Genomic DNA, 144,179 nt, shown 5'->3' with positions numbered 1-144,179 from the left:
GATACTGATAGACTGTGACGATGCTGATAGACTGGGACAATGCTAATTCAGTGGGACGATACTGAGAGAGTGAGATGATACTGATAGAGAGGGACGATGCTGATAGAGTGGGACGATGCTGATAAAGTGGGATGATGCTGATAGAGTGGGACATGCTGGTAGAGTGGGACGATGCTGATCGAGTGGGACATTGCTGATAGAGTGGGACGATGCTGATAGAGTGGGACGATGCTGATAGAGTGGGACGATGTAGATAGTGTGGGACGATGCAGATAGAATGGGACGATGCTGATAGAGTGGGACATTGCTGATTCAGTGGGACGATGCAGATAGAGTGGGATAATGCTATTAGAGTTGGCAGATACTGATAGTTTGGGCTGATGCTGATCGAGCTGGACGATACTGATACTGTGGGACGATGCTGATAGAGTGGAATGATACTGATAGTTTGGTACGATGCTGATAGTGTGAGATGATGTTGATAGAGTGGGACGATGCTGATCAAGTGGGACGATGCTGATAGAGTGGGACGATGCTGATACAGACGGATGGTGCTGATAGAGAGGGATGATGCTGATAGATTGGGTCGATACTGATAGAGTGGCGCAATGCTGATTGATTGGGACAATGCTGTTAGATAGGGACGATGCTGATCGAGTGAGCCGAAGCTGATAGAGTGGGACAGTGCTGATAGAATGGGACAATGATGATCGAGTGGGACGATGCTGATTGAGTGAGATGATACTGATAGTTTGGGACGATGCTGAAAGAGTGGGACGATGCTGATAGAGTGGGACGATGCTGATAGAGTGGAATGATCCTGATAGAGTGGGACGATACTGACAGAGTGGGACGATGCTAATAGATTAGGACGACGCTGATAGAGTGGTAAAATGATGATTCACCTGGACAATGCTGATCGAGTGGGACGATACTGAAAGAGTGGGACGATGCTGATCGAGTGGGACAATGCTGATCGAGTGAGTCGATGCTGATAGTGTGGGATGATTCTGATCGAGTGGGACGATGCTGATCGAATGGGACAATGCTGATTCAGTGGGATGATGCTGTTAGATTGGGACGAAGCTGATCGAGTGGGACATGGCTGATAGAGTGGGCTAGTGCTGATAGCGTGGCACATTGCAGATACAGGGGGACGATGTTGATCGAGTGGTACGAAGCTGATAGAGTGGGACATGGCTGATATGGTGGGCCATTGCTGATAGAGCGGGACATTGCTGATAGAGTGGAACGATGCTGATTGAGTGGGACGAAGCTGATAGACTGGGCCATTGCTGATAGAGTGGCACATTGCAGATAGAATGGGACGATGCTGATTGACTGGGACGATGCTGATCGAGTGGGACGGTACTAATAGAGTGGAACTTAGAACATAGAACATAGAACAATACAGGACAGAACAGGCCCTTCGGCCCACGATGTTGTGCCGAACATTTGTCCTAGCTTTAGCACCTATCCATGGAGCTATCCAATTGCTGCTTAAAGGTCGCCAATGATTCTGACTCTGCCACTCCCACAGACAGCGCATTCCATGCCCCCACCACTCTCTGGGTAAAGAAGCTACCCCTGACATTCCCCCTATACCTTCCACCCTTCACCTTAAATTTATGTCCTCTTGTAATACTCTGTTGTACCCGGGGAAAAAGTCTCTGACTGTCTACACTATTCCCCTGATCATCTTATAAATCTGTATCAACTCACCCGTCATCCTTCGCCGTTCCAATGAGAAAAGGCCTAGCACTCTCAACCTATCCTCGTACGACCTATTCTCCATTCCAGGCAACATCCTGGTAAATCTCTTCTGCACCATCTCCACAGCTTCCACATCTTTCCTAAAATAAGGCGATCAGAACTGCACACAGTACTCTAAATGTGGCCTTACCAAGGTCCTGTACAGCTGCAACATCATTTCACGACTCTTGAATTCAATCCCTCTGCTAATGAACGCTAATACACCATAGACCTTCTCACAAGCTCTATCCACCTGAGTGGCAACTTTCAAAGATCTATGAACACAGAACCAAAGGTCCCTCTGCTCCTCCACCTTATTAAGAACCCGACCGTTAACCCTGTATTCCACATTCTTATTTGTCCTTCCAAAATGGGCAACCTGACACTTGACAGTGTTGTACTCCATCGGCCACTCCTCAGCCTAGCTCTGCATCATATCTAAGTCCCTTTGCAGCCGACAACAGCCCTCCTCACTGTGCACAACTCCACCAATCTTCATATCGTCTGAAAATTTACTGACCCACCCATCGATTCCCTCTTCCAAGTGATTAATAAAAATTACAATCAGCAGAGGACCCAGAACTGATCCCTCTAGAACTCCACTTGAAACTGGGCTCCAGGCTGAATATTTACCATCTACCAGCACTCTCTGACTTGGACCGGTTAGCCAGTTCTCTATCCAACAGGCCAAATTTCCAAATAGCCCATGCCTCCTGAATTTCCGCATAAGCCTACCATGGGGATGCTACTGATAGAGTGGGACATTGCTGATCGAGAGGGACGATGCTGATAGAGTGAGGCATTGCTGACAGAGTGGGACAATGCTGATAGAGTGGGACAGTTCTGATAGTTTAGCACGATGCTGACAGAGAGGGACGATGCGGATAGAGTGGGACGATGCTGATAAAGAGGGACATTGCTGATATAGTGGGACACTGCTGATATAGAGGGACCTTGCTGATTCAGCTGGACGATGCTGTTAGAGTGGGACGATGCTGATCGAGTGGGAAGATGCTGTTAGAGTGGGACGATGCTGATCGAGTGGGACGAGTCTGTTAGAGTGCGACGATGCTGATCGAGTGGGACGAATGCTGATAGAATGGGACAGTGCTGATAGAATGGAACATTGCTGATAGGGTGGGACATTGCTGATAGGGTGGGACGATGCTGATCGAGTGGGACGATGCTGATAGAGTGAGACAGTGCTGATAGAGTGGGATATTGCTGACAGAGTGGGACAGTGCTGATAGACTGGGACAATGCTGATAGACTGGGACAATGCTGATAGAGTGGGACAATGCTGATTCAGTGGGACGATGCTGTTAGAGTGGAACGATGCTGATCGAGTGGGACGATGCTGATAGAATGGGACGATACTGATAGAGTGGGACGATGCTGAAAGTGTGGGAAGATGCTGCAAGATTGTGAAAATGCTGATAGTGTGGGGCAATATTGATAGAGTGGGATGATGCTGACAGAGTGGTACGATGTTGATAGAGTGGGACGATGCTGACAGAGTGGGAAGATGCTGATCTAGTGGGAAGATGCTGTTAGATTGGGACAATGCTGATAGAGTGGGACGATGCTGATTCAGTGGGACGATGCTGCTAGATTGGGACAATGCTGATAGATTGGGATGAAGCTGATTCAGTGGGACGGTGCTGACAGAGTGGGACGATGCTGATAGTGTGGGACGATGTTGATAGAATGAGACGATGCTGATAGAGTGGGATGATGCTGATGCAGTGGGACGAGGCTGATAGGGCGGGACGATGCTGACAGAGTGGGATAATGCTGATAGGGTGGGGTTATGCTGCTCGAGGGGAACATTGCTAATAGAATGGGATAACGTTGATAGAGTGGGACGATGCTGGTAGAGTGAGATGATGCTGATAGGGTGAGACGATACTGATAGACAGCGACGACGCAGATAGAGTGGGATATTGCGAATAGAGTGGGACGCTGCTGATAGAGTGGGATGATGCTGGTAGAGTGGGAAATTGCTCATAGAGTGAGATAATGTTGATAGAGTGGGATGATGCTGATAGATTTGGACGATACTGATAGAGTGGAACAATGCTGATAGGGTGGGTCGAGGTTGATACAGTGGGACGATGCTGACAGAGCGGGACAATACTAATAGAGTGGGACGATGCTGATAGAATGGGACGATACTGATAGAGTGGGACGATGCTGAAAGTGTGGGAAGATGCTGCAAGATTGTGAAAATGCTGATAGTGTGGGGCAATATTGATAGAGTGGGATGATGCTGACAGAGTGGTACGATGTTGATAGAGTGGGACGATGCTGACAGAGTGGGAAGATGCTGATCTAGTGGGAAGATGCTGTTAGATTGGGACAATGCTGATAGAGTGGGACGATGCTGATTCAGTGGGACGATGCTGCTAGATTGGGACAATGCTGATAGATTGGGATGAAGCTAATTCAGTGGGACGGTGCTGACAGAGTGGGACGATGCTGATAGTGTGGGACGATGTTGATAGAATGAGACGATGCTGATAGAGTGGGATGATGCTGATGCAGTGGGACGAGGCTGATAGGGCGGGACGATGCTGACAGAGTGGGATAATGCTGATAGGGTGGGGTTATGCTGCTCGAGGGGAACATTGCTAATAGAATGGGATAACGTTGATAGAGTGGGACGATGCTGGTAGAGTGAGATGATGCTGATAGGGTGAGACGATACTGATAGACAGCGACGACGCAGATAGAGTGGGATATTGCGAATAGAGTGGGACGCTGCTGATAGAGTGGGATGATGCTGGTAGAGTGGGAAATTGCTAATAGAGTGAGATAATGTTGATAGAGTGGGATGATGCTGATAGATTTGGACGATACTGATAGAGTGGAACAATGCTGATAGGGTGGGTCGAGGTTGATACAGTGGGACGATGCTGACAGAGCGGGACAATACTAATAGAGTGGGACGATGCTGATAAAGTGGCATGATGCTGATAAACTTGGCCGATGCTGATAGATAATACTGATGCTGGGATAATACTGATAGAGAGGGATAATGCTGATAGATTGGGATAATACTGATAGAGTGGGACTATGCTGATAGAGTGGGATAATGTAGATAGAGTGGGATGATGCTGATAGAGTTGGACGATACTGTTAGAGTGGGACAATGCTGATAGGGTGGGTCGAAGCTGAAACAGTGGGACGATGCTGACAGAATGGGACAATACTGATAGAGTGGGACTATGCTGATAGAGTGGGACAATGTTGATAGGGTGGGACGATTTGATAGAGTGGGACGATGATGATAGACTGCGACGACGCTGATAGCGTGGGACATTGCGGATAGAGTGGGACGATGCTGATAGAGTGGGATGATGCTGATAGAGTGGAGTGATGCTGCTAGAATTGGACATTGCCAATAGAGTGGGATAATGTTGAAAGAGTGGGACGATGCTGATAGAGTGGGATGATTCTGATAGAATGGGACATTGCTAATAGAGTGGGATAATGTTGATAGAGTGGGACGATGCTGATAGAGTTGGACGATACTGATAGAGTGGGACGATGCTGAGAGAGTGGGATAATGATGATAGAGTGGGACGATGCTAACAGAGTGGGACAATGCTGATAGTGTGGGAGGATTATGATAGAGTGGGACGATGATGATAGACTGCGACGACGCTGATAGAGTGGGACATTGCGGATAGAGTGGGACGATGCTGATAGAGTGGGATGATGCTGATAGAGTGGAGCGATGCTGCTAGAATTGGAAATTGCCAATAGAGTGGGATAATGTTGATAGAGTAGGACGATGCTGATAGAATGGGATGATTCTGATAGAATGGAACATTGCTAATAGAGTGGGATAATGTTGATAGAGTTGGACGGTACTGATAGAGTGGAACAATGCAGATAGAGTGGGACGAGGTTGATACAGTGGGACGATGCTGACAGAGTGGGACAATACTGATAGAGTGGGACGATGCTGATACAGTGGGACGATGCTGATAAAGTGGGGCGATGCTGATAGAGTGGGACGATGCTGATAGAGTGGGATAATACTGACAGAGAGGGATAGTGTTGATAGAGTGGGATGATGCAGATAGAGTGGCATGATGCTGATAGAGTGAGACATTGCAAAAAGAGTAGGATAATGTTAATAGAGTGGGAAGATGCTGATAGAGTGGGACGACGCTGATCGAGTGGGACAATGTTGATAGAGTGGGATAATGCTGATAGACGGGGACGACGCTGAGAGAGTGGGACAATGCTGATAGAATGGGATAATGCTGATAGAGTGGGCCGATGCTGATTGAGTGGGATGATGCTGATAAAGTGGGACATTGCTAATAGAGTGGGACGATGCTGATAGTTGGGGACGATGCTGATAGTGTGGGTGATGCTGATAGAGTGGGATGATGCTGATAGTGGGGGACAATGCTGATAGAGTGGGATGATGCTGATAGTGCGGGACAATGATGATAGAGTGGGACGATGCTGACAGAGTAGGACGATGCTGATAATGTGGGAAGATGTAGATAGAGTGAGACGATGCTGATAGAGTGGGATGATGCGGATAGAGTGGGACGATGCTGATAGGGTGGGTCGAGGCTGATACAGTGGGACGATGCTGACAGAATGGGACAACATTGATAGAGTGGGACTATGCTGATAGAGTGGGAACAATGCTGATAGAGTGGAAGATGCTGATAGAGTGGCACAATGATGATAGAGTGGGACGATGCGAACAGAGTTGGACAATGCTGATAGTGTGGGACGATGCTGATAGTCTGGGACGCTGCTGATCGAGAGGGACGATGCTGATCGGGTGGGACAATGTTGATAGAGTGGGACGATGCTGATAGTGTGGAATGATGCTGAGAGAGTGGGATGATGCTGATAGATTGGGAGATTGCTAATAGAGTGGGATGATGCTGATAGAGTGGGATGATGCTGATAGAGTGGGAAGATGCTGATAGAGTGGGACAATGTTGATAGAGTGGGACATTGCGGATAGAGCGGGACGATGCTGATAGAGCGGGATGATGCTGATAGAGTGTGATGCTGCTGCTGGACTGGAACATTGCTAATAGAGTGGGATAATGCTGATAGAGTGGGATGGTGCTGATAGAGTGGGATGATGCTGATAGAGAGGGATGATGCTGATAGAGAGGGATGATGCTGATAGAGTGGGAAGATGCCGATAGAGGGGACGATGCTGATAGTGTGGGACAACACTGATAGAGTGGGACAATGTTGATAGTGTGGGACAATACTGATAGAGTGGGACAATGTTTATAGAGAGGGGCGATGCTGATAAGAGTGGGACGATACTGTTTGAGTGGGACAATGCTGATAGGGTGGGACGAGGCTGATAGAGTGGGTCGATGCTGACAGACTGCGACGACGCTGATACAGTGGGACATTGCGGAGAGAGTGGGACGATGCTGATAGAGTGGGACAATGTTGTTCGAGTGGGACGAGGCTGATAGAGTGGGCCGATGCTGATAGAGTGAAACATTGCGGATAGAGTGGAACGATGTTGCTAGAGTTGGACATTGCTAATAGAGTGGGATAATATTGATAGAGTGGGACGATGCTGATAGACTGTGACGATACCGATCGACAGGAACAATGCCCATAGAGTGGGACGAGGCTGATACAGTGGGATGATGCTGATAGAGTGGGACAATACTGATATAGTGGGACGATGCTCAGCGAGTGGAACAATGCTGATAGAGTGGGACGATGCTGATAGAGTGTGATGTTGCTGATAGTGTGGGACGATGCTGATAGAGTGGGATGATGCTGAGTGAGTGGGACAATGATGATAGAGTGGAACGATGCTAACAGAGTGGGACAATGCTGATAGTGTGGGACGATGCTGACAGAGTGGGACGATGCTGATAGTGTGGGACGATGCTGATAGAGTGGGACGACGCTTATAGATTGGGATGAAACTGAGAGAGTGGGGCGATGCTGATAGACGGGTACGACGCTGATCGAGTGGGACAATGCTAACAGAGTGTGATAATGCTGATAGACGGGGACGGCGCTGAGAGAGAGGGACAATGCTGATAGAGTGGGATAATGCAGATAGAGTGTGACGATGCTGATAGAGTGGGATGATACTGATAAAGTGGGACATTGCTAATAGAGTGGGACGATGCTATTAGTGTGGGACGATGCTGCTCGTGTTGGTCGATGCTGATAGTGTGGGCCGATACTGACAGAGTGGGATGATGCTGTTAGAGTGGGAAGATGCTGATAGAGTGGGACAATGATGATAGAGTGGGACGTTGCTAACAGAGTGGGACAATGCAGATAGTGTGGGACGATGCTGATAGAGTCGGACGATGCTGATATTCTGGGACGCTGCTGATCGAGTGGGACGATGCTGCTAGTCGACGACGATGCTGATAGAGTGGGACGAAGCTGATAGAGTGGGACAATGTTGATAGAGTGGGACGATGCTGACAGTGTGAAACGATGATGGGAGAGTGGGATGATGCTGAGAGATTGGGAGATTGCGAATAGAGTGGGATGATGCTGATAGAGTGGGACGATGCTGATAGAGTGGGATCATGCTGATAGAGTGGGAAGATGCCGATAGAGGAGACGGTGCTGATAGGGTGGAACAATGCTAATTCATTGCGACGATGCTGATAGCGTGGGACGATACTGATAGTGTGGGACAATGCTGATAGGGTGGGACGAGGCTGATACAGTGGGACGATGCTGACAGAATGGAACAATACTGATAGAGTGGGACAATGTTGATAGTGTGGGACAATACTGATAGATTGGGACAATGTTTATAGAGTGCGGCGATGGTGATAAGAGTGGGACGATACTGTTGGAGTGGGACAATGCTGATAGGATGGGACGAGGCTGATATAGTGGGACGATGCTGATAGAGTGGGACAATACTGATATAGTGGGACGATGCTCATCGAGTGTAACAATGCTGATACAGTGGAACAATGCTGATAGAGTGGGATGTTCCGGATAGAGTGGGACATTGCAAAGAGTGTGCGACAATGCTAATTCAGTGGGACGATGCTAATAGAGTGGGACAATACTGATAGTGTGGGACGATGCTTATAGAGTGGGATGAAACTGAGAGAGTGGGACGCTGCTGATAGACGGGGACGACGCTGATAGAGTGGTACAATGCTGACAGAGTAGGATAATGCTGATAGACGGGGCCGACGCTGAGAGAGTGGGGCAATGCTGATAGAGTGAGATCAGGTTGATAGAGTGGGACAATGTTGATAGAGTGGGACGATACTGATAGAGTGTGACGATGCTGATAGAGTGGGATGAAGCTGATAGAGTGCGATGATGCTGATAATGTGGGACATTGCGAATAGAGTGGGACGATGCTGATAGTGTGGGATGATACCGATAGAGTGAGACAATGTTGATATAGTGGAACGATGCTGATAGTGTGGAACGATGCTAATAGAGATGGATGATGCTGAGAGAGTGGGACAATGATAATAGAGTGGTACGATGCTAACAGAGTGGAACAATGCTGACAGTGTGGGAGGATGCTGATAGAGTGGGACGATGCTGATAGAGTGGGACAATGTTGATAGATTGGGACGATGCTGATAGTGTGGAACGATGCTGATAGAATGGGATGATGCTGATAGAGAGGGAGATTGCTAATAGAGTGGGATGATGCTGATAGAGTGGGACAATGTTGATAGAGTGGAACAATGTTGATAGAGTGGGATGATGCTGATAGAGTGGGACAATGTTGACAGAGTGGGAAATTCCGGATCGTGTGGGACGATGCTGATAGAGCGGGATAATGCTGATAGAGTGAGATGTTGCTGTTAGATTGGAACATTGCTAATAGAGTGGGAAATGTTGATAGAGTGGGATGATGCTGATAGAGTGGGATAATACTGATTGAGTGGGATAATGTTGATAGACTGGGATGATACTGATAGAGTGGGTTGATGTTGACAGCGCGGGATGATGCTGATAGAGCGGGATGATGCTGACAGTTTGGGACGTTTTTGATAGCGTGGGACGATGCTGATATACTGGGACAATGCTGATATAGTGGGACAATGGTGACTCAGTGGGTCGATGCTGTTAGAGTGGGACAATACTGATAGAGTGGGTCAGTGCTGATAGAGTGGGACGACACTAATAGAGTGGGACGATACTGATAGAGTGGGACAGTGCTGATAGAGTGGGACGACACTAATAGAGTGGGACGATACTGATAGAGTGGGAGAGTGCTGATAGAGTGGGACGATGCTGATAGAAAGGGAGGATGTTGATAGAGTGGGACATTTTTGATAGAGTGGGATGATGTTGATAGAGTGGGACGATGCTGATAGAGTGGGACAATGCTGATAGAGTGGGACAATGCTGATAGAGTGGGACTGTGCTGATAGAGTGGGACGATACTGATAGATTGGGACAATGCTGATAAAGTGGGACGATGCTCATCGAGTGGCACGATGCTCATAGAGTGGGACGATGCTGCTAGAGTGGGACAATACTGATAGTGTGGGCCGATGTTGATAGAGTGGGATGAAACTGATAAGGTGGGACATTTGTGATAGAGTGGGACGATGCTGATAGTGTGGGATGGTGCTGATAGAGTGGGATGATGCTGATAGAGTGGGACGATCTTGATAGAGTGAGACAATGACTGATCGAGTGGGATGATGCTGATTTAGTGGGACGATGCTGATTTAATGGGACGATGCTGATAGAGTGGGACGATGATGATAGTGTGGGTCGATGCTTATAGAGTGGGACGATGCTGATCGAGTGGAATGATGCTGATTGTGCGGGACGATGCTGATAGAGTGGGATGATGCTGATAGAGTGGGATAATGCTGTTAGAGTGGGACAACTTTGATAGAGTTTTACGATGCAGATAGAATGGGACGATGATGATAGTGTGGGTCGATGTTAATAGAGTGGGACGATGCTGATAGAGTTGGATGATGCTGATAGTGCGGGAAGATGCTGATAGTGTGGGATGATGCTGATAGAGTGGGACATTGCTAATAGAGTGGGACGAAGCTGATACAGTGAAACAATGTTGATAGAGTGGGACGATGCTGATAGAGTGGGACGATGCTGATAGAGTGGGACAATGTTGATAGATTGGGAGATTGCGGATAGATTGGGACGATGCTGATAGAGTGGGATGATGTTGATAGGGTGGGAGGATGCTGATAGAGTGGGACGATGCTGATAGTGTGGGACGATGCTGATAGAGTGGGACGATGCTGATAGTGTGGGACGAAGCTGATAGAGTGGGCTGATGCTGATAGGGTGGGAGATTGCTAATAGAGTGGGACGATGCTAACAGAGTGGGACAATGCTGATAGTGTGGGAGGATGCTGATAGAGTGGGACGATGCTGATAGTGTGGGACGATGCTGATAGAGTGGGACGATGCTGATATAGTGGTACAATGTTGATAGATTGGGACGATACTGATAGTGTGGAACGATGCTGATAGAGTGGGATTATGCTGATAGGGTGGGAGATTGCTAATAGAGTGGGATGATGCTGATAGAGTGGGATGATGTTGATAGAGTGGGACGATTCTGATAGAGTGGGACGATGCTGATAGAGTGGGACAACGTTGACAGAGTGGGACATTGCAGATCGTGTGGGACGATGCTGATCGAGCGGGATGATGCTGATAGAATGGGATGTTGCTGCTAGATTGGAACATTGCTAATAGAGTGGGAAATGTTGATAGAGTGGGATGTTGCTGATAGAGTGGGATGATGCTAATAGAGTGGGACATTGCTAATAGAGTGCGATAATGTTGATAGAGTGGGATGATGCTGATAGCGCGGGATGATGCTGACAGAGTGGGAAGTTTTTGATAGCGTGGGACGATGCTGATAGACTGGGACAATGTTGATAGAGTGGGACGATGCTGAAAGTGTGGGACGATGCTAATATAGTGCGACGATGCTAACAGAGTGAGACAATACTGATAGAGTAGGACGATGCTGAAAGAGTGGGATGATGCTGATAGAGTGGGATGATGCTGACAGAGTGGGAAATTGCTAATAGAGTGGGACGATGCTGATAGAGTGGGATAATGTTGATAGAGTGGGACGATGCTAACAGTGTGGGACAATACTGATAGAGTGGGACGATGCTGAAAGAGTGGGATGATGCTGATAGAGTTGGATGATGCTGACAGAGTGGGAAATTGCTAATAGAGTGGGACGATGCCGATAGAGTGGGACAATGCTGATAGTGTGGGACGATGCAGATAGACTGGGATGATGCTGATAAAGTGGGACATTGCTCATAGAGTGGGGCGATGCTGATAGTGTGGGACAATGCTGATAAAGTGAGACGGTGCTCATAGAGTGGCACGATACTCATAGAGTGGGACGATGCTGCTGGAGTGGCACGATGCTTATAGAGTGGAACGATGCTGCTCGAGTGGGACAATGCTGATAGAGTGGGACGATGATGATAGGGTGGGATGCTGCTGCTAGATTGACACACTGCTGATAGTGTGGGCCGATGTTGACAGAGTGGGATGAAACAGATAAGCTGGGACATTTTTGATAGAGTGGGATGATGCTGATAGAGTGGGACGTTCTTGCTAGAGTGACGCGATGCCTGATCGAGTGGGATGATGCTTATTTAGTGGGACGATGCTGATTTAGTGGGATGATGCTGATAGAGTGGGACAATGATGATAGTGTGGGTCGATGCTGATAGTACGGGACGATGCTGATAGAGTGGGAGAATGCTGATAAATTGGGACGATGCTCATAGAGTGGCACGAAGCTCAAAGAGAGGGACGATGCTGCTAGAGTGGGATAATGCTGATAGTGTGGGCCGATGTTGATAGAGAGGGGTTAAACTGATAAGGTGGGACATTTTTGATAGATTGGGACGATGCTGATAGAGTGGGATGATGCTGATAAAGTGGGACGATCTTGATAGAGTGAGACGATGACTGATCGAGTGGGACGATGCTGATTTAGTGGGACGATGATGATTTAGTGGGACGACGCTGATAGAGTGGGACGATGCAGATAGAGTGGGACGATGCTGATAGTGTGGGTCGATGCTTATAGAGTGCGACGATGCTGATAGAGTGGGATGATGCTGATAGTGCGGGACGATGCTGATAGTGTGGGATGATGCTGATAGAGTGGAATGATGCTGAGAGATTGGGAGATTGCTAATAGAGTGGGATGATGCTGATAGAGTGGGACAATGTTGATAGAGTGGGACGATGCTGATACAGTGGGACAATGCTCATAGAGTGGGATGCTGCTGCTGGACTGGAACATTGCTAATAGAGTGGGATAATGTTGATAGAGTGGATGATGCTGATAGAAAGGGACATTGCTAATAGAGTGGGATAATGTTGATAGAGTAGGACGATGCTGATAGGCTGCGACGATACAGATCGAGTGGAACAATGCCCATTGAGTGGGACGAGGCTGATACAGTGGGACGATACTGATAGAGTTGGACAATACTGATATAGTGGGACGATGCTCATCGAGTGGAACAATGCTGACAGAGTGGAACAATGCTGATAGAGTGGGATGTTGCTGATAGAGTAGGATGAAGCTGATATAGTGGGACATTGCAAAGAGAGAGCGGCAATGCTAAATCAGTGGGACGATGCTAATAGAGTGGGACAATACTGACAGAGTGGGATAATGCTGATAGACGGGGCCGACGCTCAGAGAGTGGGACAATGCTGATAGAGTGAGATCAGGCTGATAGGGTGGGACAATGTTCATTGAGTGGGACGATACTGATAGAGTGTGACGATGCTGATAGAGTGGGACGATGCTGATAGTGTGGGTCGATGCTTATAGAGTGCGACGATGCTGATAGTGTGGGATGATGCTGATAGAGTGGAATGATGCTGAGAGATTGGGAGATTGCTAATAGAGTGGGATGATGCTGATAGAGTGGGACAATGTTGATAGAGTGGGACGATGCTGATACAGTGGGACAATGCTCATAGAGTGGGATGCTGCTGCTGGACTGGAACATTGCTAATAGAGTGGGATAATGTTGATAGAGTGGATGATGCTGATAGAAAGGGACATTGCTAATAGAGTGGGATAATGTTGATAGAGTAGGACGATGCTGATAGGCTGCGACGATACAGATCGAGTGGAACAATGCTCATTGAGTGGGACGAGGCTGATACAGTGGGACGATACTGATAGAGTTGGACAATACTGATATAGTGGGACGATGCTCATCGAGTGGAACAATGCTGACAGAGTGGAACAATGCTGATAGAGTGGGATGTTGCTGATAGAGTAGGATGAAGCTGATATAGTGGGACATTGCAAAGAGAGAGCGGCAATGCTAAATCAGTGGGACGATGCTAATAGAGTGGGACAATACTGACAGAGTGGGATAATGCTGATAGACGGGGCCGACGCTCAGAGAGTGGGACAATGCTGATAGAGTGAGATCAGGCTGATAGGGTGGGACAATGTTCATTGAGTGGGACGATACTGATAGAGTGTGACGATGCTGATAGAGTGGGATGATGCTGATAGTGTGGGACGATGCTGATAGAGTGCGATGATGCTGATAATGTGGGACATTGTGAATAGTGTGGGACGATGCTGATAGTGTGGGACGATACTGATAGAGTGGGACAATGTTGATGGAGTGGGACGATCCTGATAGTGTGGAACGATGCTAATAGAGTGGGACGATGCGAACAGAGTGGGACAATGCTGATAGTGTGCGAGGATGCTGATGGAGTGGGACGATGCTGATAGTGTGGGACGATGATGATAGAGTGGGGCGATGCTGTTAGAGTGGGGCAATGTTGATAGATTGGGACAATGCTGATAGTGTGGAACGATGCTGATAGAGTGGGATGATGCTGATAGAGAGGGAGATTGCTAATAGAGTGGGATGATGCTGATAGAATTGGACAATGTTGATAGAGTGGAACGATGCTGATAGAGTGGGACATTGCGGATCGTGTGTGACGATGCTGATAGAGCGGGATGATGCTGATAGAGTGGGAAGTTGCTGCGAGATTGGAACATTGTTAATAGAGTGGGAAATGTTGATAGAGTGGGATGATGCTGATAGAGTGGGATAATACTGATTGAGAGGGATAATGTTGATAGAGTGGGATGATGCTGAGAGAGTGGGATGATGCTGATAGAGTGGGACATTGCTAATAGAGTGCGATAATGTTGATAGAGTGGGATGATGCTGATAGAGCGGGATGATGCTGACAGAGTGGGAAGTTTTTGATAGCGTGGGACGATGCTGATAGACTGGGACAATGCTGATATAGTGGGACAATGGTGACTCAGTGAGTCGATGCTGTTTGAGTGGGACGATGCTGATAGAGCGGGATGATGCTGACAGAGTGGGACATTTTTGATAGCGTGGGAATATGCTGATAGACTGGGACAATTCTGACATTGTGGGACAATGGTGACTCAGAGAGTCGATGCTGTTAGAGTGGGACAATGCTGATAGAGTGGGACGATACTGATAGATTTTGACAGTGCTGATAGAGTGGGACGACACTAATAGAGTGGGACAATGCTGATAGAGTGGAGCGATACTGATAGAGTGGGACAATGCTGATAAAGTGGGACGATGCTCATAGAGTGGCACGATCCTCATAGAGTTGGACGATGCTGCTCGAGTGGGACAATGCTGATAGAGTTGGACGATGATGATAGGGTGGGATGATGCTGCTCGATTGAGACAATGCTGATAGTGTGGGCCGATGTTGATAGAGTGGGATGAAACTGATAAGGTGGGACATTTTTGATAGAGTGGGATGATGCTAATAGAGTGGGACGATCTTGCTAGAGTGAGACGATGACTGATCGAGTGGGATGATGCTTATTTAGTGGGACGATGCTGATTTAGTGGAATGATGCTGATAGAGTGGGACGATGATGATAGTGTAGGTCGATGCTGATCGTGCGGGACGATGCTGATAGAGTGGGACAGTGCTGATAAAGTGGGACGATGCTCATAGAGTGGCACGAAGCTCAAAGTGTGGGACGATGCTGCGAGAGTGGGACAATGCTGATAGTGTGGGCCGATGTTGATAGAGTGGGATGAAACTGATAAGGTGGGACATTTTTGATCGAGTGGGACGTGTTGATAGAGTGGGATGATGTTGATAAATTGGGACGATCTTGATAGAGTGAGACGATGACAGATAGAGTGGGACGATGCTGATTTAGTGGGACGATGCTGATTTAGTGGGACGATGCTTATAGAGTGGGACGATGCTGATAGAGTGGGACGATGATGATAGTGCGGGACGATGCTGATAGAGTGGAATGATGCTGATAGAGTGGGATGATGCTAATAGACTGGGACGATCTTGATAGAGTGAGACGATGACTGATCGAGTGGGATGATGCTGATTTAGTGGGACGATGCTGAATTCGTGGAACGATGCTGATACAGTGGGACGATGCTGATAGAGTGGAATGATGCTGATAGTGCGGGACGATGCTGATAGATGGGTTGATGCTGATAGAGTGGGATAATGCTGTTAGACTGGGACAACTATGATAGAGTTTTACGATGCAGATAGAGTAGGACGATGATGATAGTGTGAGTCGATGCTTATAGAGTGGGACGATGCTGATAGAGTGGGACAGTGCTGATAAAGTGGGACGATGCTCATAGAGTGGCACGAAGCTCAAAGTGTGGGACGATGCTGCTAGAGTGGGACAATGCTGATAGTGCGGGACGATGCTGATAGTGTGGTATGATGCTGATAGAGTGGGACATTGCTAATAGAGTGGGACGACGCTGATACAGTGAAACAATGTTGATAGAGTGGGACGATGCTGATAGAGTGGGACGATGCTGATAGAGTGGGACAATGTGGATAGATTGGGACATTGCGGATAGATTGGGACGATGCTGATAGTGCGGGATGATGCTGACAGAGTGGGATGCTGCTGCAAGACTGGAACATTGCTAATAGAGTGTGATAACGACGATAGAGTGGGACGATGCTGATAGAGTGGGATGATGTTGATAGGGTGGGACATTACGAATAGAGCGGGACGATGCTGATAGTGTGGGACGATACTGATAGAGTGGGACAATGTTGATAGAGTGGGACGATGCTGATAGTGTGGAACGATGCTAATAGAGTGGGATGATGCTGATAGAGTGGGACAATGATGATAGAGTGGGACGATGCTGATAGTGTGGGACGATGCTAACAGAGTGGGACAATGCTGATAGTGTGGGACGATGCTAACAGAGTGGGACAATGCTGATAGTGTGGGACGATGCTGATAGAGTGGGACGATGCTGATAGAGTGGGACAATGTTGATAGATTGGGACGATGCTGATAGTGTGGAACGATGCTGATAGAGTGGGATGATGCTGATAGAGTGGGACGATTCTGATAGAGTGGGACGATGCTGATAGAGTGGGACAATGTTGATAGAGTGGGACATTGCGGATCGTGTGGGACGATGCTGATAGAGCGGGATGATGCTGATAGAGTGGGATGTTGCTGCTAGATTGGAACATTGCTAATAGAGTGGGAAATGTTGATAGAGTGGGATGTTGCTGATAGAGTGGGATGATGCTAATAGAGTGGGACATTGCTAATAGAGTGCGATAATGTTGATAGAGTGGGATGATGCTGATAGCGCGGGATGATGCTGACAGAGTGGGAAGTTTTTGATAGCGTGGGACGATGCTGATAGACTGGGACAATGCTGATATAGTGGGACAATGGTGACTCAGTGAGTCGATGCTGTTAGAGTGGGACAATGCTGACAGAGTGGGACGATACTGATAGATTGGGACAGTGCTGATAGAGTGGGACGACACTAATAGAGTGGGACAATGCTGATAGAGTGGAGCGATACTGATAGAGTGGGACAATGCTGATAAAGTGGGACGATGCTCATAGAGTGGCACGATACTCATAGAGTTGGACGATGCTGCTCGAGTGGGACAATGCTGATAGAGTTGGACGATGATGATAGGGTGGGATGATGCTGCTCGATTGAGACAATGCTGATAGTATGGGCCGATGTTGATAGAGTGGGATGAAACGGATAAGGTGAGACATTTTTGATAGAGTGGGAAGATGCTAATCGAGTGGGACGATCTTGCTAGAATAAGACGATGACTGATCGAGTGGGATGATGCTTATTTAGTGGGACGATGCTGATTTAGTGGAATGATGCTGATAGAGTGGGACGATGATGATAGTGTGGGTCGAAGCTTATAGAGTGGGATGATGCTGATAGAGTGGGACGATGATGATAGTGCGGGACGGTGCTGATATTTTGGGATGATGCTGATAGAGTGGGACGATCTTGATAGAGTGAGACGATGACTGATCGAGTGGGATGATGCTGATTTAGTGAGACGATGCTGAATTAGTGGAACGATGCTGATAGAGTGGGACGGTGATGATAGTGTGGGTCGATGCTAAAAGAGTGGGACGATGCTGATAGAGTGGAATGATGCTGATAGGCGGGACGATGCTGATAGAGTGGGATGATGCTGATAGAGTGGGATAATGCTGTTAGAGTGGACAACTTTGATACAGTTTTACGATGCAGATAGAGTGGGACGATGATGATAGTGTGGGTCGATGCTTATAGAGTGGGACGATGCTGATAGAGTTGGATGATGCTGATAGTGCGGGACGATGCTGATAGTGTGGGATGATGCTGATAGAGTGGGACATTGCTAATAGAGTTGGACGACGCTGATACAGTGAAACAATGTTGATAGAGTGGGACGATGCTGATAGAGTGGGACGATGCTGATGGAATTGGACAATGTTGATAGATTGGGACATTGCGGATAGATTGGGACGATGCTGATAGTGCGGGATGATGCTGACAGAGTGGGATGCTGCTGCAAGACTGGAACATTGCTAATAGAGTGTGATAACGACGATAGAGTGGGACGATGCTGATAGAGTGGGATGATGTTGATAGGGTGGGACATTGCAAATAGAGTGGGATGATGCTGATAGTGTGGGATGATACTGATAGAGTGGGACAATGTTGATAGAGTGGGACGATGCTGATAGTGTGGGATGATGCTGAGAGAGTGGGACAATGATGATAGAGTGGGACGATGCTAATAGAGTGGGATGATGCTGAGAGAGTGGGACAATGATGATAGAGTGGGACGATGCTAACACAGTGGGACAATGCTGATAGTGTGGGAGGATTATGATAGAGTGGGACGATGCTGATAGTGTGGGACGATGCTGATAGAGTGGGACGATGCTGATAGAGTGGGACATTGTTGATAGATTGGGACGATGCTGATAGTGTGGAACGATGCTGATAGAGTGGGATGATGCTGATAGAGTGGGAGATTGCTAATAGAGTGGGACGATGCTGATAGAGTGGGACAATGTTGACAGAGTGGGACATTGCGGATCGTGTGGGACGATGCTGATAGAGCGGGATGATGCTGATAGAGTGGGATGTTGCTGCTAGATTGGAACATTGCTAATAGAGTGGGAAATGTTGATAGAGTGGGATGTTGCTGATAGAGTGGGATGATGCTAATAGAGTGGGACATTGCTAATAGAGTGCGATAATGTTGATAGAGTGGGATGATGCTGATAGCGCGGGATGATGCTGACAGAGTGGGAAGTTTTTGATAGCGTGGGACGATGCTGATAGACTGGGACAATGCTAATATAATGGGACAATGGTGACTCAGTGAGTCGATGCTGTTAGAGTGGGACAATGCTGATAGAGTGGGACGATACTGATAGATTTTGACAGTGCTGATAGAGTGCGACGACACTAATAGAGTGGGACAATGCTGATAGAGTGGAGCGATACTGATGGATTGGGACAATGCTGATAAAGTGGGACGATGCACATAGAGTGGCACGATACTCATAGAGTTGGACGATGCTGCTCGAGTGGGACAATGCTGATAGAGTTGGACGATGATGATAGGGTGGGATGATGCTGCTCGATTGAGACAATGCTGATAGTGTGGGCCGATGTTGATAGAGTGGGATGAAACTGATAAGGTGGGACATTTTTGATAGAGTGGGATGATGCTAATAGAGTGGGACGATCTTGCTCGAGTGAGACGATGACTGATCGAGTGGGATGATGCTTATTTAGTCGGATGATGCTGATTTAGTGGAATGATGCTGATAGAGTGGGACGATTATGATAGTGTGGGTCGATGCTGATAGTGCGGGACGATGCTGATAGAGTGGGACAATGCTGATAAAGTGGGACGATGCGCATAGAGTGGCACGAAGCTCAAAGAGTGGGACGATGCTGCTAGAGTGGGACAATGCTGATAGTGTGAGCCGATGTTGATAGAGTGGGATGAAACATGATAAGGTGGGACATTTTTGATAGAGTGGGACGTGGTGATAGAGTGGGACGATGCTGATAAAGTGGGACGATCTTGATAGAGTGTGATGATGACTAATCGAGTGGGACGATGCTGATTTAGTGGGACGATGCTGATTTAGTGGGACAATGCTTATAGAGTGGGATGATGCAGATAGAGTGGGACGATGCTGATAGTGTGGGTCGATGCTTATGGAGTGGGACGATGCTGATAGAGTGGAATGATGCTGAGAGATTGGGAGATTGCTAATAGAGTGGGATGATGCTGATAGACTGGGACAATGTTGATAGAGTGGGACGATGCTGATAGAGTGGAATGATGCTGAGAGATTGGGAGATTGCTAATAGTGTGGGATGATGCTGATAGAGTGGAATGATGCTGAGAGATTGGGAGATTGCTAATCGAGTGGGATGATGCTGATAGAGTGGGACAATGTTGATACAGTGGGACAATGCTCATAGAGTGGGACAATGTTGATTGAGTGGGACATTGCGGATAGAGCGGGACGATGCTGATAGAGCGGGATGATGCTGATAGAGTGGGATGCTGCTGCTGGACTGGAACATTGCTAATAGAGTGGGATAATGTTGATAGAGTGAGATGATGCTGATAGCGTGGGATAATACTGATTGAGAGGGATAATGTTGATAGAGTGGAATGATGCTGATAGAGTGGGAAGATGCCGATAGAGGGGACGATGCTGATAGGGTGGGACAATGCTAATTCATTGCGACGATGCTGATAGCGTGGGACGATACTGATAGTGTGGGACAATTCTGATATGGTGGGACGAGGCTGATACAGTGGGACGATGCTGACAGAATGGGACAATACTGATAGAGTTGGACAATGTTGATAGTGTGGGACAATACTGATCGAGTGGGACAATGTTTATAGAGTGGGGCGATGCTGATAAGAGTGGGACGATACTGTTATAGTGGGACAATGCTGATAGTGTGGGACGATGTTGATAGACTGCGACGACGCTGATAGAGTGAGACATTGCGGATAGAGTGGAACGATGCTGCTAGAGTTGAACATTGCTAATCGAGTGGGATAATGTTGAAAGAGTGGATGATGCTGATAGAAAGGGACATTGCTAATAGAGTGGGATAATGTTGATAGAGTAGGACGATGCTGATAGGCTGCGACGATACAGATCGAGTGGAACAATGCCCATTGAGTGGGACGAGGCTGATACAGTGGGACGATACTGATAGAGTTGGACAATACTGATATAGTGGGACAATGCACATCGAGTTGAACAATGCTGATAGAGTGGAACAATGCTGATAGAGTTGGACGATGCTGATAGAGTGGGACGATGCTGGGATAGTGGGATGTTGCTGATACAGTGGGATGAAGCTGATAGAGTGGGACATTGCAAAGAGAGAGCGACAATGCTAATTCAGTGGGACGATGCTCATAGTGTGGGACAATACTGACAGAGTGGGATAATGCTGATAGACGTGGCCGACGCTGATAGCGTAAGATCAGGCTGATAGGGTGGGACAATGTTGATTGGGTGGGACGATACTGATAGAGTGTGACGATGCTGATAGAGTGGGATGATGCTGATAGTGTGGGACGATGCTGATAGAGTGCGATGATGCTGATAATGTGGGACATTGTGAATAGTGTGGGACGATGCTGATAGTGTGGGACGATACTGATAGAGTGGGACAATGTTGATGGAGTGGGACCATCCTGATAGTGTGGAACGATGCTAATAGAGTGGGACGATGCGAACAGAGTGGAATTTTGTTAATCGAGTGGGAAATGTTGATAGAGTGGGATGATGCTGATAGAGTGGGATAATACTGATTGAGAGGGATAATGTTGATAGAGTGGGATGATGCTGAGAGAGTGGGATGATGCTGATAGAGTGGGACATTGCTAATAGAGTGCGATAATGTTGATAGAGTGGGATGATGCTGATAGAGCGGGATGATGCTGACAGAGTGGGACGTTTTTGATAGTTGGGACGATGCTGATATACTGGGACAATACTGATAGAGTGGGAGAATGGTGACTCATTGGGTCGATGCTGTTAGTGTGGGACAATACTGATAGAGTGGGTTAGTGATTTAGAGTGGGACGACACTAATAAAGTAGGACAATGCTGATAGAGTGGGACAATACTGATAGAGTGGGACAGTGCTGATGGAGTGGGACGATGCTGATAGAAAGGGAGGATGTTGATAGAGTGGGACATTTTTGATAGGTGGGATGATGTTGATAGTGTGGGACGATGCTGATAGAGTGGGACAATGCTGATAGAGTGGGACTGTGCTGATCGAGTGGGACGATGCGGATAGAGTGGGACAATGCTGATAAAGTTGGACGATGCTGATAGAGTTGCACGATGCTCATAGAGTGGGACGATGCTGCTTGAGTGGGCAATGCTGATAGTGAGGGCCGATGTTGATAGAGTGGGATGAAACTGATAAGGTGGGACATTTTTGATAGAGTGGGACGATGCTGATAGTGTGGGATGATGCTGATAGAGTGGGACGATCTTGATAGAGTGAGACGATGACTGATCGAGTGGGATGATGCTGATTTAGTGGGACGATGCTGATTTCGTGGGACGATGCTGATAGAGTGGGACGATGATGATAGTGTGGATCGATGCTTATAGAGTGGGACGATGCTGATAGAGTGGAACGATGCTGATAGTGCGGGACGATGCTGATAGAGTGGGACAACGTTGATAGAGTGGGACGATGCTAATAGAGTGGGACGATCCTGACAGAGTGGGACGATGCTGATAGAGTGTGATGATGTTGATAGTGTGGGACGATGCTGATAGAGTGGGATGATGCTAATAGAGTGGGACGATACTGACAGAGTGGGACAACGTTGATAGAGTGTGATGATGCTGATAGTGTGGGACGATGCTGATAGTGTGCGACGATGCTGATAGAGTGGGACAATGTTGATAAAATGGGACATGCTGATAGTATGGAACGATGCTGATAGAGAGGGAAAATGCTGATATAGTGGGACTTTGCTAATAGAGTGGGACGATGCTGATACAGTGAGACAATGTTGATAGAGTGGGACGATGCTGATGGAGTGGGACGATGCTGATAGAGTGGGACAATGTTGATAGAGTTGGACATGGCGGATAGATTGGGACAATGCTGATAGAGCGGGATGATGCTGACAGTGTGGGATGGTGCTGCTAGACTGGAACATTGCTAATAGAGTGTGATAACGTTGATAGAGTGGGACGATGCTGATAGAGTGGGACGATGTTGGTAGTGTGCAACAATGCTGATCGTGGGATGATGCAGTTAGAGTGGGACAATGCTGATTCAGTGGGACGATGAAGATAGAGTGGGACGATGCTGATAGAGCGGGATGATGCTGACAGAGTGGGACATTTTTGATAGCGTGGGACGATGCTGATAGACTGGGACAATGCTGATAGAGTGGGACAATTGTGACTCAGTGAGTCGATGCTGTTAGAGTGGGACAATGCTGATAGAGTGGGACGATACTGATAGAGTGGGACAGTGCTGATAGAGTGGGACGACACTAATAGAGTGCGACAATGCTGATAGATTGGTACGATACTGATAGAGTGGGACAGTGCTGATGGTGTGGGACGATGCTGTTAGTATGGGACGATGTTGATAGAGTGGGTCATTTTTGATAGAGTGGGATGATGTTGATAGAATGGGACGATGCTGAAAGAGTGGGACAATGCTGATAGGGTGGGACAGTGCTGATTGAGTGGGACGATACTGATAGAGTGGGACAGTGCTGATAGAGTGGGACGATGCTGATAGAAAGGGAGGATGTTGATAGAGTGGGACATTTTTCATAGAGTGGGATGATGTTGATAGACTGGGACGATGCTGATAGTGTGTGACGACGTTGATAGATTGGGAAATTTTTGATAGAGTGGGATGATGTTGATAGAATGCGACGATGCTGATAGAGTGGGACAATGCTGATAGTGTGGGCCGATGTTGATAGAGTGGGATTAAACTGATAAGGTGGGACATTTTTGATAGAGTGGGACGATGCTGATAGTGTGGGATGATGCTGATAGAGTGGAACGATTTTGATAGAGTGAGACGATGACTGATCCAGTGACATGATGCAGATTTAGTGGGACGATGCTGATTTAGTGGGACGATGCTGATAGATTGGGATAATGCAAATAGAGTGGGAAATTGCTTATAGAGTGGGACGATGCTGACAGAGTGGGACAACGTTGATAGAGTGGGACGATGCAGATAGAGTGGGACGATGATGATAGTGTGGATCGATTCTTATTGAGTGGGACGATGCTGATAGAGTGGGATGATGCTGATAGTGCGGGACGATGCTGCTAGAGTGGGATGATGCTGATAGTGCGGGACGATGCTGCTAGAGTGGGATAATACTGATAGAGTGGGAAATTGCTAATAGAGTGGGACGATGCTGACAGAGTGGGACAACATTGATTGAGTGGGACGATGCTAATCGAGTGGGACGATGCTGATACAATGAGACAATGTTGATAGGGTGGTACGATGCTGATGGAGTGGGACGATGCTGATAGAGTGGGACAATGTTGATAGAGTTGGACATTGCGGAGAGGTTGGGACAATGCTGATAGAGCGGGATGATGCTGACAGTGTGGGATGGTGCGGCTAGACTGGAACATTGCTAATAGAGTGTGATAACGTTGATAGAGTGGGACGATGCTGATAGAGTGGGATGATGTTGATAGGGTGGGACATTGCTAACAGATTAGGATAATGTTGATAGAGTGGGATGCTGCTGATAGAGTGGGACGATGTTGGTAGTGAGCAGCAATGCTGATAGTGTGGCGCGAGGCTGATACAGTGGGACGATGCAGTTAGAGTGGGACAATGCTGATTCAGTGGGACGATGAAGATAGAGTGGGACGATGCTGATAGAGCGGGATGATGCTGACAGAGTGGGACATTTTTGATAGCGTGGGACGATGCTGATAGACTGCGACAATGCTGATATAGTGGGACAATGGTGACTCAGTGAGTCGATGCTGTTAGAGTGGGACAATGCTGGTAGAGTGGGACAGTGCTGGTAGAGTGGGACGACACTAATAGAGTGGCACAATGCTGATAGATTGGGACGATACTGATAGAGTGGGACAGTGCTGATGGAATGGGACGATGCTGATAGTGTGGGACGATGTTGATAGAGTGGGACAATTTTGATAGAGTGGGATGATGTTGATGGAATGGGATGATCCTGATAGAGTGGGACAATGCTGATAGAGTGGGACACTGCTGATAAAGTGGGACGATGCTAATAGAGTGGCACGATACTCACAGAGTGGGACGCTGCTGCTAGAGTGGCACGATGCTCATAGAGTGGGACGATGCTGCTCGAGTAGGACAATGCTGATAGAGTTGGACGATGATGATAGGGTGGGATGATGCTGCTAGATTGAGACAATGTTGATAGTGTGGGCCGATGTTGAGAGAGTGGGATGATACTGATAAGGTGGGACATTATTGATAGAGTGGAATGATGCTGATAGAGTGGGACGATCTTCCTAGAGTAAGGCGATGACTGATCGAGTGGGATGATGCTGATTTAGTGGGACGATGCTGATTTAGTGGGATGATGCTGATAGAGTGGGACGAGAATGATAGTGTGGGCCGATGCTTATAGAGTGGGACGATGCTGATAGAGTGGGATGTTGCTGCTAGGTTGGAACATTGCTAATAGATTGGGAAATGTTGATAGAGTGGGATGATGCTGATAAAGTGGGATATTACTGATAGAGTGGGACATTGCTAATAGAGTGCGATAATGTTGATAGAGTGGGATGATGCTGATAGAGCGGGATGATGCTGATAGTGTGGGATGGTGCTGATAGTGTGGGACGATGCTGATAGAGTGGGATGATGTGGTTAAAATGGGACATGCCGATAGTGTGGAACGATGCTGATAGAGTGGTATGATGCTGATAGACTGGGACATTGCTAATAGAGTGGGATAATATTAATAGAGTGGGACGATGCTGATAGAGTTGGACGATACTGACAGAATGGAACAATGCTGATGGAGTGGGAAATGTTGATAGAGTGGGATGATGCTGATAGAGTGGGATAATACTGATTGAGAGGGATAATGTTGATAGAGTGCGATGATGCTGATAGAGCGGGATGATGCTGATTGAGTGGGACATTGCTAATAGAGTGCGATAATGTTGATAGAGTGGGGTGATGCTGATAGAGCGGGATGATGCTGACAGAGTGGGACGTTTTTGATAGCGTGGGACGATGCTGATAGAGCGGGATGATGCTGACAGAGTGGGACATTTTTGATAGCATGGAACGATGGTGATAGACTGGGGCAATGCTGATATTGTGGGACAATGGTGACTCAGTGAGTCGATGCTGTTAGAGTGGGACAATGCTGATAGAGTGGGACGATACTGATAGAGTGGGACAGTGCTGATAGAGTGGGACGATGCTGATAGAAAGGGAGGATGTTGATAGAGTGGGACATTTTTGATAGAGTGGGGTGATGTTTATAGACTGGGACGATGCTGATAGTTGGGACGATGTTGATAGAGTGGGACATTTTTGATAGAGTGGGATGATGCTGATAGAGTGGGACGGTCTTGCGAGAGTCAGACGGTGACTGATCGAGTGGGATGAATCTGATTTAGTGGGACGATGCTGATTTAGTGGGACGATGTGGTTAAAATGGGACATGCCGATAGTGTGGAATGATGCTGATAGAGTGGGACGATAATGATAGTGTGGGCTGATGCTTATAGAGTGGGACGATGCTGATAGAGTGGGATGATGCTCATAGTGCGGGACGATACTGATAGGGTGGGACAATGCTGATAGAGTGGGACAATGTGGTTAAAATGGGACATGCTGATAGTGTCGAACGTTGTTGATAGAGTGGGATGATGCTGATAGAGTGGGACATTGCTAATAGAGTGGGATAATATTAATAGAGTGGGACGATGCTGATAGAGGTGGACGATACTGATAGAGTAGAACAAGGCTGTTGGAGTGGGACGATGCTAATATAGTGGGACGATGCTAACAGAGTGGGACAATACTGATAGAGTGGCACGATGCTGATAGAGTGGGACAATGCTGATAGAGTGGGACGATGCTGATTTAGTGGGATGATGCTGATAGAGTGGGACAATAACGATAGTGTTGGCCGATGCTTATAGAGTGGAACGATGCTGATAGAGTGGGATGATACTGATAGTTTGGGACGATGCTGATAGCGTGGGATGATGCTGATAGCGTGGGATGATGCTGATAGAGTGGGAAATTGCTAACCGAGTGGGATGATGCTGCTAGATTGAGACAATGCTGATAGAGTGGGACGTGGTTGATAGAGTGGGACATTTTTGATAGAGTGGGATGATGTTGATAGAATGCGACGATGCTGGTAGAGTGTGACAATGCTGATAGAGTGGGACAGTGCTGATAGAGTGCGACGATACTGATAGAGTGGGACAATGCTGATAGTGTGGGCCGATGTTGACAGAGTGGGATGAAACTGGTAAGGTGGGACATTTTTGATTGAGTGGGACGATGCTGATAGAGTGGGGTGATGCTGATAGAGTAGGACGATTTTGATAGAGTGGGACGATGCGGATAGTGTGGGTCGATGCTTATAGAGTGGGATGATGCTGATAGAGTGGAATGATGCTGATAGTGCGGGACGATGCTGATAGAGTGGGATGATGCTGATAGAGTGGGATAATGCTGATAGAGTGGGAAATTACTAATAGAGTGGGACGATGCTGACAGAGTGGGACAACGTTGATCGAGTGGGACGATGCAGATAGAGTGGGACGATGATCATAGTGTGGGCCGATTCTTATAGAGTGGGACGATGCTGATAGAGTGGGATGATGCTGATAGTGCGGGACGATGCTGATAGAGTGGGATGATGCTGATAGTGTGGGATGATGCTGATAGTGTGCGACGATGCTGAATGAGTGGGACAATGTTGATAAAATGGGACATGCTGATAGTGTGGAACGATGCTGATAGATTGGGAAAATGCTGATATAGTGGGACTTTGCTAATAGAGTGGGACGATGCTGATACAGTGAGACAATGTTGATAGAGTGGGACAATGCTGATGGAGTGGGACGATGATGATAGAGTGGGACAATGTTGATAGAGTTGGATATTGCGGGTAGATTGGGACAATGCTGATAGACCGGGATGATGCTGACAGTGTGGGATGGTGCTGCTAGACTGGAACATTGCTAATAGAGTGTGATAACGTTGATAGAGTGGGACGATGCTGATAGAGTGGTATGATGTTGATAGGGTGGGACATTGCTAATAGAGTAGGATAATGTTGATAGAGTGGGATGCTGCTGATAGAGTGGGACGATGTTGGTAGTGTGCGACAATGCTGATAATGTGGGGCGAGGCTGATACAGTGGGACGATGCAGTTAGAGTGGGACAATGCTGATTCAGTGGGACGATGAAGATAGAGTGGGACGATGATGATAGAGCGGGATGATGCTGACAGAGTGGGACATTTTTGATAGCGTGGGATGATGCTGATAGACTGCGACAATGCTGATATAGTGGGACAATGGTGACTCAGTGAGTCGATGCTGTTAGAGTGGGACAATGCAGATAGAGTGGGACGATACTGATAGAGTGGGACAGTGCTGGTAGAGTGGGACGACACTAATAGAGTGGGGCAATGCTGATAGATTGGGACGATACTGATAGTGTGGGACGATGTTGATAGAGTGGGACATTTTTGATAGAGTGGATGATGTTGATAGAATGGGACGATGCTGATAGAGTGGGACAATGCTGATAGAGTGGGACACTGCTGATAAAGTGGGACGATGCTAATAGAGTGGCACGATACTCACAGAGTGGGACGCTGCTGCTAGAGTGGCACGATGCTCATAGAGTGGGACGATGCTGCTAGAGTAGGACAATGCTGATAGATGTGGACGATGATGATAGCGTGGGATGATGCTGCGAGATTGAGACAATGTTGATAGTGTGGGCCGATGTTGAGAGAGTGGGATGAAACTGATAAGGTGGGACATTATTGATAGAGTGGAATGGTGCTGATAGAGTGGGACGATCTTCCTAGAGTAAGACGATGACTGATCGAGTGGGATGATGCTGATTTAGTGGGACGATGCTGATTTAGTGGGATGATGCTGATAGAGTGGGACGAGAATGATAGTGTGGGCCGATGCTTATAGAGTGGGACGATGCTGATAGAGTGGGATGTTGCTGCTAGGTTGGGACATTGCTAATAGAGTGGGAATTGTTGATAGAGTGGGATGATGCTGTTAGAATGGGACATTGCTAATAGAGTGCGATAATGTTGATAGAGTGGGATGATGCTGATAGAGCGGGATGATGCTGACAGAGTGGGACGTTTTTGATAGCGTGGGACGATGCTGATAGAGCGGGATGATGCTGACAGAGTGGGACATTTTTGATAGCTGGAACGGTGGTGACAGACTGGGGCAATGCTGATATCGTGGGACAATGGTGACTCAGTGAGTCGATGCTGTTAGAGTGGGACAATGCTGATAGAGTGAGACGATACTGATAGAGTGGGACAGTGCTGATAGAGTGGGACGATGCTGATAGAAAGGGAGGATGTTGATAGAGTGGGACATTTTTGATAGAGTGGGATGATGTTGATAGACTGGGACGATGCTGATAGTATGGGACTATGTTGATAGAGTGGGACATTTTTGATAGAGTGGGATGATGCTGATAGAGGGGGACGGTCTTGCTAGAGTCAGACGGTGACTGATCGAGTGGGATCATGCTGATTTAGTGGGACGATGCTGATTTAGTGGGATGATGCTGATAGTGCGGGACGATGCTGATAGAGTGGGATGATGTTGATAGTGTGGAATGTTGCTGATAGTATGGGACGATGCTGATAGAGTGGGACGATGTGGTTAAAATGGGACATGCCGATAGTGTGGAACGATGCTGACAGTGTGGGATAATGCTGATAGACTGGGACATTGCTAATAGAGTGGGACAATATTAATAGAGTGGGACGATGCTGATAGAGTTGGACGATACTGATAGAGTGGAACAATGCTGATGGAGTGGAACGATGCTAACAGAGTGGGACAATACTGATAGAGTGGAACGATGCTGATAGAGTGGGATGATGCTGATAGAGTGGGATGATGCTGACAGAGTGGGAAATTGCTAATAGAGTGGCACGATGCTGATAGAGTGGGACAATGTTGATAGAGTGGGACGATGCTAACAGAGTGGGACAATGCTGATAGTGTGGGACGATGCAGATAGACTGGGATAATGCTGATAAAGTGGGACATTTCTAATAGAGTGGGACGATGCTGATAGTGTGGGTCGATGCTGATATTGTGGGTCGATGCTGATAGAGTGGGATGATGCTGATAGTGCGCGACGATGCTGAGAGAGTGGGATGATGCTGACAGAGTTGGATGATGCTGATAGAGTGGGAAATTGCTAATAGAGTGGGACGATGCTGAGAGAGTGGGACAATGATGATAGAGTGGGACGTTGCTAATAGAGTGGGACGATGCTGATACAGTGAGACAATGTTGATAGAGTGGGACAATGCTGATGGAGTGGGACGATGATGATAGAGTGGGACAATGTTGATAGAGTTGGATATTGCGGGTAGATTGGGACAATGCTGATAGACCGGCATGATGCTGACAGTGTGGGATGGTGCTGCTAGAGTGGAACATTGCTAATAGAGTGTGATAACGTTGATAGAGTGGGACGATGCTGATAGAGTGGTATGATGTTGATAGGGTGGGACATTGCTAATAGAGTAGGATAATGTTGATAGAGTGGGATGCTGCTGATAGAGTGGGACGATGTTGGTAGTGTGCGACAATGCTGATAATGTGGGGCGAGGCTGATACAGTGGGACGATGCAGTTAGAGTGGGACAATGCTGATTCAGTGGGACGATGAAGATAGAGTGGGACGATGATGATAGAGCGGGATGATGCTGACAGAGTGGGACATTTTTGATAGCGTGGGATGATGCTGATAGACTGCGACAATGCTGATATAGTGGGACAATGGTGACTCAGTGAGTCGATGCTGTTAGAGTGGGACAATGCAGATAGAGTGGGACGATACTGATAGAGTGGGACAGTGCTGGTAGAGTGGGACGACACTAATAGAGTGGGGCAATGCTGATAGATTGGGACGATACTGATAGTGTGGGACGATGTTGATAGAGTGGGACATTTTTGATAGAGTGGATGATGTTGATAGAATGGGACGATGCTGATAGAGTGGGACAATGCTGATAGAGTGGGACACTGCTGATAAAGTGGGACGATGCTAATAGAGTGGCACGATACTCACAGAGTGGGACGCTGCTGCTAGAGTGGCACGATGCTCATAGAGTGGGACGATGCTGCTAGAGTAGGACAATGCTGATAGATGTGGACGATGATGATAGCGTGGGATGATGCTGCGAGATTGAGACAATGTTGATAGTGTGGGCCGATGTTGAGAGAGTGGGATGAAACTGATAAGGTGGGACATTATTGATAGAGTGGAATGGTGCTGATAGAGTGGGACGATCTTCCTAGAGTAAGACGATGACTGATCGAGTGGGATGATGCTGATTTAGTGGGACGATGCTGATTTAGTGGGATGATGCTGATAGAGTGGGACGAGAATGATAGTGTGGGCCGATGCTTATAGAGTGGGACGATGCTGATAGAGTGGGATGTTGCTGCTAGGTTGGGACATTGCTAATAGAGCGGGAATTGTTGATAGAGTGGGATGATGCTGTTAGAATGGGACATTGCTAATAGAGTGCGATAATGTTGATAGAGTGGGATGATGCTGATAGAGCGGGATGATGCTGACAGAGTGGGACGTTTTTGATAGCGTGGGACGATGCTGATAGAGCGGGATGATGCTGACAGAGTGGGACATTTTTGATAGCTGGAACGGTGGTGACAGACTGGGGCAATGCTGATATCGTGGGACAATGGTGACTCAGTGAGTCGATGCTGTTAGAGTGGGACAATGCTGATAGAGTGAGACGATACTGATAGAGTGGGACAGTGCTGATAGAGTGGGACGATGCTGATAGAAAGGGAGGATGTTGATAGAGTGGGACATTTTTGATAGAGTGGGATGATGTTGATAGACTGGGACGATGCTGATAGTATGGGACTATGTTGATAGAGTGGGACATTTTTGATAGAGTGGGATGATGCTGATAGAGGGGGACGGTCTTGCTAGAGTCAGACGGTGACTGATCGAGTGGGATCATGCTGATTTAGTGGGACGATGCTGATTTAGTGGGATGATGCTGATAGTGCGGGACGATGCTGATAGAGTGGGATGATGTTGATAGTGTGGAATGTTGCTGATAGTATGGGACGATGCTGATAGAGTGGGACGATGTGGTTAAAATGGGACATGCCGATAGTGTGGAACGATGCTGACAGTGTGGGATAATGCTGATAGACTGGGACATTGCTAATAGAGTGGGACAATATTAATAGAGTGGGACGATGCTGATAGAGTTGGACGATACTGATAGAGTGGAACAATGCTGATGGAGTGGAACGATGCTAACAGAGTGGGACAATACTGATAGAGTGGAACGATGCTGATAGAGTGGGATGATGCTGATAGAGTGGGATGATGCTGACAGAGTGGGAAATTGCTAATAGAGTGGCACGATGCTGATAGAGTGGGACAATGTTGATAGAGTGGGACGATGCTAACAGAGTGGGACAATGCTGATAGTGTGGGACGATGCAGATAGACTGGGATAATGCTGATAAAGTGGGACATTTCTAATAGAGTGGGACGATGCTGATATTGTGGGTCGATGCTGATAGAGTGGGATGATGCTGATAGTGCGCGACGATGCTGAGAGAGTGGGATGATGCTGACAGAGTTGGATGATGCTGATAGAGTGGGAAATTGCTAATAGAGTGGGACGATGCTGAGAGAGTGGGACAATGATGATAGAGTGGGACGTTGCTAACAGAGTGGGACAATGCTGATAGTGTGGGACGATGCTGATAGAGCGCAACGATGCTGATAGTGTGGGACGATGCTGATAGAGAGGGACGATGCTGATAACGTGGGAAAATGTTGACAGAGTGGGATGATGCTGATAGAGTGGGATGATGCTGACAGAGTGGGAAATTGCTAATAGAGTGGCACGATGCTGATAGAGTGGGACAATGTTGATAGAGTGGGACGATGCTAACAGAGTGGAACAATGCTGATAGTGTGGGACGGTGCTGATAGACTGGGATAACGCTGATAAAGTGGGACATTGCTAATAGAGTGGGACGATGCTGATAGTGTGGGTCGATGCTGATAGTGTTGGTCGATGCTGAAAGAGTGTGACGATACTGATAGAGTGGGATGATGCTGATCGAATGGGATGATGCTGATCGTGCGCGACAATGCTGAGAGAGTGGGATGATGCTGACAGAGTGGGATGATGCTGTTAGAGTGGGAAATTGCTAATAGAGTGGGACGATGCTGAGAGAGTGGGACAACGATGATAGAGTGGGGCGATGCTAACAGAGTGGGACAATGCTGATAGTGTGGGACGATGCTGACAGAGTGGAACGATGCTGATAGTGTGGGACGATGCTGATAGAGTGGGACGATGCTGATAACGTGGGACAATGTTGATAGATTGGGACGATAGTGATAGAGTGGGACAATGCTGCTAGAGTGGCACGATGCTCATAGAGTGGGATGATGCTGCTAGATTGAGACAATGCTGATAGTGTGGGCCGATGTTGACAGAGTGGGATGAAACAGATAAGGTGGGACATTTTTGATAGAGTGGGATGATGCTGATAGAGTGGGACGATCTTGTTAGAGTGAGACGATGACTGATCGAGTGGGATGATGCTTATTTAGTGGGACGATGCTGATTAAGTGGGATGATGCTGATAGAGTGGGACGATGATGATAGTGTGGGTCGATGCTTACAGAGTGGGACGATGCTGATAGAGTGGGATGAAACAGATAAGGTGGGAAATTTTTGATAGAGTGTGATGATGCTGATAGTGCGCGACGATGCTGAGAGAGTGGGATGATGCTGATAGAGTCTGAAATTGCTAATCGAGTGAGACGATGCTGATAGAGTGGGAAAATGTTGATAGAGTGGGACAATGCTGATAGAGTGGGACGATGCTTATAGAGTGAGACGATGCTGATAGAGTGGGATGAAACAGATAAGCTGGGACATTTTTGATCGAGTGGGATGATGCTTATTTAGTGGGACGATGCTGATTAATTGGGATGATGCTGATAGTGCGGGACGAAGCTGATAGAGTGGGATGATGCTGATAGTGCGGTACGATGCTGATAGAGTGGGACAATGCTGATAAAGTGGGACGATGCTCATAGAGTGGCACGATGCTCATAGAGTAGGACGATGTTGCTAGAGTGGGACAATGCTGATAGTGTGGGCCGATGTTGATAGAGCGGGATCAAAGTGTTAAGGTGGGACATTTTTGATAGAGTGGGACGATGCTGATAGTGTGGGACGATGCTGATAGTGTGGGATGATGCTGATAGAGTGGAATGATGCTGATAGTGTGAGAAATTGCTAATAGAGTGGGATGATGCTGACAGAGTGGGAGAACGTTGATAGAGTGGGACAATGCTGATAGTGTGGGACGATGCTGATCGTGTGGAACGATGCTGAGAGAGTGGGATGATGCTGATAGAGTAGGACAATGTTGATAGAGTGGGACATTGCGGATAGAGCGGGACGATGCTGATAGAGCGGGATGATGCTGATAGAGTGGGATGCTGCTGCTGGACTGGAACATTGCAAAAAGAGTGGGATAATGTTGATAGGGTGGAATGATGCTGATAGAGTGGGATAATACTGATAGAGAGGGATAATGTTGATAGAGTGGGATGGTGCTGATAGAGTGAGATGATGCTGATAGAGTGCGATAATGTTGATAGAGTGGGATGATGCTGATAGAGTGGGATGATGCTGATAGTGTGGGACAATGCTGATAGGGTGAGACGAGGCTGATACAGTGGGACCATGCTGACAGAATGGGACAATACTGATAGAGTGAGACAATGTTTATAGAGTGGGGCGATGCTGATAAGAGTGGGACAATACTGAAAGAGTGGGACAATGTTGATAGTGTGGGACAATACTGATAGAGTGAGACAATGTTTATAGAGTGGGGCGATGCTGATAAGAGTGGGACAATACTGAAAGAGTGGGACAATGTTGATAGTGTGGGACAATACTGATCGAGTGGGACAATGTTTATAGAGTGGGGCGATGCTGATAAGAGTGGGACGATACTGTTATAGTGGGACAATGCTGATAGGGTGGGACGAGACTGATAGAGTGGGACGATGCTGACAGACTGCGACGACGCTGACAGAGTGGGACATTGAAGATAGAGTGGGACGGTGCTGATAGAGTGGTACAATGCAGTTCGAGTGGGACGAGGCAGATAGAATGGGACGATACTGATAGAGTCGGATGTTGCTGATAGTGTGGGATGATGCTGATAGAGTGGGACGATGCTGATAGAGTGGGACAATGCTGATAGGGTGGGACGAGGCTGATAGAGTGGGACGATGTTGATAGACTGCGATGACGCTGATCGAGTGAGACATTGCGGATAGAGTGGAACGATGCTGCTAGTGTTGGACATTGCTAATAAGTGTGATAATGTTGATAGAGTGGGATGATGCTGATAGAAAGGAACATTGCTAATTGAGTGGGATAATGTTGTCGAGTAGGACGATGCTGATAGACCGCGACGATACTGATCGAGTGGAACAATGCCCATAGAGTGGGACGAGGCTGATACAGTGGGACGATGCCGATAGAGTGTGACAATACTGATATAGTGGGACGATGCACATCGAGTGGAACAATGCTGATAGAGTGGAACAATGCTGATAGAGTAGGACGATGCTGATAGAGTGGGACGATGCTGATAGGGTAGGACGATACTGATAGGGTGGGATGTTGCTGATAGTGTGGGACGATGCTGATAGAGTGGGACGATGCTGATAGAGTGGGACAATGTGGTTAAAATGGGACATGCTGATAGTGTCGAACGATGCTGATAGAGTGGGATTGTGCTGATAGAGTGCGACATTGCTAATAGAGTGGGATAATATTAATAGAGTGGGACGATGCTGATAGAGTTGGACGATACTGATAGAGTAGAACAAGGCTGTTGGAGTGGAACGATGCTAATATAGTGGGACGATGCTAACAGAGTGGGACAATACTGATAGAGTGGCACGATACTGATAGAGTGGGATGATGCTGATAGAGTGGGACGATACTGATAGAGTGGGATGATGCTGATAGAGTGGGATGATGCTGACTGAGTGGGATGATGCTGATAGAGTGGGACGAAGCTGAGAGAATGGGACAATGATGATAGAGTGGGTCGATGCTAAAAGAGTGGGACAATGCTGATAGTGTGGGACGATGCTGATAGAGTGGAACGATGCTCATAGAGTGGCACGATACTCACAGAGTGGGACGCTGCTGCTAGAGTGGCACGATGCTCAAAGAGTGGAACGATGCTGCTAGAGCAGGACAATGCTGATAGAGTTGGACGATGATGATAGGGTGGGATGATGCTGCTCGATTGAGACAATGCTGATAGTGTGGGCCGATGTTGATAGAGTGGGATGAAACTGATACGTTTGGACATTTTTGATAGAGTGTGATCATGCTGATAGAGTGGGACGATCTTGCTAGAGTAAGACGAATTCTGATCGAATGGGATGATGCTGATTTAGTGGCACGATGCTGATTTAGTGGGATGATGCTGAAAGAGAGGGACGATGATGATAGTGTGGGTCGATGCTTATAGAGTGGGACGATGCTGATAGAGTGGGATGATGCTGATAGTTCGGGACGATACTGATAGAGTGGGATGATGCTGATAGAGTGGGATGATGCTGATAGAGTGGGAAATTGATAATAGTGTGGGACGATGCTGACAGAGTGGGACAATGTTGATACAGTGGGACGATGCTGATAGTGTGGGACGATGCTGATAGTGTGGGATGTTGCTGATAGTGTGGGACGATGCTGATAGAGTGGGACGATGCTGATAGAGTGGGACAATGTGGTTAAAATGGGACGATGCTGATAGTGTGGGACGATACTGATAGGGTGGGATGTTGCTGATAGTGTGGGACGATGCTGATAGAGTGGGACGATGCTGATAGAGTGGGACAATGTGGTTAAAATGGGACATGCTGATAGTGTCGAACGATGCAGGTAGAGTGGGATGACGCTGATAGAGTGGGACGATGCTGATAAAGTCGGATGATGTTGTTAGAGTGGTACATTTTTGATAGAGTGGGATGATGCTGATAGAGTGGAACGATGCTGATAGAGTGAGACAATGCTGATAAAGTGGGACGATAATGATAGAGTGGGATGATGCTGCTAGATTGAGACGATGCTGATAGTGTGGGTCGATGTTGATAGAGTGGGATGACCCTGATAAGGTGGGACATTTTTGATAGAGTGGGACGGTGCTGATAGAGTGGGATGATTCTGATAAATTGGGACGTTGCTCATAGAGTGGGACGAGGCGGATAGAGTGGGACAATGTTGATAGAGTGGGACGATGCTGATAGAGTGGGACGATGCTGATAGTGTGGGTCGATGCTTATATAGTGGGAAGATGCTGATAGAGTGAGATGATGCTGATAGAGTAGGAAATTTCTAATAGAGTGGGCCGATGCTGACGGATTGTGACAACGTTGATAGAGTGGGCCGATGCTGATAGTGTGGGACGATGCTGATAGTGTGGGATGATGCTGGTAGAGTGGGAGGATGCTGATAGAGTGGGACAATGTTGATAAAGTGGGACATGCTGATAGTGTGGGAGGATGCTGATAGAGTGGGGCATTGCTAATAGAGGGGGTCGATGCTGATAGAGTTTCACAATGTTGATATAGTGGGACGATGCTGATAGAGTGGGACGATGCAGATAGAGTGGGACAATGTTGATAGAGTGGGACGATGCTGATAGTGTGAGACGATGCTGATAGAGTGGAAATTTCTAATAGAGATTGACGATGCTGACAGTGTGGGACAACGTTGAAAGAGTGGGACGATGCTGATAGTGTGGGACGATGCTGATAGTGTGGGACGATGCTGATAGAGTGTGATGATGCTGATAGTGCGCGACGATGCTGAGAGAGTGGGATGAAGCTGATAGAGTCGGAAATTGCTAATCGAGTGGGACGATGCTGATAGAGTGGGAAAATGTTGATAGAGTGGGACAATGCTGATAGAGTGGGACGATGCTTATAGAGTGGGACGATGCCGATAGAGTGGGATGATGCTGATAGTGTGGGACTATGCTGATAGAGTGGGATGATTCTGATAGAGTGGGATGATGCTGATAGAGTGGGAAATTGCTAATAGAGTGGGACGATGCTGACAGAGAGGGACCATGTTGATAGAGTGGGACGATGCTGATAGTGTGGGACGATGCTGACAGAGTGGGATGATGCTGCTAGAGTGAGACATTGCTAATAGAGTGGGACGATGCTGATAGAGTGGTACAATGCTGATTCAGTGGGACGATGCAAGTAGAGTGGAATGACGCTGATAGAGTGGGACGATGCTGATAAAGTCGGACGATGCTGATAAAGTGGGCCGATGTTGATAGTGTGGGATGACACTGATAAGGTGGGACATTTTTGATAGAGTGGGACGATGCTGATAGAGTGGGATGATGCTGATAAAGTGGGACGTTGTTAACAGAGTGGGACGAGTCTGATAGAGTGGGACAATGTTGATAGAGTGGGACGATGCTGATAGATTGGGACGATGCTGATAGTGTTGGTCGATGCTTATAGAGTGGGACGATGCTGATAGAGTGAGATGATGCTGATCAAATGGTATGATGCTGATAGAGTGGGATGATGCTGATAGAGTGGGAAATTTCTAATAGAGTGGGACGATGCTGACAGATTGTGACAACGTTGATAGAGTGGGACGATGCTGATAGTGTGGGACGATGCTGATAGTGTGGGACGATGCTGATAGAGTGAGACAATGCTGATAAAGTGGGACGATAATGATAGAGTGGGATGATGCTGCTAGATTGAGACGATGCTGATCGTGTGGGCCGATGTTGATAGCGTGGGATGACCCTGATAAGGTGGGACATTTTTGATAGAGTGGGACGGTGCTGATAGAGTGGGATGATTCTGATAAATTGGGACGTTGCTAATAGAGTTGGACGAGGCGGATAGAGTGGGACAATGTTGATAGAGTGGGACGATGCTGATAGAGTGGGACGATGCTGATAGTGTGGGTCGATGGTTATATAGTGGGAAGATACTGATAGAGTGAGATGATGCTGATAGAGTGGGAAATTTCTAATAGAGTGGGCCGATGCTGACAGATGGTGACAACGTTGACAGAGTGGGCCGATGCTGATAGTGTGGGACGATGCTGATAGTGTGGGACGATGCTGATAGAGTGGGGGTATGCTGATAGAGTGGGACAATGTTGATAAAGTGGGACATGCTGATAGTGTGGGAGGATGCTGATAGAGTGGGGCATTGCTAATAGAGGGGGTCGATGCTGATAGAGTTTCACAATGTTGATATAGTTGGACGATGCTGATAGAGTGGGACGATGCAGATAGAGTGGGACAATGTTGATAGAGTGGGACGATGCTGATAGTGTGAGACGATGCTGATAGAGTGGGAAATTTCTAATAGAGTTTGACGATGCTGACAGTGTGGGACAACGTTGATAGAGTGGGACGATGCTGATAGTGTGGGACGATGCTGATAGTGTGGGACGATGCTGATAGTGTGGGACGATACTGATAGAGTGTGATGATGCTGATAGAGTGTGATGATGCTGATAGTGCGCGACGATACTGAGAGGATGGGATGATGCTGATAGAGTCGGAAATTGCTAATCTAGTGGGACGATGCTGATAGAGTGGGAAAATGTTGATAGAGTGGGACAATGCTGATAGAGTGGGACGATGCTTATAGAGTGGGACGATGCCGATAGAGTGGGATGATGCTGATAGTGTGGGACGATGCTGATAGAGTGGGATGATGCTGATAGAGTGGGAAATTGCTAATAGAGTGGGACGATGCTGACAGAGAGGGACTATTTTGATAGAGTGGGACGATGCTGATAGTGTGGGACGATGCTGATAGAGTGGGATGATGCTGCTAGAGTGAGACATTGCTAATAGAGTGGGACGATGCTGATAGAGTGGTACAATGCTGATTCAGTGGGACGATGCAAGTAGAGTGGAATGACGCTGATAGAGTGGGACGATGCTGATAAAGTCGGACGATGCTGATAAAGTGGGCCGATGTTGATAGTGTGGGATGACACTGATAAGGTGGGACATTTTTGATAGAGTGGGACGATGCTGATAGAGTGGGATGAGGCTGATAAAGTGGGACGTTGCTAACAGAGTGGGACGAGTCTGATAGAGTGGGACAATGTTGATAGAGTTGGACGATGCTGATAGAGTGGGACGATGCTGATAGTGTGGGTCGATGCTTATAGAGTGGGACGATGCTGATAGAGTGAGATGATGCTGATAGAGTGTGATGATGTTGATAGTGCGCGACGATGCTGAGAGGATGGGATGATGCTGATAGAGTCGGAAATTGCTAATCGAGTGGGACGATGCTGATAGAGTGGGAAAATGTTGGTCGAGTGGGACAATGCTGATAGAGTGGGACGATGCCGATAGAGTGGGATGATGCTGATAGTGTGGGACGATGCTGATAGAGTGGGATGATGCTGATAGAGTGGGAAATTGCTAATAGAGTGGGACGATGCTGACAGAGAGGGACCATGTTAATAGAGTGGGACGATGCTGATAGTGTGGGATGATGCTGCTAGAGTGAGACATTGCTAATAGAGTGGGACGATGCTGATAGAGTGGTACAATGCTGATTCAGTGGGACGATGCAAGTACAGTGGAATGACGTTGATAGAGTGGGACGATGCTGATAAAGTCGGACGATGCTGATAAAGTGGGCCGATGTTGATAGTGTGGGATGACACTGATAAGGTGGGACATTTTTGATAGAGTGGGACGATGCTGATAGAGTGGGATGATGCTGATAAAGTGGGACGATGCTGATAGTGTGGGTCGATGCTTATAGAGTGGGACGACGCTGATAGAGTGAGATGATGCTGATCAAGTGGTATGATGCTGATAGAGTGGGATGATGCTGATAGAGTGGGACGATGCTGATAGTGTGGGTCGATGCTTATAGAGTGGGACGAGTCTGATAGAGTGAGACAATGTTGATAGAGTGGGACGATGCTGATAGAGTGGGACGATGCTGATAGTGTGGGTCGATGCTTATAGAGTGGGACGACGCTGATAGAGTGAGATGATGCTGATCAAGTGGTATGATGCTGATAGAGTGGGATGATGCTGATAGAGTGGGAAATTTCTAATAGAGTGGGACGATGCTGACAGATTGTGACAACGTTGATAGAGTGGGACGATGCTGATAGTGTGGGACGATGCTGATAGTGTGGGACGATGCTGATAGAGTGAGACAATGCTGATAAAGTGGGACGATAATGATAGAGTGGGATGATGCTGCTAGATTGAGACGATGCTGATCGTGTGGGCCGATGTTGATAGTTTGGGATGACACTGATAAGGTGGGACATTTTTGATAGAGTGGGACGATGCTGATAGAGTGGGATGATGCTGATAAAGTGGGACGTTGCTAACAGAGTGGGACGATGCTGATAGAGAGGAACAATGTTGATAGGGTGGGACATGCTGATAGTGTGGAACGATGCTGATAGTGTGGAACGATGCTGATAGAGTGGGACGATGCTGATAGAGAGGGATGATGCTGATATAGTGGGACATTGCTAATAGAGTGGGACGATGCTGATAGAGCGGGACGATGCTGCTAGAGTGGGACAATGTTGATAGAGTGGGCCATTGCGGATACATTGGGACGATGCTGATAGAGCGGGATGATGCTGACAGAGTGGGATGCTGCTGCTAGACTGGAACATTGCTAATAGAGTGTGATAACGTTGATAGAGTGGTACGATGCTGATAGAGTGGTACAATGCTGATCGTGTGGGGGAGGCTGATACAGCGGGGCGATACTGATAGAGTGGGAAAATGCTGATAGAGTGGGACAGTGCTGATAGAGTGGGACGACACTAATAGAGTGGGACAATGCTGATAGAGTGGGATCATGCTGATAGAGTGGGACAGTGCTGATGGAGTGAAACGATGCTGCTGGAGTGGGACGATGTTGATAGAGTGGGACATGTTTTACAGAGTGGGAGGAAGCTGATAGAGTGGGACAATGCTGATAGAGTGGGACTGTACTGAGAGAGTGGGATGATACTGATAGAGTGGGACAATGCTGATAAAGTGGGACGATGCTCATAGAGTGGCATGATGCTCATGTAGAGGGACGATGCTGCTAGAGTGGGACGATGCTGATAGAGTTGGACGATGATGATAGGATGGGATGATGCTGCTAGTTTGAGACAATGCTGATAGTGTGGGCAGATATTGATAGAGTGGGATGAAACTGATAAGGTGGGACATTTTTGATTGAGTGGGACGATGCTGATCGAGTGGGATGATGCTGATAAAGGGGGACATTGCTAATAGAGTGGAACGAGGCTGATAGTGCGGGACGATGCTGATAGAGTGGGATGATGCTGATAGAGTGGGATGATGCTGATAGAATGGGAAATTGCAAATAGAGTGGGACGATGCTGATAGTGTGGGACGATGCTGATAGAGTGGGATGAAGCTGATAGAGTGGGACAATGCTGATAGAGTGGGACTGTACTGAGAGAGTGGGATGATACTGATAGAATGGGACAATGCTGATAAAGTGGGACGGTGCTCATAGAGTGGCATGATGCTCATATAGTGGGACGATGCTGATAGTGTGGGCAGATATTGATAGAGTGGGATCAAACTGTTAAGGTGGGACATTTTTGATAGAGTGGGACGATGCTGATCGAGTGGGATGATGCTGATAAAGGGGGACATTGCTAATAGAGTGGAACGAGGCTGATAGAGTGGGACGATGTTGATAGAGTGGGACGATGCTGATAGAGTGGGAAGATGCTGATAGTGTGGGTCGATGCTGATAGAGTGGGATGATGCTGATAGAGTGGGATGATGCTGATATAATGGGAAATTGCTTATAGTGTGGGATGATGCGGACAGAGTGGGACAACTTTGATAGAGTGGGACGATGCTGATAGTATGGGACGATGCTGATAGTGTTGGATGATGCTGATAGTGTGGGATGATGTTGATAGAGTGGGAAATTGCGAATAGAGTGGGACGATGCTGACAGAGTGGGACACCTTTGAATGAGCAGGACGATGCTGATAGTGTGGGACAATGTTGATAAAGTGGGACATGCTGATAGTGTGGAACGATGCTGATAGAGTGGGATGATGCTGATAGAGTGAGACAATGTTGATAGAGTGGGACGATGTTGATAGAGTGGGACGATGCTGATAGAGTGGAACATTGCTAATAGAGTGTGATAACGTTGATAGAGTGGGACGATGCTGAGAGAGTGGGATGATGTTGATAGGGTGGGAAATTGCTAATAGAGTGGGATAATGTTGATAGAGAGGGACGCTGCTGATAGAGTGGGACGATGTCGGTAGAGTGCGACGATGCTGATAGAGTGGGACGATGCTGATAGAGTGAGACAATGTTGATAAAGTGGGACGTGTTGATAGTGTGGAACGATGCTGATAGAGTGGGATGATGCTGATAGAGTGGGATGATGCTGATAGAGTGGGAAATTGCTAATAGAGTGGGAAGATGCTGACAGAGTTGGACAATGTTAATAGAATGGGTCGATGCTGATAGAGTGGGATAATGTTGACAGAGCGGGACGATGCTGATAGCATGGGACAATGTTGATAGAGTGGGGCATTGCTCATAGAGTGGGATAATGTTTATAGAGTGGTTTGACGCTGATAGAGTGGGTCGATGTTGGTAGAGTGGGACGATACTGATAGAGTTGGACCATGCTGATAGTGTGGGGCGAGGCTGATACAATGGGACGATGCTGATAGAGTGGGACAATGCTGATTCAGTGGGACGATGCAGGTAGAGTGGGACGATGCTGATAGAGCGGGATGATGCTGACAGAGTGGGACATTTTTGAAAGCGTGGGACGATGCTGATAGACTGGGACAATGCTGATATAGTGGGACAATGGTGAGTCAGTGGGTCGATGCTGTAGAGTGGGACAATGCTGATAGAGTGGGACGATACTGATAGAGTGGGACAGTGCTGATAGAGTGGGACAACGCTAATAGAGTGGGACAATGTTGATAGAGTGAGACGATACTGATAGAGGGCGGCAGTGCTGATGGAGTAGGACGATGCTGATAAAGTGGGACGATGTTGATAGAGTGGGACGTTTTTAATAGAGTGGGATGATGTTGATAGAGTGGACGATGCTGATAGAGTGGGACAATGCTGATAAAGTGGGACAGTGCTGATAGTGTGGGACAGTGCTGATAGAGTGGGACGATACAGATAGGGTTGGACAATGCTGATAAAGTTGGACGATGATCATAGGGTGGGATGATGCTGCTAGATTAGGACAATGCTGATAATATGGGCCGATGTTGATAGAGTGGCATGAAACTGATAAGGTGGGACATTTTTAAAAGAGTGGGACGATGCAGATAGACTGGTACGATGTTGATAGAGTGAGACGATGCTGATCGAGTGGGACTATGCTGATTTCGTGGGACGATGCTGACAGAGTGGGATGATGCTGATAGGGTAGTGCCATGCTGATTCAGTGAGACGATGCTGATAGTGTGGGATGATGTTGATCGAGTTGGACGATGCTGATGGGGTGGGATGATACTGATAGAGTGGGACGATGCTGATAGAGTGACATGATACTGATAGAGTGGGACGATGCTGATAGAGTGGGGCGATATTGATAGTGTGGGACAATTCTGACATAGTGGGACGATATTGATAGTGTGGGATGATGCTGATAGTGTGGGACGATGCTGATAGAGTGGGGCGATACTGATAGGGTGGGACAATTCTGATAGAGTGGATCGATACTGATATTGTGGGACAATTCGGAGAGAGTGGGAGGATGCTGATATTGTGGGACAATGCTGATAGCGAAAGAGGGTGTGTTTGTGAGGAACGTAGAGAGAGAGAGGGAGAGTCAAGGTTTGAAACTGGGGTCTCTCCGTCAGTGCCTGTGTCCCCTCCCAGGGGGTTTCCCCCCGGAACTTTACCTCCTCTCTTTGTTAGGCTCCCTTCATCCCTCGCTCTGGCTTCCTTATCTCCACCCCATGTGTGCCATCACTCCTCTTCCATTGTCTCTCCTCCCTCGCCTTTCATTACCTCTATTTCCGTCATTGCGTTCTGTCTTTCATGTCTCCTTTCCCGTCTCTCTCTCTCTTTTTCTTGTCGTCCTCCCTTGTCAGTCTCTCTCTTGTTCCCTTGGATCGCTGTGCGCTCTCTGTCTCTCTCTCTCTCTCTCTCTTGTTGTCCTGCCTCGCTGTGCCCTCTCTGTCACTCTCTCTCCCCTGTATCACTGTGCCTTCTCTGTCTCTCGTTCCATTGCATCGCTATGCCCTCTGCCTCTCTCTCTCTCTGCCCCCTGCATCGCTGTGCCCTCTCTGTCAAGCTCGTTCCTCTGCATCGCTGTGTCCTCTCTGTCTCTCTCTCTCGTTCCCCTGTATCGCTGTGCCCTCTCTGTCTCTCTCTCTCTCTCACTCCCCTGCATCGCTGTGCCCTATCTCTCTCTCGCTCTCACTCATTCCCCTGCATCACTGTGCCATTTCTGTCTCTCCCATGTTCCCCTGCATCGCTGTGCCCTCTCTGTCAATCTCGTTCCCCTGCATCACTGTGCCCTCTCTGACTCTCTCGTTCCCTTGGATCGCTGTGGGCTCTCTGTCTCTGTCTCTCTCTCTCTCTTTCGTTCCCCTGCATCGCTGTGCCCTCTCTGTCTCTCTGTTCCCCTGCATCGCTGTGCCCTCTCTGTTTCTCTGTCTCTTTCGTTTCCCTGCATTGCTGTGTCTGTCTCTCTCTCTCTCGTTCCCCTGCAACGCTGTGCCCTCTCTGTATCTCTCATTCCCTTGTATCGCGGTGCCCCCTCTGTCCCTCTCTCCCTCTCGTTCCCCTGCATCGCTGTGCCCTCTCTGTTTCTCTCATTCCCTTGTATCGCTGTGCCCTCTTTGTCTCTCTCTCCCTCTCGTTCCCCTGCATCGCTGTGCCCTCTCTGTTTCTCTCATTCCCTTGTATCGCTGTGCCCTCTTTGTCTCTCTCTCCCTCTCGTTCCCCTGCATCGCTGTGCCCTCTCTGTTTCTCTGTCTCTCTCGTTCCCCTGCATTGCTGTGCCCTCTCTGTCTCTCCCTTGTTGCCCTGCATCGCTGTGCCCTCTCTGTCTCTCTCTATCTCTCGTTCCCCTGCATCACTGTGCCGTCTCTCTCTCACTCCCTCTTTCCCCTGCATCGCTGTGCCCTCTCTGTCTCTCTCTCTATCTCTCGTTCCCCTGCATCACTGTGCCGTCTCTCTCTCACTCCCTCTTTCCCCTGCATCGCTGTGCCCTCTCTGTCTCTCTCATTCCCCTGCATCGCTGTGCCCTCTCTGTCTCTCTCACTCTTTCACTCATTCCCCTACATCGCTGTGCCCTGTCTCCCTCTCTCTCTCTAGTTCCCATGCATCGCTGTGCCCTCTCTGTCTCTCTGTTCCCTTGCATTGCTGTGCCCTCTCTGTCTCACATTCCCCTGGATCGCTGAGCCGTCTCTGTCTCTGTCTCTCGTTGCCCTGTATCGCTATGCCCTCTGTGTGTGTCTCTCTCTCCCCTGCATCGCTCTGCCCTCTCTGTCTCTCTCTCTCTCTATTGTTCCCCTGCATCGCTGTGCCCTCTCTTTCTCTCTCATTCCCCTGCATCGCTGTGTCCTCTCCGTCTCTCTCTCGTTCCCCTGCATCGCTGTGCCCTCTCTTTCTCTCTCATTCCCCTGCATCACTCTGCCCTCTCTGTCTCTCTCGTTCCCTTTTGCATCGCTGTGTCCTCTCTGTCCTCTCTCTCTCTCATTCCCCTGCATCGCTGTGCCCTCTCTCTCTCCATTGCATCGCTACGCCCTCTCTTTCTCTCCCTCATTCCCCTGCATCACTGTGCCCTCTCTATCAATCTCGTTCCCCTGCATCGCTGTGCACGCTCTGTCTCTCTCGATCTCTCGTTCCCTTGCATGGCTGTGCTTTCTCTGACTCTTTCTCTCTCGTTCCCCTTCATCGCTGTGCCCTCTCTGTCTCTCCCTCGTTCCCCTGCATCGCTGTCCCTTCTCTGTCTCTCTCGTTCCCTTGGATCGCTGTACCCTCTCTCTCTCTCACTCGCTCTCTGCCTCGTTCCCATGCATCGCTGTGCTCTCTCTCTCTCACACACACACATTCTCCAGCATCACGGCGCCCTCTCTGGCTCTCTCTCCCGATCCACCGCATCTCTATGCCCTCTGTGTCTCTCTCCCTCGATTCCCTGCATCTCAATGCCCTCTCTGTCTCTCGATCCCCTGTATCATGTGCCCTCTCTGTCCCTCTCTCTCTCCCTCTCTCTCTCCACTGCATCGCTGTGCCCTCTCTGTCTCTCGCTCGTTCCCCTGCATCACTGTGTCCTCTCTGTCTCTCTCTAACTCTCGTTCCCCCGCATCGCTGTGCCCTCTGTCTCGTTCTCTCTCGTTCCCCTGCATTGCTGTGCCCTCTCTCTCTCTCATTCCCCTGCATCACTGTGCTCTCGCTGTCTCTCTCTGTCATTCCCCAGCATCGCTGTGCCCTCTCTGTCTCTCTCCCTCATTCCCCTGCATCTCTTTGCCCTGTCTCTCTCTCTCCCTATCTCTCTCATTCCCCTGCATCGCTGTGCCTTGTCTCTCCCTCTCGTTCTCCTGCATCACTGTGCCCTGTCTGTCTCTCTCCCTCATTCCCCTGCATCGCTTTGCCCTGTCTGTCTCTCGCTCTCTCGTTCCCCTGCATCTCTGTGCCCTGTCTCTCTCTTGTTCCCCTGCATCGCTGTGCCCTCTGTCTCTCTCATTCCCCTGCATCGCTGTGTCCTCTCTGTCTCTCTCTATCTCTCGTTCACCTGCATCGCTGTGCCCTCTCTCTCTCTCACGCTCATTCCCCTGTATCTCTCTGCCCTCTCTGTCTCTCTCGTTCCCCTGCATTGCTGTGCCGTCTCTTCGCTTATCCCCCTGCATCGCTGTGCCCTCTCTCTCTCCACTGCATCGCTGTGCCCTCTCTTTCTCTCCCTCATTCCCCTGCATCGCTGTGCCCTTTCTGTTTCTCTCTATCTCTCGTTCACTTGCATTGCTGTGCCCTCTCTCTCTCGTTCCCCTGCATCGCTGTGCCCTCTCTCTCTCTCGTTCCCCTGCATCGCTGTGCCCTCTCTGTCTCTTTCTCTCTCTTACTCATTCCCTTGCATCGCTGCCCTCGCTCTCTCTCATTCCCTGCATCGCTGTGCCCTCTCTGTCTCTCTCTCTCTCATTCCCCTGCATCGCGCTGCACTTTCTGTTTCTCTCTATCTCTCGTTCACTTGCATTGCTGTGCCCTCTCTCTCTCTCTTTCCCCTGCATCGCTGTGCCCTCTCTCTCTCTCTCTCGTTCCCCTGCATCGCTGTGCCCTCTCTGTCTCTTTCTCTCTCTTTCTCATTCCCTTGCATCGCTGCCCTCGCTCTCTCTCTCATTCCCCTGCATCGCTGTGCCCTCTCTGTCTCTCTCTCTCTCTCGATCCCCTGCATCTCTATGCCCTCTCTCTCACTCTCTCTCTCGATCCACTGTATCTCTATGCTCTCTCTGTTTCTCTCTCTCGATCTCCTGCATCACTGTGTCCTCTCTGTCTCTCTCTATCTCTTGCTCCCCTGCATCGCTGTGCCCTCTCTGTCTCGTTCTCTCTTGTTCCCCTGCATCGCTGTGCCCTCTCTCTCTCTCATTCCCCTGCATCGCTGTGCCCTCTCTGGCTCTCTCTCTTTCGTTCCCCTGCATCACTGTGCCCTCTTTGTCTCTCTCTATCTCTCGTTCCCTTGCATGGCTGTGCCCTCTCTGTCTCTCGTTCCCCTGCATCGCTGTGCCCTTTCTCTCTCTCTCTCGTTCCCCTGCATCGCCGTTCCCTCTCTGCCTCTCTCTCTCTTTCTCGTTCCCTTGCATCGCTGTGTCCTTTCTGGCTCTCCTCGTTACCCTGTATCGCTGTGCCCTCTTTATCAATCTCGTTCCCCTGCATCGCTGTACCCTCTCTGTCTCTCTCCTCTCTCGTTCCCCTGCATCGCTGTGCTCTCTGTCTCTCTCTCGATCCCCTGCATCTCTCTGACCTCTCTGCCTCTCTCTCTCGATCCCCTGTATCTCTATGCCCTGTCTCTCTCTATCTTGATCCTCTGCATCACTGTGCCCTCTTTGTCTCTCCCTATCTCTCGTTCCCCTGCATCGCTCTGCCCTTTCTCTCGCTCTCTCGTTCCCCTGCATCGCTGTGCCCTCTTTGTCTCTCTCTACCTCGCGTTCACTTGCATCACTGTGCCCGCTCTCTCTCGTGCCTCTGCATCGCTGTGCCCTCTCTCTCTCACGTTCCCCTGCATCGCTGTGCCCTCCCCCTCTCTCGTTCCCCTGCATCACCGTTCCCTCTCTGCCTCTCTCTCTCTTTCTCGTTCCCTTGCATCGGTGTGTCCTCGCTCTCTAACTCATTCCCAGCATCGCTGTGACCTCCCTGTCTCTCTCTACATAGAACATAGAACATAGAAGAATACAGCGCAGTACAGGCCCTTGGGCCCTCGATGTTGCGCCGATCCAAGCCCACCTAAACTACACTAACCCACTATCCTCCATATACCTATCCAATGCCCTCTTAAATGCCCATAAAGAGGGAGAGTCCACCACTGTTACTGGCAGGGCATTCCATGAACTAACGACTCGCTGAGTGAAGAACCTACCCCTAACATCAGTCCTATATCTACCCCCCCTTAATTTAAAGCTATGCCCCCTTGTAATACCCGACTCAATACGCGGGAAAAGGTTCATACTGTCGACCCTATCTAACCCCCTAATCATCTCTCTTTCTCGTTCTCCTGCATCGCTGTGCCCTCTCTCTCTGTCTCGCTCCCCGGCATCACTGTGCTCTCTCTGTCTCTCTCTGTCATTCCCCAGCATCACTGTGCCCTCTCTGTCTCTCACTTTCTCGTTCCCCTGCATCGCTGTGCCCTCTCTGTCTCTCGCTCCCCTGCATCACTGTGCCCTCTCTGTCTCTCTCCCTCATTCCCCTGCATCGCTGTGCCTTGTCTCTCTCCCACTCGTTCTCCTGCATCACTGTGTCCTCTCTGTCTCTCTCCCTCATTCCACTGCACCGCATTGCCCTCTCTCTTTCTCTCTCTCACGTTCCCCTGCATCTCTGTGCCCTCTCTCTCTCTTGTTCCCCTGCATCGCTGTGCCCTCTGTCTCTCTCCTTCCCCTGCATCGCTGTGCCCCCTCTCTCTCACGCTCATTCCCCTGTATCACTCTGCCCTCTCTGTCTCTCTCGCTCCATTGCATCGCTCTGTCCTCTCTGTCTCTCTCTCTCTCTCATCCCCCTGCATCGCTGTGGCCTCGCTCTCTCGTTCCCCCGCATCACTGTGCCCTCTTTGTCTCTCTCTATCTCTCGTTCCCTTGTATGGCTGTGCCCTCTCTTTCTCTCCTTCCCCTGTCTCGCTCTGCCCTTTCTCTCGCTCTCTCGTTCCTCTGCATCGCTGTGCCCTCTTTGTCTCTCTCTCGCTCTCTCTCGTTCCCCTGCATCGCTGTGCTCTCTGTCTCTCTCACTCTCTCGATCCCCTGCATCTCTATGCCCTCTCTGTCTCTCTCTCTCTCTCGATCCCCTGCATCACTGTTTCCTCTCTCTCTCTCGTTCCCCTGCATCGCTGTGGCCTCTCTGGCTCTCTCTCTCTCTCGTTCCCCTGCATCACTGTGCCCTCTTTGTCTCTCCCTATCTCTCGTTCCCTTGCATTGCTGTGCCCTCTCTGTCTCTCGTTCCCCTGCATCGCTCTACCCTTTCTCTCGCTCTCTCGTTCCCCTGCATCGCTGTGCCCTCTTTGTCTCTCTCTATCTCGCGTTCACTTGCATCACTGTGCCCGCTCTCTCTCGTGCCTCTGCATCGCTGTGCCCTCTCTCTCTCACGTTCCCCTGCATCGCTGTGCCCTCCCCCTCTCTCGTTCCCCTGCATCGCCGTTCCCTCTCTGCCTCTCTCTCTCTTTCTCGTTCCCTTGCATCGGTGTGTCCTCGCTCTCTAACTCATTCCCCAGCATCGCTGTGCCCTCCCTGTCTCTCTCTCTTTCTCGTTCTCCTGCATCGCTGTGCCCTCTCTCTCTGTCTCGCTCCCCTGCATCACTGTGCTCTCTCTGTCTCTCTCTGTCATTCCCCAGCATCACTGTGCCCTCTCTGTCTCTCACTTTCTCGTTCCCCTGCATCGCTGTGCCCTCTCTGTCTCTCGCTCCCCTGCAACGCTGTGCCCTTTCCCTCTCTCTCGTTCCCCTGCATCACCGTTCCCTCTCTGCCTCTCTCTCTCTCTTTCTCGTTCCCTTGCATCCCTGTGTCCTCGCTCTCTCACTCATTCCCCAGCATCGCTGTGCCCTCTCTGTCTCTCTCTCTTTCTCGTTCTCCTGCATCGCTGTGCCCTATCTCTCTGTCTCGCTCCCCGGCATCACTGTGCTCTCTCTGTCTCTCTCTGTCATTCCCCTGCATCACTGTGCCCTCTCTGTCTCTCACTTTCTCGTTCCCCTGCATCGCTGTGCCCTCTCTGTCTCTCGCTCCCCTGCATCACTGTGCCCTCTCTGTCTCTCTCCCTCATTCCCCTGCATCGCTGTGCCTTGTCTCTCTCCCACTCGTTCTCCTGCATCACTGTGTCCTCTCTGTCTCTCTCCCTCATTCCACTGCATCGCTTTGCCCTCTCTCTTTCTCTCTCTCACGTTCCCCTGCATCTCTGTGCCCTGTCTCTCTCTTGTTCCCCTGCATCGCTGTGCCCTCTGTCTCTCTCCTTCCCCTGCATCGCTGTGCCCCCTCTCTCTCACGCTCATTCCCCTGTATCACTCTGCCCTCTCTGTCTCTCTCGCTCCATTGCATCGCTCTGTCCTCTCTGTCTCTCTCTCTCTCTCTCATCCCCCTGCATCGCTGTGGCCTCGCTCTCTCGTTCCCCTGCATCACTGTGCCCTCTTTGTCTCTCTCTATCTCTCGTTCCTTTGTATGGCTGTGCCCTCTCTTTCTCTCCTTCCCCTGTCTCGCTCTGCCCTTTCTCTCGCTCTCTCGTTCCTCTGCATCGCTGTGCCCTCTTTGTCTCTCTCTATCTCGCGTTCACTTGCATTGCTCTGCCCTCTCTCTCTCGTGCCACTGCATCGCTGTGCCCTCTCTCTCTCTCTCACGTTCCCCTGCATCGCTGTGCCCTCTCTATCTCTTTCTCTCTCTTTCTCATTCCCTTGCATCGCTGTCGTCGCTCTCTCTCATTCCCTTGCATTGCTGTGCACTCTTTGTCTCTCTCTCTCTCATTCCCCTGCATCGCTGTGCCCTCTCTGTCTGTCTCTCCCGTTCCCCTGCATCGCTGTGCTCTCTCTGGCTCTCTCTCTCTCTCTCGTTCCCCTGCATCACTGTGCCCTCTTTGTCTCTCTCTATCTCTCGTTCCCTTGCATTGCTGTGCCCTTTCCCTCTCTCTCGTTCCCCTGCATCGCCGTTCCCTCTCTGCCTCTCTCTCTCTTTCTCGTTCCCTTGCATCGCTGTGTCCTCGCTCTCTCACTGATTCCCCAGCATCGCTGTGCCCTCTCTGTCTCTCTCTATTTCTCGTTCTCCTGCATCGCTGTGCACTCTTTGTCTCTCTCTCTCATTCCCCTGCATCGCTGTGCCCTCTCTGTCTGTCTCTCTCGTTCCCCTGCATCGCTGTGCCCTCTCTGGCTCTTTCTCTCTCGTTCCCCTGCATCACTGTGCCCTCTTTGTCTCTCGTTATCTCTCGTTCCCTTGCATTGCTGTGCTCTCTCTGTCTCTCGTTCCCCTGCATCGCCGTTCCCTCTCTGCCTCTCGCTCTCTTTCTCGTTCCCTTGCATCGCTGTGTCCTCGCTCTCTCACTCATTCCCCTGCATCGCTGTGCCCTCTCCCTCTGTCTTGCTCCCCTGCATCACTGTGCTCTCTCTGTCTCTCTCTGTCATTCCCCTGCATCACTGTGCCCTCTCTGACACTCACTTTCTCGTTCCCCTGCATCGCTGTGCCCTCTCTGTCTCTCGCTCCCCTGCATCGCTGTGCCCTTTCCTTCTCTCTCGTTCCCCTGCATCGCCGTTCCCTCTCTGCCTCTCTCTCTCTTTCTCATTACCTTGCATCGCTGTGTCCTCGCTCTCTCACTCATTCCCCAGCATCGCTGTGCCCTCCCTGTCTCTCTCTCTTTCTCGTTCTCCTGCATCGCTGTGCCCTCTCTGTCTTTCTCTCGCTCCACTGCATCACTGTGTTCTCTCTGTCTCTCGCTCCCCTGCATCACTGTGCCCTCTCTGTCTCTCTCCCTCATTCTCCTGCATCGCTTTTCCCTGTCTCTCACTCTCTCACGTTCCCCTGCATCTCTGTGCCCTGTCTCTCTCTTGTTCTCCTGCATCGCTGTGCCCTCTGTCTCTCTCATTCCCCTGCATCGCTGTGTCCTCTCTGCCTCTCTCTCTCTTTCTCATTACCTTGCATCGCTGTGTCCTCGCTCTCTCACTCATTCCCCAGCATCGCTGTGCCCTCTCTGTCTCTCTCTCTTTCTCGTTCTGCTGCATCGCTGTGCCCTCTCTGTCTGTCTCTCGCTCCACTGCATCACTGTGTTCTCTCTGTCTCTCGCTCCCCTGCATCACTGTGCCCTCTCTGTCTCTCTCCCTCATTCTCCTGCATCGCTTTGCCCTGTCTATCTCTCTCTTTCTCTCTCGTTCCCCTGCATCGCTGTGCCTTGTCTCTCTCCCTCTCGTTCTCCTGCATCACTGTGTCCTCTCTGTCTCTCTCCCTCATTCCCCTGCATCGCTTTGCCCTGTCTCTCACTCTCTCACGTTCCCCTGCATCTCTGTGCCCTGTCTCTCTCTTGTTCTCCTGCATCGCTGTGCCCTCTGTCTCTCTCATTCCCCTGCATCGGGTGTCCTCTCTGTCTCTCTCTCTCTCCTTCCCCTGCATCGCTGTGCCCCCTCTCTCTACACGCTCATTCCCCTGTATCACTCTGCCCTCTCTGTCTCTCTCGCTCCCTTGCATCGCTCTGTCCTCTCTGTCTCTCTCTCGTTCCCCTACATTGCTGTGCCGTCTGTCTCTCTCTCATCCCCCTGCATCGCTGTGCCCTCTCTCTCTCTCCACTGCATCGCTGTGCCCTCTCTTTCTCTCCCTCATTCCCCTGGATCGCTGTGCCCTCTCTGTCAATCTCGTCCCCTGCATCGCTGTACCCTCTCTGTCTCTCTCCTCTCTCGTTCCCCTGCATCGCTGTGCTCTCTGTCTCTCTCTCTCGATCCCCTGCATCTCTATGATCTCTCTGCCTCTCTCTCTCGATCGCCTGTATCTCTATGCCGTGTCTCTCTCTCTCTCTCTTGATCCCCTGCATCACTGTGCCCTGTCTATCTCTCTCTATCTCTCGTTCCCCTGCATCGCTGTGCCCTCTCTGTCTCGTTCACTCTTGTTCCCCTGCATCGCTATGCCCTCTCTCTCTCGTTCCCCTGCATCGCTGTGCCCTCTCTCACTTTCGTTCGCCTGCATCGCTGTGCACTCTTTGTTTCTCTCTATCTCTCGTTCCCTTGCATTGCTGTGCCCTGTCTCCCCCTCTCTCTCTCATTCCCCTCCATCGCTGTGCACTCTCTGTCTGTCTCTCTCGTTCCCCTGCATCGCTCTCCCCTCTCTGGCTCTCTCTCTCTCTCGTTCCCCTGCATCGCTGTGCCCTCTTTATCTCTGTCTATCTCTCGTTCCCTTGCATTGCTGTGCCCTCTCTCTCTGTCTCTCGTTCCCCTGCATCGCTGTGCCCGCTCTCTCTCTTATTCCCCTGCATCGCTGTGACCTCTCTGGTTCTCTCTCTCTCTCTCGTTCCCCTGCATCGCCTTGCCCTCTTTGTCTCTCTCTATCTCGCGTTCCCTTGCATTGCTGTGTCCTCTCTCTCTCGTGCCCCTGCATCGCTGTGCCCTCTCTCTTATTCCCCTGCATCGCTGTGCCCTCTCTGTCTCTTTCTCTCTCTTTCTCATTCCCTTGCATCGCTGTCCTCGCTCTCTCTCTCATTCCCTTGCATCGCTGTGCCCTCTCTGTCTCTCTCTGTCTCGTTCCCCTGCATCGCTGTGCTCTCTGTCTCTCTCTCTCGATCCCCTGCATCTCTATGTTCTCTCTCTCTCTCTCTCTCTCTCTCGATCCCCTGTATCTCTATGCCCTCTCTGTCTCTCTCTCTCTCCCTCTCGATCCCCTGCATCACTGTATCCTCTCTGTCTCTCCCTATCTCTCGTTCCCCTGCATCGCTGTGCCCTCTCTCTCTCGTTCCCCTGCATCGCTGTGCACTCTCTGTCTCTCTCTATCTCTCGTTCCCCTGCATTGCTCTGGCCTCTCTCTCCCTCTCTCTCTCGTTCCCCTGCATCGCTGTGCCCTCTCTCTCTCTCTCTCGTTCCCCTGCATCGCTGTGCCCTCTCTCGCTATCTTTCTGTCTCGTTCCCCTGCATCGCTGTGCCCTCTCTCTCTCTCGTCCCCTGCATTGCTGTGCACTCTTTCTCTCTCTATCCCTCGTTCCCCTGCATCGCCAAGGCCTCTATCTCCCTCTCTCTCTCATTCCCCTGCATCGCTGTGCTCTCACTGTCTGTCTCTCTCGTTCCCCTGCATCGCTGTGCCCTCTATGTCTCTCTCTCCCTCGTTCCCTGCATCGCTGTGCCCTCTTTGTCTCTCTGTATCTCTCGTTCCCTTGCATTGCTGTGCCCTCTCTCTCTCGTGCCCCTGCATCGCTGTGCCCTCTCTCTCTATCGTTCCCGTGCATCGCTGTGCACTCTTTGTCTCTCTCTATCTCTCGTTCCCTTGCATTGCTGTGCCTCTCTCTCTCGTTCCCCTGCATCGCTGTGCCCTCTCTCTCTCTCGTCCCCTGCATTGCTGTGCACTCTTTCTCTCTCTCTATCCCTCGTTCCCCTGCATCGCCAACGCCTCTCTCTCCCTCTCTCTCTCATTCCCCTGCATCGCTGTGCCCTCTATGGCTCTCTCTCTCTCGTGCCCCTGCATCGCTGTGCCCTCTCTCTCTATCGTTCCCGTGCATCGCTGTGCACTCTTTGTCTCTCTCTATCTCTCGTTCCCTTGCATTGCTGTGCCCTCTCTCTCTCGTTCCCCTGCATCGCTGTGCCCCTCTCTCTCTCTCTCGTTCCCCTGCATCGCTGTGCCCTCTTTGTCTCTCTCTATCTCTCGTTCCCTTGCATTGCTGTGCCCTCTCTCTCTCTTTCCCCTGCATCGCTGTGCCTTCTCTGTCTCTCTCTGCTTCTCGTTCATCTGCATCGCTGTGCTCTCTCACTCTGTCTCGCTCCCCTGCATCACTGTGCTCTCTCTGTCTCTCTCATTCCCGTGCATCGCTGTGCCCTCTCTCTCTCCCTCAATCCCCTGCATCACTGTGCTCTCTCTGTCTCTCTTTCTCGTTCCGCTGCATCGCTGTGCCCGCTCTGTCTCTCTCCCCTGCATCATTGTGCCCTCTCTGTCTCTCTCCGTCATTCCCCTGCATTGCTGTGCCCTGTCTCTCTCTCTCTCGTTCTCCTGCATCACTATGCGCTCTCTGTCTCTCTCTATCTCTCGTTCCCCTGCATCTCTGTGTCCTGTCTCTCTCTTGTTCTGCTGCATCACGGTGATCTCTCTGTCTCTCTCTCTTGCCCATGCATCGCTGTGCCCTCTCTCTCTCTGTCTCTCTCTCCCTCTCGTTCCCCTGCATTGCTGTGCTCACTCTATCTCTCTCTTTCTCGTTCTCCTGCGTCGCTGTGCCCTCTTTGTCTCTCTCTCTCTTTCATTCCCCGGTATCACTGTGCCCTCTCTGTCTCTCCCTCCCTCGTTTCCCTGCATCGCTGTGCTCTCTCTCTCTCTCTTACACATTCTCCTGCATCACTGCGCCCTCTCTGTGTGTCTCTCTCTCGATCCCCTGCTTCTCTATGCCCTCCCTGTCTCTCTCTCACTCCAATGCATCGCTGTGCCCTCTCGTCTCTCTCTCTCGTTCCCCTGCATCGCTGTGCCCTCGCAGTCTCTCTCTCGTTCCCATGCATCGCTGTGTCCTCTCTTTCTCTCTCTCTTGTTCCCCGCATCGCTGTGCCCTCGATGTCTCTCTCTCGTTCCCCTGCATCGCTGTGCCCTCTTTGTCTCTCTCTATCTCTCGTTCCTTTGCATTGCTGTGCCCTCTCTCTCTGTCTCTCGTTCCCCTGCATCGCTGTGCCCTCTCTCTCTCTCCAACTGCCTGTGGCCTGGCATTAATAATCTGGACTGGGGAATGGCATGGTGGTGATCCTCTCCGGTAACTCTCGCAAAGAATGCCTGGTCAATGGAAAGCAGTCTGTACTGACCGAATGTTGTTTCAAACCATGACGGGCTTTTGAGCGACGGAACGAGCAGCTCGTGTTTCCAATGTAGCAGGGTAGGTGACATAGGAAATACAGATCAGTTTCAGGATAAGAGGTAGAGTTGAGTGTGAGGAGACTGGGTGAAGGAGACAGCTGGGAGACCAGGAGAGTCACAGTATTAACTGGTTGAATTGCACAGCTCTTTAACTGGTACAGCACTGGCTCAATGGGCAGAATAGCCTCCGTTTGCTTGAGGTGATTCAAGGACAGGAACAAAGTCCAAGTGTTAAACTTTCAAATAGTACAATTGCAACATTTAAGAGGCATTTGGATGGGAAAATAAAGAGGAAGGGTTTGGATGGATTTGGGCCGGGTGCTGGCAGGTGTGACTAGATTGGGTTGGGATATCTGGTCGGCATGGACAGGTTGGACCGAAGGGTCTGTTTCCACGCTTTACATCTCTATGATTCTATGATTCCCTGTCTCTCTGTCATTCTCTTTCTTTCTCTCTCTGTCTGTCTCTTGCTCTCTGTTCTCTCTTTCTTTCTGTCTCTCTGTCTGTCTGTCTCTCTGTCTGTCTCTCCCTCTCTGTCTCTCGCTCTCTCTCTGTCCCTCTCTGGCTCCCTCCGTCTCTCGCTGCCTCTCCCTCTCTCTCTCCCTTTCTCTGTCTTTCTCTCCCCCTCCCTCTGTCTCTCTGTCCAACTCTCTCTCAGTCCCTCCTCTCACTCTCTCTCTGTCTGTCTGTCTCTCTCTTTCCACCCCCCCCCCCCCCATCTCCGTCTCTCCCTCTCTCTCTCTGTGTCTCACTCTCTGTCTCTGGCTCCCTCCCCTTTGTCTACGTCTCCCTCTGTCCTTCTCTCTCTATCGCTCTCCCCTGTCACTCTCTCTCCCTCTCTCTGTCTCTATCTCCCCCACTCTCTGTCTCCCAACCCCTCCCTCTGTCTCTCTCTCCCCTCTCTCTCCCCGTCCCTCTGTCTCTCTCCCCCTTCTCTGTCTATTTCTCTCTCTCTTTCCCCCTCTCTCTGTCCCTGTGTCTCTGTCTCTTCCTCTCTGTCCCTCTCTCTCTCTGACTCGCCCTCACTATCTCTCCATCTCTCTCTGCCCTTTTTCTCTCTCCCCCTCTCTCTGTCTCCCCTCTCTCTCCCCTCCCTCTCTGTTTCTCCCCCTCTCTGTCTCTCTCTGTCTCTCCCTCTCTCCCCCTCCCTCTCTTGCTGTCTCTCCCCCCTCTCTGTCTCTCTCTGTCTCTCCCCATCCCCCTCTGTCTCTCCCTCTCCCCTCCCCCTCTCTCTGTTTCTCCCCCTCCCCCTCTATCTCTGTCTACCACCCCCTCTGTTTCTCTCTCTCTGTCTGTCTCTCCCCCCTTTCTCTGTCTCTCCCTCTCTCTTGCTCTCTCTGTCTCTCCCCCCTCTCTGTCTCTCTCTCTCTGTCTGTCTTTCTCCCGCCCCCTCTCTGTGTCTCTCCCTCTCTCTGTCTCTCTCCCCCTTCTCTGTCTCGCCCTCTCTCTCCCCTCTCTCTCTTTCTCTCTCTGTATCTCCCTCTCTCTCTCACCCGTGTCTCTCTCAGTCTCTCCCCCCCTTCTGTGTCTCTCCCTCTGTTTCTCCCCGTCTCCTTCCCTCTCTCTCTTTGTCTCTCCCTCTCTCTCTCCCCGTCTCTCTTTCTCTCTCTCTCTCTCTCCCCCTCTCTCTGTCTCTCCGTCTCCCCCTCTCTCTCTACCTCTCCCTCCTCTCTGTCTCTCACCCCTCTCTCTCTGTCTCTCTCTCTGTCTTTCCCTCTCTCTCCCCCTCCCCCTCTGTCTTTCCCTCTCTCTCCCCCTCGCCCTCTCTCTGTCGCTCCCTCACTGTCTCTACCCCCTCTATGTCTCTTCCTCTCTCACACCCCGTCTCTCTCCCCCCTCTGTGTCACTCTGTCTCTCCCCCTCTCTCCCCCTCTCTCTGTCTCTCCACCTCCCCTCTGTCTCTCTCCCACTCTCTCTGCCTCTCTCCCCTCTCTCTGCCTCTCTCTGTCTCTCTCTGTCTCTCCCTCCTCCCTCTCTCTCTGTCTCTCTCCCCCCACCCCCTCTCTGACTCTCTCCCCTCCCCCTCTCACACCTCTCTGTCTCTCTCTCTGCCTTCCTCCTCTCCGTCTCTCCCGATCACTCCCTTGTGGCCCTGGCAGTTCGTTTCGACTAAGTAACATCCTCTGTGGATAATGTTCCCCCTCAGCTCCCTCTTTAAATCCTTGCTCTCTTACCTCCAGTTTATACCCTCTAGCTTTGGACTCACCTACCCTTGGCTATTCACCTATCTCAGGGCCCGCAAGATTTTGAAAACATTGATATGGTCACCCCATAGCCTCCTCTGCCTAAGGGAAATATTTAGGACATTGTTACAAATACCTCCAACTCATATATCAAAGTGCTGGCCACTGACAGCAAATGTGCCAAATGCCGCTTTCACCACCCTGTCCCCCTGTGAAGCCACTTCCAAGGAACAATGTAACTGCAGCCCTTGGTCTTTCTGTTAGACAACACTGCCCAGGGCCCTGCCATTAACTGTGTTAGTCCTCCTTGGTTTGTCTTAACAAAATCCAACACCTGAATTCAACTCCATCTTTCATTTCTTGGTCCACTGACCCAGTTGGTTGAGATCCCCTTTGATAACCGTGTTCACTGCCCAGTACAACACTAATTTGATTATCCACAAAATTACTAACAATGACTCCTATATTCTCAACCAAATCGTTTATGTAGATGATGCACATCAGTGGACTCAGCCCCGGTCCTTATACCAAACCACGGGTCACAGGCCTCAAGTCTGAACAACACTACCCTCTGTCTCCTACTGTCAAGCCAATTACTTATCCAGTTGGCTAGCTCTCCCTGATCCTATGTGGTGGAAACTTACCAACAAGTATATCATGCTAAATCTGGCTAATTGGTGTTTAGTTCCATGGCTTTCCATCGCAACCTTTCTTAAATAATGGAACAAAACCATATTCCTGTCATCGAAGTACAACATGGAAACTGACCCTTCAGTTGGTACCAACCATAATCTCAAACTAAACTCAACCAAGCTGCCTGTTTCTGGCCCATATCCCTCTAAACTTTCCCTATTCCCGTAATTAAACAAATATCTTTTCAACATTGTACTTGTACCAACATCCACCCCTTCCTCAGGAAGTACGTTTCACAATTCTCCCACCCTCTGTGTAACAATTTGGCCCACATGTCTTTTTTTGAACATCTCTCTCCTCTAACCTTAAAAACGTGGTCCCTCCTCTTGCGACTCCCTCATCCTGGGGAAAAGGCAACTACCATTAACTCTATCTATGTCCCTCATCTTTTTCATAAACTTCCATAAGGTCATCTGTCAACCTCCAGGCTCCAGTGAAAAAAGACTCAGCCTGTCCAGCCATTTTTCAGAACTCAAGCCTTCCACACCCAGCAACATCCTGGTAAATCTCTTCTGAACCCCCTGCAGGTTAACAATATCCTCCCTATAACTGGACGACCAGGACTGGACAGAGTATTGCAGAAGAGGCCTCACCAGTGTCCGTACAATCTCAACATGACGTCACAAAACCTACACTCAATGGACTGAGGAATAGTCAGGCATGCCAAGCACTGTCTTATCCATCCTGTGATGCAAATTTCAAGAATTATGTTGCTGAATCTGGAGGTCCCTCTGCTCTAAAACACTAACAGAGGCCCGAACATTAATTGTATAAGCTCTACCCTTGTTAGTTTTACCAAATGCATTACCTCACATTTATTCAGATTGAATCCAATCGACAGTTTTTCAGCCCATTCACCCACATCATCAAGATCCCTTTGTAATGTTAGCAAACCTCCTTCACTGTCCACTAGTCCACCCTTTAGCCTTCCAGCACATCACACATGGCTGTCAGTGGTACAAATACCTTTGCTCGGGGCTCCACGATTTCTTCCCTAACATCCCACAATGTCCTGTGATAGACTTAATCAGGTCCTGGGGCTTTACATACCTTTGTGTTTTAAAACCTCCTGCACCACCTCTTCTATAACATGCGCTCTTTTAAAGTCATCGAGATGTACAGCAGGGAACCAGACCCTTCGGTCCAACTGATATACTGACCAGAAGATCTAAATAAATCCATCTCATTTACCTGCATTTGGCCCATGTACCTCATAACCCTTGTCATTCATATACCTATCCAGATACCTATTAAATGATGTCATAGCATCAGTATCTGTTACTTTATGTCTTAGCCCATTCCATACACACATCACCATCTGCATGAAAAAGCTGTTCCTTCAGTCCCTTTTTAACCTTTCCCCTCTAAACTTAAGCTTATGCCCTCTACGGTTGGGCTACACAATCCCTTGGAAAAATACCTTGAATGTTTACAAAATCCGTGCCCCGCATGTTTATATAAACCTCTGTCAGGTCACCCCTCAGTCTCCGATGCTCCAGTGACAGTAATCCCAGCTTATTCACCAACAACCCGGGCAATATCTTGTTAATCTTTTCTGAGCACTTTCAAGTTTCACAGTATCCTTCCAAAAGCAGGGAGACTGGAATTGAAGAGAACTCCAATTGCGGTCTAACGTATTGCTCTTGTTCCCTGAGTTCCCCAGTCTTTGTCCACAGTAAGTTCTGGAGGGAAAAAAATTGTTGAGGGTCTTAGTAAATATCCTGCAGTTCCAATCATCAATTGCCTCATTGGTCTTTAAGGGCACCTATTTGGCCCTGAGTGACTCATTTACTTTATATATATATATATATATGTATATATATAATGACTTTTGGATTCACCTTCTCCTTCTCTGCTGAGGCTATTTCATGTCCCCTTTCTACATTCCTGATTTCGACCCTGTGCTCCTCAGGGATTCCCTTGATCCAGCTGGCTATACCTGACATGTGCCACCTTTTCCTTGAACAGGCCCTCAATTGACAGCCAGTGTTTCCGAGCGCTGTCAGCATTGACCTGCACACAAACAGGAACATGCTGGCGCTGAACGCTCACTTTATCTCACTTTTAAAATATTCTCACTTGCCAGACTTCCCTTTTGCTGCAAATAGACTCCCCAGTCACCTTTTGAAAGTTCCTGGCTGATACGATCAAGATTGGGCTGACCCCATTTTATAACCTGAACTTGTGGACCAGGCCTGTCCTTTTCCATTACTGTTTTCATACTAATAGAACTGTGGTCACTTTGGGAAAATCTTTTCCCACTAACACCTCAGTCCCTTTCCCTACCTTGTTTCCGAAGGGGTGGTCAGGTTTTGCCCATTTCTGTTTTCAGGCAATTTACATATTAATTGGGAGTTTTCTGGAACTCAATTACCAAATTCCTCCCTTGCAAACACTGAACACTGGCAGTCCCAGTCTCAGTTTGGAAAATTTAAAAAACCCTACCATAGCAGCCCTATTATTATGATTGATATTTGAGATCTCCCCACATATTTGTCCCTCAGTCTGCCACGGATTATTCGGGGTCAGCAGTACAATCGTGTTAGTACAAAAGTGATGACCCATTCTTATTTCTCAGTTCCACTAACATGGGTTCATTGGGCAATCCCACTGGAATATCCTCTCTAAGAACTGCTAGGATCATTCTTGCAATCAAAACCCACCACCACACGTCCTCTCTTGCCTCCCCTTCGATGCTTCCTGTAACATCTCTACCTTGAAACAATGAGCTGCCAGCACTGTCCCTCCCTCAGCTGTGTTTCTGTAAACACTATAATCTCCCAGTCCCATGTTCCAATCCATGTCCTGAGTTCATCTTCCTTAGCTGTCAGGTCCCTTGCAATGAAATAAATGCAGTTTAATAATCAGTTATCCCCCATTTCCTGCTATGTTCTTGCCTGCATTATTTGTTGAAATTGCTGTCTTTAACTTGTGTACCAGCCTCAATCTTCTTTCCGCCCTCTGACTGTTTCAGCAACAACACCCTGCCAGACTAGTTTATATCATCTCAAGCAGCTCTAACAATTCGACCCAACAGGATATGTTGGGAGCCCCCCTCCCACTCCTAGTTCAGGTGCCTTCCCCCACCCTGTCTACTTGTACTGACTCCTTTAGGGATCTAGGGACTTGTCCACTCAGGTCCCTGTGTTCCTCAGTACTCCGCAAGAACCAACCATTCATTACGTCTGGTTATCATCCTCCCATAACGTATGACCTCACATTGTTCAGAACTAAACTCTGCTCAGATTATCATCTGATCGTCATCAGACTGTAGCAAGAGACCATCCCCCTCACTGTGAACAACATATTCATCTTTCATGTCATCTGCAAACCTACGAATAATTCCTTTTGCTTTCACATCGAAGTAATTATTCCACAGACTAACCATCAATAGTTCCTGCACAGATCCCTGTGGTACACCCGCTGGTGAAAGAAAATCAAAGACGAAGATGTTTATCCACGAATTTTGTATCCAATTTACCAACATGCCTTGAATCCCTTTGGATCTTCCCTTTTGGACCAGCCTTCCATGTGAGATCTTGTCAAAGGCCTTATTCAGGTCCACGTAAACCACATCATCTGAACTGCCCTCCTCAATATTTTGAAAGACCATTTTAAAAAAACGCAACTGAATTCCTCAGACAGTATCTTCCTCTGCCAAATCAATGATGACTCAGTCGAGTTGATCCCTGTCTTTTCAGGTGTTAATTAATTCTCAGAATTGTTCCCAGAATCTTCCCTATCCCTGCTGCCAGACTATCTGCTCAGTAATTACCTGGCCTATCCCTGCTGCCCTTCTTGAATAAAGGAACCATATTAGCGATCTTCCAGTCATTCAGCACTTCATCTGTGGCCAGCAAAGTATTAAATATATCCAACACGGCCCCAGCAACCTCCTCCCTTACCTCCCATAGCCGCCTGGCATAGATTTCATTGGGCACTGGGGATTGCTCCACCTTTATGTCTGTGAAGACAATTAATATTTGCTCCTTATTGTCTTAACATGTTCTCGAACCTCACCATCCCAACTGAATTCCCTGGCGACAATGCCTTTCTCCTGTGTGAATACAGATGGGAAGTGTTCATTGAAGATCTCACCTACTTCCTCTGGCTCTATGCACAGATTATCCCTTTGGTTTCGAACAGGTGCAACTCTTTAACTGGCAATCTTCTTCCTTTAACTACACTCATAAAATACCTAATGGTCTTTCCTTAACAGTATCTGCCAAGGATATTTCATGCCCATTGTTTGCCCCTCATTTTAAGCCCCCCCCCCCCTCCCTTGCATACACTATACTTTTGAAGAGCTTCCCCTGTTTATATCACACTGTACCTACTTTATCCAGCTCACGATATCGCTTGACCAGTATTCACTGGAGTTACTGCCTTTGTCATTCACTCTTCTGGTAACACACTGGCCCTGAATTCTCACTGTATCACTTTAGCTTTCTTCTTTTATCCGGATATGAACCCAAATGCAAATAGTTCCTCCCAGTCTGTATTTGTCAGATCCTGTCTCGTGATAATGATAATGCCCAGTGACAGTAGTATTCTAATGATTTGGGGGCTTCTCCAAATTTGGCACTTTCACTTCTGCACTATCCTTATCTCTTTCCAAAATGACTTTGACACTTAGTGCTGTGTCCACTATCCCCAAAGCACTGCAAAAATCCTGATGTCTGTCATCTTGTCCAGCACCTAAAACCCTACTCTGTCTGTAACATCCATCCCTTGCTGACCTGCCCTTCAGCCTCTCCAGCACATGATATCACTGTAACCTTCTCCAGTCCCCACAGCACTTCTCCATAATTTCATACAGCGCCTCATTTCCTCTAACCAATCAGGAAGTACGGAGGCATGGGATACAGATAAGCCTGTCTGTCTGGCTGCAGAATTCCTGGCCCATAGAAGACAGACGGTGATGATAGATGGAAAGCATTTAGCCTGGAGCTCGGTGACCAGTCGTGTTCTGCAGGCATCAGTTCCCAGAACCATGCTCTTTGTGATTTTTATAAATGACTTGGATGTGGGAGTGGAAGAGTGGGTTAGTAAGTTTGCCGATGACACAAACATTGATAGAGTTGGTGGATAGTGTGGAGGGCTGTTGTAGGTTGCAACAGGACATTGCTATGATGAGGAGTTGGGCTGAGATGTGGCAGAAAGAGTTCAACCTAGAAAAGTGTGAAGTGATTCATTTTGGAACGTCGAAATTGAATTCAGAATATTGGGTTAAAATAGGATTGTTGGCAGTGTGGAGTAACAGTGGGATGTTTGGTTCCACATCTCGATCCCTCAAAGTTGCCACCCGAGCTGTTAGGGTTGTTAAGAAGTAATGCATTGTGTTGGCTTTCATTAGCTGGGGGATTGAGTTTCAGAGAAGTGAGGCTGTGCTGCAGCTTTATGGAGCTCTGCTTAGACCACACTTCGATATTAAGTTCTGTTCCGGTCCTCTCATTACAAGGATGTGGAAGCTTTAGACATGGTAAAAAGGAGATTTACCAGGATGTTGCCTGGACTGGAGTGCATGTCTTATGAAGAAAGGTTGAGCCAGTGGAGTGAAGAAGGGTGAGGGGCGACATGGTAAAGATGAATAAGGTAATGAGAGGTACAGACAGTGAACAGTGAACGATTTTTTCCCATTGCAGAAATGGCTCTCAGAAGGGAGTATAATGTTAAGGTGATTGGAAGAAGGTTAAGGGGAGATTTCAAAGAGTTTGGTTCTCCACACAGAGTGGTGGGTGTGTCGAATGCACTGTAGTGGTGGTAGTAGAGTTGGATACATGAGGGACATTTAATAGACTCTTGGAAAAAGCATATGGATGATCGTGTAAAATGAAATGTATGTAGGTTAGTTTGATCTTAGAGGAGGATAAAAGGTCGGCATAACATTGAGGGCCGAAAGGTCTTGTTCTGTACTGTTTTGTGTTTTACGTTCCGTATGGAAAACTTGGTAATACGATCTGATCAAGGTAAAAGGATACGGCATCCAGGAGGAGCTAGTCAACTGGATATACAATTTACTTCACGATAGGAGACAGAGCGTAGTTGGAGACATTTTGTTTTTCTGACTGGAGGTGCAGTCAGTCCATTGTTGTTTGTCATTTGGATAATTGATTTGGCTGAGAATATTAGTTTCCTGGTAAATACGTTTGTGTGTGGCACTAAAATTGGTGATATACTGAACAGTGAAAAAGGTTAACTATGTAAAAACAGGATGAACAGTACTGCTGGGATAGTGGGCTGAAGAATAGCAGATGGAGTTTAATTAGATAAATGTGACGTGTTCCATTTTGGTTAAACAAACCAGGGTGGGACTTGTACAGTTAATGTTTGGGCCCTGGGTAGTGTTGTCATTCAGTGACCCAGGGATGCAGGTACACAGTTCTTTGAAAGTGGTGTCCCAGGTAGACAGACTGGTGAAGCAAGCATTTGGGATAGTTACCTTCATTGGTCACAGCATTAAGAGCAGGAGTTGGGATGTTATGTTGTAGTGGGCATCGGTGAGGTCACCATAAAAGCATTCTTGATCAGTAGGAGGAATACATCTGGTTCATTTACATCCTTTAGGGAAGGACATCTGACATTCTAACCTGGTCTGGCCGAAATGTGACTCCAGAGCCACAGCAATATGGCTGACTTGGAGCTGCCCTCTGGTTAATTAGCAGTGGGCAATTAATGCTGGTTCAGGTAGTGACACCGACAGCCCATGAATGAATAAACAAAAATACAAATGTCCCTCCCTACCACTGCAAACACCTCCAGCTGCAGCAATTCGTATTGACTTTCTCATCACCTCCAGCGCCTTAACCTCTCCCTGTTCCTATTGTGACATTAAACCTTGACAATGATTTCCCTTCCCACTGCCCCCCTCTTGCTAGCAGACAGTCCACAATACCTCTAACACTTACGACACAAACTCTCTCTCGCTTGAGAATTGTTTGTACTTTTTGGTGATGTTCTAAGCCTGATAATCTAATATGGTCCATTTTGTCCTGAGTGAGGGACAGCAGGGAAATTCTTGCTGAGGTCTTGACTGTTTCAATAGAACGTCCTTTTGTTGAGTGTTTTACATCGTTCTTCAAGTGTTTACAACTGTTCGCTTTCAGACATATATTTCAGTCTGTTAATCCTGTTAACCCTTGGTCAGTTCTCCTCTCAAACCCATGTAAATGGGCTAATTTGTTTCCAGTTATGTCTTGTCCATTCTGTGATTCATGTTAAAGCTTTATAACTATTTAAATGTCACTTTATCTCAATTTCCCAGAGGATCTCTCAGTGTGACATTACTCATTCACTCAGCTTCATCAGACAACGGTCACTCTGGGATAGTTACATTCCTCGCCAGTTGCACAATGTGTTATTGAAAGAAACCCTGAGGAAAAAAATGTTCTTCGAACTCCTCTTCTCTTGTCAGTGTGATTGTCCCAGATTATACAAATATTGAAGTTTCCCAAAATTATCACAATGCCTTTGTTAAAAATTCCAATGAGTTCCTGTTTAAGACAGTGATGAGCAATGGAATGCAGTTCGGTGGCCTAAAACCACTGTGCCACCGTGTGGGCGGCACGGTGGCACAGTGGTTAGCACTGCTGCCTCACAGCACCTGAGACCCGGACTCAATTCCCGCCTCAGGCGACTAACTGTGTGGAGTCTGCACGTTCTCCCCGTGTCTGCGTGGGCTTCCTCGGGGTGCTCCGGTTTCCTCCCACAGTCCAAATTCTCCCCGTGTCTGCGTGGGTTTCCTCCGGTTGCTCCGGTTTTCTCCCACAGTCCAAAGATGTGCAGGTCAGGTGAATTGGCTATGCTAAATGTTAGGTAAGAGGTAAATGTAAGGGTATGGGTGGGTTGCGCTTCGGCAGGTCGGTGTGGACTTGTTGGGCCGAAGGGCCTGTTTCCACACTGTAATGTAATCTAATCTAAAAGACTGTTCTGCTGCTTGTGTCCTTGGCAGTTAGTAGCCAGAATTTACATTCAAACTGATTGTACTTCATGATCTGCGGCCAAATGCTTTCTCTGTGATGCCTTTGTTACCCATTTCTGTTAGCGTTACCCAACCATCCTTTCCCATTCTGCCTTAGATCCCGCAAGATTGTGAACAATTGAATATTTATGTTCCACCTTTTGTTCGTTCTGTAACCACGTCTCTCTCGTGTCTAACTCCCACTCTGTGTCACAAATCCATCTAGCTGATTGAAGATACTTTGTCCATTACAAAAAATAATTTAATCTTACCCACAATCTCCTGTCGCAAACCTATTCACTGATGTACAGTTTTAGTTAAACTTTTTCCATCCTGTTCCTGTCTGCTTGACATCAGTCACATTCCCATGCTGTTCTGATGCTTCACTTTTTTATCTTTGGATTTGGAAAGGTCCTTTCACTTGAACCCTGACCCTGCATCCTTTCTGTCTGTTTAAAGCTCTGTCCATAAACCTGCCAACATAATTACCAGCACTCCGTTCTCATCATAGTTTCATTGGGTCCCAGTGCAACGGGATTGTTTTTATTTACTTGTGGGATATGGGTGTCTCTGGCTGACCAGCCTTTCTTGCCCCCATCTAACTCTCTGACTATCTTATATGTCTCAATTAATTGACCTCAAACGTCTTCTCGTGAACAGAAACAGATTCAAGTCCCTCAGCCTTCCTCATAAGACCTTCACTCCAGACTCGGTAAAATCTTAGTCAGTCTCTTCTGAACCCTTTCCAAACCTTTCACATCCTTCCTGTAATGTGGTGATCTGAACCATAGGCTTCACTCCAAATGCGGCCGCACCAGAGTTTTGTACAACTGCAGCATTATCTCATGGTTCCGAAACTCAATCCCTGTACCAATAAAAGCTCACACGCTGAATGTCTTGTTAACAACTCTATCAACTTGGGTGGCAACTTTCAACGATCCATGTACATGGACACAGTGATCTCTCTGTTCATCTGCACTACCAAGATCTGCTTTACCAATATCCACCTGTTTGGTCACCTTCTCAAAAACGTCAGTAAGGTTTGGACCTACCCTTCACAAAACCGTGCTGACTATCCCTCATCAACATCTTCATCTCCAGATGATTATAAATGCTAACCTCTTTTACAAGCCTTTCCAACACTTTACCCAGAATCGAGGTATGGCTCACAGGTCTGTAATTATCCAGGATTGTCTCTACTTCCCTTCTTAGACAAGTGGACAACATTTGCTATCCTCCAGCCTTCTGGCACTATTCCTGTAGACAATGATGTCATAAAGATCAAAGCAAAAGATTTGGCAATCTCCTTCCTGGCTTACCAGCGAATCCAAGGATCAATCCTATCCAGCGCAAGGAACTTACCTAATTTCGCACTTTCCAGAATTGCTAACACCTTTTCCTTCTGCAGTTCAATCTCATCTAGTAATGGACTCCACTACCCTGGGGTAAAGACGTTGGCTAATCAACTTACCTGCACCTTCATGTTTTCTAAACCTTTATAAGGTCACCCCTCAGCCATCTCCACCCAACGGAAATGCGAAAGACAATGACACAAATATCCCTGTTTGGGTCCCTGCCAAACTTTGTCACAACGTTCTGGGATACACCTGTTCAGGATCTTGGGATTTCTCTACATGGTGTTCTAAGACCTCCAGCACCACCTCTTCTGTAATGGGGACAAGCCATCACTGTTTATTTCCCTTTGATTCCTAGTCTTTGTCCACAGTGCGTTCTGACATGAAATATGCATTTAGGGTCTCGCCCCTCTCCTGTGGTTCTACACTTGGATGGCCTCACTGATCTTTAAGGAGCCCTATTGTCTGTCCAGTTGCTTTTTTGTACTTGTGTGCTGTAGACAATTATTTGCATTCTCCTTAACTTTATCTGCCAAAGGTATCTCATCCCCCCCATGTTGCATTCCAACTTATGCAGCCTCTCCGATTGTGTCAAACCCTCCAGTATCAGTAACAGCTTTGTCAATTTTTGCTCCATTTCCAGTTTTAGGAAATGCTTCCTTGATCATAATGGTCAGAATTCTACGTAGCACTCCAAAGCTGTGCTGACTATCCCTAATCAATCCTTGCCGTTGCAAATGTAACTCCTGTCCCGCGGAATCGCTTCCAACAACGTACGCATCACTGGCATCAGACGAATTGGTGTTGATGTCCCTGGCTTCCCCTTGCAGCCTTTCCTAAATACTGGCATAACATTAGACACCCTCCAGGCTCCCTGCTCATCACCCGTGGCTGTCAGTGATAAAAAAAAACATCTCGTTATGGGACCCCACACTTCTTCTTGAGCTTCCCACAATATCCTGGGATATACTTAATTAGTTCCCAAGGGTTTATCCATCTTATATGCATTTTAGTACCTTCAGTACCTCATGGAAGTCATGACTGTTTTTTTTTTCCCCTGACCTCCCCAGTCTTCTTCCACAGTAAGTTCAAACGTGAATTTTTTGTTCAGGATCTCGCCGATCTCCTCTGGTTCCACTCATTCATCTTATGGAGCCATGTTCTGCCCCAGTTAATCTTCTGCTGTTAATATATTTGAAGAATCTCTTTGGATTTTTCTCAGCCTGATCTGCCAACACGTTTTGTGGTCCCTCTTTGGGCCCTCCTGATTTCCCTGTGAAGTGAATTACTCCACCCAGAATGTTCTTCAATGGATTCCATTAATTTAGCTGGCGATATGTGACACGTGTCCCCTATTTGTTGACCAGAGTCTCAATACCCCCAGTCACCCAGTGTTTCTTACTTGTGTCAGCATTGTCTTTCACACTAATAGGAATAAGCTAGTCCCGAACTCTCATTTTATCTCTCTTAGGAAAGCTTCCCATCTGTCTGACATCGCTTTACTTGCAAATAGCCTCAACAATCAATTGTTAAATTTCTTCACTCATAGCTTCTAGATTCATGGAAGGCTCGTTTTGATCATTAACTTGTGGACCAGCCATGTTCTTTTCCATCGCTATTTTCAAACTCATACGATTGTGGTGACTTTGCCAAAGTGTTGCCCCACGAACACCTCAGTCCCTTTCCCTACGTTGTTTCCCAAGGGGAGGTCAGTTTTTACCCCTTCCTGTAGTCCGATAATTTACATTCTGACTGGGACAGTTTTTTAGAACACGCCTAACAAATCCCTCCCATCCAAGCTCTGAACACTCTGGCAGGCCCAGTCTAAGTTTGGAAAGCTAAAATCCCCGACCATTACTCCTCTATCATTCTTACAGAGATCTGAGATCTCCCGACATATTTGCTACTCCTTTTCCCGCTGACAATTGAGCGCCTGTAGTGCAGTCATATCAAAGTGATGACCAATTTTCATTTCTCATTTCCACCATTACACCATCACTGGGCGATCCCCAGGAATATCCTCTCTAAGTGCTTCAGTGATACTTCACTGATCAAAAACTCCACTCCCCCTCCTCTCTCACCTCCTGTTCTCTCCATCCCGTAGAATCTGTTCCCTGGAACATTGACCTGTCAGTCCTGTCCCTCCCTCAGCTGTGTTTCTGTCATACCTATGGCGTTCCAGTCCCATGTCCATGCACCAAGTTTATCTGCCTTACCTGTTGGGCCTGTTATGTTGAAATAAACTAGTTTAATTGATCAGTTTTCCCTCATTGCCTGCTGTGTTCTTGCCTGCCTTGTCTATTTAAATGACTCTCTTGAAATTCTGTCCCAGCCTCAACCTTCAGACTGTGTACTGAGACCACCCCCCTCACTGTTGACAACACCCTTAGCTATCATGTCATCTGTAAACCTAATAATTATACCTTCTGCTTTCACATCCAAGGTATTAATGTACATAATAAACAACAATGGTTCCTGCACAGTTCCCTGTGATACACCCACTGGTGAAAGAATTTCAAACACAAAACCAGCCCTCCAAAAAGTGTGGATCCAATATGCCAACTTGCTTTGAATCGCATTGTTCTGTTGGACCAGCCTTCCATGTGGGACCTTGTCGAAGGCCATAGTGAACCCCAAAGAATCCACACCATCTGCACTGCCCTCATCAATACTTTTATTCGTGATTTCAAAGAAAACTCAGCTGAATTCATCAGACAGGATCTTCCAAATCCGTGCTGACTATCCCTAATTGGTTCCTGCCTTTCCAATTATTGATTCATTCTGTCCATCAGAATTGTTTCCAATACTTTCCCTCCCCCTGCTGCCAGACTATCTGCTCTGTAGTACCCTGGCCTATCCCTGCTGTCCTTCTTGAACAATGGAACCACATTAGCGATCCTTCAGTCATTCAGCACTCCCCCTGTGGTTAGCAAAATATTAAATATATCCAGCAGGGCCCCAGCAATATCTTTCCCTCCCTCCCAATACAGCCTGGGATACATTTCATTGGGCTCTGGGGATTTCTCCACCTTTACGCCTGTGAAAACATTTAATACCTCCTCCATATTGATCTTAACATATTCTCCAAACTCATCATCTCAACGGAAACTCCCGGATACAATGCCTTTCTCCTGTGTGATTACAGATGGGAAGTATTCATTGAAGACCTCACCTACTTCCTCTGGCTCCATACACAGATTGTCCCCTTGGTTTCCAACAGGCTGCAGTCTTTACTGGGAATCCTCTGACCCTGACTATGGTCACAAAATATCTTGTAGCTTTTCTTTAATAGTGTCTGCCAAGGATATTTCATTGCCATTGCTTACCCCTTGTTTTTAAGGACCCCTTGCCCTCTCTGTTCTTGTGAAGAGTTCCACCTGTGTTTATTGAACTGCATTTCCTCGATCAAACTCACGATATCACTTGATCAGTATTCAGTGGACTTTCTCCCTTTGTCATTCCCAGTTTATTAACACACTGGCCATGGATCCTCACGTTATCACTTTAAAATACACCACTTTCCAAATATAGCCCTGACTGCAGATAGTTCATGCCAGTCTCTGTTTGCCACATTCTGTCTCATTATAGGAGACTCAGTTGTGAGGTGGACAGACAGGAGACTGTGTGGCTGCAGAAGTGACCCCAGGGGAGGGTGGTGCCTTCCGGGTACCAGGGTCAAAGATGACTCTGAGCTGTTACTGAACATGCTGAAGGTGGAGGGTGAACAGCCAGAGTTTATTATGCACAACAGAGCACATGACAGAGGTAGACAAAGGGATGGGGCCCTGTGAAATGCGTATCGGGCATTAGGTCAGAAGTTAAAAAGCAGCACCTCAAGGGTAGTGAGCTCCAGATTACTCCCAGTGCCACGTTCCAGTGAGGATAGACATAGAAAGATATTCCGGATGGATGTGTGGCCGAGGAGCTGGTGTAGGGGGCACAGGGTATTCAGTTCTTTGAGCATTGAGATCTCTTCTGGCTTATAGGTCACCTGTACAATACGGGGGGGGGGGGGGGCGAGTTGGACTTGAAGCAGAGGAGCACCAGTATCCCTTGGTGGGTGGGTGGGGGTGCAGGTGGGCTGACTGGCAACGCACGAAGCCTGACTGGGAAGGCAGACGAGCTCAGAGCATGGATTGGCTCTGGATACTGGGATATTCCAGCCATAGCAGAAATATGGCTGAGAAATATAGGACACTGCTGGGCAAGGAACAGCTACGTTCGAGGCTTCAATTCCACCATCTTGTATGGGCATTTCTTTCCCCTCTGATGTATGGTCCTCAATGAGACAACCCAGGTGGTCCCAGGTATCAATCCTGGCCCATGCTGTATTAGTGATCTCTGTAATATCCTCCATTCCCCATCATCTTTCCTCTGTTTGGAATCTCCTCTAGTCCCCACAATGCTGGCTGTCTCTGTCAGGTTCTCCAATCCCTAACAACCTAATTCCTAAACGTCTCCAGTAGATACTAAATTTCTTCATCCTGGTAAACCCCGACAGTCCTGTCTATCCCTGTAAGCCCCTCCTACCAATATCAACCTCCATATCAATGTATTTGCCTCTAACCTCTCCATCCTTCCCTATCTGGGTAAACGTCTCCAGCTCCTCCAAGCCTTCCTTGTCTGTGAAAAAATATTCACTCCATTGAGCTGTCCAGATCTGTGTAATCCCTTCCAGATCTAAATACCTCCCTGTCTTTGGAACTATGTCAGGCTCCAACCTGAGAATCTCACTATCAGTGTAATCTCCCAAGGAACTCCTGACTTTAGGAACCCACTTCACCTGATAACATCCTCCATGGCTGTAGAAACCTTCCAGTTCAACCGTCCCTATCATGGAACTTAGTCTCTATAATCCTAATGATGATGATAAACTCTTCCTCTCGAAAGCGCACTCAATCTCTGTAAACTCTGCTGGTCCCTACTCCCCTCCCTGTGCATGTAATCTGCTTCAGCCACTACATATATTTATACCTTTTACGTCCTCCCCATGTGACTACATTATTTATTTCTGTTACCTTCATGAGCTTCCATAATTCTCACTGTGTCTCTCACCATGTCCCATCCCTACATCCCTCTGTTTTTCTGAAAAGTCCTCCTTATTCTTAAAACCCTCCCCACCTATGTCTCCCGTTCCAGCCTCCACATCTCTCCCTGGAGCAGTCAAAGCTGCTCTAATAACCTCAAAGCCTCCTGGTCTTTTTAATACCCTTTAGTTGTGAAACTCTCCCCATGTCTGTACTATATCCTGCAGTGTCGAAAGCTCTCCCTATATTTGTATGGTCCTCCAATCCCTACAACTGCCCCTGTTTTTGTAACATTATCCTGCACCTTGAAACCTCCTGATTGCTGAGCCTTCTTCAGGCTCTGCACTTTCGCTATTTCTGCTACTTTCGCCTGCTCTTAGAACACTCCCTGTCTGTATGATCCCCTGCAGTCTCTGCAGCCATCCGCATCTCAAAAAACAAGCTGCCTCCACAACCCTCCCCAACACTTTTCCTGCTTCTAGTCCCTTCAGCACCTTCAATAACTGTAAACTGCCCATTGCCAATGCTTCTCCAGTTCCGACAATGTCTGTCAGAATCTGATGCCCACCCTCTCTCTAATCTGCAAGTCTCTCTGTAATCTGTTAACATCTGCAGCCACCACTATTGTCCATAACTTTCTTCGGTCTTCCAGTCCCATTAAGCTTCCCATTCTTGCTTTACCTAAAGCCTGTGTATCTTAGTACTGCCTAAAAACTTGCATGTCTATGTAAACTGCTCCAACCCCTCACTATCTCCATAAACACCTGCTACCCCTAAATCCATCTCTATTTGTATTACCTCTTCCAGTCCTGTCATAACCCCCAATCTATGGAGGCCATTTAATCTTCCCTTGTTGGGTAATCTCTTGAAGTTCCTGACGTTTTCCCAATTTTAGCAGTTTTCCCAATCTTTATGACTCTCCAATTCCGATGAGACTCACTTTCAATGCCAGCTTATCTAGTCTCAAAACCTACCTATAATCTGCTTGTTCTTCTCCAATTCCTAGAAATTAATCTATTTAAATTTCACTCTGGTTCTCCCCCAACCCTCCCAACCACAGGAACCTCTTTCAGTTTGAGCAACCCTCCCCATCTGTGTAACTGTCTCTAAACCAGTCACCTGGCATTCTCCATTGCCTTCCTATCTATGAGCCTTTAGAACCTAGAAGTCTTCGAATATCTGTAAACGTCTTCCGTCACTACAACCTTCCATATCTCTCTTAGGACTCTTCTCTTGGAAACACCCCCTGTCTGTCCCTCTCAGTCTGCCTGCCTCACCCTATACCCATCCCTATCCCTATCTCTAGAATTTAATCCAGCTCCCTCTATCTCTGTAAATTCCTCCAATCCCCAAACCCCTTTGTCTCGCTGACATTCTTGATCAGATGTAACTCTGTTTAACTCTAACATCCTTGTGTCCCTGTATGCCTCCCTGTCTCTGTAACCTCTATCCATCTGTTCAAACCCCGACTACTGAGGAATGACTCCCTGTATTCGCCATAAGGCAGATGGAATGAGAGTGAATTGATATGATGGAACCGTCATTCCGGAGATGTAGCTGCAGAATGACCATCACAGGGAAGGGAATATTGAAGGGTTATTGGGATCTATGCAAAACGGCAACAAGTTGTGAAGAAAGGATGAGGTTAATGCATTAATGAGACAGTCATATGGATCTGAAGATCAAATGTTGGAGTCTATTTGGGTGGAGCAAGCAGCAGCAACCGTTAGCAGGAATTATTTTATGGGCACCAGAAAGTGATGGTAATGTCAATATGGTTACGATCAGGACACTGAATATACTTGTAGCAAGGGCAGTACAGTTACTGTGTGTGACGGTGGTCTCCATCCCGACTGGATAACTAATGAATATCAGGGCTATAATGGATGGAATGCGGGATTGTATACGAGATGGTTTTCCATGACATCATATCAAGGAGCCATCAACAAAATTGTCTATTGTAGATCAAATGCTGTGTAATAATAAATATCTAAAAATCCTAATCTAAAGGAGTTTTGTGAGCAGAGACCCACAATGTTATAATGTAGATGCTCAGTTTGAGGTAAGACCATGAGAAGTAGGAGGGGAATGAGGCCATTTGGCCCATTGAGGATGATCTGTCCTTCAATCTGATCATGGCTGACCCGATACTCTCCAACTCTACATTCCTGCCTTTTCCACAAAGCCCTTGTTTCCATGATTCATTAACATCTGACCATCTCTGCTGTAAATATTCTTAATGACCCAGCCTCGACAGCCCCCTCCAGTCAGGAATTCCCACAGAGTCACTACCCTCTGAGTGTAGACATTCCTCCTCATCTCCATCTTAAATGGGTGAGCCCTTGATCGGATGTTATGGCCTCTGGTTACAAATTCTCTCACAACTGAAACGAAGGGCAATGACAAAGATAATTATTGGAGATGAAATGAAAATTGGTGGAGATGGGGTTAACAAACAAGAATGTCCAAGGTTGCAGAGCTTTACAGATCAGTTGGAAAGATGTGCAGAGAAATGGCAAATTGAGTTTAATCTGGACAAGGGTGAGGTGATGTCAGATTCAAACGGAAATTTAGGATACTGAGGGAAGTTGATGAACGGAAAGATCTTGGTGCAAAACATTAATTCCCTGAAAATGGCAACAGAAGTGTTTCAGACGGGAAAGAAAACCAATAGAACACTGGCCTTCATCGGTCACAACGTTGGGTATAGTGGTTTGCATCTGATGTTGTAATTGTATGAAACTTCTATTTGGCCACATTTGCAGTACTGTGTGCAGTTCTCATCTCCACACAATAGGGAGGATGGGGAGGCTTTGGAGAGGGTACAAAAGGGGTTTATCAGCACGTTGCCTGTGTTAGGTTTTTCATGGTGTGTTAGGTGTAAGAGGAAATTAAACAAAGTTGGATTGTTTTGTGAGAGTATCAGAGGCTGACAGGAGACCAGGTACAAGAATATAACATACGGAGAGGGATAGATAATGTGGATAGTCGGAATCTCTTTTCCAATGTGTAAGTTTCAAATACTAGAGTGCATAGGTTTAAGGTGAGAAAGAGGAGGTTTAAACGAGATGTGTGTGACAATTCTTTTTTAATATAGAGAGTGGAGGTTACCGAGGGAGGTCGTAGCAAAAGAATGTGAATAAAGTTTCAAAGTGGTATTTAGACAGAAACATGAACAGGGATACGGGATATGGACCATGTGCAGGCAGATGGGATGAGTTAGAATAGCATCTTGCACAGCACAGCCATGGTAGGCCGAAGGGCCTGTTGCTGTGCTGTACTGTTCTATTTTCTAACTTCACAGCATCTGCCCGATCAGAGACCCTCAGAATCTTGGATGGGTCATTCCATTTCTCTCTCATTATCTAAACGTCAATGGGTTCAACCTCAATCTACTCCACCTCTTCTCACTAGAAAATCCCTCCATTCCCAGGATCAGCCGAGTGACCCTTCTCTGACCTGCCTCCAATGCGACAGTATCTTTCCCTCGGGCACTGAAACTGTTCATAATATTCGAGGTGCGGTCTGACTTGAACCTTGCCTAATTTTAGCTCGATCTGCCTATTTGTAGACTCCATTCCCTTTGTAATAAATGCCAGCATTTGATTTGACTTATCTCTTACCTGCTGACCTTGGAAGTTAACCTTTTCAGATTGATGAACAAGAACTCCCATAACCCTTTCTCCTGCCAGTCTGAAACCAAATAGTGTTAGCCTGACATTAAGTCGGGAGCATACTAAAATTGTTAAAAAGGATATTTTAAAATACAATAACTGACCACTTAGAAACATATTTTATAAAAGCGAATTTGTTTTTGAGCCTGTTGGATTTAATTTGTTTGTGTGAATATAAATGACTGAATTGAATGGGTATAGTAGGGGTGTAGTCGTACGGGGGATATGGTGTCTTTGAATTATCAGAAGCCTTTACACATATTTCAATAAAGGCTAATGAGTAATTTGGTAGAGAATAGGGCCTCTGAAATATGAATACGTTCGCCTATGTGTGGAACCAGAGGAGGTGGGAGAGATATTAGACAAAATAGTGTTGTCATTATTTACTGTGGCGAAAGACATGGCAACTCGGGAAAATGGGGAAGTAAATAGTGATGTCTTAGAAAGAATCCTCAACAGAGAAGAGAAAGTGCTGGAATCTTAAAACAAATAAAGTTAGATCATTCCTCAGTAGCTCATCAGGTGTATCCTAGAATATTGTGAAGAGATTGCACTGCCCCTAACAGAAATATTTATATTATCAACAGATGCAGTGTGGTGCCGGAAGACTGGAGGGAGGATAATGCTGTTCCATCACTTAAGGGCTGCAGGGAGCAGCCAGGAAATTACAGCCCAGTGAGCCCAGTGGTGGGAAAGTTGTTGGAGGAGATTATGAGAAAAAGGTACCACATATATTAACAAAGGCAAGGTGGTCGAGGTGGTCAGCAGGGCTTTGTGAGTGGAAAACAGTGTTTCACAAACTGGATTGACTCTTCGAGGAAGTGGCCAAGAGATAGATGAAGGCAGAGCAGTGAACATTGTCCACATGAACAGCGAAGCATTTAACATGGTTCGAAGGGATTTCGAACATCTAGTCAAGAGGAAGAAGGAAGCTTTTTTAAGGTTGAGGAAGCAAGGGTCAGAAAACTTTTTAAGAGGGTAACATACAGCAGCACGATGGCTCAGTGATTAGTACTGTTACCTCATAGCACCACGGACTCCATTTTGATTCCAGCCCCAGGCGACTGTCTGTGTGGACTTTGCACATTCTCCCCATGTCTGCGTGGGTTTCCTCCTGGCGCTCCGGTTTCCCCCCACATCCCAAGGATGTGCATGTCAGGTGACTCAGCCAAGATAAATTACCCATAGTGTTCACGGATGTGTAGATGTGACGCATTAATCAGAGCAATTGGAGATTAATAAGGTGGGGGAATGTGTATGGGTGGGATACTGTCTGCAGGGTTTATATGGAGGTGTTGCGCCAAATGGCTTGTTTCCACACTGTAGGGATTCTCTGAAAGTACCAGGAAGGAACTTAGGAGTGGACTTAGGACAGCTAGAAGGGGACATGAAAAATCATTGTTGGGAAGGATTAAGGAAAACCGTAAGGCAGTCTCCACTTAAGTGAGGAACAAGAGGATGGCCAGAGTGAGAGTAGGGCCTGTCAGGGATAATGGAGGGAACTAGTGCCTGAAGTCGGAGGAGGTAGGGAAGAACCTTAATGAATCCTATGCCTCAGTAGTCACTGCTGAGAGGGTCATTTGTGAGGACAGCCTGAAACAGGCTGATATTCGTGAACAGGTTGATGTTAAGAATGAGGGTATGGTGACAATTTTGTAAAAGACAAGGATAGATAAGTCCGCTGAACAGATGGGATGTGCACAAAGTTAATGCATGAAGCGAGGGAAGAGATTGTTGAACTTTGGCGATGACCTTTGCACCCTCACTGTTCACTGGAGTTGGACCAGATGAATGGAGAGTTGCAAATTTTATTCCCATTTTCAGGAAATGGAATAGGGATAATCCTGGGAATTACAGACCTGTCAGTCTTATGTCTGTGGTGTACAGATTATTGGCGAGGACTCCGAGACAGGATTTATGATTCCTGGGCAAACCATATTTTGATTACAGATAGTCAGCATGGTTGTGTAAGGGGCAGGTCATGCCTTACAAATCTTATTGAATCTTTTGAGAATGTGACAAAACACCTTTTAGGCTCAATTCAGAAAGTACAGGGAATCTTGCCTGTCTGGATATGGAATTAATTGCCCCCAGAAGACAGAGGGTGATGACAGATGAAAAGCATTCATCCTGGAGCTCAGTGACCAGTGTTTTTCTGCAGGGAGAGGTTCCAGGTCCCCTGCTCTTTGTGAGTTTATGAATGACTTGGATGTGTGAGTGGAAGAGTGGGTTAGTAAGTTTGCCAATGACACAAGTGTTGGTGGAGTGGTGAATAGTGTGGAGGACTGTTGTAGTTTGCAACGTGGCAATGACAGGATGCAGAGCTGGGCTGACAAGTGGCAGATGGAAGTCAATCTGGAAAAGTGTGAAGTCATTCATTTTGAAAGATTGAATTTGAATGCAGAATGCAATGTTAAAGGCAGGATCTTTAGTATGTGGAGGAACAGAAGGATCTTGGGTAACAGGTCCAGAGATCCCTCAAAGTTTGCCACCCAAGATGATAGGCTTGTTAAGAAGGAATATATTGTGTTGGATTTCATTAGTTGGGGGATCGAGGTTTAAAGCCGCGAGATTATGCTGTAGTGGATATAGAGCCTTGGCTGGACCCCAGTGGGGTCCAATACTGACATTGGTGGTAAAGTGGATAGTGAAGAAAGTTATCTATGATACAACAGGATGGACAGTACCGCTGGGATAGTGGGCTGAAGAATAGCAGATGGAGTTTAATTAAATAAATGTGAAGTGTTCCATTTTGGTGAAACAAACCAGGGTGGAACTTGTACAGTTAATTCTCGGGCCCTGGGTGGTGTGGTCAATCAGACACCCAGGGATGTAGGAACAGTTCTTTGAAAGTAGTGTCACAGATAGACAGGCTGGTGAAGCAGGCGTTTGGGATGGTTACCCTCATTGGGCAGAGCATTGAGAGTAGAAGTTGGGATGTCATGTTGAATCTGTACAAAACATCGGTGAGGCCACCAAAAAAACATTGTTGATCAGTAGGAAGAACTCATCTGGCTCACTTACCTGCTTTAGGGAAGGACACCTGACATTCTAACCTGGTCTGGCCTACATGTGACTCCAGACCCACAGCAATATGTCTGACTCTGAGCTGCCCTCTGGGTAATTAAAAGTGGGAACAAAGAATGCTAGTCCAGGCAGTGACACCCACATCCCATGAATAAATAAATAAAAATACACATGGTGCTCCCTACCTCTGCAAACCCCTCCAGCTGCAGCAATCCGTACTGACTTTGTAAAAACGTTCAGACCCTGACCACTCTCTGTAATACTCTCACCACCTCCATCCCTTTCATCTTTCCCTGTTCCTTTTGTGACAATAAACCCTGACAATGGTACCCGTTCCATCTGACCTCCTCCTGCTAGACGACCCTTTGTAATTCCTTTAAAACTCACTCCTAAACACTCCCTTACTGCAGAATGTTAAGTAATATTTGCTGATGTTCTGAGTCTGATAATCTAATATGATCCATTCTGTCCTGAGTGAGGGACCAGTGGGAATTTCTTTTTGAGGTTTTGTCTGTTTCAATGGAATGTCCTTTTGTTGAGTGTTTTACACTGTTCCTTCAAATGTTTTCCGCTGTTCATTTACAGACACATGTTTCAGTCTGTTTAGCCTGTTTACCTTGGTCACTTAGCCGCTCAAACTCAAGTAATTGTCTATTTTCATTTCTAGTTGTAACTTGTCCTTTCTGTGAGTCTCTTTACAACATTATATTTCTTAAAACTTCACTTATCACAATTTCCTAGTGGATCTCTTAAGGTGATATGACTCATTCACTAAGTTTCATCACACAACGGTCGATATGAGAGAGTTATGTTCCTAGCCAGTTGCCCAATGTGTTAATCAAAGAAACACTGAAAAAAAAATTCTTGGAACTCCTCTTCCAATATCACAGTTGTCCGTCTGACTGTCCCACATTATGCGAAAATTGAAGTTTACCAAAATTATCACAATGCCTTAGTTAAAAATTCCAATGAGTTCCTGTTCAATGTCGTGATGAGCAATGAAATCCTGTTCGGTGGCTAAAAACTGTTCTGCTGCTTGTGTCCTTGGCAAGTAGTAGCCAGTATTTACATTCAGACGTGCTCTACTTCATGATCTGCGGCCAAATGCTTTCTCTGTAATGCCTTTTTTACCTATTATTGTTGGCGTTACCCATTTTGCCTGAGTTTCTACAAGGTTGTGAACCATTGAATGTTTATGTTCCACCTTTTGTCCGCCCTGAAACCACGTCACCCTGGTGTCTAAATCTCTTCTTATCACTGCATCACCAATCCATCTACCTTATTGATGAGACTTCGTCCATTCCAAAAAAAAGTCATAATTTACTCTTTCCCACAATTTCCTGTCACAAACCGATTCACTTTAGTTAAACTCTGTCCCTTCCTGTTCATTTCTGATTGCCTTCAGTCACATCCCCATGCTGTTCCGATGCTTCACCTTTTCTATTTGGATTTGGAAAGCTCCTTTCACCTGAACCCTGTCCCTGCATCCTCTCTGTCAGTTTAAAGCCCTGTCTGTGAACCTACCGACATGATTGGCCAGGAAATTGCTCCCAGCACAGTTCCAGTGGGACCATCCTAATGGATTATTTTTTTAAGCCAGGTATGGGCTGTGGGTTTCTCTGGCTGACCAGCCTTTCTTGCTCAGCCCTAGCTGCCCTTGAGCTGAGTAACTTGCTCGGCCATTTCAGAGGGTAATTGAGAGGCAAACACTTTGCTGTGGATATGTCGTGCAGACCATGTCAGGATGGGCAGATGTCCTTGTCTAAAGGACAATGTTTGGGTTTTTTGTACATCAGCAATGGTTTCATACTTATTTATGGATTGTTACTTACTATTTTTTTTAATTATTGATTTGAAATTCCACTATTTCTGATGGTGGGATTCAAATCTGTCTCCCCTGAACATTAGCTGTGGTGTGGGATACATGCTCTAGCAATAATATACGAGGGCATCACTTCACCTGCTCACTGGTTGCTCATCCATGAAACCAGTGCATCATGAAGCTACGCCCATGATTCTGTGATCCTGACGCCTACCAGCACTCTGGTGATATCACTCAGTATCTCTCCATGTGATATCCCTCACTGTGTGGGTCTAATTGCTGCCTCTGTCAGTGCCTCCCGCTCTTGCAGTTACTCTAGATTCTGGGTCAACAGAAGTCTCCACTCCAGAAATACACAGCAACACAGAGCAGGGATGGAATGTGGGATTTTCCAGATCTCTGTCGGATTCAGTGCCATTCTCCATGTGTCACCCTCACTGCATCAGTCTAATGTCCCATCCTGTCTATTCCTCTATATCCTGTAGGTACTCAGGAAGTTCCTGGCTCAATAGACTTCCCAACTGCTTGGTGTCTCGTCTGTCACCACGTTGAAGATATTTGGTCAGCCAAAGAGACAAAGGGAGGGGAGATCTGGAGCCTTCAATAAATCCTCCAGTGAGGTAAGATCACTCACAGTGCACAGAGCAGGGAGCAATGAGAGGGCTCCAAACATCGGCAAACAAGACATGACACAGATGCAGTGCTGGAGGGGGAGCATTGTACAGACACATCCCAGGCTCAATCACCACGTCTACTTTAACTTCGTTGTGAGACAGCATCGGGCGTTCAGAGCTATCAATCCAGGCCTCTGCTGTCTTAGTGAGCATCAGTACAACAGAGGTGAAAGCAGGTCTCCCACAAGACGTTGGGAATGCTGCTGGGATCTTTCTCTTCTGTGTTCTCCCTCCAACACTGCACTAAGACTCAGTACCCTGTAACACTGTGTCTATGGCATGGCTTGTGCAAAAGTGTCCTCAATAATTTGTAACTCCTATAACAGTTCCTGTCCCTGTAACCTCCTCCCTTCTCTGTACTCCCTCCACATACTTGAAAGGTCCTGCATTCTAGATTACCATCCCTATTTCTGTAACTTGCTTCAGTGTCGACAACATGCTTTATTTCGGTACTCTAATCTTCTTTAACTGGATACAGAGTCATATAGCACGGAAACAGAACCTGTGGTCCAACTCAGGTTTCCTTTCTCAGGTTTCCTTTCCCGAACGAGTCTCATTTGCCTGCGTTTGGCCCTTTTCTCTTCAAACCTTCTCCTCTCCACGTACCTCTCCATGTTCCTGCCCAAATGTCTTTTCCATGTTGCAATTATTCTTGTTTCTCCCATGTGCCTCTGGCAGTCCATTCCGACTATGCACCATCCTCCGTAGAGAATGTTGCCCCTCAGCTCCCTCTTTAAATCTTTGCTCTCTCACCTCCCGTTTATAGCCTCTAGAATTGGACTCACTTCCCCTTGGCTATTCACCATTCTTAGGAGCCGTATGGTTTTGTAAAACTTTATAACGTCACTCCGTAGCCTCCTCTGCCCAAGAGAACTATTTAGGACAATGTTACAAATATCTCCAACCTATCTAACAAAGCGCTGGACAATGACAGCAAGTGTCCTAAATGCCACTTTCGCCACCCTGTCCACCTGTAACTGTACCCCTTGGTCACTCACTGTTCGACAACACTGGCCAGGGCCCTCCCATTAACTGTGTTATTCATCCCTGGTTTGTCTTCACAAAATCCAAAACCTGCATTAAACTCCATCTTTCATTCCCTGGACCACTGGCCTAGTTGGTCAGAGTATTCACTGTATTCGATAACTGTATTCACTGCCCACAACACCATTAATTTGATCAACTACAAACTTCCTAACAATGACTCCTATATTCTCAACCAAATCGTTTGTGTAGGTGATGCATATCAGTGGACCCAGCCCTCTACCTTTTGACACACCACTGGTCACAGGCTTCCAGTCTGAACAACAACCCTTTCCCGCCGCCCTCTGTCTCCTATTGTCAAGCCAATTTTGTATCCAGTTGGCTAGTTCCCCCTGATCCCATGTGAACTAATCTTACGAACCAGTATATCTTGCTAAATCCTGTCAAAGACCCTGCTGACTTTAGTGTAGATAATGTATGGTCACCACTTCAACAAAAGTATCAAGTGAATGAGACCTGACTTTGAACGCACAAAGCCGTGCTGACGATCTTTCATCAATCCTTGCCTCTTCCAAATGAATGTGACTCCTGTCTGGCAGAATCACTTCTACAACTTACCCACCATTAGGCTAATTGGTCTTTAGTTCCCTGGTTTTCTATTGCAGCCTTTCTTAAATAATGGAATGAAACCATATTCCTGTCATAGAGCCAGAAAGCATGGAAACTGACCCTTCACTTGATACCCACCATAATCTCAAATGAAACTCATCCCAGCTGCCTTTTGCTGGCCCAAATCCCTCCAAACCATTCCTGTTCACATACTCATGCAAATGTCTTTTAAACGTTGTAATTGTGCCCACATGCACCCCTTCCTCAGGAAGTTCATTCCACACTCAAACCTCCCTCTGTGTAACAATTTGCCCCCATGTCTTTTTTTTTTAAATCTCTCTCTTCTAACGTTAAAAATATGGTCTCACCTCTTGAGAATCCCCCACCCTGAGGAAAAGGCACCTACCATTAAATTGACCTATATATCTCATTTTCTTCATAAAAAGGACTCAGCCTATCCAGCCATTATTCAATCTCAAGCCTTCCATACCCAGCAACACCCTGGTTCATCTTGTCTGAACCCCTGTAGCTGAACATTATCCTCCCTATAACTGGGCGGCCACAACTGGATGGAGCATTGCAGAAAAGGCCTCAACAATGTCCATACAATCTCAACATGACGTCCCAAATCCTACACTCAATGGACTGAGCAATAGTCAAACATGCCAAAAACTGTCTTATCCATCCTGTGATGCAAACTTCAAGAAATATGTAACTGAACCTGGGGGTGTCTCTGCACTAAAACACTAACTGAGGCCCGAACATTAATTGTATAAGCTCTACCCTTGTTTGTTGTACTAAATGTATTTGTTGCATTTATTCAGATTGAATATCATCTACGGTTTTTTCAGCCCATTCACCCATATTATCAAGGTCCCTTTGTAATCTTAGTAAACCTCCTTCACTGTCCACTATGCCACCCACCACCCTTCCAGCACCTCACACTTGGCTGTTAATTGTACAAATACCTTTGCTAGGGGCTCCACTATTTCTTGCCTAGCATCCCACAATGTCCTGTGATACACTTAATGAGGTACTAGGGCTTTCCATACCTTTGTGTTTTAAAACCTCTAGCACCACCTCTTCAAAAACATACACTCTTTTCAAGTCATAGAGATGGACAGCATGGAAACAGAGCCTTCGGTCCAACTCATCCATGCTGACCAGGAGATCTAACATATCCATCCTATTTATCAGGATTTGGCCCCTGAACCTCAAAACCCTTGTTATTCATATCCCCATCCAGATACCTTATAAATGTTGTCATAATATCAGTCTCTGTTACTTTCTCTCTCAGCTCATTCCATACACGCATCACCATGTGCATGAAAATGCTGTCCCTTCAGTCACTTTTAAACCTTTCCCCTCTAACCTTAAACCTATGCCCTCTAGTTTTGGACTCCCCAACCACTGGGAAAAGACCTTGAATGTTTACCCAATCCATATCCGTCATGTTTATATAAATCTCTGTCAGGTCATCCCTCAGTCTCCGATGCTCCACAGAAAATAACCCCAGCTTATTCCGCAACAATCCTGACAACATTGCTGTGGTTCTGTTCGCCGAGCTGGAAGTTTTTGTTGCAAACGTTTCGTCCCCTGTCTAGGTGACATCCTCAGTGATTGGGAGTCTCCTGTGAAGCGCTTCTGTGGTGTTTCCTCCGGCATTTATAGTGGCCTGTCCCTGCCGCTTCCGAGAATTCCTAGAAGCATGGCACTCATCCACAAACTCCATCAACAAACACATCGACCTGGACCCAATATACCGACCACTACACTGGACAGCTGAAACTGACAACCGGAAGCGGCAGGGGCAGGCCACTATAAATGCCGGAGGAAACACCACAGAAGCGCTTCACAGGAGGCTCCCAATCACTGAGAATGTCACCTAGACAGGGGACGAAACGTTTGCAGCAAAAACGTCCAGCTCGGCGAACAGAACCACAGCAACGAGCACCCGAGCTACAAATCTTCTCACAAACTTTGAACACCTGGCAACATCTTGTAAATCTGTTATAAGCACTTTCAAGTTTCACAACATCCTTACTATAGCGGGGATACTGGAAGTGCAGAGAACGCCAATTGTGGTATAACATATTACTCTTGTTCCCTGAGTTCCCCAGTCTTTGTCCACAGTAACTTCTGGATTGAAAAATTTGTTTAGGGTCTTAGTAAATATCCTGCAGTTCCACACATGAATTGCCTCATTGATGATTAAGGGCCCCAATTTTGGCTAAGGTACTCGTTTATTTTTAATATTTTATACAATCACTTTTGGATTTTCCTTATCCTTCTCTGCCGAGGCTTTTTCATGTATCTTTTCTGCATTACTGATTTCTACCCAAAGTGTATTCCTACAGTCCCTATGATCCACAAGGATTCCATTGATTCAGCTGGCTATACCTGACATTTGCCCCCTTTTCCATGACCAGACCCTTAATAGACAGCCAGTGTTTCTGAATGCGGTCAGCATTGACCTACACACAAACAGGAACATATTGGCGCTGAACGCTCAAATTATCTCACTTTTAAAATATTCTCACTTGCCAGACTTCCCTTTCCCTGCAAATACACTCCCCAGTCACCTTTTGAAAGTTCCTGGCTAATACTATCAAGATTGGGCTGGCCCCGTTTTATACACTGAACTTGTGGATCAGGTCTGTCCTTTTCCAGAGCTATTTGTAAACTAGTAGAACTGTGGTCGCTTTAGCAAAATGCGTTCCCACTAACACCTCAGTCCCTTTCCCGATCTTGTTTCCCAAGGAGTGGTCAGGTTTTGTCCCTTTCTCTTTTCAGACCGTTTACATATTGACTGGGAGTTTTCTGGAACGCAATTACCAAATTACTCCCTTGCAAACGCTGAACACTGGCAGTCCCAGTCTAAGTTTGGAAAGTTGAAAAAAATCCCTAAAATTACAGCCCTATTGTTATGATTGATATTTGAGATCTCCCGACATATTTGTTCCTCAATCTGCCACTGGTTATTCGGGGTTAGTGGGACAATCGTATCAAAGTGATGACACGTTCTTATTTCTGATTTCCACATTGCTTCATTGGGCGATCCCACTGGAATATCCTCTCTAAGTACTGCTGTGATGATTCATGCAATCAAAACACACCACCACCACGCGTCCTCTCTTGCCTCCCCTTCGATGCTTCCTGTAGCATCTCTACCTTGAAACAATGAGCTGCCAGTCCTGCCCCTCCCTCAGTTGTGTTTCTGTAATAACTATAATATCCCAGTCCCATGTTCCAATCCATGTCCTGACTTCATCTTCCTTAGCTGTCAGGTCCCTTGCAATGAAATAAATGCAGTTTGATCATCAGTTTCCCCCCACCCCATTCCCTGTTATATTCTTGCCTGCCTTGTCTTTTGAAATCGCTCTCTTTAACTTGTGTACCAGCCTCAATCTTCGTTCTGACCTTACAACTGTTTAAGATCCAATACCCTGCCAGACGAGTTTATATCCTCTCAAGCAGCTCTAGTAATTTATCCCATCAGGATATGGGTCTACCTCCCGCTCCCAGTTCAGGTGTCTTCCCCACCCTGTCGACCTGTGCTAACCCCTTCAGGGATCAATGGACTTATCCACCAAGGTCCCTGTGTTCCTCAGTACGCCGCAAGGACTGACCATTCATTATGTCTGTCCGTTGCTTATCATACCTCCCACAAGTTATTACCTCACATTGATCAGAAATAAGCTCTGCTCAGATTATATCTGATTGACATCGGACTGTAGCCTGAGACCATCCCCCTCACTGTGAACAACACCCACACCTTTCATGGCATCTGCAAACCGACCAATGACACCGTCCGCTTTCACATCCAAGTCATGAATGTACATCATAAACAACAATGTTTCCTGCACAGATCCTTGTGGTACACCCGCTGGTGAAAGAATTTCAAACACAAAGACGTCTGTCCGCTAATTTTACATCCAATTTGCCAACCTGCCTTGGATCCCATTGACTCTTTACCTTTGGATCAGCCTTCCATGACGGACCTTGTCAAAGGCCTTATTCAAGTCCATGTAACCCATATCATCTGCATTGCTGCACTGCCCTCATCAATATTCTTAGACACCATTTCAAAAACTGAATTCCTCAGACAGTATCTTCCTCTACTCAATCCGTGATAACTAAGCTGAGTTGATCACTGCCTTTTCAAGTGTTGATTCATCCTCAGAATTGTTTCCAATAATGTCCCTCCCCCCTGCTGTCAGTCTCCCTGTTCTGTAATTACCTGGCCTATCCCTGCTGCCCTTCCTGAATAAAGGAATCACATTAGCGATCCGCCAATCATTCGGCACTTCACCTGTGGCCAGCAAAGTATTAAATATATCCATTGGGACCCCAGCAATCTCCTCCCTTACCTCCCATAGCAGCCTAGGATACATTTCATTGGGCACTAGGGATTGTCTCCAACTTTACGCCAAAGAAAACATTTAATATCTCCTCATTATTGATCGTACCATGTTATAGAACCTCACCATCCAAAATGAAGTCCGCGGCTACAATGTGTTTCTCCTGTGTGAACACAGATGGGAAGTATTCATTGAAGACCTCACCTACTTCGTCTGGCTCCATGCACAGATTGTCCCTTTGGTTTCTAACAGGCCCCACTCTTTAGCTGGGAATCCTCTTCCTGTAACTATACTCATAAAATACCTTGTGACCTTTCCATAACAGTATTTTAATGAGGAAATTTTATGGCCATTCTTTGCTACTCATTTTAAGGACCCCCTTGCACTCTTGATGCTTCTGAAGAGCTTCGCCTGTTTCCATCGTTCTATACCTCCTTTATCCAGCTCACAGTATCGCTTGACCAGTATTCGCTCTTCAGGGACCACACCTACTCTGAATTCCCAGTGTATCACTTTAATATTTTTCCTTTTTCCGAATGTGACCGTAACTGCAAATAGTTACTCCCAGTCTGTGTTTGCCAGACCCTGTCTCCTGATAGTGAGAATGCCCAGTGACTGTGTTATTATAACGATAAGGGGCTTCCCCAAATTTGGCCTCTTCACTTCTGCACTACTCTTTTTCCAAAATGACTTTGAAACCTAGTGTTATGACCACCATCGCCAAAACATTACAAAAATCCTTATATTTGCCATCTTGTCCAGAACCTACAGCCCACTCTGTCTGTAACATCCAGCCCTTACTGACCTCCCCATCTGTGTACCTTCCTCCAGCCTCTCCAGCACATGATGTCACTGTAACCTTCTCCAGTCCCCACAGCACTCCTCCATCCTGTCCTACAGCACCCCATTACCTCTAACCTTCCACCATCCATTTCACCTCCCTGTCTGTACAGTCCTTCAGTTCTGTAGCGGTTCCTGACAACCCTCCTTTTGTGTAACGTTCTGAAGCCACTTGAACCGTCCCAATATCTGTAACCTTGCCCTCTCTTTCCATACCTCTCTGTCTCTGTAACAAACGCCCTACTCTACAATGTTCCTTACCTCTGACCACCTCCAGTCAGTACTAGCCTTTCTAGCTCTCGAACATCCTGCAGCCACTAAAACCATTCATATGTCTGAAACCTCCTCTCAATTGTTGTAACAACTATCATTCACACAACTGCCTCTGTCTATAACCTTAGCCAGTCCATAGAATCCTTGCTAACTCTGGAACCTTACCCAGTGTGTACAACTCTGAGTAGTATGAACTTCATTCAGTCTCTCCAACCGTCCCTACCTCTTATTGCCTGGCGATTCCACAGCCCTCCCTGTTGCGTTAACCTCCTCCAGTCCCTCTCATGGACACCATCTATGTAACCTTGTCCTATTCCTGAGTATATACTCCTCCTTTTCCAATAAACCCTTGTGAACTTTGGAACTTGGTCTAATGTCTGCAGTGCTCTGTATAATCAGACACAGGGATGGCTCAGTGGTTAACACTGCAGCCTCACTGCGCCTTGGACCTGGCTTCGAATCCAGCCTTGGGCGACTATCTGTGTGGACATTGTATGTTCTCCCTCCGACTGTGTGGGTTTTCCCAGGTGCTCTGGTTTCATCCCACAGTCCAAACGTTGCACGATCAGTGGATTGACGATCATAAAGTGTGGTTTCGGTGAGTTAACAATGAGAAATTCAGGGTTTAATGGATAGGTAGGGGTGGGTCTGGGTCAGATGCTCTTCAGAGGTTTGGAATGGACTGGTTGGGCCGAATGGCCTGGTTCCAGGCTGTGGAGACTCTATTCAGATTTTTGTCCAGTCCTGCCAACCATCCCTGTCCCTTGAAGCTTGCCTCATCCCCAGTATTCTCCTTAACACTGTAATCTCCTCCAGTCTCTAAGACACTCCTTTCCGATGTTAACTTCTCCAGTCCTTACAAAGATCGATATGACTGTCACCTCTTCCTGTTTTTAGAACCCTCCCTATAACTATTGCCATTTGTTACAGCACTCCCAATCACTGTTCCCTCCTGAAACTCCCATGAACATTCATATCTCTGAAACTCATTTGGACTGCCTCAACTTCCCTATGACAGTTATGTGCTGAGACTTGCTCTATATCAGTGAAGTAATTAAGTCTTGGTCTCCCTCATTATTGTAACCTCCCTCCAGCCTTACAGCACTGAGGGTCTGCAGAAGCTCTTTTCAACCGGACAGTCATCTCTGTGTCTGCAATCTCCTCCACTCCCCATACATTCTCTCTGAGCTCCTCTGTCGTCCATTAAACACTCCCTAACACTGTCTTTATCAGTGTAACCTTCACAAAAAACAACCTTCCCAATCTGTGTAAATCCCTACACCAGTCCCTATTCCTCTAAGGTCCGTCTAACAATATAACTCTCCATGTCTGTGTATTTACCTTCAGTCCCTACATCCCTCCCTATCTGCGCAACCTTCTCCATGCATTTTTGCTTCACTCTCTTCAACGGTCCCTGTCAGTGTAATCTCTTCCAGATCTGAAAACTCTCCCTCTCTTTAACTTTCTCAGGCCACACTATCTGTGACCTACTCCGTAGGAGAACCCTACCTCTGTAAACTGCTCCAACTCTTCAACTCTCGAAAAGCTCCTGCAGCTCTTACAGCCCTATGTATCTACAAAACCTCTTCCAGTCCCTTAAACACCAACAGTCTGTGGATACCCGACCACTATCCCTATCTGTGTAATTCTCTCAGGTCTCTGCAGGACCACTGATCTGTACAACTCACTTCAATGCCTGTGACTCTCCCAATCAAGTTTCTACAAAACCCACTATCTATTTAACACCTTCCCGTCGCTATCACCCCCCCCCCCCCCCCCCCCCCCCCCGTCAAGGTAAGCTCCACCACTGTCTCCACCATCTACCCATCTCCATAACCTTGTCCAGCTCTTATACCCCCATCTGCGTAAACATCACCCTCCTCTACAACCTCCTCCTGTTAGTGCTGTACTCCCTTATCTGTGAAACTGTCTCCAATCAAACTTCCTGCACCAATCTCTGAAAAATATTCCAGATTCCACATCCTCCATGTCGAAACAACCTGCAGAATCTAAGCCTTCCTATATCTATAACCATCTTCAGTCATGACTAACCTGTATAGCTCTGTATGTTCGTCAAGTCGATACAAACATCTTTATCTGTGTAATTTGCTCAGCTCCCTAAAACACTCCCTGTCCGTGATCGAGCCCTGTCCTACAAACATCCTTATATCTGTAAACGTCTCCATCCCTCCCAAATTTCCAAACTTCATGAACTCCTGTTATCCCTGTAGCTCTCCACATTTCTGTAACCTCCTGTGGCTCAAAGATCCTCCCAGCCTGTGGAACCACCTCCCCTACACACATCCCTCTCAGTCTGGGTCCTCTGCTCCAGATCAGACCATTGATATCTCTGTAAACACCTCCACTCCTGAAAACTCTTCCCATTTGTGTAACCTCTTTCAGACCCCAAGCTCTCCAGCTTCCTGCATTCTCTTCCTGCCATTGCAACCAAAACCACGTGTTTATGTGATATCCACCAGTGCTTACACCCTCCCCAACTCAGTAACCTCTTGCAGTCCTAACAAAACACCTAAACTGTGAAATCTCTTAATTCCCTACAGTCCTCCCTCCCTCCCTCCTAAAATGCCTTCATCACCATGAAACCTCATAATTACTGAAGCCTCCTTTTGAAATTGCAAACCTCCCAATATCTGCAAAATCCTCTTGTCCTGATATTCGTCCCTATCTCTGTAACCCCCGCCACCCTCCAGTGCCCATCTGGGGAACATAGCAGAGGAGGGAAGATTTGTGGAGTCCGGGCCATGTTACGGAGGTAGAATCCTGGGAATTATAGATTTGGTCTAATGTCTGTGGAATGCAGATTATTGGAGAAGACTCTAACGACAGGATATATGACTACTTGGAAAGCCATAGTTAAATTTTAGACAGTCAGCATGGGTTTGTGTGGGGCAGGTCATGCCTCACAAACCTTATTGAATCCTTTGAGGATTTGACAGAATACGTTGATGGCTCATTCAGAAAATGAGGAGGCATGGGATACAGGGAAATCTATCTGTGTGGATACAGGATTGGATGGCCCAGAGAAGACAGAGTATGGCAGCAGATGGACAGTATTGAGCCTGAAGCTCAGTGACCAGTGGTGTTCTGTAACAATCAGCTCTGGGACCCTGCTCTTTGTGATTTTTATAAATGACGTGCATGTGGATGTTTGAGAGTGGGTTAGTAAGTTTGTCAATGAAGGTTAGTGAAGTGGTGGGTAATGTGGAGGGCTGTTGTAGGTTGCAATGGGATATAGACAGAACGCAGAGCTGGGCTGGAAGTGGCACATGGAGTTCAATCTGGAAAAGTGTGAAGTGATTCATTCTGGAAGGTTGCATTTGAATGCAGAATCCAGGGTGAAAGGCAGAATACTTGGTAGTGTGGAAGAACAGAGAGATCATGGGGTCCATGTCCATAGATCCTTCAAAGTTGCCACGCACATTGATAGAGTTGTTAAAATTGCATATGTTGTGTTGGCTTTCCTGAGCAAGTGGATTGATTTTAAGAGCTATGAGGTTTTACTGCATCTTTATAGCAGCCTGGTGAGACCACACTTGGAATATTGTGTTCAGTTCTGGTCCCCTCTTTACATGAAGGATGTGCAAGTTTTAAAGAGCGTACACAGGAGATTTACCAGGATGCTGCCGGGAATGGAGGGCATTTCTTAAGAAAGGTTGAGGGAGCTAAGGCTTTGCTCATTGGAATGAAGAAAGGGGCGGGACGACTTGGTAGTGCTGAACAAGATGGTGAGGGGCACAGAGAGAGTAAATAGTGAGAGACTTTTTCTCCTATGGCATAAATGGCTATTACAAGGGGCTATAATTTTAAGGTCAATGGAGGATGGATAAAAGGATAGAGAATGGTATGTTGAATTAGATAAAGGTGAGGTGTTCCATTTTGGTGAAACAAGCCAGGGTGGGACTTGTACAGTTAATGTTCGGGCCCTGGGTAGTGTTGTCAATCAGTGACGTAAGGACGCAGGTACACAGTCCTTTGAAAGTTGCGTCACAAGCAAACAGGCTGGCGCTTTGGATGCTTACCTTCATTGGGCAGAGCATTGAGAGTAAGAGTTGGGATGTCATGTTGTATCTGTACAAGACATCGGTGAGGCCACCATATTGCTGATCATTAGGAAGAACTCATATGTTTAACTTACCTGCTTTATGCAAGGACATCAAATATTCTAACCTGGTCTGGCCAACATTTGACTCCAGACCCACAGCAATATGGCTGACTCTGAGGAGCCCTCTGGGTAATTAGCAGTGGGGTCAAAGAATGTTAGTCCAAGCAGTGACAGCCACATCTCATGAATGAATAAATAAAAATACATATGTCCCTCCCTACCACTGCAAACCCCTCCAGCTGCAGCAATCCATGCTGGCTTTGTAACATCGTTCAGGCTCTGACCACACTCTGTAACACTCTCACCACCTCCAGCACCTTCCCCTTCCCTGTTCCTGCCGTGTCATTAAACCCTGACAATGATTCCCCTTCCCACTGCACCCCCTCCTGCTAGAAAACCCTTTGCAATCCCTTTAACTCTTATTCCTAAAACCCTCTCTCACTTCAGGATTTTAAATACTTTTTGGTGATCTTCTCAACCTCATACTCTATTTTGTCCTGAGTGAGGGACAGATGTGAGCTTCTCGTTGAGGTTTTGTCTCTTTCAATGGAACGTCCTTTTCTTGAGTGTTTTACACTGTTCCTTCAAATGTTTTCCACTGTTCATTTACACACACGTTTCAGTCTTTTTAGCCTATTTACCTTGGTCAGTTCTCCTCTTAAACTAATGTAATTGGCTATTTTTGTTTTTAATTGTAGCTTGTCCTTTCTGTGATTCACTGTAACATTTTATATTGCTTTAAACTGCACTTTATCACAATTTCCCGGAGGATCTCTCCAGGTGACATTACTCAATTACTAAGTTTCATCACACAACGGTCGATCTGACATTGTGCAAATGGCTAGGGCTGTAACTATGTGTTATTCAAAGAAACACTGAAAACAATTGTCCGAACTCCCCTTCCAATATCACTGTTGTCAGTGTGATTGTCCCAGATTATACGAATTTGGAAGTTTCACTGAATTGTCATTATGCCTTTATTAAAAATTCCAATCAGTTCCCGTTTAATGCAGCGATGAGCAATGAAATGCTGTTTGGTGGCCGAAAACTGTTCTGCTGCTTGTGACCTTGGCAAGTAGTATCCAGAATTTACATTCAGACTGACTCTACTTCATGATCTGCGGCCAAATCTTTCTCTGTATTGCCTTTGGTATCCATTATTGATAGCGATGTCCATTTTTGCCTGAATTTCCGCAAAGTTGCAAATAATTGAATATTTATGCCGACCTGTTGTTCACCCTGTAACCACGTCACCCTGGTGTCTAATTCTCTTTTATCTCTGTCACAAATCCATCTACCTTATTGCAGAGCCTTTGTCCATTCCAAACAAAAACATAGTATACGTTTCCTACAATTTCCAGTCACAAACCGATTCCCTGATGTACAGTTTTAGTTAAAATCTGTCCCTTCCTGTTCCTTTCTGTTTGTCTTCAGCCACATCCCCATGTTGTTCCGATGCTTCATCTTTTCTATTTGGATTTGGAAAGCTCCTTTCACCTGAACCCTGTCCCTGCATCTGCTCTGTCAGTTTAAAGCCCTGTCAATCAGCTACTAACATGATTGGCCAGGACACAGGTCCCAGTAGGGTTCCAGTGGGACCACCCTAATGGATAACATTTTAAATCAGGTATGGGGTGTGGGTTTCCCTGGCTGACCAGTCTTTCTTGCCCAGCCCTAGCTGCCCTTGAGCTGAGTAACTTGCTCGGCCATTTCAGAGGGTAATTGAAAGGCAATCACGTTGCTGTGGGTATGTTGTGCAGACCACGTGAGGATGGCAGATGTCCCCAAGTGTGTTTTTGATGAACAAAAGTTATTTTGGACGTCAGCAATAGTTTCGAACTTAATAATGTATTGTTAGTTGCAATTTTAAAAAGTATTGACTGCAAATTCCACCACTTCTGATGTTGGGATTCAAACCTGTCTCCAGTGAACATTGGGTGATGTTTTGGATACATGCTCTAGCAATAATACCACTTGGCTATTACTTCACCTGCTCAAAGATTCCTCATTGCAGAACACTGATACAAGTGCATCAGGAATCTAAACCTGTTCTTCCGACATAATTGGTTCATTATGAAATCTTCCTGCACTCTGCTGATATCACTCAGTCTCTCTCCATGTGATATCCCTCACTGTGAGGGTCTAATTGCTGCCTCTGTCAGTGTCTCTCGCTTTTGCAGCTACTCCAGATCCTGAGCTAACATAATCCTCCACTCCAGAGAGACGCAACAGCACAGTCCAGGGATGGAGACTGGGATTTTCCAGATCTCTCTGGGACTTGGTGCCATTCACCCTGTGTAACCCTCACTGCATCAGTCTAATTTCCCATTCTGTCTATTTCTCTGCCACCTGTCGGTACTCAGGAATTTCCTAACTCAGTAGACTTCCCAACTACTGGGTGTCTCGTCCATCACCACATTGAAGATGGTTGGTCAGCCAGAGAGACAAAGGTCTGGGAGACCTGGAGTCTTCAATAAATCCTGCAGTGAGGTTAGATCACTCACAGTGAACAGAGAAGAGAGGAATGAGAGAGCTCCAAAAGATGACATCGGCTAACAAATGATGACATAGATACAGTGCTGGAGGGGGAATATAGTACAGACACACCCCAGGCTCAGTCACAGCCCCTACTGTCAGTTCTACTGTTCTGAGACTCATTACTCCGCCACACTCTATCTGTGGCAAGTCTTGCGGACCAGCGTCTTCAATAATTTTTAACTCCAATAACATTTCCTGTCCCTGTAACCTCCTCCTTTCCCAATAGTCCCTCCACATATTAGAAACGTACTGCATTCCAGACTAAAATCCCTATATCTGTAACTTTCGTCAGTGTCTACAACATGCCTTATCTCGGTAGTCTCCTCCTCCAATAACTGGAGGTAGAGCCATGCTGCACAGAAACGGTTCTTTGGTCCAACTAGTCCACGCTGTCAAGAGTCCCTGAACGAGTCGCATTTCCCTGCATTTGATCCATATCCCTTGAAAACCTTCTCCTCTCCGTGTACCTGCCCAAATGTCTTTCCCAAGTTCTTATTGTACTTTTCTCTACCACGTCCCCTGGAAGCTCATTCTATACCTGCACCATCCTCTGTTTGGAAAATTTTCTCCTCCAAACCCTTTTAAGTTTTTTCTCTCCCATCTCATACTTATGCCCTCTAGGACACAGAACATAGAACATGGCAACGTGGTACAGGCCCTTCGGCCCTCAATGTTGCGCCAACCTGTGGAACCAATCTGAAGTCCATCTAACCTTCCCTAATCCATTCTCAACCACATGCCTATCCAACGACCGTTTAAATGCCCTTAAAGTTGGCGAGTCTACTACTGTTGCAGGCAATGCATTCCATTCCGTGACTATTCTGAGTACCACTGGCATCTGTCCCATATCTATTATTTAATAATAATATTAATGTCTACCTCAATTTAAAGCTATCTCCCCTCGTACGAGGCATCGCCATCCGAGGGAAAAGGCTCTCACTGTCCAACCTATCTCACCCTCTAATTATCATGTATGTCTCAATCAATTGGCCTCAAATGTCTTCTCTCAAACAAAAACAGATTCAAGTCCCTCAGACTTCCTCATAACTGGAGGTTATGAACTCCTTCCCTCCGCACCAGGTAACATCCTAGTAAATCTCCTTGGAACCCTTTCCAAATCTTTCACATCTTTCATCTAATGCGGTGATCTGAACCAGAGGCAACTCTCCAGATGTGGCTGCACCAGAGTTCTGTACAACTGCAGCATTATCTCATGGTTCTGAAACTGCATCCCTGTACCAATAAAAGCTCACATGCTGAATGCCTTCTTAACAACCCTATCAACCTGGGTGGCAACTTTCAAGGATCTATGTACATGGACACAGTGATCTCTCTGTTCATCTGCACTGCCAAGATCTGCTTTACGCACATCCACCTGTTTGGTCACCTCAACGAAGTCAATAAGGTTTGCGAGACATGACCGACCCTTCACAAAACCGTGCTGACTATCGCTCATCAACTTATTCATCTCCAGATGGTTATAAGTGCTAGCTTTTACACACCTTCCCAACACTTTACCCAGAATCAAAGTAAGGCTCACAGGTCTATAATTACCAGGGTTGTCTCTATTCCCTTTCATGGACAAGGGGACAACATTTGTTGTCCTCTAGCCTTCTGGCACTATTCCCGTAGACAATGAAGGCAAAAAGATCAAAGGCAAAGTCTCGCCAATCACACTCCTGGTTTCCCAGAGAAGCCAAGGATAAATCTCATCTGGCCCAGTGGACTTACCGATTTTTACACTTGCCAGAATTGCTAACACCTTCTCTTTCTGCAATTCAATCCCATCTACTTATGGACTCCACTACCCTGGGGTAAAGACGTTGGCTAATCAACTTACCTGTGCCAGTCATGGTTTTCTAAACCTTTACAAGGTCACCCCTCAGCCACCTACACCTAATGGAAATGCGAAAGACAATGATATAAATATTTCTGCTCGTGTCCCTGCCACTACTTTGCCACAATGTTCTGGGATACATTTGTTCAGGATCTAGGGCTTTCTCTACATTTGTGTTCTAAGACCTCCAGCACCACCTCTTCTGTAATGGGGACTCTTTACAAGCCATCACTGTTTCTTCCCTTTGTTTCCTAGTCTTTGTCCGCAGTACGTTTTGACATGAAATTTTCATTTAGGCCCTCGCCCATCTCCTGTTGTCTACACTTGGATGGCCTCACTGATCTTTGAGGAGCCCTAGTGTTTGTTCAGTTGTTTTTGTGTAGTTGTATGCTGTAGAAAATTATTTGCATTCTCCTTAGACTTATCTGCCAAATATATCTCATCCCCCAATGTTGCTTTCCAGCAGATCCAGCATCTCAGATTCTGTCAAACCCTCCAGTATCAGTAACATCTTCTTCAATATTGGCTCCATTTACAGTTTCAGGAAATGCTTCTTCAATCAGGATGATCAGAATTCTATGCAGTACTCCAAAGCTGTGCTGACTATCCCTAATCAATCCTTACCGTTGCAAATGCATGTAACTCCTGTCCCGCAGAGTCGTTTCCAACAATGTACGCACCACTGACATCAAGCTAATTGGTGTTTATCTCCCTGGCTTTCCCTCGCAGACTTTCCTAAACACTGGCACAACATTACCACCCTCCCGGCTCCCTGCTCATCACCCATGGCTGTCAGTGATAGAAAAATCTCTTTATGGGACACACAATTTCTTCCTGAGCTTCACACCATATTCTGGGATATGCTTGATTAGTTCCCATGGAATTGTCTCCCTTATATGCATTTAAAAACCTCCAGTACCTCCTGTTATGTGGGGTCTTGTGAAGACATCACTGTTTATTTCCCTGACATCGCCTGTCTTTCTCCACAGTAAGTTCAAACATGATATTTTCGTTTAGGATCTCACCCATCTCCTGTAGTTCCACACTTGGATTGCCCCATTCATCTTCAAGGAGCCATACCCTGCCCCTAGTTAGTCTCCTATTGTTAATATACTTGTAGAATCTCTTTGGACCTTCCTCAGCCTGATCTACCAACGCTTTTTGTGGTCCCCTTTGTGCCCTCCTGCTTTGGCTCTTAAGTGAATTACTCCACCCACAATGTTCTTCGATGGATTCCCTTAATCCAGCTGGCTATATGTGACATGTGTTCCCTTTTTGTTGACCATGTGGGCGGCACGGTGGCACAGTGGTTAGCACTGCTGCCTCACAGCGCCAGAGACCCGGGTTCAATTCCCGCCTCAGGCGACTGACTGTGTGGAGTTTGCACGTTCTCCCCGTGTCTGCGTGGGTTTCCTCCGGGTGCTCCGGTTTCCTCCCACAGTCCAAAGATGTGCAGGGTCAGGTGAATTGGCCATACTAAATTGCCCGTAGTGTTAGGTAAGGGGTAAATGTAGGGGTATGAGTGGGTTTCGCTTCGGCGGGTCGGTGTGGACTTGTTGGGCCGAAGGGCCTTTTTCCACACTGTAATCTAATCTAATCTAAAAGAACCTCAATACCCCCAGTCATCCAGAGTTTCCTACTTGTGTCAGCATTGTCATTCACGCTAACAGGAATATGTTGGCTCTGAACTCTCATTTTAACTCCCTTTTGAAAGCTTCCCACCTGCCTGACGTCCCTTTTCCTGCACATAGCCTCCACAATCAATTGTTAAACGCTCTTGACTAATAACATCTGGATTGAGGAAAGGCCAGTTTTGATCTTTAACTTGTGGACCAGGTTTGTCTTTTCCATCGCTATTTTCCAACTAAGACGATTGTGATCACTTTGCCAAAGTATTATCCCACTAACAACTCAGTCCCTTTCACTACTTTGTTTCCCAAGGCGAGGTCAGGTTTTACCTCTTCCTGCAGTCCGACCATTTACATTTTGACTGGGACAGCTTTCTTGTACATGCCGAACAAATTCCTCGCATCCAAGCTCTGAACACTCTCTAGCAGTCCGAGTCTAGGTTTGGAAAGTTAAAATCCCTGACCATTACAGCCCTATCATTCTTACAGATATCTGAGATCTCCCGTTATATTTGCTGCTCAAATTCTCGCTGACTGTTGGGGGCCTGTAGTACAGTCATATCAAACTGATAACCCATTCTCATTTCTCAGTTGCACCATTATATCTTCACTGGGCGATCCCCCGGAATATCCTGTCTAATTAATGCAGTAATGTTTTCACTGATCAGAAACTCCAATACCCCTCCTCTCTCATCACCTGTTCTGTCCTCAACCTTCAGATTGTAGCCTGAGACCATCCCCCACACTGTGGACAACAGCATCACCTTTCATGTCATCTGCAAACTTACAAATCATACCTTGTGCTTTCACATTGAGTTATTAATGTACATAATACTGTTCAAAATAATTAGAGTAATAGATAGAGTCAATAGCCAGATACATTTCCCCAGGGCAGGATTGACTGGTACGATGAGTCATAGTTTGAAGATATTAGGAGGAAGGTATAATGGAGATATCAGAGGTAGGTTCTTTACGCAGAGAGTTGTGAATGCATGGAATGTGTTGCCAGCTGAGGTGGTGGAAGGAGATTCATTGGGGACATTTTCGCGACTGCTGGACATGCACATGGATAGGAAAGAGTTGAGGGGTGCACAGGTTAAGTTACTATATTTTACATTAGGATTAAGTCTCGGCACAACTTCATGGACCTAAGGGCCTGTTCTGTGCTGCACTTTTCTATGTTCTATGCTCTATAATAACCAGCACTGATTTCTGCACAGATCCCTGTGGTACACCCGCTGGTGAAAGAATTTCAAACACAAAACTTACCCTCCACCGTTGTGCATCCAGGTTACCAAATTGTCTTGGATCTCATTGGTCTGTTGGACCAGCGTTCCATGTGGAACCTTGTCAAATGCCTTAATGAACTCCATGTAACCCACATCTTCTGCACTGCCCTCATCAAAATCCTCAATCGTAATTTCGAACAAAAATCTCAGCTGAATTTGGGAGAGGATCTTACGCTACCAAATCCGTGATGAGTATCCATAATCGATCTCTGCCTTTCCAAATGTTGATTCATTCTGTCCCTCAGAATTGTGTCCAATAATTTCCCTCTCCCTGCTGTCAGACTATCTGCTTGTAATTACCTGGCGTATCCCTGCTTCCCTTTCTGAATAAAGGAACCACGTTAGTTATCCTCCAGTCATTCGGCACTTTACCCGTAGCCAGCAAATTATTAAATATATCCACGAGTTCCAGCAATCTCCTCCTTTAGTAGAACTAGGGGGGGGCGGGTTTGACTTGAACCAGAGGGGCATCAGTATCCCTGGGGGAGATTTGTTTGTCTTACCCCAGAGGGTTTAAACTAGTTTGGCTGGGTTTTGGACTCTGAGTAAGAGAAGGCCCATTGACCAGTCAAGTGATAATGCATCAGCCATCGAGAGCAATTTTTCTATCGAAGACATCGAGGGGCACAGTCAAGGGATGGAAAAGACTTTTGATTTAACGCGCATTTATTTCAATGCACAAGGCCTGACTGGTAAGGCAGATGCGCTCAGCGCATGGATTGGCTCTGGGTACATGGATATTATAGACATAAAAGAAACATGTCTGAGAGAAGGGCCGGACTGGCAGCTCCGTGTTCCAGGATACAGAAGCTACAGGCGGGACAGAAGGACAAGTAAGTGAGGAGGAGGAGGTGGCCTTTTCTTTAGGGAGGCCATAAAAACAGTGCTTCGAGAGGATACCCTTTCGCGGTGATCAAATGAGGCCATATGTTTAGAAATTACAAACAAAAAAAGGATGGTCAGTCTGCTGGGATATTGTTCTGGACCCCCAATTAGCCAGTGGTACTAGAGGAGCAGATGTGAAGAGAGATTGCAGGTACCGAAAGAAATAATAGGGCAGTATTGGTTGGAGGTTTTAACTTCCCCTGTATTGACCAGACCACCCAGAGTCTAAAAGGCCCGTATGGGGTGTAATTTGTCAAATGTGTCGAAGAAAGTTTCCGAGATCAATATGTAGAGGGCTGCACTCTACTCAGGCGGCTTCAAATGCGATCTCCCCTCAGAAAACGGGGTCGGGCAAGTGACTGAAGTGGCAGTCGCAGAGCACTTTATGTCCAGTGACCACAGCTGTCTTAGTTTAACATAGATATTGAAAAAGATCAGGCAGGTCCATATATTAAGGTCTTAAACTGGCGTGGGGCTACTTTTGGGGCCATTTGGCAGGATCGAGCAGAGGTTGTTTGGGTGAATTAAAAATCACACAACACCAGTTATAGTCCAACAGGTTTATTGCGAAGCACCAGCTTTTGAAGTGCAGGTTATCATTCTTAAAGATTTGATATTACATTCCATGACACTGCTATCCTGTTGTTATAAATTCTGTACCTTATGATTGTGCTCCACCCGATGAAGCAGTGCTCTGACATCTAGTGCTTCCAAATAAATCTTTTGGACTGTAAGCTGGTTTTGTGAGATTTTTAAGGTTGTTCATCTCAGTCCAACACCGGCTCCACCACATCATGTTCCCATCAACTGGGTGAGTCTGTGTGAAGGAAAATGAATGACTGGCAAATGGAAGGCTTTGAAAAGTGTGATCTCAAGAATCCAATATGTCTCTGATTGAGTGAAGGGAAAAGCTGGCAGGTTTAGGGATCCCTGTCTGATGGGGGATATTGAGGCTCTGTTCAATAAAAAGAAGGCACATATTGTCTTCAATGTTTCTGTATCTACGTAATCTCTTCCAGTCCTAAAGACACGATTGCTCGGTGGAGACTTTACAATCCTCAGAGGTCCCTTCAGCACTCCCGATCTGTAGAATCCACTGAAAGCCTACGATTCTCTCGATACAGTTCTGAAAAGACTCACTATCTGTGTAACATCATCCCATCGCTAACACACACCCTATCAATGTGAGCTCCTTCTGTATCTCCATCCAATTACTCCTCTCCATAACCTTCTCCAGCTCTTACACCCCTATCTGAGTAAATGTCATCCTCCCATACGACGCTTCCCACTTTGACCAAACTGGAGGAAGTTACTAATGCTCCCTTATCTGTGAAACTGTCTCCAACCAAAGTTACTGCCCTTCTGGAGTATCTGTGAGTCTCCACACCCTTCATATCTAAATAATCTGCAGAAGGAAACCTTCCTATAATCACGACTACCCTCCAATCTCTGTTTGGTCCTCCAGTCTGTACAACCTACTTTATTTCTGTCATCCGCTCCATTCACCGAAAACCCTCCCTGCCTGTGTAAACCCCTCCATCCTACCAACTTCCTTCTCCCTGTAAACTGCCCATCCCTCCCAACCTCCCCATCTCCACGAACTCCTGCAGGCCCTACAGCTCTCCCCATTTCTGTACCACCCTGTGGCTCTATGGTCTTCCCCCCCTGTGAAACCACCTCCAGTCCACACAACTCTCCCAGTCTGGGTCGTCTGCACCAGATCAGATCATTGCTGTCTCTGTTACCGCGGACAATCCTAGTAAACCTGCCTAATGTATCTATTCATTCAGATACCATCTCCTCAGCCTCCCGAAACCTCTTCCTGTCATTGTAACCCTCCCTATTTAGAACACAGAACAGTACAGCATAGTACAGGCCCTTCAGCCCTCAATATTGTGCCCATCTTTTACCCGTCTCTAAGATCAATCTAACCTGCAAACCATTCAAGGACCAAAAAAATCACAGCACAGGAACAGGCTCTTCAGTCCTCTAAGCCTCCGCCAATCCAGATCCTCTGTCGAAACCTGTCGCCTATTTTGTGAGGATCTGTACCCCTTTGCTCCCTGCCTATTCATGCATTTGTCTGGATAGATCTAAAGAGACGTTATCGTTCCCGCCTGTACCACCTCTGCTGGCCACGCGTCCCAGGTCCCCATCACCCTCTGCATAAAGATCGTTCCAGCGTATCTGTCCTAAACCTTCTGCCTCTCGCTTTGAACTCGTGACCCCTAGTAATTGAGTTCCGCACTCTGGGGAAAAAAGCTTCTTGCTATCCATCCTATCGATACATCCCATGATTTTGGAGACCTCAATCAGGTCCCTCGTCAACCTTCATCTTTCTAACGAAAATAATCCGAATATAATCAATGGTTCCTCATTACTAGCGCCCTCTATACCAGGCAACTTCCTGGTGAACATCCTCTGCACCCTTTCCAAAGCATGCACCTCCTTTTGGTAATGTGGCGACCAGAACTGTATGTAATATTCTAAATGTGACCGAATCAAAGCCCTATAAAACTGTAACGTGACCTGTTAACTTTTGTACGCGATAGCCCTTCGAATAAAGGAAAGCATGCCATATGCCGCCGTGACCAATTTACTGTCCTGCGTTTCCACATTTAAGGAACAATGGGCCTGAATACCCAGATCTTTCTGTACATCAATTTTCCCCAGGACGTTTCCATTTACTGTATAGTTCACTTTCCAATTAGATCATCTGAAATGCATCACCTCGCATTTGTCCGGATTGAACTCCATCTGCCATTTCCCAGCACGCCTCTCCAATCTATCTATATTCTGCTGTATTTTCTGACAGCCCCCTTCTCTATCTGCTACTCCACCAATCTTAGTGTCAACTGCAACCTGCTAATCGAGGAACCAATACCTTCGACCAAATCATTGATATGTATCACAAGCAACAGTGGTCCCAGCACGGATCCCTGTGGAACACCACTGGTCACAGGTCTCCATTTTGAGAAATTAATTTTGCTATCATTCATATGTCTATCTAAAAATTACTTAAGTGTCCCTTATGTATCTGAATCTACCACCCACACTGGCAATACATTCCACTCACCCGCCACACTCTGTGAAAAGAATCTACCTCTGACATCTCACTTCAACCTTCCTCCAATTACCTTACAATTTTGACCCCTGGTTATAGCCATTTTCGCACTGGGAAAAATCTCAGGCCACCCACCCTATGTCTGCCTCTCATAATCTCGTACCTCTATCAATTCACTTCTCATCCTTTTTCATTCCAAAATGAAAAGCCCTGGCTCCCTCAACCTTCCTTCGTTAGGCCTCCCCTCCAGACCAGGCAACATCCTGATAAATCTCCTCTGCAACCTCTCCAAAACTTCCAATGTTTTCTGTAATGAGGCAACCAGAACTGAACACAATATTACAATTTTGGTCTAACCACAGGATGTATCGAGCTGCAACATAACCTCACAGCTCTTAAACCCAAGGCCCCTGAAAATGAAAGCCGACATATCATTGGCTTTCTTAACCACCCTAACAACTTGGTTCGCAACTGTGAAGGATCCCTGGACATTGATCCAAGATTTTTCTGCTACTCCTCACTATCAAGAATCCTGCATTAACCCTGTAAAAGTTTTCTGCAGATTCCTTCAAACGTAAATCCTCCCTATTTTGGTATTTTCCTCCAGTCCCCACTACACTCTTAAACTGTGAAACCTCTTCCAGTCCCTACAATCCTCCTTAGCTCTATAACCTCTGTAAGCATGTAGTTGTCGTCATGTGGTTTAGGCGATGGGTTAGAAAACCATTGGGGCTTGCCCACACAGGTTCGAATCCTGCCCAACAGGGCGGTGGGACTGATTGGTGCCGGTGTCCGGAGGTGTTCTCTAACCTGCTCTGTGAGAAGGTGTCCCATGTCCTCAATGAGGAGACTGGGCGCCTTCTCACAGCGCACTTCACAAAAAGTCTCCAGGATACCTGAAAATCAACCCAATGACCTGTTGCCAAACATTTCAACTCCCCCACCCACTCTGCCGAGAACATACAGGTCCTGGGCCTCCTCCAACCGCCACTCCCTCACCACCCGACGCCTGGAGGAAGAACGCCTTTTCTTTTGCCTTGGGACCCTTTAACGCCATGGCAGCAATGTGGACTTCACCAGTTTCCTCATTTCCCCTTCCCCACTTACCGCAGTTCCAACCTTACAGCTCAGCACCACCCTCATGACCTGTCCCACCTGTCAATCTTCCTTCCCACCAATCTGCTCCACCCTTCTCTTTGACTTAGAACTCTTACCCCATATCCAAACACCTATTGCACTCTCAGCTACCTTCACCCCAACCCCATCCCCTTCCCATTTATCTCTCCACCCCCGAACCTCCCAGCCTCATTCCTGACGCAGGGCTCCTGCGCGAAACGTCGACTTTCCTGCTCCTCGGATGCTGCCTGACCTGCTGTGCTTTTCCAGCACTACACTCTCAACTCCGATCGCCAGCAGCTGCAGACCTCAACGTCTCCTGTTTATCAGATGGGTCAATGGAGTGAGGAATGGCAGATGGAGATTAATTTAGATAAATGTGAGGTGCTTCATTTTGGAAAAGCAAATCCTCACAGGACTTATACACTTAATGGTAAGGTCCTAGGGAGTGTTGCTGAACAAAGAGACCTTGGAGTGCAGGTTCATAGTTCTTTGATAGTGGAGTCGCAGGTAGATAAGATAGTAAAGAAGGCGTTTGGTATACTTTCCTTTATTGGCCAGAGTATCGAGTATACGAGTTGGGAGATCATTTTGCGGCTGGACAGGACACTTGTTTGGCCACTGTTGGAATATGCGTGCAACTCTGGTCTCATTCCTATCGGAAGGATGTTGTGAAACTTCAAAGGGTTCAGAAAAGATTTACAAGGATGTTGCCCGGGTTGGAGCATTTGAGCCACAGGGAGAGGCTGAATCGACTGGGGCTGTTTTCCCTGGAGTGTCAGAGGTTGAGGGGTGGCCTTATAGAGATTTATAAAGTCAGGAGGGGCATGGATAGGATAAAAAGACAAGGTCGCTTCCCAGGGATGGGGGAGTCCAGAACTAGAGGGCATAAGTTCAGGGCGGAGAGGTGAAAGATTTGAAAGGGACCTAAGGGGCAACTTTTTCACGCAGACGGTGCTGTGTGTACGGAATCAACTGCCAGAGTAAGTGGTCGAGGCAAGTAAATTTACAGCATTTAAAAGACATCTGGATGGATATATGAATAGGAAGGGTTTAGTGGGATAAGTGCCGGTAAATGGAACGAGAATGGTTATGATACCTGGTTGGCGTGGACGAATTGGACCGAGGGGTCTGTTTCTCTGCTGTGCATCTCTATTACTCTATGATTCTTTTTTTTTTTCAACTGTTCATTTACAGCCTGACATTTCAGACTGTTTCCTCTGTTGACCTTGGTTAGTTCTCCCCTCAAACTCATGTAATTGGCTGTGTTTCTGATGCTCGTGTCTGCTTATGTCGTTTGAAAAATTAATAATCTCTTTGAATTCCAATATATTGCAATCTCCTGGAGGATCTCTGTGTGACATCACACCTTCACTCAGCTTCATCACTCAACGGTCACTCTGAGATCATGATATCCCGATCCATCTGCACAATATGGTATTCAAGGAACACTGAAAAAAAAACATTCAAAGAGGAGCTCTGATCATATCACTCTTGTCAGTGTGACTGTCCCAGATCATGCAAAGATTGAAGTCTCCTAAAACTATCATAATGCCTTTGTTACAAATTCCAATGAATTCCTGTTTAATGCAGAGAGGAACAATGAGATGCTGCTAGGCAGCTGAAAACAAAAGTTTTTCTGTTTGTGTTTGTGACAAATAGGACCCAGAATTCACATTCAGGCTGATTCAGTCACATCATCTGAGGCCAAATGCTTTCTCTGTAATGCAATTGTTATTGATTACTGTCAGGGTTACCCATCCTGTACTCCCATTCTGCCTGAGATCCCACAAGGTTGTGTACCACTGTATATTTACGTTCCACCTTTTGTTCACCCTGTAACCACATCTCTCTGCTGACTAAATCCCATTTATCTCTGTGCCACAAGTCTATTACCTTATTGCAGATACTTTGGCAATTCCAAAATATATATATATAATTTATTCTTTCCCACAATGTCCTGTCGCAAACCAATTCACTGATGTACAGTTTTAGTTAAACTCTGTCCCTTCCTGTTCCTTTCTGCTTGTCTTCAGTCACATCCCCATGTTGTTCCGATGCATCACCTTTTCTCTTTGGATTTGGAAAGCTCCTTTCACCTGAACCCTGTCCCTGTATCCTCCGTGTTAGCTTAAAGCCCTGTCCATAAACCTACCAACATGGTTGGCAAGGACACTGGTCCCAACGATGTTGTTTTTAATTCACTCGTAGGAATTTGCTGTCTCTAGCTGGCCAGCATTTCATGCCCATCCCCAAGCTGTCCTTGATCTGAGTGCCTTACTAGACTAATGCAAAGGGTAATTTAAAGTCAACTCCATTGTTCTGGGTCTGGAGTCATATGTAGGTCAGACCAGCTGCCTACCACTGATTTCCTTCCTGAACGAATATTGAGCATTCAGATGCTTTTCCCTGCCACTGGCATTAAATTCTGGATTAACAGGCTAGTGAGAGTAATTGTTAGACAATCGCTTGGCCCACTGATAGCTCCCTCATCCCTGAGCACTGATCTCAGTGCACCGTGAATCAAACCCCTTCTTCTTGACCATGGTTTGATCCTGACACCTTCCAGCAATCTGGTGCTATCATCCAGTATCTCTCCATATGATATCTGTCACTGTGAGGGTCTAATTGCTGCCGGTGACTGCAGCTTTTGTAGTTACTCCAGATCCTGAGCCAACAGAATTCTGAACTCCTGGGAGACCAGGCAACGCAGGGATGGAGACTGGGATTTTCCAGATCTCTGTGGGACTCAGTGCCATCCTCTATGTGTAACCCTCACTGGATCAGTCTAATTTCCCATTCTGTCTATTTCTCTGTCTCCTGCATATATTCAGGACAATCCTGACTCAATAAACTTCCCAACTGCTGGGTGTTTCATCGATCATCGCATTGAACACAGTTGGTCAGCCGGAGGGCAGGGAGATCTGGCGTCTGCAATAAATCTGCAGCGAGGTAAGATCACTCACAGTGAACAGCGCAGAGCGAATTTAAGGGATCGAAGTTTGGTCCAGAAGACCTGACACAGATACAGTGCTGAAGGGTGAAGCAGATCATGAAGGGCCCAGGCTCAATCTCCACTGTCTTGCTAACTTGCATCACTGCAGTTCTGAGCCTTCCTATGACAATATAGGAAGATAACAGTTATCCATCCAGGCCTGTGCTGTCTTAGTGAGCATCAGGACAACATCTGGGAAAGGAGGCCTCCCTTAATAATTTGGTGTTGAAACCTGGGATCTTTCTGTTCCCTATTCTCCCTCTCACACGGTTACTTGTCATGTGATAGAGTCATACAGCAAGGAAACACACCTTCTGGTCCATCTCATCTGCACCAATGCCTTGAATGGTTGTAATTGCCAGAAAAGTTCCTATTTCTGTAACCTCCACCCCTCCCATTATCCTGCTGTATATTTGAAACCTACTCCAATGCTGGCGACTCTCCCTATTTGTAAATTGCTCCAGTCTCGATAACATGCCCATCTCAATAATCCCATCCTGCAGTCAGTACAATAATCTCTATTTCTGTAGTTTTCCACAATAACTGCAGTCCATCCTGTCTCTGTAAAATCCTCCAGCCCGGACCAAAATACCCCCCTATGTACCTTCCTCAAGCCCCAGGAGAACATGATATCACTGTAACCTTCTGCAGGTCCGATCCCTTTCCTGTCTCCTGGCATCCACCACTACACGACTTCTGGAACCATCTCCCATGCCTTCCGACCTTCTTATCTGGGTAAACACCTCCAGACCCTTTTACAGCGGAAACAACACTCCCCATCTCTGTGCGCTCCTCCCTGCACCTCAAACACCCTCTCTGTGTGTAACTCTGCAGGTTAGGTGACATGGCAGTTCAGTGGTGAGCACTGCTGCCTCACAACGCCAGGGACCCAGGTTCGATTCTAGTCTTGGGGGACTGTCTGCATGGAGTTAGCACATTCTCTCTGTGTCTGCATGGGTTTCCCCCAGGTGCCCCGTCTTTCTCCCACAGTCCAAAGATGTGCAGGTCAGGTGAATTGGCCATTCGAAACTGCCCACAGCGTTAGGTGCTTCAGTCAGAGGGAAATGGGTCTGGGTGGATTACTCTTTGGAGAGATGGTGTGGACTTGTTGGGCCGAAGTGCCGTTTCCATACTGTCGGGAATGTAATAACATCTAAACTCTCCCTCTGCGTTCCATATTACTGACCCTAAAAATATCCCTCTAACAATTAAACAGCTCCAAACCTCCCAATCTATGTAAACTACGACAGCTCCAACATCCCTCCTTTTTGGTGTAACCTCTTCCAGAAATCCTCTCAACATGTGGACACCCCACAATCCTCCATATCTGTGTAATCCTCTCAGGTCACTGCAATACTCCAAACCTGTAGAACCCAGTCCAATGCCTGTGACTCTCCCAATCCAGTTCCTACAAGAGTCACTATCTGTGTAACATTCTCCCATCACTATCACACACCCTGTCAATGTAAGCTCCTCTAATATATCCATCCATCTAGTCATCTCCGTAACCTTCTCCAGCGCTTGTAGCCCGATCTGAATAAATGTCACCCTCCTCTAAAACCCTCCCTACAGCAGGAATCATTCTACAGATTCAATACCCTCTGGTTGAATACATTCTTCCAGATCTCCATTCTAAATGGTCGTGCCTTCATTCTGAAGCTATGCCCTTGGCTCCTAGTCTCTCCGACTAGAGGAAACATCTTCTCCCCAGCCACGTCCAATATATCCAGGCACCTCAAAATTCTGTAAGTTTGAATGAGATCCTGCCACCGCCGCCTCTGAAAATTCATCAAGTACAGACCCAGAGACTTCACCTGCTCCTCATATGGCAAGTATTTCATTCTTGTAAAACTCGTTCTTATACCCACTCACATCCTTTTCCCAGACTGTGAATGCATAACATGTACAGCGTGGCCCCAACACTGACCCCTGCGGAGTTCCCTTCGTCACCAGTTCCCATCGTGAAAACGACCCCTTTATACCTACTCTCTTCTGCTTATCAGCCAATCCTCTATTCATATCAAACATGTTGTTCTGAAACTGAAATTTCACAAACCCTGCTGGATTTGTTTTCCTGTCTGGCTGTGAACAAGCAGAGTAGATAAAAGGGAGGAATGGTTTTTCGGGTTTTCAGAAACCTTTCAACATGTCCCACTGAAGAGGTGGATAAGCAATATTGGCAAATGTGGGATTGGAGAGAATGTACTGGCATGGGTTGGGAATTCTTCAACAGAAAACTAAGTGGGAATAAATGGATTAGTGCTTGACCTCTAACTATTCACAAAGGGATTTGATACATTTGATGGATGGACAAAATCTACTGATTCCATGTTTGTTGCTGACACAGAACGAGATGGGAATGTGGGTTGTGTGGATGAAGCAAAGGAGACATGAACAGACCATGAGTTTCCCTTGTACAAATTCATTGATAGGACGTGGCCATCACTTGCTTGGCCATCATTACCTTCCCAGCTGTAATTACCTGGAGAAGGTGGTGGTTAGCTGCCTTCCTCACCCATTGCGGTTCTTTGGGTGTAGGGACAGACACAGTGCTGGCAGGATGGAGCGTGGTTTTGAGGGCACCTTGGAAATGCTTTTATTCCCGTGCAGCTGGAATTCCTGTACTTCCAGAGTATAGTTGCTCCGGGTTTGTGAAGTGGTGCTGAAAGGACCTTCTTAAGTGACCTCAGTGCTGCTTGTAGATTTATTATTTATTTATTCACTCGTGGTCATGAGCATTGCTGTATGTATTGCTGATTTGGAGTTGTCCCTGAGAAGGTGGTGGTGAGCTGCCTTCCTGAACCACTGCACCAGCTGTTGGAACTGTTGTTATCTGTGTCCCCTCCAGCAGGTGCGACAACACTCATGTCTGAAAATGCATACAGACAATACAGCTCTTCCTGTATATGTGGCATCCTTCTCTGCCAACAACACTTATTGTTCATCAGAATGTCACACCATCTCCATTCCCTTTTGTGCTAGTAATCGCTCAAATTTCTTTATTCTTGTTTATATTTCTGATCACCTAAACCTCTTCCGTTCTAAATTTATAACCCCTCAGTACATGTAACTCGCCATATAACTGTATTCAATGACAGCACAGGTCGCCTTCCTTAAATCTCTGTGAATTTCAGCGGCTGGTTGTGCTGGACTGGTACTTTTCATTCTCCTTATCCATCTTAGATCTTCCAGCACCTGCCAACCCATTAATTGCAAGGCTCCTATTCTCTGTACCTCCTTATGCCTGAGGGTCCTTGAACATCACGAATGCTTTAAACATCTGCAACCCCCCAGTTACTGCGAGTCTTCTAACTCTGTAACATCCAACAGTTTCCAGTACCTTACAACACTTACTGGCTGTCAATTTGCATTTGTTGAAGTCTTCACATCTCAAGAAGGAGCTCACAAAATGCCCTTTAGACTTTACAAGGCTCCGTCACCAACAAGCCACATGTATCTATTTTCTTTGCCACCCTCGGTGCCTGCAACTTTCCCTGTATCTTCAATAACCTGCTATAGACACTTCAGGTCTGCCTACTTCCGCAGATAATCTGTTCCATCCTGACAGATCACTCAATCACTGTAACAACCTCTGCACGCTCGCATCCTCCTCTTTTCCAGTGTCTTCCACGCACAGCGGCGATCCTATGGGGAGCAGCGTGGAATGGGATGTTACACATCTCAGGGCTTTTGCCCGAAACGTCGATTTTGCCTGTCCTCGGTTTTTGCCTGTCCTCGGAGGCTGCCTGAATTGCTGTGTTCTTCCAGCACCACTAATCCAGAATCTGTTACACATCTCAGCTGAGGTTTGAGGCCTACTATTACCTGGGAGTCACAAAGGGAGAGAACCTGACAGTGAGCAGCACAAAGCGGGAGAATATAAATCAGCAGCGAAGATCAAGGCCTAGCAGGAATTGGGGTTGGAGAAACAGCAGAGCAGGAGGCTCTGAATCAGCACCGAGTCACAGAGGGAGTGACCATGTGATGGAGCAATTTGAAGCAGGAACATGACGTTACAGAAGCACCAAAGTGGGAGGATATAAATCAGCACTGAGGACCGAGCCCTGGACATATCTGGGATTCACAGAGACGGTGACCCTGTGAGGGAGCAGAGTGGAGTGGGAGCTGGAGGATTACACGTCCCTGGGAGTCACAGAGAACTTTCTGCTGCTGGGACCTGCCTGCACCGAGTTTGAAAGAAGTGCAAGAGCCATCACAGAAAAGGCTGTAAGTTCATTGGCTGATAATACTCCGTTATTAGTGACTGTCTCTAAATTGCTATTAGTTCGCAAATTTAGTTTTTCAACTTCTGAAATAAGGGTTGAACTGAGAAATAAGAGGGAGAAGTGAAATTCTGAGCCACTATAATAAATTATCCTCACTAAACCACAGATGAATAAAGGACTTAACCACTTTGTTATTTCCATGATGTTAACTTCATTCGAGGTAATTAATTAAGTTACTCCGGACATGTTGTATTTTAAGACATGTTTGTCAGATGGAAAATGTGTTCTGTTACATTGAGAAGCCATAGCCCCCTGCTCGACTCCTAAATGAACACTGGTCGTGGAGCTCAGACAGTGACAAGAGATTCTATGAGACATCTGTGATGCTGAGAGTTGGGGGACGGCACACACACAGAGCCGATCACCCTGCAGACATGACTGCCTGGAAGAATGAAGGGAATGCACAATCGAAGATACACAGTCAGGGTATCCAACAATAGCCTGATGTCTCCCTCTCAATTCGGTTTCCCAGTTTGGAAGCTGATGAAGGTATTGGCTGCTCAGGGGAGGGCAGTCAGAGCCATGTCTGTGGCTCCACAAGCAGCCTGACTGTACAGGAGGGGAGGGAGAAGGAAGGATGAGCAATAGTCGCAGGGAAGTCAGGAAATTGAGGAAATCATTAGCATTTCTTTGACTGTCAATGTAATTCCAGGATTGTGGGCTCGAGAATGTCACTGTGTATGCAGAATATTGGTCTGGGAGATGGTTAGCAGCCAGAGGTCATGGTCTGTGTTGGTCTCAGTAACTTGAGTGTGAAATGTGACGTGGTCTGGGAATCAGAATTTAGCGAGGTAAATGGAAGGTTAGCAAACAGGGCCTCATATGTGTCAATCCCTGGAATACTCGCAGTGCTGTGTGCAAGGCAGTGCAGCACTGGTAATATTACGTAGGTGAGAGAGTGACTGGAACGATAGTGTAGCAGGAAGCGCTTCAGATTCCTGGTACATTGGGACTAGTTCTGGGGAAGGCAGCAACTGTACAAGCTGGATTGGGTAACATATGACAGAGCTGGGACTGATTTCCTTATGCAGTGTTTGGCTAATGCTGTTGGGAGGGATTTAAACTGATTTGGCAGGGCTATGGTAACCAAACAGAATATTGGAGGAAACTACCGTTCCTCAGCCACACTTCCATCTGGTCTCTCTTTCTATTTCTATCCTCACTGGCATGTGGCATTGGGAATAATCTGGAGATCACTGCACTTGAGGTCCTGCTTTTTCACTTCTTACCAAACTCCCTCTACTCAGGTCCCTGACAATATTTACTGTCCGATCAAATCTCCTCTCAGCATCCTCCGTTCCAGCCTTTTCTCAGAACTGCACTTCCGCTGTCACAGGGTAACGAATCTCCTCTGCACACTCTCCAGTCCAATTCCATCCTTCCATGTCTTGGGGTGACCAGAACTGCACACATTCCCCAAGCTGCGACTGCGCTCCTTATGTATACAGTTCCAGCATAAACTTCCTGCTCTAAATTCTGCACTTTGGCTGATAGAGGAAATGATTCCATTTGCTACATTAACGAGGTTCTTGGATGTTTCCAGCTACCTTCATTCATCTGCTCACACTGACCATACTCTCATTGATTGTACATTCCTCTCTATTGTTGATGTCCCCAAATGCCTTGCCTTGCACTTCTCTGGGTTGTTTGCTCCATTCACCTGGCCCCATAGTTTCTGTTTTTAAACAGCCTGCCATGGAATCTCTCCTTAAATCCAATTAAGTCACATGCAGTTACAAGTTACTGTCTCAAACTGACACAGTCAGATTAAATGCACACGATCTTCCTTGAAAAAAATCCAGACCGACTGTCCTGGAGTCCCTGGGACTTCCTCAGTGACCGTTTATCCACTGTCTCAGAATCCCAGCCGCGATCAATTCTATCAGTTCCTTTCTCCACATTAAACAAAGCTGCCGTGTCAGCCGTTCTCCAGGCCTCCGGCTCCATTCCTGCATCCAGTGAGGATTGGATAATGTAGGTAACTATAAGGCTGGGGATTTTCTCCAGCTCCTTTCAACAGTTTGGAGCATTGTATTCCCCTTTTTAAGGATTTGAATCTCCTGTATAATTCTCTGCTCCAGGTTTGTTGCTCCCAATATTTCACACTGCATTCCCATTTTGATTCAGACAGACAGAGGCCTCAACCATCTTTTGATTTGGTCAAGTCTTATTTTAGACGAGTTTCATGGAGGGTTTCTCTCCACAAGGTTAAGTGTTTTTTTTCTCATGACACCATCCCCAATCTGCTTCATTAACTACCCTCCCTGCCCATGTGGACTTTCTCTCATCTGACACTAACGCGAGGATTTTCCCCTTCGTCATCACAACTGCCCGCTGCCTGGATTTCCGAGAATGCACCGGCCTCCCTGTTACAGGGGCCATCTATAAAACGTCATTACACTCTAGGATTGTTACTCCGAAACACCCTGGACATGGCAGAGGGGGTACATATGGGGCTTCACTTTGAGACCAAGCCCCTGAGGTTCTGCTGGATGGCATGGTGCACCAGAGGGACATTGTCTTCCTCCAGGACTGGCAGGGGAGGCCATGAAACCGGATCCTGCCTGTTTGGTCCGAGGGTGACCCCTGGGTCTGTGAGGTGCCAGCCTTCTGGGTGAATGTCCAGCAGTGACCTTCGCCACTCCACCAGGGTAAGTGCCACCATCTGCACTTTGTGACCTCACTCTCACTCTCTCTGTTACTGCACCCACCTCTCACCAAGGCTCATGTTCTCCCACCCTCACCCTCACCCCTGTATTTGCATGTGAATTTACCCACTCTCACTGAATCCAGCACCGTCTCTCAGTCTCTCCAACCTCATCACTGCCCCTCTACCCAACCCTGCCTGTTGTCTGTGCTGCCCACTCACTCACTCAGGACACATTGCCACCTTTCCCCCAGATTTGCCAGCTCTAACAGCTGCACCAAACGTTTCCATCTCCCTTAATAGCCCTTGCTAATTTTCACATCCCTTAAGGACCAATCCCACAACAGGAGAGAAAGTGCCAAGAGAGGCGTGGATCTCCCCAACATTCAGCTCCTCACCACCTCACAGGAGAAGGAACCTAACCATAACAACCACAAGAGACTTCCTGACCGTGTTCAAGTCCCAGACTGGGATTTGAGAGTCCCCTTGTCTCACTACTGGGTGCGGTGACTGACTGTGGACAATGATATTCAGCTTCCTGGGTTTGTGTCTGTGCTAAACACCAAGATAATGTAGCAGGCGGCTGAGACTGGTAGCTCTGGCTGAGGATAAACACTGCTGAGGGCAGGGTAAGGTAAAGCAATAATTCTGTGAACGCTCAAGGCATATCAAAATGAATGTGTACAAACACGGAGTGAGCAGCCCAGAGGGACAGTCCATGAACTGGGTGTGTGTCCCTGAGCACAGTGTCCTTGCAGCAGCATTGAGTGTATACAAACACGGAGTGAGCAGCCCAGAGGGACAGGCTGGGTGTGTGTATTCCTGAGCACAGTGTCCTTGCAGCAGCATTGCAACGAGAGTTGTCAATGCACCCTGAGCTGCAGCATTGAAGTACAGAAGTGTATTGTAGTGGGTTGGAGATGTGCTGGGATGGCATGTTGAGGCTGGCATGTGACAGATGCCAGCATTGGTGGGTGTGGAGTACATGCAGCTACTATCAGTGCAGTGTTCCCCAAGACGGTTCTGTCCAATATAGAAGGCCGCAGGATCGAGGGGCGAGATGGAGTCATCAGTTACCAGCTCTGACTTTCATGTCAAATTCTCCATATTGAGTTTCCCTACTGTTGGAGGGAGGGTATGAAGCTGAAAATTGATGAGGAGCGACCTCCATGAATGTGGTTATTGATCATCAGAAATCATTCAGTGAGCATCTCGCCAACGCTGCACTCAAATCTTGTCTTAAAGAACAGTCCGGCACAGGAACAGGCCCTTCAGCCCAGCATGTCCGCACTGACACATGATGCCCTTTGAAAGTTAAAACGAAAGCTTATGCTTCTACACATTCTCTGTCATTCTGTTCGCTGCTGTCTCGTCTCTGTGCCAAGATCCCTCTTTAACCTTGCTATATTAGCTTTTCCACTCTATCAGTGTATTCCAGGCACTTTCACATTCTGTCTGGAAAAGCAAAAGAAAACTGACCTATCATACTTTCTCTCTTTTACTTAAAACCTATGGTCCCTAGTAATTGATATTTCTACTCTGGGAAAAAAATTCTCCTTCTGGCTAATACCCTCCAAACCAGACAGCACTCTGGTAAATCTTTTCCATACCCAACACTTCCACATCGTGTGGCAATCAGTACTGTATACAATATTCCAAATGTGCCCGAACTAAGTTTCTCTACAGCTGCAGTATGACCTGCTAATTTTCATACTCCATGCTCGGATGCCTGTCTGCAAGTTTGCTGTCAGTCTTCTTGATCACCCTATCCACCCGTGTTGTCACTTTCAGGGAACTGTGGAGCTGTACACCTCGATCCCTTCGGATGTTGATGCGGCGAGTAGTTTATCCATCCACATTACACCTCTCTTCCGCACTAGACTTCTAAAACACATCACGTTGCAACTGTCCAGATAAAGTTACATCTGTGTTTTCTCTGTCCTGCTGTATTTTCTGGCAATCATCCTCACAATCTGCAACTCCAGCAATCTATTTAAAGATCTCTAGTCACAAAAACACTGTTCCACCACCACTCTGTCTTCTATGACCAAGCAGTTCTCTATCCATCTTACTAACTAACGGCGGATCCCATTTCACTTCACCTTGCGTATGAGCCTGCCATAAGGAACCATATCAACGGCCTTGCTAAGGTCCAGACGGCCAGCATCCAGCCCCGTGCCCTCATCAATCAATTTTGTCACTTCCTCAAAATAATCAATCAAGCTTGTGAACATGATCTTCCCCACACAACTGTGTTGCCTGTCGCTCGCAAGTCCATACTAGAGTACTGTTGGAGGTGCACTCATTCAGACAATTGATTATTCCATCATAACTATGACTTGAACCTTGGAGGTTAGATTAGATTCCCTACAGTGTACATACCGTTTGGCCCAACCAGTCCACACCAACGCTCCGAAGAGTAACCTACCCAGACCCATTTTCCTCTGACAAAAGCACCTAACACTATGGGCAATTTAGTATGGCCAATCCACTCTTGGACTCTGGGAGGAAATCGGAACACCCGGAGGAAATGCACACAGACACGGCGGAATGTGCAAACTCCACACATACTGTCACATGAGGCCGGCGCTGTGAGGTAGCAGTGCTAACCACTGAGCCACAGTGCCGCTGTTGACGGTTACTGTATAGTGGGAGGTATGTTGGGCCGTGATGGTTACTGTACAGTGGGAGGTATGTTGGGCCGTGATGGTTACTGTACAGTGGGAGGTATGTTGGGCCGTGTTGGTTACTGTACAGTGGGAGGTATGTGGGGCCATGATGGTGACTGTACATTGGAATATATGTCGTGCCGTGATGGTTCCTGTCCAGTGGGGGTTATGTTGGGCTGTGAGGTTGCAGACTGTATGAGTTGTACAGAGTGTGATTCTGCTCCTGACTGTGGCCCACTGCACCTCATGGATGCATCATCATTAGTTTCTCAATCTGTTTAAAGCCAAGGGGGCTGCGTATCATGGTGAGGGGAGTCTGTAAAATGTGAAGTTATCCCCTGTTCCCCATAAGGACTGTGCAGTGACCATTCTTACTGATATATGAAATGGAGAGGTGTATCTGCAGCAGGCAGATCGGTGATGATGTGGTCAATTATATGTTTCCCTTTTATTGATTCCACCATAACCTGCCGCAGAGTAGTCCAGCAGCCACAGGATCCAGCATCAATTCTGAGCACGATACTGACGATATACTATGGAGCTGTCCCCCTCTGCCTGGCTTGTCCTGTCAGTGTGACATACCCTAACAGAGAGGATGGCGATGTTGCCTGGTATTAGTCCTGTTCACAGACTCCTGCTTTCCAGATAATATCTGACTGTTGCTTGATATAAAACAGGTCACTTTTACATTTTGTATAATGAAGAGTTAATATCACTTTGGTTTATTTTTATATCTGTAAGAAACAAACATCATTTTTTAGTTGAAAACCATTGAAGTGAACAATAATTGAATTACCAGAGCACACAGCTAACTATTACACAATTCAGTGACTGAAGTAAACAGCTGATTGATGTTCAGATGAATGAACACACGATCTTGCAGGCAACAAAGGTGTTGAAAATGACTTTGAGGAAAAGCCTGAATTCAGACACAGTGTTACTGGCCCTCACCATGACCTCCACAACACTGGCCATCTCCACAATCTGCCCAGTGAGTTTCCAAACTGGAGCTGAGCAGTTACTGACATAATCCCTCACAATAGACTAGTTAGAGACATACCTGAACAACGGAGAGATGTGAGTGGGGAAAACTGATCAATGGATTAGCACATGGCGCTGATCCAGACGCAGTTCAACATATGTAACAATGACCTGTAAACAGCCATGTCCTGCAAGTATATCTCTTCTGGTATGGCACCTAAACTCTGTAATTATGTACCTTGGACCTGATCCTGAATGAAGGTGTTATAAAGGTGATGGGCTCCTGCAGCACATGGCATCTTACATTGAATCCCTCATAAACCATATCCAGTGTATGTTAGCCCCACAATGTCAGTATCCAAACAGAATTGTACAGCTCCATTGATGGCCAGCATTATCCCAGCCCAATGATCTTGTGTGTATTGAGTTGGAGATTTCTGTGTAAATGTTTGCAGAATTGTTCTAACAGTTAACAGCAAAGTGTCTTTACTGAAGTTTCGATAACCTTTCATGATACCAACTTTTAGATAGTCCAATAAGAACAAAAGTCTTGTACTTAATAATAATTTGGTCTTGGGTGTGGGAATGAGATTTATCATTTCAATGCTCCTTACTGTGAGTTGTGAACTGTTTTCATAATAATGTTGTTATAAAAGAGAACGGAATAAATGGGTGGATTTTAGATTAGATTACGTTTCCACATTGTAATGTAATCTAATCTAAAATCCACCCATTTATTCCATTCATTTTTATAACAACATTATGATGAAAACAGTGCACAACTCACAGTAAGGAGCATTGAAATGATAAATCTTTTTCCCACACCCAAGATCAAATTATTATTAAGTACAAGGACTTTGAAAATATACAATTATTTTGTCTTGTATTAATATTTTTAACTAATAGTCGACTCTCTTGCTCCTCAGATGCTGCCTGAACGGCTGTGCTTTCTTCAGAACCACACTTTTTGACTCTGATCTCCAGCATCTGCAGTCCTCACTTTCCCCCTGCTAATATTCACTCATAATCATTTTTGTGGCAACAATATCACTGTGTGATTAAACATGTTAGTCAGATATGAGTATATTTTCAATTGCCTCTGTCTGTCTCAGAGCTCAGTAATGTGTGATGTGACTGTCAGTGTCTGTGTGATGCTCGGTATGTCGGCCATGCCTCTGAGAGACAGTCGATTGTTTCAAACAGCACATCCCTTCAGCTGTTTACAACAAATAGGTAACTGCCTGGACCCAACCAGCCAGAGCTCACAAAACCCAAAGTACAGTATCCAGAATTGGGCAGGTCTGGACAATATTTTTCATGCCTGTCCCTTGTTGCCCTTGAGAAGGTGAGCGTGAGCTGTCACATTGACCCGCTGCAACCCATGTGCTGTAGGTAGACTTACAATACCATTAGGGAGGAATTTGAAGCAGTGACACTGAAAGAATATGCTTCCCAATCAGCTCGGTAAATGGCTTGGATTGGAACGCGAGCATGGTGGTCCCATGTATCTTCTTCCGTTGTCCTTCTTGATGGTCGAGGGTTCAGAGGTTCGTTGTAAGGGGCCTTGGGAAATGTCTGCAGACCACCGTGTAAATGGCAGACATGCTTCTGAGTGTCAGTGGATGAGGGGTGAAACTGCACTCACACAGGCAAATGGAGGTATTTAATCACACACACATTCAACGTGAGTCTTTTTGATGGGAGACAGGCTTTCCGAAATTTTGAGGTGAGTCATTCCTGTAGGATTTCTTGCCTCTGACATATTCTTGTAGCCAATGAATTAATATGTGTCAAAGTGTGGCGCTGGAAAAGGACAACAGGTCAAGCAGCACGTGAGGTACAGGAGAGTCGACGTTTTAGCATAAGCCCTTCACAGGACTGGGTAATGAAATTATATGGTCTGCCCAGTTCTGGTTAACGGTAATCCCCGGGATATTGGTAGGTGGGTGTTCGTGATGGTGGTGGCATTGAACATTAAATGAAATGGTACACTTTTCTATTGTCAGAGATAATCGTTGTCTGGCATGGGTGTAATGGAAATGGTACTTGTCACTGTTAAGCACACACCTGCATAGTTCCAGGACCTTTTGCATTTGGACAAGGACTGCTCCAGTATCTGAGTAAATCACGAATGGTGTTGAACATTGTCCAATCATTGGCAAACATCCCCAGTTGTGACTTTACTTGAGTAGGGGTGCTCATTTATGAAGCAGCTGAAAATTATTGGGCCTAGGGCATAGAGAACTCTTACAGCTCACTGATGCTGTCCCTCTCTCTGAACTAGGAAGCTTGCTTCTAGTTCCACCTGCTCCAGAGGTGTCTAACAACACATCTGAACAGAATAATGTTGCAGTATCTTCCCGAAGGAGCTGAACGAGGACTTGGTTAGCTCAATCAGTTGGACGGCTCGTTTGTAATGCAGATTAATGCCAACAGTGTGGGTTCAGTTCCAGCACTGAATGAAGTGCCTGAAAATGGCTGTCTTACTCACAATGTTTTCTCTATTCAGACATTGCATAATTCCGTTTTTTAAAATATCTACGTGTATCTCTGTATCTTTCCCTGTCATCTCCTCCAGCCGCTACATCCATTTGTATCTCAGTAACCTTCCGTATCTCCACAATCTTTATCTCATACTCCAACTCCACCTCACACTGTAAATTCCGCCAGCCCCTGCACCCCTCCCTATCTCTCTAATATCCAGCTCCTACACCTCTCCCCATATCCTGTGAATGAATTATAAAATATCTCAATAACATGTTCTAGCATGCACAGGCCACTTTATCTCTCGACCACCTCCAGCCTTGCTTTCGCACCTCTGTAACATCTCCAGCCTTGCTTTCCTCTCTCTGTAACATCTCCAGGCTTTCTTTCGCATCTCTGTGACATCTCCAGCCTTGCTTTCGCATCTCTGTAACATCTCGGGTCTTGCTTCCCTCTCTATCTGTAACATCTCCAGCCTTGCTTTCCTCTCTCTCTGTAACATCTACAGCCTTGCTTTCCTATCTCTCTGTAACATCTCCAGCCTTGTTTTCCTCTCTCTGTAACATCTCCAGCCTTGCTTTCCTCTCTCTGTAACATCTCTAGCCTTGATTTTCTCTCTCTCTAACATCTCCAGCCTTGCTTTCCTCTCTCTGTAACATCTCCAACATTGTTTTCCTATCTCTCTGTAACATCGCCGGCCTTGCTTTCCTTTCTCAGTAACACTCCAGCCTTGCTTTCCTCTCTCTGCAACATCTCCAGCCTTGCTTTCCTATCTCTCTGTAATATATCGAGCCTTACTTTCCTCTCTCCTTGTAACATCTGAAACATTGCTTTCCTCTCTCCCTGTAACATCTCCAGCTTTGCTTTCCAATCTCTGTAACATCTCCAGGCTGGTTTCCTTCACACCTCAGTGAATTGGTTTTTACACACCTCAGTGAATTGGTTATATATTTGCTCCTGCATTTTCATCTTTCTGGGGCTCTATAAAATATCCCCAGCAGTGTTCCTGTCATCGTTTGGAACCTCACCTCGACCCATAATGCCTCATTTGAAGACACGTTAAGATATCGTCCCTCCTTACTGCAGTAACTGTTCTTTAATGAATAATGCAACACCACCTCCTCTTTAACATCCTCTCCTGTCCTGACTATAGTTCCAGTACAACAGAATACTGAGTTGTTAGCCCTGATCTCCCTCAAACACGTCTCTGTGTTGGCAAAAATATTCCACCTCCACATGTCGACTCATGCCATTGTCACAACAGTCTGTCTGATAATACTCCCAGCATTAATGTAAGCTGGAATATAACACCTGGAATACTCTGTGTATCGGAGTTCCTCTATCATTCACTATTTGTTAGCAGGCTGCCCAAACCATGAACCAAATTTGTAACTCTGGGACTGAATGAATATTTGTTAAATTGTATTTTTTTTTGAAAAAAGAATGTATTCATCATGTGCAACTTTCCAGAACTGAGCAGTCAGCTCCACATACAATGAGTTTCTGATGGTTAATTCCCCCCCCCCCCCCCCCCCCCCCCCTCAGTGTGCAGAGGGGAAAGCACTCAGTAATAGAGAAAGTGAGGACTGCAGTTGATGGAAATCAGTGTCGAAAAGTGTGGTATTGGAAAAGCACAGCATCCGAGGAGCAGGAGAGTCGATAGTTCTGGCATGAGCTCTTTATCAGGAAGGCATTGGTGCATTCCTTTTTTTTGATTCTGTGATTTGCAGGACGTTGAGAACCATACTTGCTCAGCAAGGCAGCACTGTATATAGCACTGAAAACGAAAGCAGTCAATCAATTGGTTGAACAGGGTGTAGACTGGTTGAGTGGAAATACAGACTGATTGAATTACAAGCATAAGGATGGATAAATCTCCTGGGCCAGATGGGGTATACACAAAAGGTTACTCCAGGAGGTGATGGAAGAGATTGGTGTGACTTTGGTAATAATATATGCGTCTTCACTGTTCACTGGAGTAGTGCCAGATGTTTGGGTGGGGGGGGTGGCAAATGTTTTCCCCTTGTTCAGGGAAGGGAATAGGAATAACCCTGGGAATGATAGAACAGTCAGTCTTACACCAGTGGAGGGCAAAGTATTGGAGACGATTCTGAGAGACAGGATTTACAATTACTTAAAAAAAACCATAGTATGATCAGAGGTAGTCAGCATGGCTTTTTGAAGAGCAGGTTATGCCTCACAAACCTTATTGAATTCTTTGAAGATGTGAAAAAACACGTTGATGAAGATAGACCAGGAGATGTGGTGAACACGAATTTTAGAAGGCATTTGATAAGGTTCCCCGTTGTGGGCTTATTCAGAAGGTAAGGAGGCATGCAACGCAGGGAAATGTGGCCCTCTGGATACGGCGTGGCTGGCCCATAGAAGACAGAGGGTGGTAGCAGATGGAAAGTATTCAGCCTGGAGCTCAGTGAGCAGTGGCGTTCCACAGGGATCGGTTCGAGGGCCTGTGCTCTTTGTGATTTTTATAAATGACTTTGACGAGGAAGTGGAATGGTGGGTTAGAAAGTTTGCCAATGACATGAAAGTTGATGGAGTTTTGGATAGTGTGGTGGGTTGTTGTAGTTTGCAACAGGACAGCGACAGGATACAGAGCTGGGCTGATAAGTGGCAGATAGAATTTAACCAATAAAAGTGTGAATTGGTTTAATTTGGAAAGGTTGCATTTGCATACAGGATACAGGGTTAAAGGCAAAATTCTTGGAGCAACAGAGGGATCTTGGGGTCCATGTCCATCGTTTCCTCAGTGTTGCCACCGACGTTGATCAGGTTGTTAAGGAGGTGTATGGTGTGTTGGCTTTCATTATGGGGGATTGTGTTTAAGAGCGGCGAGGTTAATGCTTAGGTCAATAAAACTGAGTTTCAACCACACTAGGAGTATTGTGTTCAGAGCTGGTTGCCTCACTATAGGAAACATGTGGAAGCCTCAGACAGTGTGTAGAGGAGATTTACCAGGATGCTGCCAGGACTGGAGGACACGTCTTAGCGAGAAAGTTTGAGGGAGCTGGTGCTTTTCTCCCTGGAGCGAAGAAGGATGAGAGGTAACTTGATAGGGGTGTACACGATGTTGAGAGACATAAGTAGATTGGATAGCCAAAGTCTTTTCCCATGGCAGAAGTGGTTATCAACAAGGAGCGTAATTTTAAGATGATTGGAGAAAGGTTTCGGGGGCTGTCAGAGATAGGTTCTTTACACAGAAAGTGGTGGGGGCGGAATGCACCGCCAGTGGTGGTAGTAGATCAGATACATTAGAGATATTTAAGAAGACTCTTGGATAGGCACATGGAAGTTAGTACATTGAAGGTTATGTAGGTTAGTCTGATCTTAGAGTAGGATAAAAGGCTGCCAAAACATTGAGAGCTGAAGCGCCTGCACTGTGCTGTACTGTTCTATGTTCCAAGTTTCACTCAGTTTGTGGATTCTCGTGAGTTGGTGAATGTGGGAGGAAGTGAGGCGGGTGAGGGAGTGAGGCAGGTGAGGGAGTGAGGTGTGTGAGGTCAGGAATCATGTGGTGGGGCGTTAGACCAAGACTTCCAGTTTTCATGTGCTTTGTTACATTCACCTGAATGTCAGGACAATATGTGAGGTTTCCAAGACCAGACAAAATCCACCAAGTTCAGTTATTGAAACGATTCATGGCTTGCCATTTGCTCCTGGTTTCTTCAGATACATTCTGTTGGATGACATTTCATTAGTATCTGAGCATCCAAAGGCATGTACAATTTTATTTTGTTCCTGGTTAATGTGAATGTACATTTAGTGGATATAGTTTCAGAGGGTTCACTGTGAGACACAAGATGCTGCAATAGACTGTCAATTGTGAACGTTTTCACCCAGTGTCTGGTCCAGGGGGCAGATGTATGGAATCTGGAGGTCATGCCAGATGTCATCACCATACGTAACGTGTGCGATGTGATTATGACACTCCATGTCCATACATCTGCTCCCTGGGCCAGGCTCTGACCGATGATGAATTTATAAGGCATGGTTCCTCGTCAGTCATTGGTATCTAATTTAGACAGTATTTGTACCTACACTGAGAGTAGTGATAGCCTGTTGGCTAGTTTCCTCCTGCTCAAGGCGGATACCAAATGAATCTCTGTTAGAGAATGTTTGAATGACTGCCCTGACCCAGTTTGGAAACAGTCTGGTCAGATTCAGGAGCAGGCCAGTGTCTCACTCAGTGCACAGGCAGCTGTGAGGTCCAGTAGCACTGTACCCGAATTCAGGCTTTTTGGAATCCACTTTTAACGTTGGTCATGATGCAAGGTCATGGGTTTACTGATCTAACAATGATCAGGAGTTGGCCATGTTTGTGAATTGGGCAATAATAAGGTATGAGCTACAATTATTCAACTGAACAATAACTACATCATCTCTGAAAACAATTAAGTTGATTCTATATTGATGGAATTAAAATATAATCACGAAAAACCTTTTGTTATACAAAAGTAAGGAATCACATTTTGTTTTGTATCGAAAACGAACATGTCTGGCTATTTTGGAGATCACAATTACCCATTGAATCTCAGTATTCAACTACATACATTGTCGCTCTATCATTTACAAAGTGGCTGACCTCTAACTAATTACATATTCAGATTGAACAAATGATTGAAAAATCAAATAGACTTACAACTCTTACACATTTAAATATAATCAATCGATTTAATTACTCACCTGAAAGATGTGAGCTTCAGCTATTTGCCAACAATTCTATTAGTTTTAAAATAATGATGGAAAAGGATAGACGAGATGTAAATGTTAATGTTCTAAATTGGAGAAATGCAAATTTTGATGGTATTAGGCAATAACTTTCAAAAGCTGATGGCAGCAGATGTTCGCAGGGAAAGGGATGGCTGGAAAATGGAAAGCTTTCAGAAATGAGAGAACGAGAGTCCAGAAAAATATATATTCCTGTTAGGATGAAAGGAAAGGCTTGTAGGTATAGAGATTGCTAAATGACTAATGAAATTGAGGGTCTGGTTAAGAAAAAAGAGGAAGCATATGACAGGTACAGGCAGCATAGGTCGAGTGAATCCTTAGAAGAGTATAAAGGTAGGAGAAGTATACTAGAGAGGGAAGTCAGGAAATCAAAAAAGGGGACATGAGATAGTTTTGGCAAATAGATTTCGGGAGAATCCAAAAGGACTTTACAAATACATTGAGGACAAAAGGGTAAATAGGGAGAGAATAGAGCTCTCAAAGTTCAGCAAGACAGCCTTTGTGTGGAGCTGCAGGACTTAGGGAAGATACTAAATGAGTATTTTGTATGACTGTTTACTCAGGAGAAGGACATGGGCGATGTAGATATACAGAGAAATAGATGGTGACATCTTAAAAAATGTTCATATTACAGAGGAGGAAATGCTGATGTCTTGAAATGCATAAAAGTGGATAACTCCCCAGGATCCGATCGATCAGCTGCAGCCTAGAACTCCGTGGGAAGCTAGAGAACTGATTGCTGAGCCTCTTGCTGAGATACTTGTACCATTGATAGCCACAAGTGAAGTGCCAGAAGACTGGAGGTTGGCGAACGTAGTGCCACTGTTTAAGAAAAGTGGTAAGGACAAGCCAGGGAACTATAGACCAGTGAGACTGACGTCAGTGGAGGGCAAGTTGTTGCAGGGAATCCTGAGGGACAGGATGAACATGTATTTGGAAAGGCAAAGACTGATTAGGGATAGTCAACATGCCTCTGTGTGTGGAAAATGATGTGTCACGAAAATGATTGAATTTTTCGCAGAAGTAACAAAGAGGATTGATGAGAGCAGAGCGGTGGCCGTGGTCTGTATGGACTTCAGTAAGGCATTCGATAAGGTTCCCCATGGGAGACTGTTTAGCAAGGTTAGATTTCCTTGAAGTACAGGAAGAACTAGCCAGTTGGATGCAGAACTAGCTAAAGGTAGAAGACAGAGGCTGGTGGTGGATTGTTGTTTTTCAGATTGGAGGCATGTGACCAGTGGAGTGTCACAAGGATCGGTGCTGGGTCCACTACTTTTTGTCATTTATATAAATGATTTGCATGTGAGTATAAGAGGTATAGTTAGCAAATGTGCTGATGACACCAAAATTGGAGGTGTACTGGACAGCAAAGAAGGTTTTCTCAGATTACAAGAAGATCTTGATCATATGGGCCAATGGGCTGAGGAGTGGCAGATGGAGTTTAATTTAGATAAATGTGAGATGCTGCATTTTGGGACAGCAAATCTTAGCAGGACTAATACTCTTAATGGTGAGGTCAAATGGAGTGTTGCTGAACAAAGTGACCTTGGAGTGCAGGTTCATTGTTCCTTGAAAGGAGAGGAACAGGTAGGTAGGTTATTGAAGAAGGCATTTGGTATGCTTTCCTTAATTGGTCAGAACATTGAGTACAGGAGTTGCGAGGTCATTGCAGCTGTACAGGACATTAGTTAGGCGACTTTTGGAATATTGCGTGCAATTCTGTTCCCCTTCATATCGGTAGGATGTTGTGAATCTTGAAAGTGTTCTAAAAAGATTTACAAGGATGTTGCCAAGATTGGAGGGTTTGAGCTCTCAGGTAAAAACGATGACTGCAGATGCTGGAAACCAGATTCTGGATCATTGGTGCTGGAAGAGCACAGCAATTCAGGCAGCATCCGACGAGCAGCAAAATCGACGTTTCGGGCAAAAGCCCTTCATCAGGAATAAAGGCAGAGAGCCTGAAGATGGAGAGATAAGCTAGAGGAGGGTGGGGGTGGGGAGAAAGTAGCATAGAGTACAATAGGTGAGTGGGGGAGGAGATGAAGGTGATAGGTCAGGGAGGAGAGGGTGGAGTGGATATGTGGAAAAGGAGCTAGGCAGGTCGGATATGTCTGGACAGGTCAAGGGGACAGTGCGGGCTGGAAGTTTGATACTAGGATGAGGTGAGGGAAGGGGAAATGAGGGAGCTGTTGAAGTCCACATTGATGCCCTGGGGTTGAAGTGTTCCAAGGCGTAAGATGAGGCGTTCTTCCTCCAAGCGTCTGGTGGTGAGGGAGCGGCGGTGAAGGAGGCCCAGGACCTCCATGTCCTCGGCAGAGTGGGAGGGGGAGTTGAAATGTTGGGCCACGGGGCGGTTTGGTTGATTGGTGCGGGTGTCTCGGAGATGTTCCCTAAAGCGCTCTGCTAGGAGGCGCCCAGTCTCCCCAATGTAGAGGAGACCGCATCGGGAGCAACAGATACAATAAATGATATTAATGGATGTGCAGGTAAAACTTTGATGGATGTGGAAGGCTCCTTTAGGGGCTTGGATAGAGGTGAGGGAGGAGGTGTGGGCACAGGTTTTACAGTTCCTGCGGTGGCAGGGGAAAGTGCCAGGTTGGGAGGGTGGGTCGTAGGGGGGCGTGGAGCTGACCAGGTAGTCACCGAGGGAACGGTCTTTGCGGAAGGCGGAAAGGGGTGGGGAGGGAAATATATCCCTGGTGGTGGGGTCTTTTTGGAGGTGGCGGAAATGTGGACGGATGATTTGGTTTATGCGAAGGTTGGTAGGGTGGAAGGTGAGCACCAAGGGCTTTCTGTCCTTGTTACGGTTGGAGAGGTGGGGTCTGAGGGCGGAGGTGCGGGATGTGGACGAGATGCGTTGGAGGGCATCTTTAACCACGTGGGAAGGGAAATTGCGGTCTCTAAAGAATGAGGCCTTCTGTTGTGTTCTATGGTGGAACTGGTCCTCCTGGGAGCAGATACAGCGGAGATGGAGGAATTGGGAATACGGGATGGCATTTTTGCAAGAGATAGGGTGGGAAGAGGTGTAATCCAGGTAGCTGTTGGAGTCGGTGGGTTTGTAAAAAATGTCAGTGTCAAGTCGGTCGTCACTAATGGAGATGGAGACTTCCAGGAAGGGGAGGGAGGTGTCAGAGATGGTCCAGGTAAATTTAAGGTCAGGGTGGAATGTGTTGGTGAAGTTGATGAATTGCTCAATCTCCTTGCGGGAGCACGAGGTGGCGCCAATGCAGTCATCAATGTAGCGGAGGAAGAGGTGGGGAGTGGTGCCGGTGTAATTACGGAAGATCAACTGTTCTACGTAGCCAACAAAGAGACAGGCATAGCTGAGGCCCATACGTATGCCCATGGCTACCGCTTTGTTCTGGAGGAAGTGTGAGGATTCAAAGGAGAAATTGTTAAGGGGAAGGACCAGTTCGGCCAAACAAATGAGAGTGTCGGTGGAAGGGTACTGTTGGGGACGTCTGGAGAGGTCTGTGTTTGAGCTATAGCTGGTGGTTGAATGGGCTATGGCTATTTTCCTTGGAACATTGGAGACTGAGGGGTGACCTTACAGAGGTTTATAAAATCATAAGGGCCATGGATGGGGGGATAGACAAGGTCTCTTCCCTAGTGTGGGAGAGTCTAGAACTAGAGGGCATAGGTTTAGGTTGGGAAGGAAAAATATGAAAGAGATGCAAGGTGCAACCTTTTCACACAGAGGGTAGTTTGTGTCTGGAATGAGCTGCCAGAGGAAGTGTTGGAAGTTAGTACAATTGCAACATTTAGATGGTGTCTGGATAAGTATCTGAATAGAAAGGATTTAGAGGGATATGGGCTGAGTGCTGGCAGGTGGGACAAGATTGGTTTGTGTTATCTGGTCGGCATGGACGGGTTGGACCGAAGGAACTGTACCATGCTGTACATCTCTTTGACTCTGTGACTGTAATTTAGAAATTACAATAATTTGATATGTACTGTCAAATAAATGGATTATATCATTAAATTGTAGCATACAATAGTTGAAATCTTGCTATTTTTAGAATGAATGATAAAGAACAAAGAACATTCCAACACAGGAACAGACCCTTTGGCCCTCCCAGCCTGTGCTGATCCAGATCCTCCTATTTTCTAACCGTGCCACCTATGTTCTAAGAGAATGTATCCCTCTGCTGCCTGCCCATTCATGTATCTGTCAGATACATCTTAGATAACGCTATTGTACCTGCCCCGATCTCCTCTGTTGGTAACACGTTCCAGGCTGCCACCACAATATGTGTAAAGAACTTCCCCCATATATCTACCCTAAACCCTTACCCTCTCACTTTGAACTCATGACGCCTAGTAATTGAGTTCCAAAATCTGGGGAAAAAGCTTCTTGCTATCCACCCTGTCTATATCTCTCTTGATTTTGTAGACCTCAATCAGGTCCCCCTCAACCTTTGTCTTTATAATTAAAATAATCCTAATCTACTCAATCTTTCTTCATAACCAGCACCCTCCATACCAGGCAACATCCGGGTGAACCTACTCGGCGCTCTATTCAAAGCATCCACATCCTTTTGGTAACGTGGTGACCAGAAATATATGCAGTATTTCAAATGCGGTGAAACCAAAGTCCTATGCAATTGTAACATGACCTGCCAACGTTTGGACTCAAAAGCTGATCCAATGAAGGAAATCATGCTTTATGTTGCCTTGACCAGTTTACTGACCTGCGTTGCCACCTTCAGGAAACAATGGACCCAGGTCTCACTGTATGTCAATTTTCCCCAAGACTTTTCCGTTTACTGTATTGTTGTTCTTGAACTGGATCTTCCAAAATGCATCGCCTCGCATTTGCACAGTCTGAACTCCATCTGCCATTTCTGTGCCCATCTCTCCAATCTATCCATATTCTGCTGCATTCTCTGACATTTCCCTTCACAATCTGCTACTCCACCAATCTTGGTGTCATCTGCAAACTTGCTAATCAGGCAACCGATACCTTCCTCCAAATCATTGACATATATCTCAAACAACAGTGGTCCCAGCACAGATCGCTGTTGCATAGGTCTCCATTTTGAGAAATCCCCTTCCACTACTCCTCTCCTTCTCCTGTTGGCCAGCCAGTTCTCTATCCATCTAGATAAAACATACTGGACCCTATGCGGCATCACCTTCTCCATCAGCCTACCCTGGAGAACCTAATAAAACACTTTACTGAAGTCTCTCAGTATCTTCTCCAGAAGCTTCCCTACCACTGATCTGAGGCTCGCCGGTCTATAAATCCCTGGATAAATCCTTCTTAAACATGGAGACAGCATTAGCAATGCTCCAGTCCTCTGGGACCTCACCCATGTATAAGGGTCCTGCAAAGATATTTGTTAAAGCCCCAGTTATTTCCTCACTCATATCCCTCAGTAACCTGTGGTAGATCTCATCCAGACCTGGGAGCTTGTCTACATTTCTACCTTTTAGAATATCCAAAACTTCCTCCCTCTTTATGTCGACTTGACCCAGAGTCCGCAAAGATCTATCCCTAACCTCAACATCCATCATGTCCCTCTCCTTGGTGAATAAAGATGCAATGTACTCGCTAAGAATCTCACCCATTTTCTCTGACTCCATGCATAACTTTCTTCCTTTGTCCTGTGTGGGCCAAACAGTTCTCGAGTTACCCTCTTGTTGCTTATATATGAAAGGTAGTCTTTGGGATTTTCCTCAACCCTGTTTGCTAAAGATATCTCATGACCACTTTTAGCCCTCTTAATTCCTCAATATTTACTGTGAAATGTGGTTCGTGTAAAGTGGGAACTCAGACATTTTCAAACTGTTTTGTGCCAAAAAATATTTGAAATCCGTCTCAGTGCAAATAAAAAGCAAGAGAAGAAACATCTTGGGAAGTGTAATTTTCAGCCACTGTCCCCCCAAAGTACTTCTGAGGTAGAAAATAGTGAGGGCTTGTCACAGGAGCACAATTTTAACTATGGGTGTTTTGAAAATGCGAATTGACTTCATTAATCAACTTGACAGTGATATCCTCGAATAGAAATTCATAGAGTGTATGAGAGATTATTTCTGAGAGCAGGATGGCATGGAACCAACCAGAGAGTGGGCTAATTTAGATTTGATATTATTTAACAAGGAAGAATTGGTGGATGAGCTTTGACTTGGAAGGAGAAAACACAACATGCTGGAGTTTCACATTCAGATTGAAAGAGTGAAGACTGAGTCATACATGAGAGTTTTAGTGTTAGGCAATGGTAATTATACTGGCCTAAGGAAGAATTTGGCCAGGGTTGACTGGGGGGTGGGTGGGGGTGGGAGAAAAGAATAGTCAAAGGCAGGCAGATGAAGACATTTGGCAAATAATTAGGGAGATACTGAAGACCGAACAGGAGTTGCATAACGGGGAAAAAGTCATCCATATCTTGATAAGGAAGTCAAGGAGAACATGAAGGCAAATTCTAGTGCATATCGTACTGCACATGTGAGTCACACTATGGAGGATTGGGCAAGTCAGTGGCCTCGTGGTGTTATAACTGAATTCTTATGTGATAAGCCCAGATAATGTTCTGGTGACCTGGGTCCAAGTCCTGCCACAGCACGTAGGGGAGTTTGAATTCAAATCTGGAATTAAGAGACTGATAGTGGTTATGAATCGATTGCCAAGAAAAACCCACCTGGTTCACTAATGTCCTTTAGGTAAGGAAACTGCCATCCTTACTATAGATTCACCTCTCTCAGGCTGAAGACCTTTCTGACCGGACGGGCCTCCAGAAAGAATAATCTTACGATGGGCAATAATAAATTTACCATGGAGTTACAAAAATGAACAATTATTAAAGCATGCTGTGAAATGGACCCCAGCTTTGACTAAATTCTCTGTGCTAATCCACATGCTGCAGAACCCAGATAGGCTGCAGATACCCACAGATGGTTTGCAAACAAACCTGAAACTCCACCCTGTAATACTCACCTGAAGTTGGACCTGAATGGGACAATGGAATGTTGCCCTTGAGCCAACCCATGATTGAGTCTGAGTGATCAGGGTAAATGAACCTGATCATTCCATTGACAGATCCTCCTTACCTTACCAAAAGGGAGTGAAGACTTGGAAGGATAAGAATCATCACAAAACCCCTCACAGTGCTGTAACTGGAGAATAACCAGGGAAAGAGAAGACACCTCCAAGATCATCAGGAGAACAAGAAGACATCACCAAGTCGAGCCCGGTCAACGTCTAGTGGGGTGGTTTGTGATTATCCAAAGTTAAGTTAAAGCATTAGATAATGTGTAGCGTTTATCATTGCGTTATAATACGTTTTATTGTTCTAATATTAATTGTGTTCAAAAACACAAATATTGTTTGTAAGAGTTAACTCGGTTCTTTTGCTGAATATACGATTTCAATCACACTGTGCACCAGAAACAAAACTTTCCTAATTGCTGACACAACCTACAAGTTTATCTAGAGACAATCCTGGACTGGAACTCGCAACTCTCTTTGCACTTCAGACTTCTGATTTTTCTCTCCACTTACAAAGTAGTCTATGCCTGTATTCTTCCTACTAATGTGCATCACCTCTCACTTTCCCAAGTTGTACTCCATCTGCCACTTCTTTGCCCATTCTCGTAATAGTTATTCAGTTTCTCATCTATTATTTGTTCCACACGACTATCTCTCCAGCGTCATTTTCCAGTGCCCCAATATCCACTTCTGCTTCTCTTCTGCCCTTTATATGTCTAAAGAAACTCCTACAGTTGTCCTTTATATCACTGGATAGCTTAAACTTATATTTAATCTTATCCGTCCTTATTCCTTATTTTTGTTGCCATCTGTTCATCTTTGAAGTTTCCAAATCTTCTGGTTTCGCACTGCTATTTGCGATGTTATCTACTTTCTATTTTCCTTTTCCGCTAGCCATGACTGTCTCAGTCATCCATGGTTGCCTTATCCTCGCTGTACAATGCATCTTTTACATTGGGATAACTCTCTGCTGTGACTCCTAAAGTTCTCCGAGAAACTCCCGCCATTATTGTTCCACTCTCTTTCCTGCTCGGCTCCTCTCCCAGTCAATTCTATCCAGCTCCTCCCTTGTGTCTTTGAAGGTGTATTTAGTTAGCTGTAATATTAACTCCGATTCTACTTTCTCCCTCTCAAATTGAAGAGTAGGTTCAATCATAGTATGATCACTGCCTCCGAAGGTTCCTTCACCTTAAGCTTCCTTTTCAAGTCTGCCTCACTGCACAGCTCTAAATCCAGTATTGCCCGTTCCCTCGTTGCCTGCACCATAAGCTGCTCCAAAAAGCCATCTTGTAGACATTCCACAAATTCCTTTCCTTGCAAACCACTACCACTGATTTTCCCAGTCCTCCTGCATATTGAAATCCCCCCAGTCACTGTAACTTTGCCTTTCCTACATATCATTTCTATCTCCTCGTCTATCATGCGCCCCAGCTTCTGACTACGATTTGTCGACCTGTGCATAACTCCATCCACGGGTTTTCACCTTTACGGTTCTTCAATTCTACCCACACACATTCCACACCATCTGACTCTATTTTAAGTAATGGAACTGAGTGATGCGACTGCAAAACACTTTAGCATTGTCTCAAATTTATAGTTTAGACATCAAGTAGCAATATTTCATTGTCAATTACTTTGCAAAATGGCCACAGTGTATTTCTTTTGCCAAATATTCTGTCTTTATTACGGAATAATACAAACTTCAGCGTGGGTTTCCTGCGGGTGCTCCGGTTTCCTCCCACAGTCCAAAAATGTGCAGGTTCGATGAATTGGTCAAGCTAAATTGCCCATAGTGCTGATACAATTGTTTTATAATGTTTGTGAGGTTACCTTCCTGAACCATCCTCCCAGGCAATGCATGTTTGACACATATCATGCTCTGGGTTCGAAACAGATTTCACAAATCCTATGTTAGTATATTCTTTTTGACTTCAAACATATTTCCCATTGTTTTTGACCCTTTGACTAAGGGAAATAGTTGTTGTCTGTTCACTCGTCCCATACCTCTCATGCTATAATACACCTCTGTCAGGTTGATCCTCACATTTCTCTGCTCCAAAAGCAAATCTAACCTATCTTCATGGTTTGTGTTCTCCCTTGTCTTGTTACATCTTCCAAAGTGCAGCATCTCACATATTTCAGTGTTACCTTTTATCAGACATTGATCTGGCCATCTGAAAATCTGTTTGTACCCTCCTGTAACCAACACGTTCCTGCTCACTGTGACCCACCTGGATAATCACTGCGTCATCTACAACATTGTTTATCATCGTCCAACATTGTTTATCAACCTCTAACATCCCCCCCCCCCCCCCGCCGATATACCACATTCTTATCATCACAATTTATGAATTTCAGAAACAAACCTTGATTTTCTTCCCGTTCTACCGATGTGGTTGCAAAATTGGGAATTCCAGTCTCTTGTTTTTCCTATTTTGGTGAATTTCCACCGTGAACCAGTTGTGGTCTTTTGTGAGGGAGCCACAAACAGTATTTTGGACATGGAGCTGAATTCTGCTTTTATACTCCGCCCCTCTGCATGTATTAATCATAATGCTTGGACATAATTATTCTTGGACTAGCGTTTGGCACCTTGCCCTGCAGCATTTTCATTTTACGTGGGCCTGCAGGTTATTCTTTATAACATTCGCTGCAATAGTCAGAGCTGAAAGAACTTTTTCATCTGCAGGATGGACTCAGGCTCATTCATTATTTTTGTTTCAAAGAGTTAGAGCAATGATAATAAAGGTTGAATTAAATTCTGGATTATAAACACACTATAGAAGATCAATTCACGTTCTCATTTCTACACTTAATTGGAAGCAAATTAAAAGAACAAACACCCACCGTTCAGAATATTGTTTGAAAAGTGATGTCATGTTGAAATAATGCAGTAAGGAAGACCATGCATCAATTTTCTTTTGAATATTGCGAGGACATTGTTCAAGCAAACAGTGTTCTTGTCTTTTGCTCCTTATTCTTTCAACTGATCTGCCCGTGTAATTCGAGGTGAGATCAGCGTGACTTCCCTTTCAATCGAAGCAGGACTTGACTGAAGGTGGAATCAAGGACCCTGAGCAAAACTGTGATTAATGGGAATTAGAGAAAATTCTGTACTCGGAAAGGGAACAAGAGAAAAATCAATCTCTGAAAGGTATCTTCCAAGTTGCATGTCATCCTGACTAGGGACTAATTTGCTGATCCCTCATAAGTATTTGTTAAAAATCTTGGAATGCCCCTACAAACAGCTCTGTCTGGATCTGCATCAATTTGGTTTGAAGAGGTAAAACAGGGCAACTCTGTGTCACTTATTCTGGAGCCATTGGGGATGACAAATAAACTCTGCCCTTGCTAGTGCCTTCCAAAACCCTGGATAAATATGTCTTGTTAAAATACAAAGATATTTTATGTTTTCACAGATATATGGAAACTCTCAGAAAGGTAAGATCTTGCTGGATCAGTACGATGCCAGTTACATCAGGAGCATGATAAGACATTCTTAACAATTGGGATCAGTACTTCAATCAATTACTTTCAGAGGATTGAAAATGTGATGTCATGACCACCAAGTTCAACATTTTTATAATGCATTATGGCAGTGGCAATAAACTATCGGTATTTGGGGAGCTGTCAGGCACGTACGTTTTCATTTTTCATTCAAAAGCCATAACCAAGTTCTTGAGCGTCAACAGAAACGGCAGCTTCGCTGTTAGCTTTCAGATCAGACAAATATCCACTGTCCAGAAGAGTAACTAAGTTGAAAGTGCAGGAAAACATTTGCAGGTTCTGAGCAGAGAGAAACACAATTAACTTTTTGATTTCAATATGTATTTTTCGGAAGAGGATCATATCAGACTCAATATGCTGCCTCTATTTCTACCGCCAGATCCTGACTCATCTGTGGCGTTTTGTCACTGTTTACTGTTTAGAACATAGAACATAGAACAGTACAGCACATAACAGGGCCTTCAGCCCACGATGTTGTGCCGAACATTGATCCTCATGTGAGGTAAACCTAATGTATGAACTCTCAAATTTCTGTGACCATATGCATGTCTTCAGTCTGTTAAATATCCCCAATGACCTTGCTTCCACAACTGCTGCCGGCAACGCATTCCATGCTCTCACAACTCTCTGTGTAAAGAACCCGCCTCTGACATCTGCTCTATACTTTCCGCCAAACAGCTTAAAACTGTGACCCCACGTGTTAACAATTGCTGCCCTGGGAAAAGGTTTCTGGCTATCAACTTTATCTATTCCTCTCATTACCTTTCTGTGGACCGCAAGTAGGCGGCCTGTCTCCCCAATATAGAGGAGGCCACATTATCTTCTACACTTCAATTAGGTCCATCTCTTCTTTCTTTTTTCCAACGAAAAAAGTCCGAGCTCAGTCAACCTCTCTTCGTAAGATAAGCCCTCCAGTCCAGGCAGCATCCTGGTAAACCTCCTCTGAACCCTCTCCAAAGCATCCACATCTTTCCTATAATAGGGCGACCAGAACTGGACACAGTATTCCAAGTGCGGTCTAACCAAAGTTTTATAGAGCTGCAACAAGATCTCACTGCTCTTAAACGCAATCCCCCTGTTAATGAAAGCCAAAACAACATATGCTTTCTTAACAACCCTGTCCACCTGCGTGGAAATTTTAAGGGATCTATGTACCTGCACACCAAGATCCCGCTGTTCCTCCACACTGCCAAGAATCCTGCCTTTAATCCTGTACTCAACTTTCAAGTTCGATCTTCCAAAATGCATCACGTCGCATTTATCCAGTTTGAATTCCATCTACCACCTCTCAGCCCATCTCTGCATCCTGGCAATGTCATGCTGCAGCCTACAACAGTCCTGTATACTGTCAATGATACCTCCAACCTTTGTATCCTCTGCAAACGTGCAAACCCATCCTTCAATCTCCTCATCCAAGTCATTAATAAAACTTCCAAAGAGTTAAGGCCCAAGAACAGAGCCCTGTGGAACACCATTCACCACTGACTTCCAGGCAGAATATTTTCCTTCCACTACCACTCGCTGTCTTCTGTCGACCAGCCAATTCTGTATCCAGACAGCTAAATTTCCCTATATCCCAATCCTCCTGACCTTCTGAACGAGCCTACCATGGGGAACCTTATCAAATGCCTAACTGAAGTCCAGATACACAACATGAGCTCGACCCTCATCAACTTGTCTAGTAACATCCTCAAAGAACCCAATAAGATTTGTGAGGCATGACCTGCCCCTCACAAAGCCGTGCTGAACTGCCTTTAATCAAACCATGCTCTTCCAGATGGTCATAAATCCTATCCCTCAGAATCCTTTCTAACACCTTACAGATGACAGATGTGAGACTGACTGGTCTGTAATTTCCGGGGATTACCCTATTTCCTTTCTTGAAGAGAGGAATTACATTTGTCTCCCTCCAGTCCTCTGGTACGAATCCAGTGGAGAGCGAGGATGCAAAGATCTTCGCAAGTGGAGAAGCAATCACATTTCTCGCTTCCCATAGCAGCCGAGGACAAATCTGGTCTGGCCCTGGGGACTTGTTAATATTAATGTTTGTCAAAATTTTCAACACATCAGCTTTCTCAATCTATCTGTTGCAGCAGGATTACCTGCTCCTCAATGGTTTCATTCACTACAAGGTCCTTTTCCTTCGTAAAAACAGAAGCGAAAAACTCATTTAGGGCTTCCCCTACCTCCTCAGACTCTATACACAAGTTCCCTATGCTATCCCTGATCGGCCCAACTCTTTCTTTGATCAGTCTCTTATTCCTCACATATGTGCAAAATGCCTTTAGATTCTTCCTGCCAAGCCTTTTTCCTGCCCCCTCCTGGCTCTCCTCAGACCATTTTTGTGCTCCTTCCTCGCCTGCCTGTAACCATCTGGAGCTGAGCAAGGCCCTTGCTTCCTCCACCTTATGTAAGCTGCCTTCTTTCTTTTGACGAGAAGCTCCTCCGCTCTCGTCATCCAAGGTTCCGTTATCTTATCCCTTCTTGCCTCAAAGGAACACATTTGTGCATCACTCACAACAACTGTTCCTTAAACCGTCTCCACATGTCTATAGTGCGATTTCCATGGAACAATTGCTCCCAGTCCATGCTTCACAACGCCGTCTGATAGTATCATGATTCGGAGATGCCGGTGTTGGACTGGGGTGTACAAAGTTAAAAATCACACAACACCAGGTTATAGTCCAACAGGTTTAATTGGAAGCACACTAGCTTTCGGAGCGACGCTCCTTCATCAGGTGATTGTGGAGGGCTCGATCGTAACACAGAATTTATAGCAAAAATTTGCAGTGTGATGTAACTGAAATTATACATTGAAAATTGATTGTCTGTTAAGCCTTTCATCTGTTAGAATACAGTGATAGTTTCACTTTTTCATGTGTAAATCACAAAACCCTTTTTTTTATAAAGTTCCATTCTCGGGTTAGCTGTTAAAAATGTTGATAGCTAGACAATGTGTTGAAGGTGTTAGCCCCCTGTGTTCTCTGTCTATGACCTGATGTTTAGATTGATTCCCATCTAAAAAGTGAAATAACAGAGTTTTACATACATTTCTTTCTATGTGTGTGTGTGTCTGTCTGGGGTGGGGATTGTGAGTGTGAGAAAGTGTGTGTGTGTGTAGTGAGTGCAGAGTGTCTTAATTCTGTGAGGGGGTGCATGTGTGTGAGTCTGTGTGTCTATCAGGGTGTGTGTGGGTGTCTGTAGGCGCGTCTGTGTGTATCTGTGTCCGTGTGCATGTGAGAGTGTGTGTGTGTTTCTCACACTCACAACCCCCACCCCAGACAGACACACACACAGACAGACAAAGACCCACATGCACACATATATATTGTGTTTGGTGAAGAATGTTTTTGGTACAAAGTTACATTGCACTTTGCTCAAAAACCACATAGATTCATGTCGAACTGTGAGCTCAAAAACTGTATGAATTTATGTAAAACTCTGTTATTTCACTTTTTAGATGGAAATCAATCTAAACATCAGGTCATAGACAGAGAACACAGGGGGCTAATACCTTCAACACATTGTCTAGCTATCACCATTGTTAACAGCTAACCCGAGAATGCAACTTTAATAAAAAAAGGGTTTTGTGATTTACACATGAAAAAAAGTGAAACCAGCACTGTATTCTAACAGATGAAAGGCTTAACAGACAATCAATTCTTCAATGTATAATTTCAGTTACATCACACTGCAATTTTTTGCTATAAATTCTGTGTTACGATCGAGCCTTCCACAATCACCTGATGAAGGAGCGTCGCTCCGAAAGCCAGTGTACTTCCAATTAAACCTGTTGGACTATAACCTGGTGTTGTGTGATTTTTAACTTGATAGTATCATAGTTTCCTTTTCCCCAACTAAATATCCTCCCATTTTGCCTGCTTCTCTCCTTCTCCATGGCTATATAGAATGTGAGGCAGTTGTGGTCACTATCACCAAAATGCTCTCCCACCGCAAGATCTGACACCTGCCCCAGCTCATTGCCGAGCACCAAATCCAAAATGTCCTTTCCCTTTGTCGGCCTGTCAACGTACTGAGTTAGGAAACCCTCCTGAACACACCTTACAAAAACAGCTCCTTCCAAACCATCTGCTGGAAGGAGGTTCCAATCAATATTGGGAAGGTTACTCACCCATTACAACTACCCTATTCCATTCACACTTTTCCAAAATCTGCCGGCCTATGCTTTCTTCAATCTCCCTGCTTCTTTTGTGAGGCCTGTAGTAAACCCCTAATGAGATGATTGCTGCCTTACTGTTCTTAATCTTCACCCATACTGCCTCATTAGGCAGACCTTCCACGATAATGGTAACTTCTGTAGCTGTGATACCCTCTCTGATTAGCAGTGCTACACCCCCCTCCTCTTTTTACCTCTTCCCTATTCTTTTTAAATGTTCTAAAACCCTGGAACAGCCAGCAACCATTCCTGCCCCTGCGAAACCCACGTCTCTGTTATGGCCACTACATCATAGCTCTAAGCTCATCAGTTTTATTTACATTTTCCCCAGTACTGCAGAGCAAAGTGCCTCCGTTTTGGAGGAGGGGCCGGGGACGGGGGAATGGTGTCTCAGTGGTTAGCATGGTTGTTTCACATACCAGGGAGCCTGATTGGGGGACAGGGGGAGGGGGAGGGTGCATGGTGCCTCAGTAGTTAGCCCGGCTGTGTCACAGTACCAGGGACCCGGTTTGGGGGGAGGGGGAGGGGTGCTGGTGTCTCAGTGGTTAGCACAGCTGTCTAACTGTGCCAGGAACCCGGTTTGTGGGGAGGGGAGGGGGGCTGGTGACTCACTGCCTTTGATATCTTCCAAAACCTTTCTCCAAACACCTTAAAATTATGCTCACCTCGTGACAATCATTTCTACCCTGGGAAGAAGTCTCTGACTATTTACTCTGTCTGTAACTCTCACCATCTTGTTCAGCTCTATCAAGTTACCTCTCATCCTTCTTTACTCCAATGAGAAAGGCCATAGCTCCCTCAACCTTTCTTCGTAAGACAAGCCCTCTAGTCCAGGCAGCATCCTGGTAAATCTCCTGTACACCCGCTCTACAGCTTCCACATCCTTTCTCTAATGGGGCGATCAGAACGTTTCAAATGTGGTTTTCACCAGGGCTTTATAGACCTGCAGCATAATCTCCCGGCTCTTAAACTCAGTCCCGCTGCTAATGA

This window comes from Chiloscyllium plagiosum, unplaced genomic scaffold, assembly GCF_037043375.1.
Source record: "Chiloscyllium plagiosum isolate Xiang-an unplaced genomic scaffold, Cpla_swu_hap1 HiC_scaffold_46, whole genome shotgun sequence".
In the NCBI taxonomy this organism is placed as follows: domain Eukaryota; kingdom Metazoa; phylum Chordata; class Chondrichthyes; order Orectolobiformes; family Hemiscylliidae; genus Chiloscyllium; species Chiloscyllium plagiosum.
The sequence above is the reverse complement of the archived record's forward strand: the minus strand, read 5'-3'. Positions refer to the sequence as shown.